The 106403-nt window shown below is 39.9% G+C and overlaps 4 protein-coding genes across 38 annotated transcripts; 2 read left to right on the top strand and 2 right to left on the bottom strand.

The window, feature by feature from the left end:
- Positions 1-1882: 1882 nt before the first annotated feature.
- On the top strand, positions 1883-26008 carry LOC145453161 (uncharacterized). Of its 7 annotated transcripts, XR_013919627.1 has the most exons (40): positions 1883-2114; positions 2484-3065; positions 3430-3539; positions 3702-3885; positions 4205-4302; positions 4646-4832; positions 6386-6955; positions 7270-7385; positions 8220-8406; positions 8532-8674; positions 8752-8941; positions 10232-10338; positions 11149-11338; positions 11394-11488; positions 11577-11763; positions 12927-13490; positions 14638-14741; positions 14917-15103; positions 15660-15766; positions 15926-16112; positions 16186-16286; positions 16394-16577; positions 16741-16844; positions 16909-16997; positions 17589-17689; positions 18055-18161; positions 18217-18403; positions 18469-18569; positions 18794-18977; positions 19123-19226; positions 19283-19371; positions 19664-19761; positions 19860-19963; positions 20040-20223; positions 20345-20448; positions 20925-21013; positions 21752-21852; positions 24195-24315; positions 24379-24967; positions 25009-26008. XR_013919627.1 is itself a non-coding variant. In XM_080331115.1 (39 exons), the coding sequence occupies exons 1-39, from the start codon at positions 1898-1900 to the stop codon at positions 24398-24400; spliced, it is 6483 nt and encodes a 2160-aa protein (XP_080187241.1). In that variant the 5' UTR covers positions 1883-1897; the 3' UTR covers positions 24401-26008. The 7 variants fall into 7 exon arrangements, 5 of the variants coding, with proteins under 5 accessions (XP_080187241.1, XP_080187240.1, XP_080187242.1 ...); XM_080331115.1 differs by having other exon boundaries at positions 19863-19963; positions 24379-26008; XM_080331114.1 differs by having other exon boundaries at positions 24379-26008.
- A 4800-nt stretch (positions 26009-30808) lies between these two features.
- On the top strand, positions 30809-56287 carry LOC145453162 (uncharacterized). 29 transcript variants are annotated; one of them, XM_080331120.1, is made up of 44 exons: positions 30813-32266; positions 35385-35972; positions 37256-37792; positions 38450-38553; positions 39005-39188; positions 39486-39592; positions 39658-39844; positions 40061-40161; positions 40615-40798; positions 41308-41411; positions 41472-41560; positions 41706-41824; positions 43583-43695; positions 43775-43955; positions 44476-44570; positions 44642-44819; positions 46361-46897; positions 47393-47496; positions 47877-48060; positions 48204-48310; positions 48398-48587; positions 49011-49111; positions 49391-49574; positions 49979-50082; positions 50139-50227; positions 50373-50461; positions 50606-50700; positions 51738-51851; positions 52043-52159; positions 52272-52385; positions 52838-52903; positions 53049-53120; positions 53187-53252; positions 53314-53385; positions 53447-53518; positions 53580-53651; positions 53713-53784; positions 54710-54775; positions 54926-54991; positions 55059-55127; positions 55189-55260; positions 55322-55414; positions 55483-55548; positions 55659-56287. In XM_080331120.1, the coding sequence occupies exons 1-44, from the start codon at positions 32194-32196 to the stop codon at positions 55677-55679; spliced, it is 6018 nt and encodes a 2005-aa protein (XP_080187246.1). In that variant the 5' UTR covers positions 30813-32193; the 3' UTR covers positions 55680-56287. The 29 variants fall into 29 exon arrangements, 24 of the variants coding, with proteins under 24 accessions (XP_080187259.1, XP_080187253.1, XP_080187246.1 ...); XM_080331119.1 differs by having other exon boundaries at positions 55656-56287; XM_080331133.1 differs by lacking the exon at positions 52043-52159 and having other exon boundaries at positions 30809-32266; positions 51738-51778; positions 52313-52385; positions 55656-56287.
- A 286-nt stretch (positions 56288-56573) lies between these two features.
- LOC145453171 (uncharacterized) lies at positions 56574-87673 on the bottom strand. Its single transcript, XM_080331150.1, has 17 exons — positions 87437-87673; positions 84303-84400; positions 82354-82540; positions 78006-78632; positions 75928-76043; positions 75433-75619; positions 74441-74995; positions 74094-74197; positions 73581-73767; positions 73071-73171; positions 67989-68175; positions 66900-67000; positions 66227-66410; positions 64459-64562; positions 64309-64397; positions 60706-60812; positions 56574-56899 (listed from the first exon to the last, which is right to left on the bottom strand). Exons 3-17 carry the CDS (start codon positions 82460-82462, stop codon positions 56814-56816), a joined length of 2844 nt encoding a protein of 947 aa, XP_080187276.1. The 5' UTR covers positions 82463-82540; positions 84303-84400; positions 87437-87673; the 3' UTR covers positions 56574-56813.
- LOC145454174 (matrilin-1-like) lies at positions 84297-104449 on the bottom strand. Its single transcript, XM_080332192.1, has 5 exons — positions 104338-104449; positions 103396-103965; positions 94505-94626; positions 87437-87620; positions 84297-84400 (listed from the first exon to the last, which is right to left on the bottom strand). Exons 1-5 carry the CDS (start codon positions 104402-104404, stop codon positions 84297-84299), a joined length of 1047 nt encoding a protein of 348 aa, XP_080188318.1. The 5' UTR covers positions 104405-104449.
- Between the last annotated feature and the right edge of the window lie 1954 nt (positions 104450-106403).

The following is a 106403-nucleotide window of genomic DNA, read 5'->3' as shown; positions in this document are numbered from 1 at the left end:
ACTCGAGTCATTGCGCATGATTCGAGACTCGGATGGCCAAAACTGACATTTCGTTGTAATTTCGAAGAATAGGAAAGTTACCACACTATTGGTATTTCGCCTATTAGTACTGGCACTTGAAATGCGACCAGAAACTGACCAGTGAGGGAAATTAGTAATATACTCTGAGTGTGAAGTATTCGATATCACCAAGCAGAGTTGTAAAAAGTGTAAAAGACTTCAACCCAAACTGAACGGTCAACACAATGATTTGGACTCGGACTTGACTTGCTGGTGAATTGAAAATGACTCGAGTCAAAACCATAAAATTGGGATTGACTTGTATACATTGAAACCGTGTTTGGATTCCAACCGCCTTTAAACTCAGATTGGCGAGCAAGTAAAGTCTTACTGTCATCCACTTTACCTTGGTAAGTACCTCCACTTGTAGTGTTTAAGCAAAACTGCTTCATTAGTACTCTTTGGATTTTGTGAAGGGATATTTTTGAATAACTTTTATGTAGAGTTACCGTATTTTGAGGTCAGGAAAAAGGGACACTTTTTAAAAATCGCAAAATTTATAATATCGGACGAGAAAACGGGTAATTTAAAAGTTTTTAACTAAAAATAGAATAAATAAAAGAAGAAGGACGTATTTCGTATGGTAACCCCACTTTTATGAGTGAAATTATCAAAAGAGCCAGGCGAAATAGCCATTGTGTCCCAGGAAATGAATATATTGTTGGAAATTGCACTTATTTTTCATGTTATATGTTATTTCTCGTTAGTCACAAAGATGCAGCGTGCAATTTCGTCAGTAACCACTTATGATTATCTGTTAAAACTCCTCAATGAAATCTAATTTTTAAAACTACTTTTTTGAGTACTTCTCTTACTTTCATCTTCTATTTCCATTTAGTTTTTACATATCTTAGTAATCACTACTACTTGTAATTGAGAAACATTTTGGCATTATCCCCTTCTAGTTGAGTACGGACACTGACTACTTTCACCACCTCCAATTACTTCACAAAACCCTAACTTTGAAGAATTATATACTCTGATAGCGGATGCAGAATGGTGACATTTTCGATGTAATTGTAGTCTATTGAATGGGCAATGTTTGATACACTCCGGTAATCTCTTATAGGCAAAGGTATCAAATTGTTACTTGATATGTCAGTTAGGTCAATGTCAAGAAGAACTACTTGTGACAGAGTTCATGTGACAAGGCTATTTTTAATTGATGTCATCTGTAAACAATGGTGGTGTCAAAATCTATTGTTCTGAACCTGTGACGTATCAAGGCACTTTACTATTGGTATTTTGAGCTTCCTTCCACAGCTTTGAAGGAACCTTTTCAGCATACTATCTCGAGCAAGTATTTTCTGCCCTTCGATTGTACCCGAAACATTCTTCTTCAATAATGAGGACACAGGTAGTTTTACTGTATCTATTCCCTGCGTTAAATGACGTCAAAATTCTTTTTTTTTCACTATCCAATAAAATAAGTTGACAAAGTATTGGCAATTCCATATAAAGTCCTGCATAAAAATCTTGATTGTAACCACCACCCAGCTATTCCAGGGAAAGAGATCGCCGCCTATTTAAGCATCTTGATTGAGTACCGTAAGAAGGGAAGCTATCTGTTAGCAAACTTCTGCAGATCTATTATATTTCTTGAAATCTCTATTGTTGTATCCTCTCAATAGTTTTGACATATTATATAGTAGCATATTGTCGTTTTTTTATATTTAAATTGGACTAGTAGCAAGTCAGCAAGCTTGCTCTCTATCCCTCTCAAGGTTTAGATAGAATAAATAGATATGTGCTATTGGAATGGGAAATATTATGCAGCAAAATGATATTGGACATTAAAACAACGTACAAGTGAATATATTTTGGAAGCTTATAATGTATGAATTACAGTTATGTGGAAAATACAGTTAAAAGACAGCATGACGGTAGAATTAGTTTCATTATAAATACTATATTGAATAACTGTATCACACTAGGTTTTTCTAGATGGTGTCGACAAGTTGAACATACAAATTGCGACGACATGTTGAAAGTTTTAATTCTAGTTTATATCACTGTCTGGATTGTTATTGCTCAGAATAATTGCCCGCTTACCCGTAAGTATGCATACATTGAATATGTTATAGCTATGTTTTGATCTGACCCCTGATACTGTCTAATGCAGTTAATCACTGCACTGCTAATTAGTGATGGCTAAACTGCAGGTTTTCAAAAGTAGTGATATGCAAGATATATCCAAACTCATTGTCACGTCAACCGACGGACTGGTATAACAATTTTTTTGCTTCTTTCACTGTACATACTCCAAATATAATTTACTAGCTGCTGGGTACCTGCTCTACACATGCAATGAATCCTACATCTCACATTACAAGTTAACGTCAATGGATTTAACTAAATTTTTCCTGTATTCAACCATATACAATGCGTTATGACACAAAACATAACAATCTGGTTCTTTTTAGTCGACGATTGTCCGGAGAATGAAACGGAGAGAACATTCGATATCATATTTTTGATTGACGGAAGTGACTCCATCGATCAGAACAATTTCACCAGGGTTTTGGAGTGGATCCTAGACACCGTCGATGGACTTGACCCCTCTGAAAAGATAAATGGCAAGGAACTTCAAATCACCATAGTACAATACTCTGAAGAGTTCAGAATAGAACTTGACTCCAGAATCGTTCAAAACTCCTCAGACGAAATCAGATCCGACGTCATGAATATTCCACAAATGAGAGAAGGAACACATACCTACTCCGCTGTTCAATTTCTAAACACGGATGAATCAAATTTTCGAAATGAGTCCTTCAAAATTCTGATTACGATGACTGACGGAAGAGAAAATGACGTTCGCAATGAGGAGGCTGTCGGGACTGCCAAGAGTTATTTCGATCTCATGGTTGCGATTGGTGTCGGCATTGACATCGATTGGGGAGATCTGCTTAATGATATCAGCAAAGGAGTTGAACCCATAACCACCAATGATTTCGTGTCTCTGAGAATTGACACAATTGAAGCTATTTTGAATGCTACACGTCCAGGTAATTCTTTCATATTCGAAGTCATTGGATGGTGGAGCTCTTTCTATCCTCCACAATTAACAATTTGGTGTTAAACCTTCCATTCTTGGTTGCAGAGTATTTTAAATTTATTGTGAAGACAAGCATTGCAACTGTATAATATTGACCTTCAACTTTTTCGAACCTTTTATGGTACTGAATGCATTTCTTCATATGGACTGTGTAATCGCACTGCTTCAGAATATTTAAAATTTTCCTGGATAATATTATTTATATCAACATAGCCTTGATTGACTACTAGCTAATCACTCCAGTATATGCGATACATCAAGAGAATGGCAATATGCGTTCACATCAACCTCTGTAATATGTTTATTGTTTTCAGTTTGTATTGGGGTCGACGCATCATGTCTCAATTCTACGGATTCCATACTTTCTGTAGACCTGACATTCTGCTCTTACCCAACTGACATAATTATACCTGAGATTATCCAGGTGAGTATTGCTTCAGTTTTGGTGGTACCTTTGAAATCTAGATATTTTGAGTAACATCACAACCAACAGATTAGGTTGATTATTGATATATGTGCTCATTTAAAATCTTCCACCAGCTTATTGGCAACTCTGGTTGTCTAGTAATAATACTGTTTTATTAAGAACTATGGACTATCGGTCACACCAACTGGAGCAGGAAATAACCCAGTAGTTAATTCGGTCAACACAACAGCCACCTCCATTTCTGGACTTGATCCATCCACATCATACAACATTGCAATTGAAGTCTCAGCCAGTGCTGCATATATTTTAAAGGCGCAAAGTTCTATAAATTGCACCACGAAAAGTTGGTTTATTTTTAAATGTATCATACTCTGTCTTAAGACCATCTTGACCACTGCTTTTGCTAGATTTTCTCTTAGTAGTTTTGTGACCTGCAGTCATCTTTAGTCATCTTTTCGTTGCATACCATATGCAGCTAAATTGGCAGCTGATGACGTTAGTGTACACAGCTATGTCGCAGATTGACTATTTTCGATGGAATAAATGTCATCCTTTAGCTTGATGTTGTGTAAGATGCAAGATCTTTCAGAGGAAATTGAAATCTAATACGATCCAATTCATTCATTACGTAATTGGATAAATTTAATAATATTTCTTGTCAGACCGTATCGAACTAACGATTGCCTGTGAAAACGTCACCGAGAATTCGATCTGTGTGAGCTACAACACAACTTCTTCGGGAATTGACGATACAATCAGGGTGCGTTATCCTTAACTACATAGTAGTTTACATTCAAGGTAATCAGAGATTGTGGATCAGTGGGTCATTCGATTGGTCAAATAACACCGTAAGATGTGGAACAGATAGATTGTTTATTGAGTTGTCTCACCAGGAAAACAGGAATAAGCAATATTTTCAAATTAACTGTATGCAACGGAAGGAGATTCTACAAAGAAATGAGTTTCTTGCAAACATGATGACATTCCTTCCAAAGTACAATGAAGATTCTTAATAGATATTTGCTTGTGTTGGATTAATATTAGTACTAGTAGTGGAAACATGAAGTTTGAACACCACTGTAAGAATGCCGTATTGTTTCCAGGAATTCTACATCGAAATTTCACCACCTGATGCAGACGTTAGTAGGGTCACAAAGGAAAGTGGAGATGATATGATGGTCCTTTTCACTGCATTAAAAGCTAATACCAGTTACACTATCACTGTAACCGGTGTTGCTAATAGTACAGATGCTGTGGTCTTCCCAGCTGATACTGTTTGTTCAACCAGAGGTACAGTCTACTATTGTGTGGTTTATGTATTCATATAATATACTGAGAAATGTTGATTGTGGTAACCGCGACAGCTATATATACTAACTGATTGTGTAGGGCATTGCATGATATGGTATAAAATGGGAATTTTCAATATTCCATCCTTTATCGAATCATTTCATACTATAGTTACAATTTTCCATACTACTGCCACATACTTCCACACCCTTTTTCATACATTTTCGGTAATTTGTTAGTCGCCAAATCTTGAATAGATGGAATTGTCCATTTTTACTGTCCTGATGTATCACTTCAATACCATCATATGTCTGCGTTTTATTGCGAGAGATGTATGTTAGTGTTACATTAATGACGGAATATTATATATAGAAGGCATACCTTACAAATAGAAGTAGAATCAACGTGGACTCATGGCACGTGTGTGAATGCACTGCTGGCCATATAGAAAATTGATAAAATTGCATTAACTAAGGTTATCGTCACATTTTCTAGACTTGATCTCAAGATACAATTTCACATAGCACTGTGTCTTGTGTATCTCATTGTAGGCCTACATTGTCTATCTTAAAGGGGCACTGCACTCAAAAAATGATGTGGTCTCAAATTGAAGAGCAGAACGAGAAAAAAATTTTGGCCGCAGCCGTTTTCTTCAGAACGCCACCGTAATGGAGCTGCAATTTATTGAAATTTCCAGAGTTGCAGCAGTCGCGGCTCCGGATAATCTCTTAACCCGTTACATGGCACGATGACTTCATCGTCGCACTTGCTCGACGCGATTACGCAGAGGACGAACTTTAGATAGTTGTCAGTCGATGTTATGAATGACTCATGTCTTGCACACCAAGGCGGCGCTCAACGTATGGTGTTAGGTCAGGAGGATTTGTGTCTGGAGCTTGTCACGACTCTATAGTATTTGCCAGTTGAATGATACTGAGATGCCGTTACAGTTGTATATTGATGCAGATACAGCTGTCATTTTCAAGATGTATTATTGACTGCACAGTGCACAACCTTTGGAGTAGTGGTCTTGCGGAAGATACAGACACATGATATTTGTTTGACATATTTACTTCAGAACATCGGCTGACAACTATCTGAAGCTCGTCCTCTGCGTGACTGCGTAATCGCGTAGAGCAAGTGCGACGATGAAGTCATCGTGCCATGTAACGGGTTAAGAGATTATCCGGAGCCGCGACTGCTGCAACTCTGGAAATTTCAATAAATTGCAGCTCCATTACGGTGGCGTTCTGAAGAAAACGGCTGCGGCCAAAATTTTTTTTTCGTTCTGCTCTTCCATTTGAGACCACATCATTTTTTGAGTGCAGTGCCCCTTTAAGAAGACAAATCAATAAACACATGAAATGATCATCAAATCGATAATGTTTGATTACTGATATTAGATTGTTATTAGTTGACAACTGTGAATCCTTGCTCTTGAAGCAGAAATTCAATGGTATTTTCATCTCCCATAAATTAAAACTGGCTACTGAAATCTTGTTTGCTCACACTATTCGGTTGATGTATTTGCTAGTGATAACAATGTGTTTCAGAAACCCCGACTTGCGAAGAAAACGCTATCGATCTTGTATTTTTAATCGATGGCAGCGATTCCATCGAGACTGATGAGTTCATCGGGCTCTTGAATTGGACGCTGATGATTATTGATGCATTCGAACCAGCGCAGCGCAAAGAGGACCTCAGTATTTATGTCGTTCAATTTTCTTCGGATGTCAGAACGGAACTTGCTGGGCTGCGCGTTGTAAACTCGGCTGATGAGATTAAAAACATCACCTTTACCGTTGCGGACAGGCAGTATCGTTCTGGGACCGACCCTTACAAAGGTCTTGACCATGTCAACAAATTTGTAACACCCACAACCAGAGAAGGGTCTTACAAAGTACTGATAACGATGACTGATGGAAATCCAAACAACCCACGCGATGCAAGCATCGTTGACACTGCTAAAAGTAATTACCCGTTCATGCTGATGTTTCGTGGGAGAGAAGATGCCTTTGTGGAAGACCAGGTGGTGGCGGACTTAACGCAAAACAGTGAGGCAATGTATGTCAATGATCCATTAGCCAACATCACACAAGCTATTTTGGACGCAAGTTACAAAGGTAAGATGTACTGTACTTCTTTAATTTTAATATCGGAAACGAAGTCAAATCTAAATTTCGAAACATTATGGGGTTTTGAATCTTGAAAGAAAAGTTGCATAATGCGAAAATGATGACAAGCAAATTTTTGAAATAATGCAAGGACAACATAACTTTCAATTAAACTCCTAACCCACAGACATTTTGCCCCCAACCCTAACTACCTGTCTAAAATGACTTGTCCTAATTGGCAAATGTCTGATATGTCCTAAACAATTCCAAAACGTATGTTTGCCTTCTGCATTTATATCATAATCGTACAAGTCTTTTTACAGATTGCGTCTTGTTCGATGTGACATGTGACTCCTTGAATGCCACCAACACTTCACTGACCTTGCCTTACTCATACAGAATATTACCAACTGACCAAAATATTTCTGTGTTTATCGACGTAAGTAGAATGTTTGTGAGTTTTGGATGAAGAACTCAGAATTGCACCACAAGTGTTTTTTTGCACTGTAATTATATTTACTATAAAATTGTTGTTACATCCATCGCAATCCCTGTCCATTCACTAGCGATGAGATAGCATAATGGTAAAGCGTCAGACTTCTCGATCGGTAGGTCGTGGGTTCGATCCCCGGCCGGGTCAGACCAATGACCTGATTGGTAACACTGGTATCCATGACTTCCCTGCTTGGTGCTCATGCATTACTGGGGTAGCATGGAGGGGTAGTGCAAGACTTAGAAAGCCGTAAAAGGCTATATCTGCACCTTCCTTGTCCTGCAGCATATGCACATCATGCACTCATGATATGCATATGCGCAGATCGTGTGTATGTATATCATGAGTCGGTGTATATGCCGCAAAAACATCAAGGACAAAAATAAACTACGTCCTTTCCTTTTCCTTTCCTTAGCATTGATTTTCAATAGTCACAATCACATTCCATCCCAATAAATATAACTACTAGATCATTTCCATGCATGACTGGGACAAGTGAATTTATTCTTCACGTTAATTCAATACAGAAGCATCAAAAGAGAGCAAGACTGTCAAAAAAGCATGGTTAAGACGTACTGGTGAAGTCAATAAACCAGACACCCAAAAAAGTACAAAATAAAGGCAAATCCCTCACGGCTCAGTCCTAACAAGCCAAGCAAGCTGAGCTTGAAAATGCCGAAATAAATACAGAAAATTAGTGAGAACATGAGATCTTAGGATACTGATAATGTACCCGGGAAATGAGCATGTGAATAAGACTTATATGAGTATTTTTTACAGAATATTATTGCATCAATCACGCCGAATGGAACGGATGATAATATCCTGCAGCAAAATCTTTCCGATTCAACGGCCACCTTCACAGGATTACAATCGTACACCAATTACACCATTACAGTCGACGGTGCTAAGACCCCAAAACGTTACTTTGCATTGGAGCCGGCTTCCGTTACGTGCCTCACTAAAGGTGAGTTCATAAAACCTGCGCCTCATGCTGTTTATCAGTTGATGTAGCTCACTGCCTGCTGCCTGAAATTCACAGCCATTGAAATGATAAATCGAATACCATTGAAACAATATTGTGTTCTTTAGCTTACGTTGAATTGGATGTTACAATAACTGCGAATGACACATCGCTGACGGTGGGATATTCTGGAAGTTCAGGAGGTTCTGGTGGTGGTGGTAGTGGTGGTAGTGGGGGTGGTGGTTGGGGCGGCGGCGGGTCTCCTATTGGAGTAAGTTCAATCTCATTCCCTGACCATCTAATAGTGGTCGCAACTCAGAAGCTTAATGAATTCCTAATTTTGTGCAGAGCTACACAATCACAGTATCACAGAATGGAAATGTAGTAGGGACAGTGACTCGTACACCTGATCAGGGGCAATCCGTGACATTTACTGGACTGGATCCAAACACAGATTATGACGTGTCTGTCACCGTAAATGGAGCCCCGGGAGCTGACATTGTTTCCACACCATCTTCGTCAAGCTATAACACATCAGGTGTGTTCCACTTAATTGTATTTTAAGCGTTTTTCCATAGAACAGGTAAGTATGTGATTTCAGCACTGGTAAGTATGAAATTTTTAAGCTACACTCATTAAGTCATTCATTTATTCCCCAAATAAAACTCACTCCTTCCAATATTTTCATTGCATTATGATCCCGTGATGTTTTGAAATGATGGTAATTTGATTAAACCAGGGGTGTCAAACCTACGGGTCAATTTCATCCAGCCCGCGAAGCAGTTTTGAGTAGACTGGATAATTCTTATATTATCCAGTACATTTGTAACAAATGTTGAGATTTATTGCACGAAAGGCTTTCATTGAATATCCCCTCAAGACAGCAAATGTCGAGCATGTTCAATATACATAGGCCGCATTATAACCACACGACTACAGTGTTGTGGTTTCACTCTCTCTAATTTGAGAAAGCAAAAACTGCACACTGAGTTCATAGTTTTATGGAAAAATGGACCAAAAATTATTTATTCAGGGAAGCGAAAACGCCAATATATATTTCAAATATCTATGATCGCACTGCTCTGTCACTTACCACCAGTTAGGTTCCCGGATTTATGAGAAACCCGATTTGCGATTTAATAATAATACTCAAATTCCAACGTCCACGTTTACTGATGAATATCATGTATTCCTCACAGCGCATGAGTTGGGCTAACGCCAGATTACGACTACAGCAAACAGAGCATAGTAATATGCCAATTTATATCGTCGTTAGCACCACTTTTTAATCGTTTCTTGACTGTATTCAACCGGACAATCAACATATTTTTGCCAATTCTATTGTTCGCGAACAAAGGTGTTGCGTCTTGCTGGAATAAAACCACTATGAGTCTTATATCATCCATATATGCTTGATAATAAGGTATTCAAGTGAAAAGCAAAGGCACGGGATAGCATTTTGGAATAAGTTGACCGGTCCAGCCCGCGGGTAATTCTGAAGTCTGGAATCCGCTACACAATTTGAGTTTGACACCCATGGACTAAACAAAGAACGAATCAAGGCATCACAAGATTTTAGCCGATGGAGTCCAAAGGACTTCATGAAGTCAATTATAATAAACCACACAGCTCGATCCACGATAGCAATGAAATACAAGGCATTGTGTACGCTATTTTACGATACAGTTGACATACCATAGGTGCCTGCTGAATGACAATACGTTGGATGTTTTATTTGATTTAGATTACATCTCAATATGTAAATAATAGAGATGAGCCCGATCTATAATTTTGATAATCAACTAATCAAAGTTGTGCATTATTTTAGAGCGTGTTGGGCTGGTGGCATCTTGTGGTACTACAAGTGAATCTTCAATAGCCATGTCCTATGCGACTGATCCTGCATCGGTCGGTAGCGATCCTTCCTATATCAAGGTCAGTTATGAGATGAAAGATTAGTAATTTTTGAATTATAAATGCTTCTGATGATTCAAGAAGGTAGAATTGAAATATAGTGATTCGGTGACCAATCAAGGGATAATGTATAATGAATTTAATTGTTAATTTAATTATATTTCAATCATAATTAAATGCAGCTTCAGGTACAGCTGTTTTGAATCTGATCCACTTTTATGCATTCATCTTACTATAATGGTCAACCCAGGGTTTTAATCAAGTCACAAGGCTCCGAGTCACAAGTCAATCTCACTTTTGTAGTTTTGAATCTAGTCAAGTCGAGTCATTTTCAATTCATCACCGAGTCAAGTCCGAGTCCAAGTCAGCGAGCAGAGGGTCGAGTCCGAGTCATGGTATTAGGACTCGAGTCTGAATCCAAGTCATTGTGTTGACTGCTCAATGCTCAGTTTCCAGTGGAAGTCTTGTAAAACCCACTTTTTATAACTCTGTTTGGTGCCATGGAATGGTTCGCATTTATAATATACTAATTTTCCCCTCTTTTAGCAGTTTCTGATCGCATTTTCAAGTACAAGTACCATGAGACAAAATCCCAATAGTGTGGTTACTTTACTATTCTTCGAAGTCACAATGAAATATCGGTCTTGGCCGTATGAGTCTCGAGTCATATGATTTGGTTCGAGTCATGCGCAGTGACTCGAGTCCAGGACGAGTAAATACACAGATTGACGCGAGTCGAGTCATTTCCGTATTTTGAGAAGATGACTCGAGTCAAGTGGAGTCATCAGAAAATCGTGATGACTCGACTCATTACAACCCTCTCGTATTTAGAACTTCACCATCACAATGTCGCCAAATGACACATCGCTGAATCCTATCGTCAATACAGTGGGCTCGTCAATGTCCGCCACGTTTTCTGAATTGCTGCCATCTACTGATTACGTCTTCACTGTCGATGTCGAAAAAGCGGATGATGCCAGATTCGAAATAGATCCTAGCTCTGTGACATGCCGCACCAAAGGTGTAGCCGCTGAATAAGGAATCTTGTGCGGATGATAACACGTATTTTGATCCAGACCTGATTACACTGCGGGGTGGATGCCTGTCTGGGAATGATTCATCTTTAACAATCAACTACACAACTGCTTCAGGCGACTCGTCTCATATTACTGTAAGTTATTTGCGAGTGTTACACAGATATTTTAACAACCACATAGGATTATTATCAGTATTGTAAATGATTGAAATCTTACGTTTAGGGTTACCAAGTGGATCGTCTCTTGAATGGAGTAGCCGAAGAGTCTATATCGCAATCGAGTGACGATTTGTCTGCTACCTTTCATGGCCTGTCGCATTCCACTACTTATTCGTTTTCCATAAGCGCCATCCTAGTTCCCGATGCATATACGGTGGTAGATCAGTTGATGGTTCAATGCACTACTGATTGTAAGTATTGTTATGGAATTTTAGAAAAAATTTCACAATGAATTAGTTTTTATGGAGTAATGACCGTTCATTGCTCAGATTTAGTCATATGCTCTATCGACATAAACCTGAGACCGAGATGGCTGTTGATTTGGGGTTATAGCATAATTCATGATAATAATTGGTTCTTCCATTTTAATGATTAGATGTGATTGAATAGTATATTCATATTGGAATGAGCCCGAATATTTTTGGCTGACACTCGTCAGCGGTAATCGTCAGCAACTAGTAGAAAATTCAAAAGAACATCGTATATCAATCGTAGCACAAAATATGACGTCACCAACATGAAATGTCGAATACGAGAGCGTTCAATGTAATATTTTTAGATGATACACGAACTCTTTGTGTTGACACAGCCTTGGCTGGCGTATTTAAATATGATGTGACTTATCGATGTTCGTATGCGTGCATAAATATTATTATTAGGGCCATTTAAAGTCATTAAAGTCATATTTTTTTCTATGCATCAGGAAGGCGTGCAATCAATTTTAAGGTAAAAACCGCATCCCTATGGGGTATATTAAGAAAGTTATAAAGTCATATAAAGTCATATTTTCCAAAAAATAAAGTCATATAATTGATTTTTTAAGGTCATATAAAAATGGCCCTAATTATTATATACCATGTACTATATAACTAGTTTTGAATAGTTATAAATGTAAACCGTTGGTGGAAATCCATTCTGTCAATTACTGTGATTAAACCTTTCAAGTTACGGTATTAAATTATGCAATAACCACAGTCTTTCTTTATACATAAAGCCCATGTTCCTGGATTGAGACTATAGTATTAATACAGATAAATGCATACATTTTGGTTCAGAAAGGTCGTTGATCCAGAAAACCGCGCAACTTAGCAATTGATCAAGAATATGCTAGTACATGCTCTGATAACTCTGTGGAGATTCTCAAAAAATGCTACAATATACCATAACATATTTAATCCCTGAAAATGCATTGTATTCACCGTGGGGATTAGGGTTTAGAACCGGTTCACATAAACTCACACCATGTTTTTGCAGTTATGTATTATATGTAATTATTATTATTTATAATAATTAATTTTTTCATTTATTCTCTTTCTTTTTCGGAAAATGATGGCTTCTTTTACAATACATTCAGACCGAGAATGCACAGAAAGCCCGATCAACCTGGTGTTCCTTATTGACGGAAGTGACTCCATCGACGATAGCAATTTCGCGACCATGAAAAGCAACGTTCTCGTCATCACGGAAGCTTTCAATCCGTCTATCCGAAGCGAGAACCTACTGGTAGACGTGGTGCAGTTCTCTGATGCAGCCATAACGGAGATTTCAGGGGTTGAAATACAAAACTCTGCGTCTGAAATCAGACCTGCGGTGGAAAACATTACCCAGAGCACATGCGACACGAAAATGTACGGCGGGCTGTCGCATGTGAATGAATTGGTTTCCCCCAATAATAGCAGTACGTTTTTCAAAATTTTGGTGACAATGAGTGACGGAAGAACCAGGGAGCCGCGCAATTCGTCTGCGGTTGACATAGCGCGTTCGAACTTTGACCTGATGATTGCCATCGGAATCGGATGCAGTGTTGACGTGGATAGGCTTCTTGAATTTTCCGATGAGGGACAGTCTCTAATGGGCAAAAATTTCTGGTTTTCGCAGAACACCGTTGATACCATTGTGAGTGCGAGCTGCAAAGAAGGTAAATATGAAATTCTTCTACGTATTGTGTGTAAACAATGTGAATGCTGCGCTTACTTGTGGCATAACCAGCTTTGTCTTGACAAGCCTTCTAGATTTGCAATTTCTGTTCCTGGTCAGTAAAATGGAATTAATTTTGACTTGGAATCAGTTAATATAGACCTGTTGTCAATCATTTTTTGTCTACGACTAGAAACGTATGTATCGTCCCAAGTCATCACTGCGAGCTACCAACAAATTTTCTACTGATCTCAAAGACATCTTTGGCACCTTCCAATCTTTTCATTGTATCGCAGTCTTGTCTTGTGTTGTAAAATGATGTAATCGTACACCATTTCGTATAATAATCTTTAACTCCACCCCACTTGCCATACCATGTGGGATAACCCAGGGTTGTAACCAAGTCACAAGGCTCCGAGTCACAAGTCAATCTCACTTTTATATTTTTGACTCGAGTCAAGTCGAGTCATTTTCAATTCCCACCGAGTCAAGTCCGAGTCCAAGTCAGCGAACAGAGGATCGAGTCCGAGTCATGGTATTATGACTCGAGTCCGAGTCCAAGTCATTGTGTTGACTGCTCAGTTTCCAGTTAAAGTCTTCCTAAACCCACTTTTTTAACTCTGTTTGGTGATATTGAATGGTTCGCATTTATAATATACTGATTTTCCTCACTTTTAGCAGTTTCTGGTCGCATTTTCAAGCACCAGTACCAACAAACGAAATCCCAATTATGTGTTGGCTTCGAAATTACAATGAAATGTCGGTCTTGGCCGTCTGAATCTCGAGTCAATGACTTGCTTCGAGTCATGCGCAATGACTCGAGTCCAAGTCGAGTCAATACACAGATTAACTTGAGTCGAGTCATTTCCGTATTTTGTGAAAATGACTCGAGTCGAGTCGAGTCATCTGAAAATCGTGACTCGAGTCTGACTCGAGTCGAGTCATGACTCGAGTCATTACAACCCTGGGATAACCTAACACCAAAGCTGGCCCCTTGAAAGTCTTTTCAAAGGGATCATCAAATAAGAGACTGGATTGAAATGCATGGTGCTCTGAAATCAAGGGTTCTTCAGCCCTGGCGTAAATTCACTGGGGATCAGGCAGAATGATAAACGTAATAGAAATTCACCGATACGATTTTTTTTCAGATGTGCTCAAGTTTGTGGCAGCAGTTGAAACTACCACCGATACACTCAGTGTGGTTTTCTATCCTATTCCAAGCAGACTCGGCAGGAACTCTGCTCTTATAGAAGTAATCATGTTTTTATTTGAATGTTTCATTGCTGATTCCAAACCTTGATCAAGGAAACGGGAAAAAATGCAAATACAATGAGGTCCCACTAGAGATGGCTGCTCGTTGTCTCCAAAACACTGAAACAAGATAACTGCTTGCACCTGTGATTTTACCAGCGGCATTAAACATTTAGAATTACACGTTGACAATCTCGTCCGAGGGTGCAACGAGAGATTCCATTACAACGGAAATCAATGAAACAACGGCGTCTTTCTATGGGTTGTCACCGTCAACGCAATATACAATCACCATCTCAGGAAGCAAGGTTCTTGATGCCAATATTGTGATAGGAGTACTGACTGCAAATTACACAACAAAACGTGAGTAGAATTAATGTTTCTCTTATGGATCTCACAATCTTTTGTCTGAGTGCCGGTAATGCAAAATATATTGAAGGCATATTTTCCGACTGTTTGTCATCTTCATATATTGATTAAAAAGTCCACATACAAAAAAGATTACTTTAGTGTAGAAAATTCTGCTGTGACATGTTTAATGAAGCTAACGAGGCAGCTACTTAACTGGTAGAAAAGGCAATGAGAAGAATTCTAATGTTGATAACACCCCTTAGCCACCACGATTGACCTGGTGCATTAGTCTTCATAAACATCCTTGTGTATCATGAATTACTGGGGTCTTTCGAAAAATTACAAAACAGTCCTAATCTTCCAGAGCGGTGTCACTGTTTCTAGTTTAATTGGAGAATTACGTCATCCTGTGTTGCTGACATCATTTAGAATACCAATTACAACAATTCATGATCATTTATAGATAATGCCCAGTGATTGAATTCCTAGAAATGTCATTTCCAAATTCATTTCAAGATTGCCAATGACACTTAGGGCTGGTCTAAGATAGTCTGTATTGATTTGACAGCACTCTACCGGACTACAGTGTATTGTTCCGAAACAACTGAGAATACCGTCAGGGTTGACTACTCGGTGTCCTCTTCAGACGGAGGACTCAATTCCTCTGCAATTGAGGTAACTACACCAATATTTCGTTTAATCGATTGATCATATATTTGAAACTTATAATGTGTGCCTTAAATTTCACAAATGTGTTTTTCCATCCGTGTTCATTGTGCAATCGCACTTTTACCATATACCCAGGTTACTTCCATCATATTATTCTACTTTTAGAGCTTTGCGGTCGTAATTTCGCCCATTGGAACTGGAGAGAGTGTCCTAAGAAAGTCTTCTGCTGATGCTACAGCTTTATTTTCTGGACTGACCCCGTTTACTGAATACAATGTCACAGTATCGGTTAATGAATTTGCTACAACAAGTGTTGGAATACTGTCAGGTTTAGTCACATGCAAAACTAAACGTGAGTATCATTGATATCAGCCATGACAATATGATTATGTATTTATGGACGTCTCAATTCTTCTTTATTGCAGTTGCCATACGTCCTGATGTGATATGCACGGCACAGACAAGTAACAGTATTTCTGTGACCTACAGTATTCCACAGTCTGTCGAACTCTCTAGTATCATCGAAGTAAGTTCATGACCATATTACCTAAATATGTTACTTTATGCGACTGGAAAAATGTGAACCATTATATCAGGTAAAAATAAGTAATAAACCATCTGTTTCACTCACAGGGATACACAGTTAGTCAAGGGAGCAGTGTTTTGTCTCCCGCTTTTGGCGAAAACACGGCCTCATTTACCGGCTTGTCTCAATGCATGGACTACACGGTCGATGTAGATGTGACTGTTGAACAGAGCGCGCTAAATGACGTCTTGCTGCAACAAGGCTCAGTAATATGCCGGACGACAGAAGAACGTATGTTCAACACATAAGTTTTTTTGTTATTGATTTGTAAAATAGTCCAACGACTGGTTTGTTGTATGGAACTCTGGAAATTACTGGTAGTGTGGTAATACTGGTAATACAATTCTACTGTTCCTATTTATTCAGGATTGCATTTTAATATTTTGTGTCACAGCATCATCCCCTACTGTGTCGGTCTCCACTGCTGACTTGAGCAGACTCATTGTCTACATTACACCATTACAGTGCGTTTCAAACTACGTCATAGCCATCGTTCGGGTGAGTTATTGTGTGGATCTGCTCTCACCGCCGATTCAAATAATTGAACTTCGTATTATGGCAGACCGATTCTGCTGGTTCTTATACGGATGTGATTACTACATCGGAAACTTCATATATAATATCGGAGCGCAATGCCGCAGATCATTACAGGTTCGTCAAAAACAGGTGTTTTGGTGATTGGGGACTGTCTGTAAGAAATTTTTCTCGTATGTAGGTGCTGTATACATCCATAATTTTGACCATTTTTTCTTCTATACAAATCCTGCTATATTGAGTAACGAGCATAAGTAAGTAATTGCAACATAATTTGCTGTGATCGAATGATTATTGAAGATAACAACACCCCAGACAATCTGTATACTTTCTCATGAATTTTACTGGATACATATTGCAGCAATCAAAACTGATTTCTATTAGTACATTCTATCGAACTTTTTATGGTACATTTTTTCATTAACTACTTGTCTTGTTGGCTGCCACTTGGCCGTGACAAGGACAGTTGTTCCCAACCGTGGAAAATTTCCACCTTAAGGGGAATTTTAAAATTTTTAGGTGGGAATTTGGCTTTAGGGTTGTATCAGAAGATACACTGAATTCACAAGGTTTTTAAATTTTTATGAAATGGGTTGGTAACCAATGGACTACGAAATAAATCAAGATTATCCTAGACCTCATTTTGTCATCACTAACTATGCATACGAATCCATATCATGACATAAATTTGATGTTATCTACCTTCAGCATAACTGTATATGGACACTATCCCATATACGGTGCGGGTCCAGCAACTACCAAACAGATTTCAGCTTCGATTCCAAGTGTGTGCGTCGAGTCCGAAGCGGGTAAGCCCATAAATTTTGTGTTGAAATATGGTATTGGCCACTTTCCACTGGACAGCTGGACACTGGTCAGCTATATATATATATAAGGAGCTTCTTGGAGGTACAGAACTTCAATATACAATTGAGTAGTATATTCATATCAAATCAACCTGAATATTTTCGGCTGACACTCGTCAGGGGTAATCGTCAGCAACTAGGCGAGAATTGGAAAAGAGCAACGATTGTTGACATATGATGTTCTCCTCCAATTCTCTACTAGTTGCTGACGATTACCCCTGAGTAGTTTCAGCCGAAAATATTCGGGTTCATTTCAATAGGAATATACTACTCAATGTATATATCTATATATATTTATATGCTTTCAGACACTTTCCAGCCTATTGCAGTCTGTGGGCCTGCTACCGATACCATGCTAGAGGTTAGCTACGCTGTATCGCCAGTTGACAACAGATTCAATTCTACCACGATTGAAGTAAGAAACAGATCAATCAGGCATAACGTTTCGAACCTATATCGAATATCGACAGGGTTACACGGTTGCAATATCGCCAACTGGAACTGGAGAAAGTACTGTGCAAAATACCTTTGATGAAAAGACCGCCAGATTTACTGGGTTATCCCCCTTTACCTCTTACATGCTGACAGTGTCGATTAACAAACGAACGGGTGTGGACTTTAATGTAAATGTAGGAATTGTTACATGCATGACGAAAGGTAAATATCTTGATACGCAACGAAATTGCTTGCGGAATACGGTGACTTTCATTGTTATTTCACAGTGTCCATACAACCCAGCGTGACATGCACTTCCGCTACTACAGATAGTGTCGGGGTCACCTATACTGTATCTGGACCGGGCAACAGAGGAGATGTCATCCTTGTGAGCAAGTCTACTTTCTTCCATTAATTTGTTTAGCCATTTCAAAGTACCACAAAATCACGGCATCACAACAAAAAGGTATCCTAACTACCTAGTAAAATCTGCTGGTCATAGTGAACTATAAAAATGAGGAATAAATTTAGTCATTTGTTCAATAAGTAAACCACGTCTCTTTCATATAACACAATTCCGCATATGATAAACCTTGTTCGTATCATGTACAGGGCTATACCGTTCAACAAGGGTCCAAGAACTTGACTCAAGATTTTGGAGAAAACACGGCTTCTTTCTTTGGATTGTCACAGTGTATGGAGTATATCATTACCGTAGACGCGGTCATTGATCCCAGTGTAGAAGACGGCGTTCTACTTCAGCAGGGTGTTGCCGTATGTCGCACAGCAGAAGAGAGTATGTTACCAACCAGTTAGTCTTTGATTTCAAACTTCCCAGTTTCTATTACATGAAGTTCAGTAAAATAAGGATTGCTGAAACTTGTGTCCTCAAGCTGACTACTCACCAGCTAATTTCTAAAGCTTCTCTGTGTGGTTTTTAGCCTATACTCCAGCCGTGTCCATCTCGACGACGGATTCTAGCGCAATTGTGGTTAGCGTGTCGCCACTGACTTGTGCTGCTAGTTACGAAATAATTTACGTACGGGTAAGCCATTGAACTGGTACTTGCATGAAAATTCACTGATCTGTGTCTTTGAATAGTCCAACGGCGGTGGCTCTTACTCAGAGGCCGTCTCTACAACGGAAACAACTTACGTAATTTCCAACCGGATTGTCACAGACGAGTACAGGTTGGTAGTGATGCATTGAATATGATGCAGTACGTTGATGTGTGTACAATCTGCTGTTACTTATATGTGGATATGGATATGTGGATATGTGGATCCAGCCAGAATCATCTACTTGTCGTGGGGATTTACTGGACTCAAAAGCAATTAGAATTATCAGTCGTTCCTCCTGGATAGACAATGATCTTTCGATGTAACAGCCGGCAGACATATAATCAACTATATGAAATGTTATATATTCTGCTAGTTCCTTATGTGATGATGAAATAATAATTTTCAAATATTCTTTGTTCAGCATCACAGTTTATGGTTACTTTCCCGTTGCTGGATTGGGCCCGGGTGTGACACGGACAATTCCAGCATTGGATTTTGGTTCCGGTACCGGTACCGCGTGTAAGTCTCATGTCTGCTATACTTTGAAAATTAGTCAACGATGTATAATACTTTGTTTCATTAAATGCAATACCGATATCATAGTCTTTCACAATTAGCAGCATATCCAGAGCCCAATGTGATGTGTATGTCATCGACTCAAAACAGCATCGTGGTCAACTACAGTATTCCCGAATTCGGTAGCATGGCAGATTTCATACAGGTATGTTGTCGTCTTCTTTTGTATTGAAAAGTGAACGAGTACATGATGCCGTGGCGCAACACATCACGTATTGCAGAACTATACCGTTGGGTACAACACTAACTACATGTTGAAAGATGTTGGACAACACACAGCCTCGTTTTCTGGATTGTCACAATGCACAGACTACAACTTTACAGTCGATGTAAATCTCAATGCAAGCTATCAGGGTTTTTCTTCTTATCGTCAAGGCTTCGTAACCTGTCGGACAGCAGAAGAGCGTGAGTACATAATTACTCTATGTTGCAGTGTAGTGCCTATATCAGCATGTAGGAGCATATTACATTCCTGGTACTTAATGCTCTCAGCAATTTATCTAATTAATTTCAATGCATTTTCCAGCTGTTTCTCCAAATATCGCTATTTCTGCACCAAATCCAAGCAGTCTTGCTGTCACGATATCCCCATTACGTTGTGTCACTGGTTTTGTCATCGTTATTGTTTCGGTAAGTGATTTTATCAAACAGTGTCAGAATCTTTACTCTTATGCAGAGCTGGTCAAATTAGTCAAGGAAGCTACTCAAGTAGAAGTAAAAGTAACGCCGTAAATTTCTACACATCAGAAGTAGGTATGAAGGTATGAAAGTATTCATATACTTTTAGCATTTAATTGGAAGTTAATATTTTTTGAATTGCATGGTGAAAATGACAACTGACGCTAGAGACAATTTTCAAAAGTATATTCAGTTACCTTGATGCGGGAAATTTTTCATCAGTCCCCATAGAAGGGATGCAAACTATCCCTAAACTATTACCTTATACTTTTCAGAACCAAAATTAGAAAAAGTGAGTACTTTTGCACAAAAGCTGTTGAAATAGTAGTGGAAGTTGTACAAGTAGGCAAATCTCAGTACTCTGAAAAGTAGAAGTACTTTCTTACTGACAAGTCACCATCTCTACATATATGAGCCTCTTTTCACAGTCTAATTGCTACACATCTCACACGGAGGCGATATCTACCACACAGAATACTTATGTGATACCCAATAGAGCTCCCGCGGACAATTACAGGTGAGCGTAATGCGCAGAAGTACCAATTAAGTGAACAAATCAAACGTAACGCAGTAAGTTGAAGGCTAGCCTACATGGACAAAAAGCCCATTTACATGGCCGTTTGGGTCAGCTTTGAAGCTGACTCGTCAATCCGACTCTCTCGTTTTTGAAAAAGAGAAAAAGGCAGACGGCTTCAATCCGTCTTGAGCTCGATCCGTTCCGCAGAGTCGCTTGGAGACGGCTTGAACAGTACCGGTACTTGAGAACGAATCCAGACTACAGCAACATACCAACATTTCATGTTCATATTTCACGAAACCGGCACGTATTTCAACTGGGTGAATGTGAAAGCTATATCAGTACATGATACTGCTTTTATAATATGCACGTGGTCTTATTTGTTCAGCGTCACAACTTATGAAGCGGCTGCAGCCAACAATATAACTTGCCCAACTCACTATCAGAAAGAATATATACACGGTGTATTTGATCATTCTAGAATTGTGTTGAAGTATTTCTGGATATCTCAACTGCCGTAGCATATTCCCAAGCTAAATCCCAAAGTGCTGTGTATCACTCGAGATGCGAGAAACATGACCATGTAAACTCGATCACTTTGACAAGCCGTCTCATGGCGTCACTCCAAGACGACTTGGCTTCAAGACGACTTGACCATGTAAATGGGCTGAAAGATAGGGTATTTTGATTTTAGACATGGTTGTATATTTGATTAGTGTTCGATGTCAAAATTTTCAGTGTTACCGTGTATGGAAACTATCCGGTTTTTGGAATCGGTCCAGGGTCAACGCAGGCTGTATCAGCACTAGTTCCGAGCGACTGCACATTGCCGACTTCTGGTAAGTTTGTGGTTGAGTACGGCTTTGTATTACGCAAAGCAAAATTCATGGATACTCCATAACAGTGGTTCTCGACCTCTTTGTCTTTGCGGACCTTCTTTGGTCTGTCACGGACCCCTGCGGACCCCCAAGTCTCAGTTCAAATTTACCTCTATTTTCGTGCAACCGTCATTTGTCATGTGCAATTATTAACTGTAGGCTAGTGATAAACAACGGCAAAATGAATTTTCTTTAAAATAACATTTCAGTTCGGTTTATTAGCAATTTTTATCAGTTCATTACGCCACAAAAATTGCGATACAATGAAAAGATAGGAAGGTGTCGAAACAAATTGGAGTAGTCTTTGGAATCAGACACCCACCTTGGCCTAGGCGATGTAAAGAGGAGGCATCCACACTGAATGAAAAGAAGATAGTATAGAGAAAGCAAGCGACAAAAATGGGGTGGCATGTCGCTTAAGGCGAGATCGATACGTCAGATCGTCGTCCAGTAATCTTGAGGGCGGACTAGTATTTACTCAGTAGAAAATGCTTGTATTTTGACTTGAATGTGCATCATACTATTTATGTGGAAACTGTGAAGACATTTTATTATTTCAAAGCGAATTCTGTAGCTGTATTTCTTGAAATATCCATATCTTGAAAATCCGCGCCTTCGATTTGATATGACCGAGTGCCGAAATTCCATTTCCACAAGGATATACGTGGTTGCGAATGTAATAATAACGTGTAACGCTTCCGACGACAACTTCGGCTACAAATGCAACATGCATGAACCAATATAACGTCCAGCCTAGTCATTTCTATCTAAAAGCTCATCTTGAAGTTATTCTGGAATAGTGGTCATTGTATTTCATAGGAAAAAATGTATCTCTGCAAACAATGATTTCCAAAACGTCCCTTAACAGCAATACGTTAGTATAGGTATTCTATTGGCAATGAAAACGAGTAGTTTGCACAGAGAAATCTTTCATCTCAGATGGCCATTCTGTTTATGTGAGTCCGCAAGTTAAAGCAAGAAACGAAAGTGCTTTTTGATTTTGTCTAATTTCAACAAAATGAAAATTCGGATATCAACTATTTTGCAAATATGGAAGTTTCGCGAACCCCCGATTGAGAACCACTGCTCTGTACGTTATCAAAATATGTAACCATGGTGGAATTCATTTTGTGTGTGCTTGGATACATTGTTTCTACATGTGCTGCAAATATGTTTCAGTTCTATTTCAAGAGTTTTGACGGTCATGTACTAACTACACTTTATCAAGAGTAAATAATGTTTTGTCACTAACTGGCGAAAATATTACAATCTAAAGCAGTGATTCCCAACCGAGACTCCAAGGTAGCCTTCTTGCGGCTCTGATTGGCCTCTAAATATGCCACAAAAGTATAATAGACGACAGTTGCTGTTTGTTTCTATGAATAGTTATAGTCAATTTCTGTATATGAATGCCAAAATGAGGGATATTAGTTATGTCTAAAGCCGTCCAAGGCCGCTTCTGAAAATCGGGAAAGATAATTCTTGTAGACTAGCGTCAAACGCATGGATGAATGTCCGTCAGTCAAGGATACATTCTTGAGTTCTGTTGGTCACAGACCTTTATATGTCGTCTCGGTGAAGAGTACATTTCGACACAATTTTACTAACATCTAAATGATGGCTCATAGCCAAGTATAAATTGCAGGCCAATATTATACACCGTATAATCCTCTTAAACTTGTGCATTAAGTGCTGGAATGCATGAAAAGCTATCTCACAACGACGTAACAGTATGTTGTAGTAATGATATTTCAGTTTATTTCAATGTAGATCACTCGCCAATCTGCGTCTATCAATGCTAAAATAACCAATATAGAATCTATAGAAGTCTATGTGCATGTTTTTGAATTAGCTGTATGGTGAGAACCAGAGGTAGGCTATAGTTACCTTTAAATTTTCAAGTAGCCTATTCGAGAGTTTTAATGCTGCTTCCATACGTACTCTGAAGTTTGAAATGCAGCTCCGACATCCAAAAAGGTCGGGAACCGCTGATCCAAAGTACTTTGCGAATCTCTCATTTTGTGCTAGAATTCGTAACAATTTTGTTCCCAACCTGTGGTGCACATAATTCGAATTGGCATTTCTGTTCTTCCCACGACACAGTCCATTATTTAATTGGTGCAAAACACACTGTGAGCTTTTGGACAATTGAATTAAAGTAACATGCATAACGATTGGGAAACGGGGGGATGATAAATAATGAAGGAATAATGTGGTTATCTATCAGATGTTGGGTTCGCATTGGCATAGAAATCTGTTCTGTTGATTTGTGTAAGCGTATTTATGCTCATTTTTCCTTTCAGAGCCAAGTGGACAGAATGAATCGTGCGCGGTCTCGACTTTGGCGGCAGCTATCGCGCTTGGAATTCTTTTAGCTTTAGCTATTCTCGTTATAATCATCCTTGCAGTTGTCATGAGAAGAAGGTAAGTACGCTCATACGGTTTCCGGCTGGGAAACATGGCTTCTTCAAACAATTTCTTTGCCAGGCGTAAAAAGGAAAAAGCATGATGAAGGACATGACGGATTTATACCTGAAAGTATATAGGAAGCTACGGAGTAAACTGATACTAATTTTAAATATGTAGCATACCATCATCCGGTAGTCATTTTCTCTCTGCGGTGATCACATGATAATTTAATTCAGATCCAGAACCAACTGAAAAACACATAACGTCATTGATTACTCATGATTCGGGCTAGTCATAACGATTAGAGTACTCGAACTCGAGTCAAGTATCGTTGGAAGGATTCTAGTCGAGCAGTAACAGTCGATTTTTCCGAGTTATGAAAATATTCGCCGTCACACCAAGAGATATGTTTTATCAACGAAAAATACAGTTGCGATACTCTATATTCCCCGCCGTTAGAGACTCTAAACCTCAGTTGGCCGTAATCTCAGCAACGAAAAGTATGTTCCGCAAGGCTACGAACATTCATGGAATGACATTTCTCTTAAATTGTGATCGACAGGGTTGAAGCCAAGTCACAAGGTTCCGAGTCACAAGTCTCACTTTTATAGCTTGTCAATTCACCACCTAGTCAAATCCGAGTTCAAGTCAGTGAATAGAGGGTCGAGTCGGAGTCATAGTGTTTTGACTCGAGAGTCCGAGTCCAAGTCATTATGTTTTGTTTTCAGTTCAAACCGGTTCAATCCACTTTATTCAACTCTGCTTGAGTGACATAGAATGGTTCGCATTCACAATATAGTAATTTTTCTCAGTCTTAACAGCTTCTGGTGCTATTTTCCAAGTATCAGGACTGATCGACGAAATAATAATAACGTGATAATTTGACTGTTCTTCGAAGTTACAATGGAATGTCTGCCTTGGCCGTCCTAGTCTCGAGTCATATGACTTGGTTCGAGTACAAGTCAAGTCAATACAAAATCGAGTCGAGTCTTTTTACACATTTGAAAAAACGACTCGAGTCAAGTCGAGTCAAAAACAAATCGCGACTGGAGTCGACTCATGACTCGAGTCGTTAAAACCAAGGTGATCGACCACCGCAATGGTTAACAAAGCGCTGCGAAGCAATCATGGTCCGGAAAATACGAATCTATTTTGGATGACATATGTAACTGGCATCACTTTTCTTGTGACTTCAATATTTGAACTTGTGAAGTCAACATTACCGCTATGACGTCATGATGGATGACGCTCGAATACTCGTATGGGCTTGAAGCTTATTCGACTCGGATTCGAATGACCAAGTTACTCGATTTTGCCGTGTCCTACTTCTAAGAAAATGGCTGGGCAATGAACACTCAATATTCTGCTTTGTAATCCATTCTTAGCCACATGATTATACTTATGTATGCATGCTTTAATTTTGCTACCCATGGTACTATATACATGTGCTACGCACCTACTGCCTCTCTCTTTATCCATACCGTGCACTTGAAACCCCGCTCTTCCACGATAATCAAGTTATCAATGATGTGGAGAAAAATCCTTTTGCATAGCCATTTCATTTTTTAACTTATTAAGCATGGGTTTTGAAATTGCTGTACTCCTAATTTCGTAATTGATTGAATAAATAATAATGTGTGAAAAGCAATATTGTCACTTGTGTAAGTTTGTAATAAAGCTACAGATTTCCGGTTATTTGCCACGAAAACGCGATGTATAACCATAGTTGTTCAATGACGAAGTAATTCAGAAGGATTTGGCTACCTCCAGTACTTCTACCTGACTTGGAAAGTTTTCAAAATGTATTTTATATATTTTTTTAAATATTTCTTAGTAGAAAGCGCATTTCTTAGCGATTTGCATCGCTTTTTCGTGTAAAATCATAATAACCGACCATGGAGTCAATCTATCACCAATAATCGCAACCTACTTCTTCGGACTACTAATACTTGAGTAATTTTAGGACCTGCTTTTATCCTTCAAGTAGTTATGATATAACTCAAAAGTGGCTACTTGTGATTCTGCAGAAATTCATGGGATTACTTCTGAGTTACGTTAATGACTACCTTGATCACGACTGTAAAATAACGGAATATATTCAGAGCCGGCTTGAATGCTCCTCTGTTCCTCTAGCAGTACCAAATACGCTCAAATTTGAGACTATTTCTACACTCACCGTCAAAGTCATCATTTTTAGCTGAATGCTGATTCGTAATACATAATTTGGAGTTAGCTTTCATGAGGATATCCATAACAAAAATAAGTTATTATAACTTGGAAGACTTTTCGGGTGAATGATGATTTCAATAACAATATTTAATTTGTTGCTGTTGTACGCTCACCCTAATGTCACCAACGAAAGCCAAAATTTGATTAATTTATTAAAAGGAGAAAAATACACAGAGGTGGTCAGTAACGAAGTACTTCTACTTTTTGGAAGTACTCAAGTAGTTTTCCTCTACTTATGGTACTTACTCAAGTAGATCTGATTTTCTCTACTTCAACTTCTACTTTGTAATATTTTGTGATCTACTTACCTACTTTTCGCTATTTTCAGTTTGTCAAGTAGAAGTAGTTTAATCCCCCAATACGAAAGATAGCTTGAGATATTTCGGGGCTGTTTTCACGTAGTACCAACATTTAATATAAAAGTCAAGTAAAGCCCAAAAAATCTGTTGCGCTTCGCGCATAGTAGTGATGTCAAGCGAATCAAGCTCTGCACCTGCCACATACCTCAATTCGCAGCTTTTGACAGTCCATGCTACCGAATTAAGACTGTTTTCAAAACTACTTACTTACTTGAGTAGATTTAAAGTCAGTCAATTCTACTTCTACTTCAAGTAGTTTTAGGAGGCTTACTGAAGAAGTACTTCTACTCGTACTTGAGTAGATTTTTCCTTAACTACTTCTACTTCTACTTGAGTAGCTTTCTTGACTACTTTGACCACCTCTGAAAATACATACCGGAAGAATTTAACGTGATAGAGAAATTCTGAGCATAGATTCGGATTCAGCAACCTAATATTTGCCTTAATCAATCATTAAAATTTTTAGCGCAATTTTTTTTTTTGAAATTTGTAGACCAGTGTAATTTTATGGGTCGAAAAGAGCTTCTGATTGAACGAAGATAAAGAATGACTGGATTCAAGTTCACCGAAAACTCATTCACTCTGTACCACAACAACCCAGGTTTCATGATAGATGATTTCAATATCAATGTTTGATCTGTTGCTGTTGTATGCTTACCGCGATGTCACTAACGAAAGCCAAAACTTGATTAATTTATGAAAATGAGAAAAATTCATACGGATAAAATCTGACGTAAAAGAGAAATTCTAAGCACAGAATTGGATTCAGCAACCTTAAATTAGCCAAAATTAATCAATAAAATTTTTCGCGCTAATTTTTTTCGAAATTTGTAGACCAGTGTGTAATCGGTCGGGCTCCAGTTATATATTCCTTCTATAGACATCTGGTTAGAATACCAGGCTTCCTGACACGCATTTGCGATGAATAAGCATGATATCTCAGGAGTTACTCTGCATCTGGGGGCTTGGAAGTACGGAATTGTAGACCTTGAGCTCCATCTCGCATTGCGTAGAGATGGAAGTTTATGCCATTTGATTAGTGGTGATCTACTATTTTCTCTGAAAGAGCGGCATGCTCTGCACAGCACATAGAAAAACTTAAAATCATACCCCATCCTCAGTTTTCTAATATTTTCATTTGAAATTCTGGCGTGACGGATTGTATCAAGGTTTCGTAGTGTTTTACCATATCATCTCCAAATTTGTAGCTGAGAGTTGGATTTGTTGTGGATGTTGGATTGAAGAACTCTGATATATGCTTTAGGAATCGATAATATGATGTTGGCAATCAATGTGTTGTGGTCTATGAAAACCCTTGCTCATCATTGCATTTTGCAGTTCCACAACAACGCAATTCGGCCATCCAGTATCAACAGAGTCACATATGACATGACATTTTCAAATTTTCATCATATTCCTTTAATCGGTTTTCTTGGCCGCTGAAAATATGCTGAGTTGTTCTACTTTCGCCTTTTCGAACAACCAGTTCGATTTGTGTCAGACAAATTGACATTATACGATATATAGACACCAGACAGTCTACATCAGAGGTCTCAAACTCAAACGTGCTCGCGGGCGAGTTTTCCAGTTTTGACGACGCCGCGGGCCGCAGCATTTATATGGGTATTCTATGTCTTTCCAAGTAGGCCATATTTTGCGGGAATGAATTCCTATTGAAAGTGAGCCGATCCAACAGAGTGACAGTGAACACTGAACACACATCGTCGAAATGTGACTTACTCTTGTACCAATTTAGGCCTGGCACGAATAGAATCATCACATTTAGAACTATTTGAATAGAATTGTTGTTGTACTTGATATGTAATAATTATATGATATAGACAACATATGGCGGACATATGTATGATGCCATCCATCATAAAAGCTATCGGGTTATTATTTTTCAGCTACTATGAATATTTTGAATTTAACAGATCGATAGTAGAGAGTGATCTGATCCAAACATTTTCATGTTGAGCATTGTAATTCCAATCCATGATTCGGGTATTCTTCTGATAAGTAGACTATTAATCTCATCGCCAAATATCTTCAAATATTGGAGCAGAAAAATATAAATGTAATATAAATATATTATTGAATGTGTCCTAGTGATTGAAATGTCGCAACGCCGAACGGCCCATTGCTGTTACATTGTTGGAGCGTCCCACTGCGGTACTCGATACCTTTAAGTGGTCTTAATAACATGGTTTAGCGACCAAAGATGTAACTAACAGATTGCCAATGGTTGCCATAACAACTTGCTTAGTTAGCGAAATACGAAACTGTGACCTTCTTATCTATTACTATCCCCCTGATGCGCGATTAGTTTGTTGCGTCCATGGTTCTAACGAATTCACGGCATTCCGAGTCACTCCAAGTCCACTCGAGTCATTTTCATTTTGCCATCGAGTTAGCCCGAGTCTGAGTAATTTAGAAAAGGTCGCGTCGAAGTCCAACTCACAAATTTCAGTCTAAGGGTCAGGATTTGTCATCATGAATTGGAAATGTGGCGAAATAGTGAATCTTCCACTGCATGGTAGCGTTTGCAATTGATGTGATAGTGACGTTTGATGAATAGTTTAAGGCTTTCGGAGCAATTTAAGAGGGAATTTTAACTTTATAACCTGAAAAGATATATGTGACACTTATATATTGTCAAATTAATAAAAATCTAAAATGCCGTCGCGGGCCGCACAAAATGCTCTGGCGGGTCGCATGCGGCCCGCGGGCCGCGTGTTTGAGACCTCTGGTCTACATCTAAAATCGAAATTATTGATTATTTAATTTTGACCGTAAGCAAGAAAACGATCGGATAAATTCAATCTGGGCAATCACAATTTACCAAAATACTATTTTAAATCCTCGCAATTGGAAATGTGTCAGTTAAATTCAAATCAATCGGTATATATATTATATAGTCCGTATCTACAAAAAGCGTATCCTTCATACAGTGAAAACTAGAAAATTTTTGTGCGGGACTTTTTGTTTAATCAGTCGACACAAAACTTCATCGTTTTTTACTACAGGACACACAAAATTTTGATTTTTTTTCTAGGCATAACCCTACTGTGCACTGTGCACTTGTGCAAGTTAGGGCTGTTCAAAAATAACTTTTTTCCAGATTCCAGTGATGCACTGATTAAATTGTCCAGTTAGTCAAAAAACTGTGCACACAAAATTTGGTCAATTCTAACAAATACCAGCCGTCGCAGAGTAATTTAAATTTTTAATTTATTACTAATTTTTTTAATCTCTAATTTTTCTGTCAACCCCATGAAATCGTTGAGTTGTCTTCAAAAACGATGCAGGTGCACGTGTAGCTTTTTGCAAGCAGGCAGTGTATAAACACTTGGATAAAACCACCGTACCAGGTTTTTAGTCGATTTAGGGAGGGATTACAGAACAGCGAAAGGGCGAAGGTGAAGAGCCATCATTAAACCATGATTGTGCTGTGACTGTAAAACGAGACATAGTCCGCAAAGTTTGGCGCTTCATAACTGTAATTTGCGCATGTATCCGCCTATAGGTTCAGGCGTAATAAGTGTATTCGGGATTGATTATATGCATATTGAAGAACCAACTACAATTGCTTGATATCCTCCTGTTACTGATATAACCATATAAGTACGGAATCGATCTACGGTGTCAAATTCGTCATTATTACTTGGACACAAAACCCCTAGTAAATATTCCGAGAGCGCAAACGCTATCAGATATATCTCGTATATGATGAAGGAACGTCAATTTAATACTGCGGAACCACTCACCCGAATCCGTTTGAAGATGTAAAGTTTAAGATTTCAACCTTGCCAATTTTGACCTAACATAAATAATATATAGTGTAAACATAGGTTGAAGCTGTCTTGTGAAAATTAGGTCAGATTTGCCAGATTGTTCTTATTTTTAACCAATATGATAAATCCACAATCAACATGTACAAAAGTAAGGGAATGTCGTGTCACTCTCAAAACATTGTTTCCGTGGTACGGGAAATGCAGCAGATTATACAAATAAATTATTGCCTGGCAAGATTACCCACCGTGAAATTCCTCATCAGCATTTTTTGGTTTTCCCAATTCCATCGTCATGCACGAAAACATCTTACCCGATAATTTAGTTTCGGGAATGCACTCGCCGCTTTGAACACAGTTAGAAGCAGTTAGTATATTAGATGTGCGCGGAGACTTGCGTCTCAGTTGCATGTGTATATTGTATACCAAGATGTTTGGAATTCAATTTGACCATAGAAAGAATTTTTGTGAGCTTGCTAAAAAGAGGATCGCCAACCTCTTGAAGATATCGATATGCAAATATACTTTGAATTACTGCTTCAATTCAAAATTGAGATCGTACCATATTGGGTCGGTACATCAGGCCCCTTCAGTTGCAGATTCAAATCCTGTGTCGCAGCGACCATCGCGGGGATGCAGATGCTTGATTGTAGTTCTGCTGGAGGATGGTGACGAACGATTTGCGACCGACATCCCTTGGATTTGCGACTAATTCGTTTGTATTTAAAGCGTAGTTATCAACACTGTTATTTCAATTACCGAACCAACTGATTCAAGCAGCAAATCGTCGGGAAATCCGCTCAATCGTCCAACGTCTTTTGGTTCCGACAAGGAGCTTGATATTTCGCAACAAAAGTAGATCGCAAGGCGTTTCCTGGCGAGTTGCGAATTCTATGACGTAGCGAGATGAAAATAACGAGCAATAATCACCTAAATTTTTTTACGGAACTCCACGTAGTAATGCGGTTCATGGTCGACGAGGCGCACAGATTGGGAACATTCGGCACTTTCAAATACAATTTCAGACTGCGGTATTCGAAGTATTATTTTCAAGATAGCGTTTTCTTAATCAAGCATCCATCCGCATTCAACGGTGCGAAAAGCATCGGGAATTGCTAGTTAACCGAGGTTAACCACCAACTTTGACATTGATTGATAAATACGTTGTGTGGTTAACGTTCCTTCTTGACTAGCAGGAGCGATATTTTAAAGCCTCTAGGCAGCGCTTTCGCGGCGCGGTATTGGGAACATTGCAGAATCTAGTTAAAACGTTGATGACGATTCGGAATTCCTATGGTTAAATCCCATCCGAACCAAGGCGGAGGTATCTGAATCCGACTCTATCCATGGGATATAATCCTAAGTCCGCGAATTCATATATTTAGCACAGGGATATCTAGAGTTTCAAGATCCCTTTATTTAGTAAGCCCTATTATTCAACCAATCAATCTGTCCATCTAACATCGTCTTAGCCCCTACGCAGCCTAGGCTATCATCAAGTGAGTACTGGGATCATGCTCGAAAAGTTAATATTAACCGAAATTTTAATCTGGATTTGTGCTGCTCATGCCGATACTATTTCTTCGGGTAAGTTGTATTTAAGAATACTGTATTAAAATTATGATTATATCTCAAATCAAGTCCACCCTGGAGTCAGTATTGAACTGCATATTATTGATATCACCCGCGAACAAATTTCTCCGTCACATGAAGGACGATCGGGGAACGCTGGAGTTTGAACCTGCAACTATGTAGTAAAATTTGTTGGATAAACTTTTATTTTTTTATATGGCTACCAGCGTTTGTCTCGTTGCACTCGTGCTACATAAGCCACGTTGATGTGGAATCTGCGTCTCCGCGAGTTCTTTCGACACCTGATGCATATTACATTCGCTACCCATATTCTCCGAATCCATTTCGCGAGGATAATGACTAATGGTATCGGGAAGTAATGAATTCGAGTTCAAGGCACTGTAGCGAACCAGTATAAAATTATATCGGATAAATAATGTATTTCTTCATATTTGAAGAGCTTCTTGGAGGTACAGAACTTCTATATACAATTGAATAGTATATTCATATTGAAATGAACCCGAATATTTTCGGCTGACACTCGTCAGGGGTAATCGTCAGCAACTAGTAGAGAATTGGAAAGAACATTGTATATCAACAATCGTATCACAAAATATGACGTCACCGGCATGCAATTTCGTGAATGAGAGAGCGTTCAATGCAGGCCTACTATTTTAGGTGGTACACGAACTCCTTTTGTTGACAGAGTTTTGGTTGGTGTATTTTGATAAAAGTCGACTCTAAGGCACACAAATGGAATTGTGAACGGCCTCGCCCAACGATTCGAAATCGGTCGTCTCGATAATTATTCGCACAAATCGGATTATCATCATCATCATCATTGGTAATGGTTTATTAGCAATTTTATCAGTTCAACACACCACAAAAAATGCGATACAATGAAAAAAAAGGAAGATGTCGAAGCGACTAGGAGTTGTCTATGGAATCGGACACCCACTTTGGCCTAGGCGATGTAAAGAGGAGGCATGCACTCTGAATGAAAGTAAAGTAGATAGTATAGAAAAAGGAAGCGACAAGAAATAGGGCGGCATGTCATGGGAAGCGAGATCGATAGGTCAGTCGTGGTCCGGTAATCTTGAGGATGGACCGTATTTATTTAGTAGTAATTGCTTGTATTTCGACTTGAATGTGGACATGCTCGTCGACTGCCGGATGGCCGGCGGGATACTGTTCCACACATTAGGTCCGGCATATTTGATAGAGCGATGATCTTTTCGGTCGATCATATGATATTTGGCGACGTGGACGCGCGTGTGTTGTGCTTGTGCGCTTTTGATTCAGAGGTAAAGAAGTCATTGAAATATTCGGGGCAACGACCGCAGTGAAACTGATACATAAACTTGGCGATTTCTAGTTTCCGCATACCTTCTATGTTTATCTATTAGATGTTTGCCGATGGCAGAATTAATGGCCTTTGATCGATCAGCATCAATCATAAGCGGATGAGTTAAGGGTGAGCTTTTCAACGAGCGTGATGCACGTGTTCTGATGAATCTGGGGACATCTGGGTTTATGCGTGATACGATTTGTGATACGATTGTTGATATACAATGTTCTTTCCAATTCTCTACTAGTTGCTGACGATTACCCCTGACGAGTGTCAGCCGAAAATATTCGGGTTCATTTCAATATGAATAAACTATTCAATTCTTCATATTTTTAATTATCACCAATGATTCGATAAAACGGGTATCGATGGAAAGCTTCTGCTGTACTGATTAAGAAAATATAAATTTTATTCAGCTCATATGGTCCCGGAACCCTCCAAAATCAGTCTAGTATTTTGCATTGTGATCGAGTTCGACCTTGTGCCAGACAGACAGCATTGCTGCGTCACACTGCCAACCTCCTCAACGATGAATTATTTGGGGATTATTGTGGGGGTTCCAGGGCCATGAGCGGAATAAAATGTATATTTTCGCAAGCAGTACAGCGTCAGCTTTCGATTGATGCCCGGTTCATCAAGTTTAATGCTCGGCAAGGTGGTCAAAAATCACCGTCAATTTGCCTTTGATTAAATGTAAAGTATGACGTGAACCAATTTCATTGAACCGTGAGATTTGCTTGTGACGACGTCATATAGGACACTGCGGTGTCAGCTATTTTATTGTTGCGGCGATGTTTTGATATCTGCGGCAATAGAAATCGGCTGCTATTTGAGCTCAAAAGTCACGTGACTTTGTTTTGTTGTTAGTCTGCGCTGGTGTCAAACAAATATCCTGCCTGTCGCAATTCGTGAATTTTGCCTGTATTCGACACCAAATTACTGCGGTGTCTGAAATCCTTAACGTCTTATTAACCAGTTCCAGGGTTTTTCCATTGTCAACTCCGTTGATTTGTGTTTTTATTGCCGCATTTAAATGCCGCATTGTTGCTGTTTCCAGGTTGTCTTGATAGAAAAGTAGAGAACCCTCCCTCTATAGATTTCCATGTTGGCAGAAAATCATGGAAAGTATCAGAGATTAATAAGTCACTGAAGAATGATTGATCGAAATTAAGTTCAACGCCGCACGAATTATATCATCAGTAGATTAGTAGGCCTATGTCACTATGTGCGCTTTCTGAGATGTTTCGGCCGTATGCGTACGTGTACCGCATCTGTAATTGAATTAGGGTTGACCATAGATGTTGAATTCAATTTATCAAAAATATATTTTAGGAGAGGCTTCATTAACAGGGACATTAATGCAAAAATGTAAAAAAAAGTAGTCTTTCAAGAGAATTTGTTTGTCCTTCCATTCAGGATCGTTGGGTATTTTATAATGAAAATTGACTCTTGGGCTTCGTGTCATGGCCTTGGTCGCTATGGTCATGATTTGAATAAGGTACTGTATTGTCCGCCAACCTATTTCGAGATGTTTACTAATGAGAAGTTGAACTTGATATATGTCACATTTTGATATCGGTTTATCGGTAAAAATCTGTTGCAAGTGATATTGGTATTTGTCCAAAATTCTAATATCACTCAGAATTTCATACCAAAGATATCTAGATATCCCTGTTTCGTACGATTAGGCTAATTGAAAATGAAGTAATAATCGTAGATTACTATACTGCTACACATTTTCATGTTAAAACTGGGCTATTCTGACTTGAAATTTTCAATTTCCAGTGACCTCAAAGTGTGAAGAAAAACCAATCGATCTCGTATTTCTGCTTGACGGAAGTGCTTCGATTGGTGATGAGTTTGAAAAATCGCTGGACTGGGCGGTGAAAGTCATTGAAGCTTTTGAACCGTCTAACAGATCCAAAAGCCTGCGTGTAGATGTAGTGCAATTCTCGACTGACATCAGACATGAAATTGCAGCACAGTTGGTCACTGAAACGTCCATTGAATATTTAAAATCTGAAATTAAGAGCTTGTCGGAGGGACAAATGCAGGCTGGAACATATCCATATCGAGCCCTTGACTTTGTTAACAAAAAAGTAGCCCCAACAAACAGACCAGGATCAACAAAAGTATTGATTACGGTGACTGGCGGAAAGAAAGACAATGATGACACGTTCACCCAAGCAGATGTCGATAACGCTCAATTCAACTATGAATATATGCTTCTTTTTCTTGGCAGTGGAGAAGATCGAGAAATGGCTGACGAAACAGTATTGGATAATTTTGTCCATAACAGTGAATATTCGTATGTTGAAGAAAACGCTTATCTCATTGGAATCAGTAAAAGCATTATAAATGCAAGCCTAGAAGGTGAGCCTGATTACTTGCATGCATTTTTTTATCCACTATGTCTCAATGAAACAATACATCATGGACTTTTGCTGTGTATGACAGGTGAAGCTAAAAATAACATGTTTCAGCCTTACATCAAGTTTAAATTATGTGAATGTAAATTTAAACACAAGGTAAAAAAATGAACACCAAACGCAAGCATGGATCCAGTGTTGGGATGACTCGAGTCATGACTTGACTCGAGTCAGACTCGAGTCACTTTTTCGTATGACTTGACTTGACTCGAGTCACCTTGCTAAAATGACTTGACTTGACTTGACTCGGCGTATCAGAAATGTGGATTGACTCGTGACTCGGAGCAAAATTCACGAGTCAATTTCAAGTCATCAAGTAATCGGTGTCGATGAAAATCACTGTATCTGGCATATGTTCGGATTGTTCGCGCTACGCTGGTGTAACCCGTGAGAGCGACCAATAATTCAATGATCGTGCGTTTTAGTGAGCCTCCATTGTTCTCTCACAAATATATTGATCGCAAACGAAGTGATCAAAGCTTACAACCTACGTTGTCGCAAACTAGACTTTAGTAAAGTAATAGCAAAATGTCTATTTCTGTTCTGTGTTCTTAACTTAACCAAACCTCGTGTTTTATTGAAATTGAATTCGAAAACAGTTTATATAGTCCTCAACCATTGGCTCAGGCTCGGATTGTATCATATCAATTTGCAAAAGGGTAATGTATTGCATATTTCTAATTTGTTTCTCTATTCTCTATTTTGGCTGGTTACTATAAACTGAGGCTGTGCAATTACTTTCGTAGTTTATTAGTTCTACTTATATGTGAGCGATACAGCGTCTTACTTGCGTGGATATCTAATTCTATATTCCTTCGTCAGTTCAAAATCAATGACCACTCAATCTGTGTTCCAGACAGCTAGCAAAATACAATGACGTAATCACGCCTCATACCTCGAAAAGGCAATTTGACTTAAATTGTGACTTGACTCGTGACTTGACTTGACTTGACTCGACTTGACTCGAGTCACCTCCAAAAATCGAGTGACTTGACTTGACTCGAGTCACCTTCGAAAATCGATTGACTTGACTTGACTCGAGTCAAAATGTGCAATGACTCGAAATGACTCGTGACTCGAAGGTAGTGACTTGATCCCAACACTGAAGGGTTGGTACTTGTAAAAATTAGAAACATTTCGTCACTGGCCTGGCCACTACAAACAGTGTGGCCCACATTATTTGTTCCAGGTAGAATCATGTACACTATTTTTTTCTTTAAACTTTAGATCGTATATGCACCGCCACACCGATCGATCTCATTTTTCTGATCGATGGCAGCGAATCCATCGAAGACGATCAATTCAAGGATATGAAAAAATATGTCATCGATGTCACTTCCAGTTTTGCCGGTCATGAAGTACTCGTGGACGTATTTCAATTCTCTCTAGAGACGGTACACGAGATAGTTAGTTATTCCGTTGAAGAGATCCCGTCAGCCATGGATACCATCACACAAATGTTGGAAAGCACCAGGCCATATACTGCCTTGGAAACGGTCAACAACGAAATGCTGTCAAGAAACGATTCGGATTTCAAAATATTGGTGACACTAACTGACGGAAGGTTACGCGAGAACAAAATCCCATCTGTGATTGATGTTGCGAAGAGTACCTACGGTCTTATGCAAGCGGTTGGGATCGGTGATCGAGTCAATAAGGCGCAGCTTATAGAATTTTCTAATGTTGGCAGTGCACTAACTATTGAAGAGAACTATTTTTCAGCGAGCAAGGTGGAAAAGATTGTGAATGCAAGCTGTGAGGAAGGTAACAGTGAATGTGTTTAAACGTGAACAATAAGTGAAAGTCCATGTTGTCAAAAAAGTGATATATGTGTTGCTGGTACAAATCCGATGACCGAGGTGATGATCAAAAAAGTAGGAGGGGAATAAACATATTTATTTAATTAGTACATTGGTGCAGGTGATATGCTCCTTGAGAAGTATTGGAATTATAAAAATGAACCTGTCTGGTAGCGCATATGTCGATGCTAGATTGAAATGACCACAGATATCAACTACTGTTATGTTGACTTGATTTGATTGCGGTGTTTGTTATTGTCGAGACTTGATGCATTGCTGTCATTGGTTTGAAACTTGTTTGCATAAGAGTTTGGTGGTTTGTTTGGGATAGCTGCTGCCATAATCATCGTTGGATACAGCGCATCATGCTATATCACTTGGCCCTGTTAAAAATGCTACATGCAACCAGTTTGAAACATTTCAATATGAGTATAGGTATTCCATTAATTTTCTGTCTCTCTCTGTCACATATACCTAAGTGGGTGGATGTTGGATTGTTAAACTTAGATTACTTCCTCTTTTCCTTTTTTTGATCACGATGTTGTGGTGGTTCTAACTGGTAATCATGTTGATATATCTGAACAGAACCTCATGTGTGGAAACAGAACATCCTGTTTTACAGACATCATACAGATCGTTCCCACATGTGATGCTACGACTGATACGGTCACCGTATATGTATACACCATACCCACACGGCTCGGTAGAAATTCCTCACTTGTCAATGTAAGTGTATTTTAGCATTCCATTTGAGTCAATGTCGGTACCCGCTCTGAAATGAATGCTAGCATGATAATGAGCAATGGACATGCGTGACTGATCACTGATCCAGCATCGATTTTGTCACTGATATCCCCTTCTAGGATTTGTGTAGTTTCTATTCGGTTCATGACAGGTTTAATAATAATAGTAACAGTCGATCACAGTAAGAAAGTTTGACTTTCATAGATTATGAGGTCGTGCAATGTTACTTGATCGAATAATGCAATCTGCCAATTTTCAGAACGACCCAACTTATTGTGTACTGGATCAGTTCACGTCGAATAGGAGAGCAGCAGTATCTTGTATAGAGCATTACATGTCACATATAAGACAAATGCATTCTGTCGTAGATTTATCATATACACATTTCTCTATTTCATAATAATTGATTATAATGTATTGTTGTAATATCCAGGATTACTCGATAACCATCTACGGGGGATCTGTAGTTTCCACAAAGCAGATTAGGATTGATGAAAGTACAGAAACCTTCAACGCACTATCGCCGTCTACTGATTACCATATCACTGTCGTTGGGAATGAAGTTGTTGGTTCCAATGCTACAATCCATGGGACTACTATTAGCTGCACTACCAAGCGTGAGCAATGAATTATGAATTGTTTCATTTTAACTCCACTCCAATTACTTTGGCATCACAAAAAAATTATCCAGTGTTTCATACTTCTATTAGAACTCCTGCTCCTTCAAAGACAATCAAGACCAGTGCCAAATATACGGTACCGGATATGTGAGATGTGTGAAAATGGCTACTATGTTATGTAAAATATAACAGAACGCACGACACGGATTTTCTTGATTCACCTAATGACCAATACCTCTGCGATATAGGCATTCTATTAAGGTCTTGTTCCTTGTTTTAATTATTATTTACCAGCTCTATTTCGGCCAAATGTGATATGCGAAGCCAGTACTGAGAGCAAATTAACCGTCGGATACTCCGTGTTGCCTGAAATTGATGTAGTGAACTCGTCCACTGTTGAGGTGAATTGATTGTTTGCTGTTGAGTTGATCATATCACAATGACACCAAACCTAATTACTGTGCAGAGTTACACGATCACAATATCTCCGACTGGATCCGGAGATGATACGGTCGTCAAAATGTATGGAACATGGAAGGCGACATTTTATGAACTGGCTCCATACACTGATTACTTGATAGCGGTATCAATTAATAAAGCATCTGGAGCAGACATTGATGTGGAAACTGGCTTGGTGACTTGCAGAACAAAAGGTGAGGCTTTGAAATAATGAAGGCTTTGTCATCACTGTTCTTGACATACTAAGCAATTTATACATCTCTTCAAAGTAAAGTTAACAGTATGCATTACTAGTATCTGCTTTAGTGCCGATTTTCCTCCTAGTATATATACTATTAATACTAGTAATGCATACATATAAATTATTATTGTACCTTGTTTTCAATGTGATGTTAGTTTTCTCTTTACAGTTGTAATCCGTCCTATTGTAACATGCGATCCTTCGACTAGTGATAGCGTCAGAGTGAGTTATAGCGTTTCGGGGCTTGGGAACACACCTGCTATCATCCAGGTAAGTAGATGACGCATATGCGGACGTGTTTGGTCTTGTTGTATTTGAGAAATGTATGTGGATGAAATCTGAAGTATTAAATTTCCAGGGCAATAATATGAATATTGTATAAGTATAAAAGCAGGAGAGCAAGTGAAAATGTCCATGTTTTTTTTAAATTTTGCGAAAGCTTGCTTACTGATAAATTGACATCGGTTGATGATTGGAATCAGTGAGAAAGAGTGAATGCAAGATTTTCATATCCAATATGCCATTGTCCTGAGCTGATTGATGTCGCATTATGTATGAATCCAAATGCCACCAGTAGGGCAGTAGCCGACTACCGGTGATGGTACCAGATGGTAACAATAAGGTGTTATAGTACGGTCCATCTGTTTTGCTTTTCACATTAAGAGGACATATACTTGTATTAGTACACTGAAATTATTAGCATTTATGGTAACATTTTGGCAGGGTTACACCATTCGAATTAATAACGAAGAATTGTACAACAACTATGAAATTAACACCGCTTCGTTTCCTGGATTGTCCCCGTGTCAGGAGTACAATGTCACGGTTGATGTAAACATTGACTCGAGCATTCGGCATCATGTGATATTGCAGCAAGGATCAAGGGAATGCCGGACAATGGATAACCGTAAGTGCTTAGGAGAGAGAGAGAGAGAGAGAGAGCAAGAGTCTTTCTTTTTATCCAACCAAAATACATAACAACAGACGGCAATGATGGTGGTGCAGAAAATATGCATGCACATTATTCGGTATTAGATAGGAATGATCGATATGACCTTGTGGGTCAACTAGTCTGATCACACCCGCATCGAACAGGTACACTTTACTCTATACGGTATGGCTGTAAAAGATATAAGTTAGAAAAGAAAAAGGAAAAAAAAATAAACTATGTTAGCGAATGATCAATGAAGCAATGTCTGGACGAGATAGGGCAACAGGGTCAATATAACGAGGTGATTAAGTAGGTCTTTTTTGAATCTATGATAATGCAATTCACAGATATGCGGTGGTAATGCATTCCGGACGATAGGTCCTGAGTAGTCGAAGGATCTCTTGGTTAAGTTGCTATTGGGTGGTGGAATAGGGGGAATCTAACCACCAAAATATATTTTCACATCCCAATTTTGATGATTTCAGCTACGGCACCGACATTCGACGTTTCGCTCGCGGAATCAAGGCTGATTGATATTAATATTAGTCCGCTTACATGCGTAACAGGATATGTGATCATGTATTCCAGGGTAAGAGGTATTGTGTGTGCACGTGTACAAGAATTTTGCAATTTTGTTGCTTATTAACAGGGGAATTGTGGTGTCTTTTCGTTCGTAACGGAAACCGCCGCTCAACCTACATATGTCATTCCGGATCGAAACGCCACAGATACCTATAGGTTAGTTGAAGAATTCTATTTGAAATTAGGGTTTGATGTATAGATGATGTAAATGAGTCCTTGACTCAATAGTGATACCTTCGATACCATTGCAGGGTGTATCTATACTGTATTTCAAATCCCTCATTTGTATGTATTATTTCAGCATAACGGTGTACGGGAAGTATCCAAATGAAGGCCTGGGGCCAGGAGTAACATCCACAGTACCAGCTTCAATTGTGATCAATTGCAGTGCTACCCAACCACCATCTGTTACACCAATCGGTGAGTTTATGTATAGCTCAATTTACTATGCATAGTTCAGGAAATGACTTTGTCAAGTGACTGATAAGGTCTCATGAACTTCACTTGCGATGTACGTCTAGACACGAAAAGAAAAAGACGTAGTTTATTTTTGTCCTTGATGTTTTTTTGCGGCATATATACCTACTCATGATATACATGCACACGATCTGCGCTTCTGCATACCATGCTATGCTATTATAAGCAAGCTGTACTACGTCGTTCACCGATTTTACATTTCTATCACTAGCATACAAATATTGATATTTTCAGTATTGTTCATGTTGATATTTATCTGCGAATATTAGAACATAAATCAAGATTTGACTCAACCAGTGTGCCATCTGTCTTGCTGTGTGGTAATGTTGTGAGTTTCCACCTGAGCGGCAAGGTGTTTTAAATTAGTTTAAAATTAAGTCACTACTAATTTACTAAAGCTGATTTTTATTGCTAGTATCAGTCTGTACAAGACACATGTAAGGGTCATACGTCCGTTCTTATTGCTAGTATTTGCCTATACAATACTCAGGTAAGGGCTGTATGCGAAATTGTCGGCTCGTAGTTTCAAGTGATCTGGGCTACCGTGATTACTTATCTAGTTCAGTGGTTCTCAACCTTTTTGTCTTCGCGGACCCCTGTCGGACCGTCACGAACCCTCACAAAGTTTCAGTTCAAATTATCGTGCAATCGTCATCTGTATTGTGGAAGTGATAACTGTAGGCTTAGTGATAAACAGCAACAAAATGAGTTATCATTAGGGAAAGATTGTGCAACTTTTGCAACTTTTTTACAGCTTCCGGCATCTTCCTAAATACTCAGAAGTTATGTAGTATCGTATGGTGTTTCCAGCTGTTAGTAGAAATCTTACATTGCAACTTTTCTTGAATTTTTTCAAGCAGCTTTTTGCAGTTTTTGCGATTTTCCATGCAGCTTACTTGAAATATGTGGTCGTGTGTTGAATATCCACGCCTTCGATTTGATAACGCGTAATGCTTCCATCGACACATTTCGGTATGATCGCAACAAACATGGGACCAAAATTGACCAACATTTTTTTTATTGAACATATAACGTCATTTCGATATAGCATCTTATCTTGAATTTATTATGGAAAATATGGTTTTGTATATCAAAGGAGAAATTGAATTTTGTAAAAATTTCGAAGTCACCGTGATTGACCTTAATCATCCAACTTTTTTTCCACAATCCCCAACAAAACATCTTTAAACAGCAAAATGTTCGTATTAGTGGGCTACCGGTATTGGCAATTTAGCAGTTATAATTAGTCTGCACAGCAGGATATTTCATCACGAAACGGCCTCGTGATTTTCCAAATTGAAAAAAATACAAATTAGGTTATCAACTATTTTCAGGCTTCATGGACCCCCTGAAAATGCTTAGCGGACCCCTCGTTGAGAACCACTGATTTAGTTCATGATCTTATGCCCTTCTTTCTTTTCACAACTCATTCATTCTCTTTCTTCATATGTGTCCTTTGTTGGATCTTTCTGTGGTAGGAGGTGGACCTGAGATAAACCCCCTACACTTCGAAACTTACTAGAGAAGATACTTGAAATAGAAGTGGATTAACAGACTACGCCAACTTCCCCACAAACAATCATGCTGTATGACATAACCAAATCTTAACCTTGACCCGGTGACCTTTATAATTTGTGACCCAGTGAAAAGGGGCGGGATTAACGTATAGAGCTTTGTTAATATTATAACATATATTTTCAGTACCGGCTCAACTGATACTATCATGTCCATGTCAAACTGCTACTGAATCGTCGATCAGTGTGAGCATCTCAACGGATCCCCATGACCTTGTCAGCGACTCCAGCTATATCAACGTAAGTTATTCACTTCTTATAATTGTATTGAATAATCATGCATTCTTAAATGCAGACAAGAAAAATGTGGTCAATTAAGAAATATACCGTGACGATACCATCAGAGGACCTGACGGAAGTGATTATGGTTGACGGGTCGAAGACAGCTACGTTTCAGGGATTGGAACATTCTCGCAACTATACTATCTGCGCCGATCTAGAAATGGTAGCAGATGCACCTTACGCGGTAGAGAGAGAATGTGTTGATTGTATGACCCGAGGTATGCTCTACTTGTTAGTCGTTTCCTTGAATATCGTATGGTGGTCAAGGTGGATATGCAGTATGTTTTGCTGTGAATTTATATTGGCCATTCAACTGTATGCTTATTGAATCATTTGCATGTGCTAGAGCACCTAACAGGGAGGTTTTGTCAGACTGGACATAGAAATGAATCTGACAGTCTCACGTAGATAATTGGCGATCGAATATAGATGAATGAGAGTCCTAGCTTTTTAATCTACGCCAAAAGACTATGTAACATCCATTCCTCCTACTGCTAGGGTAGTGGTTGGATATATGACTAATTGATCAGAATTTGCAAATCACTTGTGGAAACAAGGTATTCCATAAAATTCAATATTATTAAATGTATTTACAAAATACCCAGTGAGAACTAGGCATTTCAAAAATGAAATTTTGTGATATTTATTTAAAATATCACTGAATAATCATCACACCATGAGAAGAACAATGATGCTGAAGCAGGACTGTTTACCAACTTCGTCTTCCTGTTCATTTAGAACTTATTACTTTGGATGCTACTTGTCCGTTTGTGACGGACTCTTCCTTGACTGTCATGCACGCGACTGCACCCGACAGTACTTCTCATATCGCGGTGAGCTTCATCTGATTCCATCTCGTATACATGATGTTGCAGCTACAGATTTGTCGGTCGTTATGTTTCAGGGCTATGAAGTGCAATTGTCTGACGGTGTCATCCAGCACATACCGAGCGGTGCGGACAGGACTTCGTTTTACGGCCTGCGTCATTCCACGACTTACAACTTCACCGTCACTGCTAATGTTACTGGAAAATGCGCCGCAGTGAAACCCAATCCGGCTGTTGTGAGTTGCACCACCACACGTAAGCGTTGCATTTTGAAACATCATCTTGATACATTTACGTGTCTGAATTTCGGTATTATTTTTTTCAAATGTGGGCTACTTCATTGGGATTTATACACTATGAATTCGATTTATTATATGCTGGGTTCAGTTAAAGATCGTCGCATGACACAGACACATTTGACCCACCCAGTCTTTGCGCATAAATAGATCAACTACAAGCATTATTTGACAAAGGCATCTTACATTTGATTGTATACAAAATTAGTGTGATTGTTGGCTATACTTTATTTGAGATTGAAGCTACGATAAATGCTCCTTTGATTGTATCCGAATCATCGCAATCCACTTTTGAATGCCTGCCGAGTGCGACAATTCTTTGGTTTTCTATGATGAGACACGAGTAACGAATGATGAACAATTGTGCTCAATCAACACTTGATTTCGGAAGGCATTCCACGTTTCTGGCTGAGATATGGTCCTGATCAATGTTCCTTCTAATTTTGAACGAGTCTGCGCACACTCACCAACTCACTGCGCAGAGCCTTGGAAACAGCGCAAAACGACTTAAAAAAGGTCATCATTTCGGATTTTTTGTGCGCAACTTAGATTTTCTGTGCGCAGAGACCGTGTCGGCACTGCGGATTTGCGCACGTGCGCAGCTTAGAGGGAACATTGGTCCTGATTGTCGTAAAGGGACTTTAATCCCCGGCGCTTGCAAATATCGCTCTCAACTGCAATCCATGCAAATACTGCTTTCTCATTACCTTATTCAAAAATGTAAATTACGATCAATTCGATAAAAGTAGTCAAGCAGAATACATGTGAAACACCGCAAACACAGATAAAGCTGCTTTAGTGCTTTATTACAGTATAACTTATTTCATTATTGACTAGGCATAGCATATGTCCTCTTTTCTTAAGAAATGGGAATGGTCCTCCAAGGACGCTCAAACATTCTCAAATGCCAATTTTTTCGCATATCGAAATAGTGGCATATACATTCAACAAGACTTTTATGCGATACGTATTTATTTCCAAAAAATTATTGCAGCCGTGAAACGTGCTGAATTGCCCTACCAGCCGTAAGTTCTTGATATTGTAATTGGAAACATCGTTCAACGCTCTTTGTAACATGTGCGCCTTTTTACATAAGAGGGTTTGGCGCAAGCTCGAACCCAACAGACCTTCTAGTTGGATCAGCACGTTGACAGTTTTATATAATTTCAATGATATTTCGTGTGAACAATTTCACGAACTCGATCGTTAGGAATGATCGTTCCTTATTGGTAAAAGTATTCACGATATGAATCCGAAAAATAAATTTGATTTGTTGTTTTTGTATCTGTTTTCGGAACTTTTGCCTGTAACTACCAAGGAAATGTAGAACATCATTAAACTCAAACGTAACAATTCTACTTTCGTCTTACTTGCCGTCAAAAAATTACCTCTTTTTGGGAGCTGAAAATATGGTAGGCTTATTATTGACCCCGTTACCGATAGTATCAGCTTGACTCGATATAATGTTGCATTTGCATACGAGTTTCATTGTCAATTCAGATCGCACATGCACCGCGACACCGATCAGTCTCATTTTCCTTATTGACGGAAGCGATTCCATGGAAAACCATCATTTCATCGAAATGAAAAAATACATGAAAAAAGTCGCCGCCAGTTTTTCCGATCAAAACGTGCTCGTGGACGTTTTTCAATTCTCTCGAAAAACCGAGCACGAGATAGCGGGCAAATCTGTTGAGAAATTTGTATCGGCCGTAGACAAAATCTCTCAAAGATTGGACAGCACCAGGCCGTACACGGGCTTGGAAACGGTCAACGATGAAATGCGGTCGAGAGACGATTCGAATTTTAACATACTGGTGACGATAAGTGACGGAAAATCGCGAGAGGACAAGATACCGTCGGTGATTGATGCAGCGCAAAATAAATACGATCTCATGCTAGCTGTCGGAGTCGGCGACAACCTTAACGTGACGCAACTCTTGGAATTTTCGCAGGTTCCCAATCTGCTCACCAGTGAAGATGTCTGGTTCTCACCGAGCAGAATTGAAAAAATTGTGAATGCGAGCTGCGAGGAAGGTAATATCATATATTCTGAATCTGTTGAAATGTGTATGACAAGCTCGAAGCCGTAGGAAAGCGATTTTGAGTCACATCTTTGCGCTGTGATGTCAGGGTACAAATCATGATAATAATCCAAATATTGCTGGCAAACAGACATCTTCTCTAAACCTGAGACATGATTTTGCAGACTAGCCTAGAAAAAAAATGAGCAGATATTATGTCCCTGTGTAGATTTCTAGTGTGCACAAATGATTATATGCTATGAAATAACTGGTCTTTGACACCAATAGTCTCGTGACTGTCATGGGAAGTTGATTCTAAACTGATTAATAGTGTCGAAATATCGATATATGTGATATATATATGAGTTTCATCTCAATTCTACCGTTGATTTTAGTGGTGTTTGCCATGTTCAGCAGTTCACGTCAAATCACTGCTAATCGGAAATTTTTTTTAATCTCACCGTTTCATGTGCGTGACTGAGACCCATGGTTGCTTTCGTGTTTTCAGACATTATTCAAATTATTCCCTCTTGTGAGGCCACAGTCGACACCATCACCGTTTACGTCTATACCATACCGGCCAAACTAGGCAGAAACGCCTTGCTTGTCAATGTGAGTATTATTTTTGTGGACAACATGAATTTCAAAAGCCAAGCACGAATTTCATTTGGTCAGTGATAATGCCGCAGAAGATTCCTAGGATTGCTGTCTTCTCGATGATGCATTTTAAGAACCGTGTCCGACCAGACAATTCTTCAGTTATTTTCAACATAATTTCATATCATGCTATGGAAAAACATGATCTTTTACTCTACTAATTTACAGTAATATAAATGCTTTACATGTATTTCAAATGAATCCTGCAACAGCTACAGTATATTACGTAGATATTTTCGTTTCAGATTTCACTGATGTCATTTTATAACTTGTGAAATGATGAATGCAGGTGTAACTTCATTCGCTCATACAAATCACATTATCGTCATATTCAGGATTACTCGATCACTATCTCTGCGGGAGCCGCTGTTTCTACAAAACATATTGCGATTGACGACAGTACAGCAACATTCGAGTCATTACTGCCGTTTACCGATTACCGCGTAACTGTCATTGGCAACAAGGATGCTGGCGCTGACGTTGCAATTGATGGAACCACAATTACCTGCACTACTAAACGTGAGTAATCATTCATATATTTTTTGATCTTTAAATATTTTCTCATTGCAATTCCACACATGACATGGATTCATTGCATACTTAAACACATATGACTATAAGCATTATGCTCAATATCATTTCATTGGATCATATCTTACCAGCTCTGTTCCAACCCGATGTGATGTGTATGGCAAGTACTGAGAATAAGTTAACTGTCAGCTACTCTGCTCCGGCTGTAAATGACGCGTTCAACTCCGCTACTGTCGAGGTAAGTTTACTTATGCACCGAGGTTATCTGGTCAGTGTTTTTCTTTTACTGGATGTCATGTTACAGTAACCACATTGTTCTATGTAGAGTTTTTCGATCACAATATCTCGTACTGGATCATCCGCGGATCACACAATCATGAAAGGGTATGGAAATGGAACGGTCACGTTTTATGAACTGACCCCCTACACTGATTACTTGGTAACGGTATCAATCAACAAAGCATCTGGAGCAAATATTAATGTGGAAGCGAGATCGGTAAACTGCAGAACGAAAGGTGTGATGTGATGTGGACAGACTTGCTGTCGTAATTTTAAACTTGATAGATATGAGTGTCTGGGATATGCATGCCACCATAGGTGTAGTACCGGATGAGAATTTGAGGGAAAGAATTAAATTTTGAGATGGCGGGGATGGCAGAAGATATTTTTTATTAAGCCATGTAACATCACAAATTCATCGCCACATATTGAATATAGAAGGCGTCAAAATGCCCAAGTCAAAAATTAAAAGCATTGGCACCTTTGCCACCCAGGCTACTGCATGTCACGTCACCTTTTCATGTTTATACCTGTATTTTGAATCTCCATAACCTATATAGTAGACTATATGCAGTATGCAGTCACACTATCTATGTTTTGATTTAATTATTTTCAGTTCGCCGTTGTATTGTGTTGTGATAAATATTCTATCTTGACAGTGACGATACGCCCTGTTGTCACGTGCTTTCCGTCTACCAGTGACAGTGTCGGAGTGAGTTACAGTGTTTCAGGACCTGGGAACATACCTGATATTATCCAGGTACATATACGGATATGCTGGTATATTTAATGTTTGATATGAATAGGTTTACTTACTGATTTTGTATACAATTTTGAGTAAAATTTCCAAACAGAAGTTGATATAACCTATTTATATTATATACACCAACATCTAAGTATATGATTGAGAATATCTTGAACTCAACTCCGGCTTACTCACAATTTTAAAGTTTACACATTCATTTTATCATATTAATTGAGAGCAATCTATCTTGAATGATACGATGATAATGCTATACGATTTGATTTCTCCAATCAGGGTTACACCATTCGTCAAAATAGTGCGGAAATGAATAAGAGCTATGATGAAAACAAGGCTTCATTCATTGGATTATCTCCATGCACGAAGTACCAAGTCGCCGTTGATGTCAACGTAGATCCCAATGTCCGGAATGACGTAATACTACAGCAGGGATCAGCAGACTGCCAAACAACAGAAAACCGTAAGGGATTGAAAGACCAATGATTGTATTTAACTGTATCACTGTTATCTCCTGAAAATCGACAAAAAATTGAAATTTCATATTGTCAATTAACCATCGTGTCTCTCCCATTCACTTAAATTTGCTTCCAATTTTCGTATCAGTTTCTGATTGATAACGTGTAGAGGTCCACTTAGCTATAACTCCTCAATGGGCTGTATGTATCTAGGTGAGAATCTCATGTAAGAGGTTTTCAAATTTGTTAACTTCACATATCCATTGACGTAGTCATTATCCTTGTCGATCAGTTAATTGCAAATACGGTATGTCTAACGCAATTGCGTTTTCGATAATGAAGTTGCTTGTCTTCAATGAACTCTGAGGGGTGCGAACTTCAGATTAAATTTCTGATTTGATGGTTGCAGCTTTGACTCCTACGTTGGAGATATCGCTCGCCAAATCCAGAAAGATTGATCTTGCCATTAGTCCGCTTACCTGCGTTACCGGATATGTGATAATATATTCTAAGGTAAGTGATATTTATATCATGCATGCAAAAGGATCTTTGTTTTATTTCTTTTGCAGTCAAATTGTGATGGTTCTTCAGTTGAAACAACTAGCATAGTGCAACCCTCTTACGAAATTTCACATCGAGAGGTCTCCGACAATTACAGGTCAGTCAAACAAATGAAATCGAAATAAGATTTAGATGCATATCACTGCTTTTCAGCCATTTATGAAAATTACTTTATCAGGTGCTATAGCAAGCAATATATGCACCTAAGCATTGCAATTCTGTAATATTGTGTGTAATTTCAGTATCACAGTTTATGGAAATTATCCAAAATCAGGACTTGGCCCTGGTGTAACGTTAGAAGTACCGGCTTCAGCCGTCATCAATTGTAAAGGTGAGTTTATGATGAAACTTACCATAAAACATTTCAGTACGAAGTAAGACGCTCAATTGCAAATTCTCAGATCATGATAATTATAGCTGCGTGTAGTGAATATACACCATATCTGTTTTAATCTCGTATTTTTAAATTCCTTAGGTCAATGTGACACCAGCATAATATCCATCTCGACAATAATTTCGGCTATCTTTTCTGGAATGGCTTTTCTGCTATACTTCAATTCTTCTGTTTCGGTGAGTGTTGACTATGTGCTGTGCAACATACATACATTGTTTAAAACCGTATTCACAACACGGGAAGACAAGATGACCTATGAAGACGTTGAAACACATAACTATATTCTTGTGTGACACCCTGATTTTAGCATAGTCTGCAACACTCAACATACCAGTGTCAATGCAAATTCGAATTCTTCAGCTGTGCACATTATGATTAGGTCCTTAGGTCTCCCTATCGCTCATAGGTGGTCTCTCACCACTGATATTCATCACATCCCACCCCAAATAGCGAATTAGTGTCATTGTTAGTGGTTTAGGAGTTGGTGCAGAGTAGGGATGCGAGGATTTTCAATGGATAAAATGTCACAAAAATATGTCTCAAAAAGATCAAAAGATTCACCGTTTCGCAACTTTTGTGACCTCATTATTCGTCAGAACATACTTGTGTGAGCATTGTTTTCCTGGAATACCCCATTACAAATCTTCTGTGAGATCATACATTCCTGACATTTATATGGAAAAGCCGCTTTGCATTGATGCATCGGCCATCACCATTGCCAAACTTGTTAAAAAAAACAGTGCCAAACTCCTCATTGTAATATTGACGTGTAATAAAAACGTTGTTGACTTTACTCTTGTTACGCTTGTTGTAATTAAAATTGTAAGGATTAAAATTTTGGTGTGCGGGTTTCAATTGGAAATAATAAGGCAGCAGCAGTATATTTTCAAGTGGCCGTGCAATCTTTCGTAAACAACTTAGGACCCTTTGGCAAAGGAGTTTAGATTTGGTTTTCAAGCCCTACGGTTAATCGTGACTCGAGTCATAGCTCGACTCGAGTCACGATTTTCTGATGACTTGACTTGACTCGAGTCATTTTGTCAAAATACGGAAATGACGCAACCCGAGTCAATCTGTCTATTGACTTGACTTGGACTCGAGTCATTCTGCATGACTCGAACCAAGTCATATGACTCGAGCCTCAAATGGCCAGGACCTACCTATTGTGCAATAATTTGATGGCAGTACCTTATCAAACCTTAACGATTTCTAGCGTATTAAGACAATCGTGGAATTGATGCAGCCAATCGGGAGGTTTATTAGTTCAGTATGCACCTACCTCTACACCGAAATAGCTGCAATATCACAAAGTGCAGTCTACACACAGGTATTATATTTATGAAGTTTTACAAAATGTGTGTGTCATTCACCAGTCTCTTCATGATCTAAACAATTGTGAATGTTTGCAATAAATGAAAGAACAAACGATTTCACTTTTATAATGAAAAGTTCACAAATCTGTAGATTCTGGGCAGCAATTTTACAGCAGTACCCAATGAAAGCTTTGACAATTTCTAGCATATCCAGCCAATCGTTGAACTGATGAAGCCTGCAGTCTGGAGGTTTATTAGTTTGGTATGGACGTACATCTGCACTGGGACAGGTGCAATATCAAGACGGGCAGTCTCCACACAGGTATTTTATTTATGATGTATACAATTTTTGTGTGTGATTTCACATTGACATTGAACAGCACTAAAATCTGTAGATTCTGTTGCAGAAATTTTAAAGCTTTCACAATTTCTAGCGCATCAAGCCAATCGTGGAATTGATGACGCCCATCGGGAGGGTTATTAGTTCGGTATGGACCTACCTCTGCAACAGAATAGGTGCAAGGTCACAAAAAGAAGAGGACATGCAGGTTTTTGATTTATAAATTTTTTCTTGTAACCTCTCTACCTCCTTTCCCCGACATGAAAAGTCTTGCAGTATTCGAAAAAGCGATGCATTATATGGTACAACAAAAATTTACGGCAGTACACTGACATAGAGCATCTGATGTTGTAGGTTTAGCAGAGGCCGAATTGCATTATTACTGGCAGCGCCCCATCAGTGAATGCCATGTTGTAAAATTGATTGGAGTGTAGATTTATAGCATATCAGAAGAACCACGGCAGCATATAGCGTCTAGTGCGGTAGAACAGATCATATTTCCATGACAATTTTGATATAAGCGACTGAACGTGACTCTTCTAGGACATGTTCAAATCCAGTAAAACCCCAAAGTATTTGAGATTTTCGGCATTGGTAATACGTTAACCAGCAATGTTAACGGCAATACTAACAAAGCTTTATTAAATCTTATACCGCCAGGATCAAAGCAAGGAATTATTTTCACCAAAAGATGATATCAACGAGAACCGCCTAAATGGAACCCCGGTAGGTTGCTCAGCCGCCAATTATGCCTGAATACAATTTTTGTATTATCACACTTCGACCATGTAGCACTTGCGTCGTGACGGTTGATTTGGTACAATAATAAATTTGGGACAGTACATAATCTAAGCTTCAATAATTCGTATAGCTCCTGGGTGCATTCGGGAAATCAGCTCCACCAAAAAATGATATCAACGAGAATAGCCTAAATGAAAATAAGGTAGGTTGATCACTAGCCAATTATAAGTAGTCTGTAATCACAGCTTTACTATTCCTATACCTCCAGGATGGAAGCGTCGAGTTACCTACACAGAAAGATGATGTCAATGAGAATCGCCTGGATGGAACCAAGGTGAGTTCCTCACTAGCCAATTATAACCAGTATGTAATTGAAACTTTATTAATTCCTATAGCTCCTGGTTCAAATAGTGGAGTTACCTCCACCAAAAGACGATATCAACGAGAATCGCATTGATGAAACCCAGGTAGGTTGCTCACTAGCCAATTATAAGCAGTATGTAATCAAAGATAGAATAATTCTGGTAGATCCTGGATCAAATCATGGAATCAGCTCTACCAATAGATGATGTCAACGAGAATCGCATAGATGAAACCCAGGTAGGTTGCTCACTAGCCAATTATAAGCAGTATGTAATCAAAGATATAATAATTCTGGTAGATCCTGGATCAAATCGTGGAATCAGCTCTACCAATAGATGATGTCAACGAGAATCGCATAGATGAAACCCAGGTAGGTTGCTCACTAGCCAATTATAAGCAGTATGTAATCAAAGATATAATAATTCTGGTAGATCCTGGATCAAATGGTGGACTTATCTACATCCCATGATGATATCAACGAGAATCGCATAGACGGAACCCAGGTGGGTTGCTAACTAGTCAAGTATAAGCAGTAGGGATGGTGTGAACGTGTGAGGTTCACGTTGTGTTGAAATTGTGTTGAAAATGGACAGGGGCTAGAGAAATCTTATTGGAAGCACAAGGGATACGATCGCTAAAAAGTATTAGAAGCAATGCTATTACTGTGGCTCAATAATGATTACATTTAAGTTGTTATTGATATGTTCTAATAATAATAATCGAAGGCAATATCTAACGCTGATTTAATTTGACTTTGGCAATGACAGTAACAATTGCCGATGCGTATCACGACTATATCAAAATCAGGATTAGGCTACACCGCTCAAATGCTCTGATATCAGATCAATCTCCAGTAAATTTCAAAATATTCTACATAAAATTGTGGCACTTCAAAGGTCCATTAGCTGCACTATTATAACCCGACAGTTTTACGATGTCATGATGCATCCTCTCGCATGATGTTTATAACTCATTAATTAAAAAAAATTATGCCAGGCACAAAAACAATTTTATTCAAATATTTGAAAATGTTATTTTGTTGTGTGCCAAGAGTGAACAGTACAATAGTACATTACATCTCCACGATGTTTGAGGAATTCCTGTCTGCAAGGTCCCGTCAAATAAGGCCTACTTGAAAATTATACATTGAATATCCCTTGATGCTGCTGCTGCGGCGTCATCAAAAACCAGGAAATTGGCCTGCAAGCACATTTGAGTTTGAGACCTCTGATATAGGCTATCACTTCACTGAACTGTAGGGTTGGAATTAGCAATATGACGTCACGTGACGTCATAAGGCTTATGTTCGCGTTCACACGGAACCTTTCAAAACGGTTCACGGTCATACGAACGTGAACCTCTCAAAGGTTCACACCATCCCTAATAAGCAGTACTTAATCAATGCTTTGATAATTCCTATACCTCCAGGATCAAAGCGTGGAGCTTGCTACACCAAAAGATGATATCAACCAGAATCGCCTGGATGAAACCCAGGTAGGTTGCTCACAGCCAATCATACCAGAATATAATTTTTTTAATGTTACATCCCGACCATATCGCTTCTGTGTTACGAGCATGAATTTGGTATGATATTAATTTTACGGCATTACGTAAACGAAGCTTCAGTAATTCCTGTATCTCCAGGAGCAAAGCGCGGACTTACCTACACCGAAAGATGATATTTGTGAGAATCGCCTAGATGGAACCCAGGTGGGTTGCTTACAAGCCAAATTATAAGCATTAAGTAATTCAAGCTGTAACAATTCCTATGCTATAGCTCCAGGTTCAAATCATGGAATTACGTGCACCAAAAGATATCGACGAGAATCGCCTAGATGGAACCGTGGTAGGTTGCCCACTAGCCAATTACTAGCAGTATGTAATTAAAGCTTCCATAATTCGTATAGCTCCTTGATCAAATCGTTGAGATACCTCCAGCAAAATATGATATCACCGAGAATCGCCTAGATGAAACCAAAGTAGGTCGCTCACTAGCCAAGTTTAAGCAATACGTAATTAAAGCTTTAATACTTCCTATAGCTCCTGGATCAAATCGTAATTGAAGCTTTAATAGCTCCTGGATCAGCCCCGCCAAAAGATGCTATCAACGAGAATCCCCTAGATGGGACCCAGGTAGATTGCTCACTAGTGAAATATATGCGGTATGTAATCCAAGATTCAATGATTCCTATACCTCCCAGGATCAAAGCGTGGAGTCATCTACACCAAAGGATGATCCCAACGAGAATCGCCTGGATGGAACCAAGGTGGGTTACTCACTAGCCAATTGTACTGTATTGTAGCTATGTAGCACAGGTGTAAATTTTGAATGCGTACCGAATGTATGAGCCGTTTAATCGAAGATTGCTTTCAGCAGGTCATGTCTGAAGAACATTAAAAGGACGACCGGCCGAAGTTATCGATTGATTGCTTGTTGGGGATGTCACTCTTTTCGCTAAATCTATCGTTGCCAGAGAAGCTGGCATCAAATATGTTTACCAACGATCTTGTGCGCGAGCATTTCACTGACTTGGATAGGCAATTATTAAATTACTCAATTGTACTCTCAAGGCCGCATTAAGTCTCTTGTAACGAAATCATTAGACCAGATTCCGTGGATGGGACGTACAAGTGTGTCGTGGTTTGAATTTTGAATGTTCTGTTTCATGTTCGGATTATATCTCACAAATTACCACGCCCTGCTTTTATAATCGGTGTGAACTGTTCTCGTTTGTCCGAATCTCTCTCCCACAAGCATCCTAGTTACCGATCATAATCACCATATCATCTAATCCAGTGGCTTTCAACCTGGGGTTCGTTTACCTTTTTAAGTAATCAGTTAACCAAATAGACATAGTCCGTGTAGTATCTAATCAGAGGTTACTATGGTGATGTGTATCACATTGAAAAAAGACGATATAGGCTACTACATGGTGACTTGTACTATAGAAATAAAATACGTTGCAAATTATATAAATAAAATATGTTATAAACTACGTAGAATAACGTCTGAGAGCTCATGAATGTAGGGTGTTTCTGTGTTGTGAAAGGTCAAAGCATTGAACAATGTTTCTCGCCCTGCTAGAGAGTTTGACTATAGATAGAGGTATGTTTCTTACCATGCCATTGCGATTATATCAACATACGTACAAGTTGTCAAGGATGATGTAGTATCAGAATAGGCACAGCGGGGAGATTATGCAACCTGCTGAACTATTATTAGACACTACTACCCCAGGTTTAATGCAACTATTACTCTGCAGTCCCAAGTATTAGGTGTGAAGACTACATATATCACACGCTTGAATCACCTGCGATTTACAACACACAATGTCAACATGAAATAAGAAGTCATATGTGCTGTCACAAACAGATTGACAGAGATAGCATTCTAGCAATACCTGCTACATATATTGTAGCCGTAGCCTATATGTTCACAATGATTACAAAAAGTTACAGAATCGCTTTTAGACTAAGAAAGACATACTTATAACAGATTCTATTTCTAGTTGAAACCATTAAAACTCGAATATCATAGGTTATCAATGAAAAATGATGCAAGAAGAACAATTGTGACGGGTAACAACTCTTGACCTTGTGCAGTTGCAACGGCTGCCGCTGAAAAAAAAACAGTTTCACATAGTTTACGAAATCATGAAACAGAAACACGGCTGTTTTGCACAATACCGGTTCAACTTTGACAGTTGATAAAGCGATCACATGTAGTGTCGTGAACAAGTTGGGGTAATTGGTGATACAGTTGCCTATGCCCAGGTGGGTGTCTGATTTCAAAGGTCATACTTCAAGTCGTTTCGACACCTCCCTGTCATCAGTGGCTTAGCAGCACGTGCTGGCTTTCGTTGAATATGCCGCCCCCAAGTGAACCTCAGCAAATTTCTGTACACCCCATGAAAGTGTTAGGCCGTCTATAGAAACGAAGCTCACCAAATTTGGTTCAATTCCAACCAGTGGGGGCGGAGTTATTGCCGGCGAAAAATTTGGATTTGAATAAAATAGTATTTACGGTAACCGATTCTTTGTTTATTTACTAAGTTGTGCCGACCGTAAATACTAATGATGCTTATTCAACCGATCAATCAAATTGATATCATTGTCTGATGTAAAAAATCTAGCAGGCGTACGGGATCAATATTGGCTTCATATTTTTATTGCATCATAATAACGAGATCTGTGCGATTGTAGTGTTGGGTACTACATGTAACACATGGGGTAATATCGGTAGTAAGTATCGAAACCCGTTTTACACTCTGCTCAATATCAACGTAGCAACACTCAGACGGCGAATACATTGTCCGGTCTGGCCTCGACAGTTAAGGCGTTAGCTTATAATCTAAGGGTCTGGTTTTGTCATCACGAATTTTAACTGTGGCTTCCACTGCATGGTCGCGTTTACAATTGATGTGATAGTGAAGTTTGATGAATAGTTTCAGGCGTTCGGAGCAATTTATGAGGGAATTCTCACTTTAAAACCTGAATAAGATATATGTGACACCTAAATATTGTCAAATTAATAAAAATCTAAAATGTCGTAGCGGGCCGCACAAAATGTTGCCGGGCCGCATGCCGCCCCCGGCCGCGTGTTTGAGACCTCTGACATAGAGTCAGATGTAATGATACGAATACGATGACTGAAGCAAGAACAATATCAGCGTATGACCTTAGCGGCGGATGATTCCCGTTCAAACGAATCGAATAAAATCAAATTTTGTGCTGCCGAGAAGCTGATGTAATTCAACACCCTTCAATGCACAGTTGTAGCATTTCCCGATCAACGTTTGCAAAGGGATAGATGTTATAAACTATATTGGTGCTTGTACTTACATATTCTGCATTCTCACCATACATGATCAGATTCGCCTGATGGGAGTGATGACTTCGAAAATTCACGGCATGTAATTGCACAGTAAATCTTTAGCAATGCTCATGCCACGCGGAAAAGACTATTCGTTAGTTTCTCGAAGATTACCTTCGAGCTAGCCCATTGTTATTTATAACTTTGTCAAACCATGTTTTTTCGCCATTACCCAGACAAGATTGCGCTATTGAAATGACATCAGTATCGGTCACGCGTACGGGACCAGAATAATCTTTCTCGTGAGGCGCACGTGATAGCAAATTCTCGTTTCTTCACGGAGCGCAATATCTACCTTTGCGGGCAGCACTTGTACCTCGGTTTCAGACTTCAGCGATAGCAGTATTTGCCCCTACGCGGTCCCTTGGGCAACAGTGCGCAACGACTAAAAAAGTCATCTCTTCGGATTTTTTGTGCGCAACTTAGATTTATTTTCTGTGCGCAGTGACCGTGTCAGCACTGCGCCTTTGGACACGCGCGCAGTTTAGAGGGAACGTTAATGGGAGGCATCATTTTTCTTAGCGGTTCGCATTTGTGCGATGGAGCTAAGATTGCAAGGACACTAAATATTAAAAACGAATATTCGAAGTCAACCTGAATCTCTTAAAGATTTGGAAACCAATTTGAAAATTCAAATTGCATATTGATTGCGGCCAACACACGCTAATGTAAATATGTGAGACGGCCGAATAATAATGGTCCAAATCGAAAAAAGGATGAAATCACTTATGAAATCACAAAAGGATTGTAATCTACAAGCTGCATATCGTTGATATGAACAATGAACATTATACGATATTGCACGTCCGGTGAACCTGATGTGAAGTCTAAACTGACGTATTTATCGTGATATTTTGTCATCGGTTCATTATAATGCGGATCTGGTACACCCCGGTACACCCCATCCGAGTGGTACACCCAATAAATATTATGGTACACCCTGGGGTGTACGATACACCCGGTTGAAGAGCCATGCTCTATACGATCGCCTGACTATCAAAGCTATAGATTAGGACGTTTGGCCGTCCTCAGATTACATTTTTGATTTTTTGAAAAAGGTGGAAATATTGTAGGTCAGTGGTTCCCAACTTTTTTCCTCTCGTGCCTACCTTGGCCAAAATTTAAGCCTAAATTCCCCCCTTACAGATTAAATCTGCCCGATGAATAAAAAAGATCATTTTTACCCCGCAAACACCTGTTGACTGAGAGATTAAGACGGCCTGTACCGAGTGTTTGTTTCTAGCAGTGCTGTAATAACACTTTGCAGACCTCCAAAAACAATGGTCTTGGTCCCAATCAAACAGATTCTGGAAGGCTTGACTCGACAGACCTCCACACTTCCATTTGTGTTTTCGGCTTACCAATCGCTAAAACAACTGCCGTGAAAAATCAGTATGCATAAGTTTACTGGTCTCGCGATTTTTTTCTCAAGCTTGCGTATGCATTTGGCCAATAATATTGGTACTTACACATATGACAGGGTTGACCAGACTCGAGTCTGACTCGAGTCACCATTTTCTGATGACTCGACTTGACTCGAGTCATTTCCTCTAAATGCGGAAACGTCTCGACTCGACTCGACTCGAGAATATCTGGGTATTGACTCGACTTGGACTCGAGTCCTTGTGCATGAGTCGAACCAACCCATATGACTCGAGACTATAAGACGGCCAAGACTGACGTTTCATTGTAATATCGATGAACAGTAACGTGAACACCCTATCGGAATTTCGTCTAGTGATCTTAGTACTTGACAATGCGATAATAAACCGCTCAAAGTGAGGAAAATTAGTAGGCCTATATCACAAATCCAAATCATTCAATATCACCAAACAGTGTTGACTTGAGTGTGACTTGGACTCGGACTTGACTCAATGGTGAAATGAAAGTTATTCGAATTGACTCTAGTCAAAATTATGAAAGTGAGATTAATTTGTGACTCGGAGCCTCGGGACTTGGTTACAGCATTGATACATAACGTACACGTGATCAGACTCCCTGCTGGAGCTGATTGAAATTTAGGACATCCATTACGTTTCGACAACATTGCACCGAGCTTAACGTGTCTTTTTTCGATTAGGTTGCTGTTCACTAAAAATAAAGCAAGGCTAGTGATGTCTTTGACTTGAATCGATTACGTTGGAATACTTTGTCACTGTCTGGAAATGTTGACTTGAAAATATAAAATATATATTTTCACTAGAGGCCTTGTTGTGATAGATTCGGCACAACATTTGATCGCTTAGGATACATTTGATTGAAAGGCCGTCGCTGGCCTACAAAATTGCAGAAAATCTGAACTAGTTTTAAAAAGGGGGGATGATTATGTGAAAAGAGCATTTGAACATACTTTCAGCAAACAAAAAACAGGCATAAGGAGCATACGTTCGAATATAACTGGTTGACTACATGACAGTTCGGAAATGAACAATTTGGGAAATGCGTTACAATTCTAAAGTGGAATTATTCCCTAAAAATTGCAAAATTCCCCTCAAGGGGGGAATTCCTCCCCCGTTGGGAACCACTGTTGTATGTGGTAACCCTAGTTTACCTGTAGTTGGCTGTGGCGTCGTACAGTTAGTCGAAGTAAATGCAGATACACTTTCGGTTGTCCCCACCGTCAGGCCAGACACTGGATAGTTTCCGTACACCGTGATGCTGTAAAAGTCAAATAGCTACCGTGTGCCACTGTTGACGGATGGAGAACTTATAGATAGTTTCACTATGAATATGTGTACAACCTCTTATCCCGTTGCCGTAGCGTGGAAGCAATAGTCTTCAGCTAGCAGAAGTAACAGAATGAGCGTAATTTTGCGGGGTTTGAATGAGCCATATGATTGTATCAAACATATTAGGTTACTGCAATACAAGATGGTAAATGATGATAGCAAAACGATTAAACATCGATCCGATTCCTTCTCCCGTCAGTCACAACTGCGCGAGTTTCGATGCAATAAATCGCATCAGCATAGCTACAGTTGTGGGGCAATTTTTCCTCAAACATATTTCACACTAGAAGCTAATCGCTATTAGGCCTACTTCATGACGTTCTAGGAAAAACAGGCTATCAACCAGTGGCGGCTCGTCCTATAGGGCAACTGGGGCATTGCCCCACCTAAAATTCTGTTCAATAACAATTTATTACCATTTATAGACGCACATCAATCTATATATACCGAAATCACAGCGAAAATCGTATTCTTCTTGTCTTTTCGCTTGCAAATGCCCATAATAGTGAAGTCTCTGCGAAAATCGAATTCTCTTCTGTGTTTTCGCTTTGCGAATGCCTAGCCGGGGCATGCCCCGGTAGCGCTCATAACAAGCTTTCACTGTCTATTCTCTCAAAGCCACGCACAATAAAGAAACGGTGATTTACTCTCTCCTGTTCATAAAATTACCGAGCAACCGGGGCACAATAGCTCTGTGCCCCTAAGGTGTGATGTAACAATCGTATCTATAGCTGAACTGGGTTACCGTCACATGCGTTTAGTCGACCTTTGCTGGTATAGGTCGATTTTGATGGTGTTTCACACCGTGATAACTATTGAAACTTGGTATGTCATGTCGTGATGGTGGTATTTAACACTGCCCCAAGTTTCAGGGTTTCTACTTAACGTTTAGGGTAGTAATTCCGTTTCCGAAGTTGAGTGTGTGCTGATCCGTCTTGTATTGCAAACAGATTTTACTGAAAAGCCGGTATTGGTATCCATTGATTTTGACGATGTTAAATACTGAGATCGGTTATGACATTTGGCACGGTAAGTCTTAATGTTAGTATCGAACGCTGTACCAAGTCTTAAGTTTGTCACTAAACTGTGTTAGTGGTAATTTCGTTTCCTAATTCGAGTGAGAGCTGACTCGTCATTTATCGCTAACAGATTATACGCAAAGCCGGTATTGGTCCCCATTGATTTTAACGATGCTCCTTACCTAGATCCGTCATAAGCTTTTGCACGGTATGTCTTGATTTTAGTATCGAACGCTGTGCCAATTCTTAAGGTTGACACTCAATGATTAGGGCAGTAATATCAAGGTCGAGTATGGTAGAGATGTGCTCCGATCTGACACTTTAGCCTACAACGCATTGCGGATTTCACGCAAAAGCCGGTGTATCTGCGGTAACGTTAACTGAGATGATGATATCATTCTCAGTTTGCATTCAAATATTTAATTTGATATTATATTCTCCAATGTCAATTTCACCGTGAAATTGTGGCCTTCAAGCCATTTGCTTACAACCCCCTGTCAAGCGCGATAGCTATTTCGTTTTCAATGGCGGCTAACAGCTGATCAGTGATCACTTGATCAGCCTATTCCTCAGTTAATCTTACGCAAAATTCGGTGTTGGTCTGTTCGCATTAATTTTGACAGTGTACCATACCGAAAAGGGCCATGAGGCCACTTCTCGATGATGTCATGTAACAGTGTTAGTTTAAGTTTAAGGCTTTCATCCACGTATTTAGTCGGTAATATATTTTCCAAAGGCCATTTCGCAACAGACCTAAAGACAGTAATAGAGCCGTGTGTGTCGTGTTACAGTCTCCAGTTTCAAGGCCAAAATCTCCTACGCTGTACCGAGACCGAATTTGCGAGGCTGCTATTCTTAGTTCTTCAGAATGATGTTTTGGATGCAATATGACAGGCCCCCTCTATGAGATAACAATTGCGTATCTGTCCAAACTCGTTGACCTTTCCAATTAGGCTTACGCTATCTCTCGAGTTATAGTCATTTCCAGAGATGCCACTCCTGGGTTTTTCCACCCAGATCTGTTTTTTTTTAGCATCACCTGGGTTTCTGGGTTTTTATCCTTCAAATCTGGGTTTTTTCAACATCCAGTTCGCCAGGTCAGTTTTACGCTCGAAAATTAATTATTAGATTAGTACGGTTGCAATATCGTAAAATGCACGCACTTCAGTTCGACATTGTCGATGGATTTTGCTGTTATTGTAACGACAGAGTGTTAAGAATCTATTTCACTACTAAAATGAGAGGCTTTGGCTTGATACGATGGAGCTTCATTGAATGGTAACTTCCAGTTCGCAGAAAGTCATGTTCATGTTCATATAGGACGATTGCCAGTAGCGAACTCGGCACTTGGTGAACTTGGTGAACAATTCGGCATGTATCGATAAATATCATGCAACTGTATGGTATGCACAAGCACACGAACAGACCAGGTGATGATCCGACTAATATAATCCTATTGTCATCTGAGTATATTCATAGTTCCAACAGGGGCACTCAGAGAGAGAGAGAGAGAGAGAGTTAGTTAGTTAGTTGGACACCCCTAGCAAGTTAATCAGGGGCATTGGTTATCAGCACATTCGAAGCCTAACCCTAAGTCCCTGACCCTAACCCTAAATTTCATCATTTGGCAGTTATTTATTTCCACTATACATTGGTCTGTGATTATTCCAAATAAAAGTGATTGTCGTAGGATTAATCAATCGAAAGCTACTTTCAATCTTTTCAGGTCGCTGTAAATATTTGAAATCATCCTTAGAAATAGGGAATGAATGGCATTGAATTGAACTTCCGCAGCGCGATGATATAATTAGTACCTGTAGACTATTAAGTATTCACGCTGCGCCCCAATCGTTTCATTGCGACGAGTCGAGAGGAACACAACATGTTTTATTTGCGAATCGCAGTGTTAACCAAGCAAAATGTGCATTATGAACTTTTGTAAATTCAATATCAAAGGCTTCAATGACGGTATGAGTGTATTCGACGACTATCAGGCTCCACTTTCACAGCTATCTCGTGTCTTTTGAGTGAAATATAGGATCTGGGTTTTTCTGGGTTTATTTCGACTCCACATCTAGGTTTTTCCGAAATATCCCAGTGGCATCTCTGGTCATTTCCATTTCTGCAGATAATTAGCCAGGTCTAGTGCGGACACGAACCGTGTTGAATCATTGTTCCGTACGCCGATCACGCAGTTACCACACTTCAAGTCACAGCTCACCGGCGGACCTCTCGTGGCACATACGTTAAAATCACTATTGCCGGGAAATTCATGTTACCGTACCCTCATTAAGTTACTTGGTTACGTTGGAAAACACCATTGTGACGTCATCTTAATAACAAGTCGCTTGCAGCCCTTGCCCCACCACCCGATATTGTCACGAGCCGCCACTGCTATCAACACACCTGTAATTGCTAGTAGCATCGCGATCGGGTATAGTATAGCTGGTTCCCGTAATCGTGTCCACCGTAGGGTATGTTCCGCTACAATCAGTCTGCGTGAAAATGAAGATTAGAACATGTTCTTGGCTTCAATGCCCAAAGAAGGTTTCGTACCCGACCGTAAATGATAAAATAGCCAGTGACACAAGCCAGAGGTGTTATGGTAATATTGATCTTGTCGGAGTTATCCAAGGATATCCCGATGTTGGGAGAAGAGGCTGCAAAAGAAATTCAAGTTGAACTTTGAATAGAACATGTTGTTATAAGTAAAATGCAAATCATTTAGTGTGTAATCGGATGACCAAGGCTTCTATACTATATTGAAGAATTGGGTTCCACCGAATCAGGAATCAGAATTTTGTCAAACTGCACCAGATCAAGGCGTAATCCTAAATTATTACATCAGTATCATTGTTGGGATGACTCGAGTCAACTATTCGTATGACTTGACTTGACTCGAGTCACTTTGCAATAATGACTTGACTTGTCTTGACTCGGCGCTTCAGAAATGTGTATTGACTAGTGACTCGGAGGAAAATTTACGAGTCAATTTCAAGTCATCAATACGTAAATCGTGTCGACTAAATCACTGTATGATGTGTAATTGTGCATGTTCTGATTATTCGAGAAACGCCAGTGACACTTGTGAAAGCAACCAGTCATTCACTTCTTGTACCTTCCACGGAACCGCCATTGTTACACCACGAATAAATTGTCCGCAAACGTAATATTCACGGTTTACGTTGCCGTAGTAGTAGTAGATTAATAGCAACATATCTCACTTTTGCCAACCTTTTTGTATGATTTATATCGAATGAACATATAGTTAATGCGTTGATATTCTCACGGATGTGCAGATGGGTTGTGTGTACCGTATCAATTTGTTCAAATTTCGCGAGGCTTCGTATTCGATCCTCATTTTGGCTGATAATAACAGACTGTAGTATGTAACTATACATTTACTAACGTATTTTCCTCGCAGTTCTACGTGTGCGTTTGCGCCGAAACAACGCATTTTTGCATGTATGTTCAACTTTATATTCGCTATTTGATTTAAGATAAATGGCCAATTAGTCCGTCCTTCACGCAGCTGGCAAAATGTTATGACTTTGAATCATAACTCAGCATACTTCGCGAATTCAATTTGACTTGAATTGTGACTTGACTCGTGACTCGACTTGACTCGAGTCACCTCCAGAAATCGAGTGACTTGACTTGACTCGATTCATCTTCGAAAATCGATTGACTTGGCTTGACTCGAGTCAAGCCAAAATCTGCGATGACTCGAGATGACTCGTGACTCGAGGTAGTGACTTGATCCTATAGGAGATCCCCCAACCATGAAATGTGTATATCTCGTACTGACAACCTCCAAACCTACATGAACCTACTAACCGCAAGCATATCTCATTCGATCTGGCTTTCATTCGATCAGAGGCAACCGCTGTCAAACTCCAGCAGAGTGTTGCAATTTATACCGCTGATATAGCTATGAGACAGATGTGATACACCTGCTTGCGGGACGATATGATAATATCCAACATTGTGTTTTCCACGCCATATTAGGAAACGAATAAGACTTCCGATTGCAATGATCACGAGTCTATATAAGCGCATGTTTAGTTGACTCGGGATGAGATTCATTTGCTAAACCTACTTGTAACAACGTCTGAAATATATTCGTATGTCTTGCGTATATCTGCGTCTTAAGAAGATCTCACCAGGATACATTACAGGATTCCAGGTTAAGCAGTCAGCCAGCTAAACCTATAATACTTTGGTTAGCTATACTTCTACTCACCAGGACACAACCCATTGTATTACTGCACCGATCAGTATAGGTAAATTTCGAAATTACACAGGACAATAATTTCTAACTTACGTTGTTCTCCCGTCCTGCAAACAATTGATCCACCCTGGAGAATGACTAAGTCCCGAACGTTAGGGTCAATGTCAACGTCGACTGTGATGTTATAGTCCATACATTGTGACAAGTTGCCAAATGCAGCTGTATTCTGTCCGTACTCTCGATTAACAGTTTCACTCCCGCGACTAACCGTGTAACCCTGGTTACAAATCATTCGAGTTAAATTGCACAACGGCGAATTTATACCAAGCCCAGTGGAGATCAAAGTAGTCATCGTTGGTACTCATGTAGAAAAAAACATCGTAAATTTCTACTCAAGAGTACTTGCTAGTGATTTTCTACCAATTAGGCCTACAACATTAAGCATTCTAGGCCTTGCCATGCCTAAAAACTCAACCATATCAAGTAGAGAAAACTTACCTCAGTTCTGACCAGAGTGACCACCTCTGACGAAGCCTACACATTGACGACATTAACCCAATCATGTAAAGGTTGCTGTGTTACCAGCACAAGTCAATCCGACCACAAGACAATAACAGCGGAGTCAAAAGTCGAAACGACTGACTATTTCATTTGCCGTCCCTAATGACTCTATACCGCTTTTAGTTCGAGATTGATAATCTGGACAACCAGGCCCTAGCGCCTTGGTTACCCATTTATTGATCAGGCAACCCAAAAAAACACTCACCGTGATTATACTTGACGCGTCAGCCGCGTTGGGGATACTGTAGGTCACTTCAACACTGTCGCCGGTCATTGAAGTGCATGTCACCTCGGGACGAATACGGACTGCGAAAACAAATAAATGTCAGTGGGACAGTTTATACGCACATATGCATGCCGGATGTTAGATTGCAACGAGTCGGAATTTCTGAAAGAAAATTCAAAATTGGTGATTGAATTTTTCAAATTAATAAAAGTTAATCCTTCGACACACTAGGATACAATTCGGCGACGAATTCAATTTGCCTTTCATGATATTGAGCACATTTAATCAAGAGCATGTCACTTATAGAATGTAAACGAAACACCGAAAATATCAATCAAAATATGGTCAGGCTCCGTACTTAGATGAAAAATCACCCTCCACTTCTAAAATATGCATTGTTCAGAACAATCGGATGACCGCAAAACAATGACCCATTGCGGCTCATCGATTGTTCGGACAATGCCGGTATTTCATACTTGGAGGGCGAATTCTTAGCGGTACAGTGCCTGATCACATTTTCATTGACATTTTCAGAGTCCGTGTGACAGTAGCTTTCGAGCAAGACCAGATTCAGTAAATTATGCGCTCTGGAAGACGACTTTTGAATTGCCAGAAATCCTACAGTAGCTGCCATAAAGTCTGAGTGAAGCTTCAGCGAAGCGGAACGAAGCTGCAAATTCGGTCGTTGTCAATCCACGTTTACATTCTATAATGTCACCCCAGCGGAAGGCGGGTAGGCTACAATGTGACCTCCTAGAAAAGTTGTGTGCCAAGTTCTGTCGCGAAAATAGGCTTTTTAGTTTAATCAATCAATTTTTCGATACCTGTGATGTGAGAAAAACATGGGAACAATTGGTTACCCATCAAGCGATCAATTTACAATTACATACCCGACTTCAATTTAATAACGATGTCAGCAATTGTGATTTGCGCTCATCATGACGATGCACACCTTACGAATGATACTTTACAGTTTTGCATCGATTTTTAGATTTAGATTAATCAATAAATAATCATCACAACTAGGAACGAGCGCCAGATTCGGCATGGGGAATATTAAAGGCTTACCTTTCGTAGTACAAGAAACTGATCCAGTTTCTACGTCAACGTTTGCATCGGACGATTTATCAATGGATACGTTCACCAAGTACTCGGTGTATGGCGACAATCCGGAAAATGTTGCTGTACTTTCATTAAACGTTTTTCGCACTGTGTTCTCAGCTGTTCCTGTCGGTGTGATGACGAGAATGTGGCCCTAGTTGCGAGGACAATATGCAGATATTTATCGATATGGGCATCCCTAAAAGACGGAAAAGCGGAAACAGCGGAAACAGCGGAAAGAGCGGAAAACGAACCCTAAAACGCGGAAACAACGGAAACAGCGGAAACAATAAAAAATGCCGATTCCTAAAAGACGGAAAGACGGAAATAGCGGAAAACTTAACCATCGATTAAATAGCGGACTTTGATACTGACATAATCTGCTCGCTGCGGAATCCAAATCAGCGGAAAACGGAGTGTAGCCTGAGCAGCGGAAACAGCGGAAAAGTTAACCATACCAGTTTGGAGGCGAATATGACTTTGATACTGACATAATCTGCTGGCTACGGAATCCAAATAAGCGGAAAAATGGAGTGTAGCCGAAGCAGCGGAAACAGCGGAAAATTTATCCATACCAGTTTGAGGCGAATATGACTTTGATACCGACATAATTTGCTGGCTGCGGAATCTAAATCAGCGGAAAACGGAGTGTAGCCGAAGCAGCGGAAACAGCGGAAAAGTTAACCATACCAGTTTGAGGCGAATATGACGGAAAATTTGACCATCGATTACATAGCGGGCTTTGATACTATCATAATCTGCTGGCTACGGAATCTAAATCAGCGGAAAAACGGAGTGCAGCCGAAGCAGCGGAAACAGCGGAAAATTTAACCATACCATTTTGAGGCGAATATTACGGAAATATGACCATCGATTACATAGCGGGCTTTGATACTGACATAATCAGCTCGCTGCGGAATCTAAATCAGCGGAAAAACGGAGTGTAGCCGAAGCAGCGGAAACAGCGGAAAATTTAACCATACCAGTTTGAGGCGAATATGACGGAAAATTTGACCATCGATTACATAGCGGGCTTTGATACTGACATAATCAGCTCGCTGCGGAATCTAAATCAGCGGAAAAACGGAGTGTAGCCGAAGCAGCGGAAACAGCGGAAAATTTATCCATACCAGTTTGAGGCGAATATGACTTTGATACCGACATAATTTGCTGGCTGCGGAATCTAAATCAGCGGAAAACGGAGTGTAGCCGAAGCAGCGGAAACAGCGGAAAAGTTAACCATACCAGTTTGAGGCGAATATGACGGAAAATTTGACCATCGATTACATAGCGGGCTTTGATACTAACATAATCTGCTGGCTACGGAATCTAAATCAGCGGAAAAACGGAGTGCAGCCGAAGCAGCGGAAACAGCGGAAAATTTAACCATACCATTTTGAGGCGAATATTACGGAAATATGACCATCGATTACATAGCGGGCTTTGATACTAACATAATCTGCTGGCTACGGAATCTAAATCAGCGGAAAAACGGAGTGCAGCCGAAGCAGCGGAAACAGCGGAAATCGGACAATGATATGCCATACAAAGAACTAGCTGATTCCTCATCTGCCATTGCTGTCACGGATAAATCGAGATGGGGTAATTGTGACAGCAGCATATGTCAAGGTAGTAAACACGACGATCAGCAGATAATGTGTGTCGAATGTCGCAAATGGTTTCACAAGTCTTGTCTCGCCGATGAAAATGTTGCTGAGATGACATACTTCATTTGTTACAGGAACGACTGCTTAGCTGCAAAACTTGAATCGTGAACTTTTGTATTTGACCTTTTACTATGTGTTTTGCCATGACTGTAAATATTATCATCGTTTCATTTGTCGTTTTCGTTGATGAAGTGTCATGTGTTAGCAAATAAGGAGTAGTCAAGTTCGCCTCAAACTGGTATGGTTAAATTTTCCGCTGCTTCGGCTACGCTCCGTCTTCCGCTAATTTAGATTCCGCAGCCAGCAAATTATGTCAGTATCAAAGTCATATTCGCCTCAAACTGGTATGGTTAACTTTTCCGCTGTTTCTGCTGCTTCGGCTACACTCCGTTTTCCGCTGATTTAGATTCCGCAGCCAGCAAATTATGTCGGTATCAAAGTCATATTCGCCTCAAACTGGTATGGTTAACTTGTCCGCTGTTTCCGCTGCTTCGGCTACTCTCCGTCTTCCGCTAATTTAGATTCCGCAGCCAGCAAATTATATCGGTATCAAAGTCATATTCGCCTCAAACTGGTATGGTTAACTTTTCCGCTGTTTCCGCTACTTCGGCTACACTCCGTTTTCCGCTGATTTGGATTCCGCAGCGAGCGGATTATGTCAGTATAAAAGCCCGCTATGTAATCGATGGTCAAATTTTCCGTCATATTCGCCTCAAACTGATATGGTTAAATTTTCCGCTGCTTCGGCTACGCTCCGTTTTGCGCTTATTTGGATTCCGTAGCCAGCAGATTATGTCAGTATCAAAGTCATATTCGCCTCAAACTGGTAAGGTTAAATTTTCCGCTGTTTCCGCTGCTTCGGCTGCACTCCATTTTTCCGCTGATTTAGATTCCGTAGCCAGCAGATTATGTTAGTATCAAAGTCCGCTATGTAATCGATGGTCAAATTTTCCGTCATATTCGCCTCAAACTGGTATGGTTAAATTCTCCGCTGTTTCGGCTACACTCCGTTTTTCCGCTGATTTAGATTCCGCAGCGAGCTGATTATGTCAGTATCAAAGCCCGCTATGTAATCGATGGTCAAATTTTCCGTCATATTCGCCTCAAACTGGTATGGTTAACTTTTCCGCTGTTTCCGCTGCTTCGGCTACACTCCGTTTTCCGCTGATTTAGATTCCGCAGCCAGCAAATTATGTCGGTATCAAAGTCATATTCGCCTCAAACTGGTATGGATAAATTTTCCGCTGTTTCCGCTGCTTCGGCTACACTCCGTTTTTCCGCTGATTTAGATTCCGCAGCGAGCTGATTATGTCAGTATCAAAGCCCGCTATGTAATCGATGGTCAAATTTTCCGTCATATTCGCCTCAAACTGGTATGGTTAAATTTTCCGCTGTTTCCGCTGCTTCGGCTACACTCCGTTTTTCCGCTGATTTAGATTCCGCAGCGAGCTGATTATGTCAGTATGAAAGTCCGCTATTTAATCGATGGTTAAGTTTTCCGCTCTTTCCGCTCTTTCCGTCTTTCCGTCTTTTAGGAATCAGCATTTTTTATTGTTTCCGCTGTTTCCGTTGTTTCCGCGTTTTAGGGTTCGTTTTCCGTTGTTTCCGCTGTTTCCGCTTTTCCGCTTTTCCGTCTTTTAGGGATGCCCGATATTTATAAGGAGTGTGCACTGTGAAGACTAGATGATGATAATTCCAGAACAAAAGTAGTCAATGGGTAAGTTAGTTCGTGGATTGGTATAATACAGTGGTGACATTCCTAGTGTTTTGACACTAGATCTAGTGTTTTTTCGGTCGTCCTAGTGTTTGTTTTCGCACAATTTTGCTAATCTAGTGTTTTTCTGCAATTGTGCGAACAATGAATATTAATTCTAACATTAGACTACTATAAATATTACACTAAATGTATCGCTAATACGGTGATTTGGTGTATTTATCATCAACAATTCTATGTGGTGTTGCAGTAACAAGCAATTATTACGTAACCGGGTGCGCTGTTCATGAACCCATGTAAACCTGAATGTTACTGCTCTGTATTGTAAATCGATACGGCTAGACAGAATAAGTTAGGCTTGGGCTTGAACACCCCCGGGATGTTTGCGTCCTGGTGAGATTAATAGCCTATCTGGTGAGCTTTTACACCATCCATATTTGTGATAGATATGACTTTGTTCATCGAACTATCATGCCGTGATAGTATCAGATGAAGACAACATCTACAAGCTTATTTGCTCTGATTACGTGAAATTCACATTGGCGCGACAAAAGATACCGCCTATACCCTATATATAGGATATTTCACTGTATTTTACCTGCCTGGCAATTTATTTTCTTTTTATGGTCCCCTATTTGGGTGTTGAAAGAATTATCTTTGCTAATAATATCACCATCGTTTTCAGGAGGCCATTTCAATGTCACTGACTCATTTCCAGCAAATCAGTATCAAATTATTTTTCCATCAATTAGCCATTTCATGTAAAACTGCGAAATAAGCATCACTTTCCCTTCAGTAATGCCTGGAACACGATGTTTGGTCATAGCGAATTGTCGAAATTTGCCATCGTAGGCTAAATTCTATTATTGTGAAAAACGATCGAAATTTCAATTTTAGATTGAACGGATTTTACTGGTCGGAATTGACCCAAATTTGGTGTATAGCGTTTTTTTGTCACTAAGCGAGTGAAATTTGATAAAAAAAGTTATTTCCGAACAACTCTAATGGACACCTCCCCATTGTCTGGTTGAAGATGTAGTGAGCAAGATGCCACACAAAAGATACTTATGTTTGACGGATGGTGTACAATCGAAAGATAATTTTTATGATGCTATGCAATTCGAAAGCGACAATATCTGATTTTTTCTTACTCCGTTCTATTTGTTCATTAATTTTCGTTGAATAATCATGCAGTATATCATGTATCGAATTCATGTGTGGAACAGTTCTTATCTATGGATTTGTACCTTGGTCATCATGATTACTTGGCAATGGCAAATTTTTCTTGCAATTTACTAATCTGGTGTTTTTTTCGCTAATCTAGTGTTTTTTCACAAGATAATCTTGTGTTTTTCCAGGAACCTAGAGTGGCAACACTGGTATACTATAATTTCAGTCCAATTTGAAGAGGGCATTACCACATAGTTTGAATTGAAACGGATATATTTCCAAATTGCAAAGTCTGTCACCAACATTTGGATTAACAAACAGAATGCCGGTAACTTTGAAGGGATATGCGACAGGACACAGGATTTGGACATAAAGATACTAATACATATTCAAGCATCAAAGCAACGGCTGAAATTGGCAAGCAGGCCGTACAGACCATTAACTGCACATGATGCAAAGAGAAAAGGGATGTTTTAACATGAACATTGAACAACTCACATCAGCGTCGGAAGAGTCCAATCCATCAGGCAATACTTCATAGCTAACATATATTGTGTCTTCTGTGGTGGACTCGCAGCGTACAATGGGTTGGTAGCACGCTGTTAGAAACAAATGCTGATCAGTGTCCATGAAACCGCCATTTTCATCGAAACAAGATATTTCCTGACCTAAATTGTGTTCACTGATTGAGTATTTGAAATGATGATTATTTCACCCTGAACATCGCGATTTTCTTAAACATACATGCCGCCTGCTTGCACTAAGTAGCTAATTAGGCCTACACTTAGTATTGTTTGTTCATAATCGTACGTTGATGTAGAACAACGCTCTCTGTTGCCCTCTTTCCCGAAAAGGCATTTAAGACATTCCGTGCGGCATAATTATGCTGACAATACATGAAGTTATTTACTTCTCATATTACATTTGAATTCATAGCCGGAAAAGTAAAATACTGTTAGTCCAAATATACGGATACGACGAATCTGACTGTATGAAAACGCAGCTTACGTTTGGTGGTAGTAGTCACGGTGGCTTCGTCAATGAAGACATCGGCTCCGGAGATTCTGGTTCCAGTCACAGTTACGGTGTAATCGGTACCCATCGTCAACCCCGAGAATGAAACGTCACTCATATTGGAATCTACCACAACGGAATCCACCACCATACCATTCGATGAAATCCCGACGGTGTAATCCTGAATTCAGCATTTACACTGAGTTACAGGGCTTCTCAACGAAGGGAAGGACGAAGATTTTCGTGCACGACACGTGTAATCGCTAGTGAAAAGGGTTATCATTTCCAAAAGCGTTATCATCTCCATGTCCTGAGCTTAGGCAATGTGCCAAGAGACTACCAAAACTGTCCTCGACCGGGCTTATCTGCGCATTACAATTCCTTGCTCACTGATTGAGTAACCGTAAGTTATCACACGATTCATTAACTTTGCATGTCGTGAATTGCAAATTTCAAAATCGTATATACGACACCCGACACAGGCGCCCGTCTACGCGAATAACTTACATCGACAAGAAAAGAGTTCATGCCGACACCGATGGGAATTGGGTAAAACGTCACATTCACGGTATCTTTTGTAGCCACCGTTTCCACGACAAACTGGATGTTATCTGCCAAAAAAAAGGAATATTGGAGAGTGTCGATAGAAACAGCTTATAAACAGCAAAACCGCGCTGTTTTGCTGTGTTAAATTACGGTAAAAACAAAACAATAGTATTCTAGAGATCTCACCAATTTACTTAATATATTTTTCAAAAGATCTGTGTAACTCCGACTTCGATGAGTAAAATCATCCCAATAGTCTTTAATTCATTCATGAAATTACATTTTCATATCAACAAATTGACAACGACCTTCTTCGCAACTGGCGTTCCTGATCCGCTCGACCGCGGTTGGTGAAAACCAAAAGCCTTTGCTGGCCACCGGGTTCCCGACATCGGAGAACGCTTGCAGCTGACCGACGTCTGCATCCTGGCCAATGGCGACTGCAATCATGAGGTCAAATTTCGTCCGAGCGGTGTCGATCACCGATTGGTCGGCGGGCTCTCTTCCCTTTCCGTCGCTCATCAAGACGAATATTTTGAACGCCATCTCGTTGGTTACCCGACCGTTAACATATCGAAGTCCTGTGTATGGTCTACTCCGCTCTTGAATTGTCGTAATACTTTCGACATCTACACGTATATCATCCGCAGAATTTTGTATGACTGCGTTGGACAGTTCAGTACGCGCATAGGTAGAATATTGGAACACGTCGACCCGTGGTTTATTTTCGAGGGTAGACGGATTAAAAGCATCCACGATTTCCAGAATGTATTCTTTCGTTTCGTTGAATTGATTTTCGGTAACCGAGTCGCTTCCGTCGATGAGAAACACGAGGTTGATCGGAATTTCAGTGCACTCCCGATCTTGAAGAATTAATAAAACAACGACTTGAATATATGTCGTGTGGAATCTTGTCAAATCCGTGAATAAATCAATATATAGGCTACAATACACCCTTTAGCTAGATCTTTTAAGAATTCTATGGCACAGATTAAACAGTGAGTCTTATATTTTCTCACACGACCCCCTGCATTTTTGAGTGCTTACGTGGACCTCCATAGCCGTACAATCTGGGTAGTTAGATTCTGAAGAATATGAAAAAAGCCTAATTCCTCCAACCTTGATTTAAAATGCAGTAAAAGTAGGAATGATTTATTAGGTACCAACAAAAAAAGGATATAAAACTAACTAATTCTGATACCAATCCGCCCTATATTTGCCGGCTATACTGCTAATCAATCGCCAATCACATCAAAACATGTGTTCACCGAGGAAGAATCCGGAAAATTTCAACACTCACCCTTGGTAGCACAAGTTACCGAGGTTGGCTCCAACGCAAAGTAACGATTAGCCACCTTTGTTCCGGTAACAGATATATTGTATTCAGTGCTTGGCGATAGTCCAATAAATGTAGACGTTAGTTGGTCAAGATTTCTAACAAATCTGCCGTCTGCTGTTTCATTTGGCGTTATCCACACAATCAAATCCTGGAGTAAAGTTTTACCAAGTAAAATAACGAGGCACGGTATACATGTAAAATAGATGGAATTCGGTGTTTCCATTTAGTATTTCAGATCAATTCTAATTTTGCTTTAGTTTAAATCATTAAAATAAAGGGCAAAATAAAGTTCCTTCCCAAAACACACCCATTTTGAGGTAACACACTCATATTGTATATGGGGAAATATTTCAAGATTTTAGCCGACACTAAACTGCGCAAATCTTCACCTGGATTCTGATTGGCGGACTTCACAATCGCATATATACCAGTGTTTCGGAAAGGAATTAAACTCACTTGAAGATAGTATGAGACGTCTCTGGTGACGGGATATATTCTGTAGGAGTAACTCACAGTTACAGAGGTATCGCTACTGCTCGACAATTCGCATGTTGCATTGAATATCACACGGTCTGTTTGAGGAAAAATGCGGAGTAATAATTCACCCATAAAGTGAAGCATATATTCTTCTTGATATATCAATAAGAATTGCGGTGGCACATTAGGCATAAACAATCTGACGATTGTATGCAGGCAGACTTGGAAGCCTTCAGGAAACCCTAAATTTTAGCCAAGTCACAGAAACAAATTCTACCACATCGCACAACCATGTGCATTAACAACTATCACAAAGAAAGAGATTATTGCAGATAGTTAATGCATATCAATTAAACTTCTGCTGCTTCCTCTTAGAGACCAGTTCTGAAATACAAAGCTTAATTGTGCAAGTGTTTCGATCCCAACTGCTGAATTGCAAATGAATTAACATGTATGTGTGGAGAAGCGTCATTTCAATAGATCAAGGCGTCCTTGTCATCATGAATCTTGTGAGTCGGTGTATGGTTCTTGGCCTCATCCGAACCCTTGAGACTGACTCAGCTACAGAGGTAGTCAAAGTAGTCACAAAAGCTACTCAAGTAGATGTCGAAGTAGCGAAGCAAAAAACTACTCAAGTAAAAGTAAAAGTAGTCATTTTATAAGCAGCCTAAAACTACTTGAAGTAGAAGTAGAATTGACTGACTTTACATCTACTCTAGAAATAAAGTAGTTCGCACGAACTGTCAAAAGCTGGAAATTGAGCTATGCAAAAGGTACAGAGCTTGATTCACATTCATGCATCCCAGGAGGTATCAATTTTCGACAGCATTCGTCCGCATCATGGGATGAAAATAATAGCATTGACATAGGACTGCGATACTAATCCTCCGTTTATTCGAACACCCCTGTTTAGGAAATATCATGGTATGGTGCTCTCCCCCAGGCCCGCAGTTTGGAAAAGTTGTGTCGGATACGGTGTTAACTCTTTGCGCGATTAGTAAACGTTAATAAAAAATATGCCTGATCGTAAAAATGCCATATAGTGTTGCTATGTTTTCGGAAAATAGAGGCATTACTACACATGATTTTATACTTCAACATGCGTGTTCTCCAGACAAAAGAACTAAAACTAATCAGAACTCAAAGTATGATACTGGGAATTGAAAAAGAAATATAAATACTTCTAAAAGCGGAAAATATATTTCATGTCTTTCGTCCACAAAGTTTCAACAGTAGTCTGCTAAAATAGGTGTACCGCTAAAAAAAAGTCAGAGTCCACTTTTCTAGATTAGGACACGCCGTGGGCTGCTAGATTACGATATGATAAGTGAATGCTAGATTGCGAAACGGTAGTTTCAAACGCTATTATGGGTCATATTTATTGTGATGAGATATTTCATATGGGCGACAATGCGGTGTTAATGGAAACACACAACCCGCTACCTAAATTATATTCACCGACACGTTCGTGACATCATATTAGTCTACTGTGCGCGAAGTGCGACGGAAATTTTGGGCTTTACTCAAATTTTATTAAATTTAAATGTTGATACTCCACGAAAACAGTTCCGAAATTGCTCAGGCTTTCTTTCTAATTGGAGGATTAAACTACTTCCTCTTGACAAAGTGAAAATTTCGAAAAGTAAGCGAGTAGATCACAGAATAATACGAGGTAGAAGTAGAAGTAGAAGTAGCGGGAAATTAGATCTACTTGAGTAAGTACCCAAGTAGTGTGAAACTACGCGAGTACTACAAAAAATTAAAGTTCTTCGTTACTGACCACCTCTGCTCAGCCAACGCCCGGGAATTTAATTGTTTGGACTCCAGTTAAAGAACCATTGCGTTAGACGCTTCCAATCAATCACTATGTCGAGATCTATTGGCAATTCATGATAAAATCAATTGAAAATGGAAGTCGCATCATTTGCGTGGAATATGCCTGTGAGTACGTGTAAAAATCGATTTTTTACTTCTCGCACATGCGCAAAGATTATTGAGCATTGTACAATTAGCATCTTTGTTTTGTACGGAAACGATCCAAATATAAAATCCCTCACCTTGCTGAATTTGAGTCAAGATTGCTTGCGCTATGTTTGAAAGCGAAGTCGTGTTACCGACAAACGCAGCGTCGCTATTGTAAGTTAAGTCGTCGATAACTTCTTGCTTGGCATCCTCGGCGTCTCTATTTTGGAACAGAACCATGCGCGGAAAACTTGCTCTTGTCTTGTTAACAATGCTGAGATCCCTAGGCTCTATCGAGTTTGCGTTGGTAATCGTGACCAAGACTCTGTACGGTTCATAGCTGGTTTGATCGATCGAGTTTGCGTAGGTAATCTTGACCAAGGATCTGAATGGTCCATCACTGCTCGTTGTGACGTTGTCGACAACAAATCTAAGTGCGCTGTACGGCCTCGTCCCGGATCGTAATTGCCCGCTCACGGCGGCCAGCGATTGGCGTCGAATCTCGCTGGACGAACTAGTTACGTGAAGTCCAGACAGCTCCGTTCGGAACGTGGAAGAATACTGGACCATGTCGATGAGTATATCACTTTCCCTTTCTTGCGGCTTGAACGCGTCGATAACAGTCAGCATCCATTCGATGAATTCCGTGTATTCGCGCGTTTCAACAGAGTCGCTTCCGTCCATCAAGAATGTCAGGCCTAGTGTCCTTTCACCGGGAATCACTGCAAATTAAGTGATTTATGACTCAGTCCGATCGTGGGGAAAATTGAAATCGATAAGAACATAAGGTTGAAGATTCGCGAGTAGTTGAGTGTATCAAAAATGTAATGATCGCGAGGAAACAATAGAAGGCAGTCCAATTTTATACGATTTGGAAAGTAATTGAAACCGTTTAAAGCAGTGGTTCCCAACCTGTGGTACGCGTACCACCAGTGGTACACGAAGGTCTTCCAGGTGGTACGCGAGTAGACTCTGTTTTTTTACCGAAGGGGTTATTAGTTCAGGTAGGGTTGATTTTGATTTTTTGAAGTCGTGGTCGTGGTAAGTCCGTCGTCGTGGGCAGGGGCAATCTTACCAATGATTGCCTATGGCAGGGGTGACAAACTCAAGTTGCGTCGCGGGCTGGATTCAGACCGTCAAATCGCTCGCGGGCCGGACCAGTCACATTATTCCAAAATGTTACCTCCAAATCCATGCCTGTGTCTGTGTTGTTAAAACTTCAATACTCAATTATACAGCCAAGTGGACTATAGGGTTCTATTCTATCGACATCATTATTTGCAAACAATTGAATTGGCCAACTGACGATGATTGGCCGATTGAATACAGTAGTGTAATTTGCTAAAACAGTGACTTTAACGACGATATAGAGTTGCATATTGCTATGGTGGCTTTGTTTTGGTCGTAATCTGACGATAGTCGTGCGTATGGGTTGCGAGGAATACACGAGATTTACCTGTAAACGCAGACGGGGAAATTTGGTTCATTATTATTATTATACCGCGATTTGATTTTTTTTCCGGAGGCCGAGGAGCTGTTAAGTCATTAGCGAAAATGTAGTGCGACCACAGATATTTTAAATATATTTTGTGTAACAATTATGTTCTCCATCTAGCCTACATATACGGGTTTCTGAATGGGGATTTCACTTCTTTGAATAAGTAGGCTACGTTTTGGTCCATTCTTCCACAAAACTCTGAGCTCAGTGTTCATTTATTGCTTCTCGGAATCAGATGTCAATGACAGCGACTTGTTGCTGATGGTCATTATATTGAAGCCGTATATTAGGCTACTATAAAATGCGCATCCGGGGATTTACAACCTTTTATGGTAGCGACCTCATTTCAAACTTGTTCCGTGGCCCAGCTCAAAGCTGATTACTAGGGCAAGTTTTTGTTGCACTGAGATCGCGAGAAAGTTGCACTTAATTTTGACAAAAGTTGCAGTCAAAAGTTGCATTTATGATTTTGTTGAATTAGTAGGGTATGCGATACACAAAAGGTTCTGTTGTGTAACCTTGTTCCTGCAGAGCTGTCGAATTTGTTACTTTGCCATTTCACATACATTCTGGCGAGACCGCCAAAATATATATATTTTCCCAGTACACAGCAAGAAAATTACACAATGCGTGAATAATATTCCCCAAGAAGCCAAACAGCATAGCGATAACCCCCTACCTCCAAAACAAGTCAAATAACACACCCCAAACCCCTTAGGTCTGCAAACTTGACCTAAGGCGTTGCAGAAAACTCACCATCGGCAACTTTAACTATGTCATAGCCTGAATAAGGTGACCCAGTGAAGATGTGATTTTTGGCGGTTTCGCCTGGGCATTCGTGAAATGGGAAACTCAAATTTCTCAAATTTAAACGGCAGAATTAATAGAACGTTCTATTTACATATTGTTCGGACACGGTCGTTCTTGGCAGGAGTAGCTGAACTTCTTGCTTGGAAGCCGCTGTGTCATAGATAACATAGTGAGATACAGCTATAACCCACTATATAGCTCTTTGTTATGCAAATCAAAGTTAACAGAACCATACTAGGAATAGTTTATAGTATGTTCTTAAATCACTCCTTCACACTTTGGCGCAATATTCGATAAGATTTGCAGTAACAATTGGTATGAAAATTGGAGAAAAGTTGAAAAAAGTTGCACTATATAAACCCTTAAAACAGCTTAAAACATAATAATAGGTGGGTTTTGAGTATCTAGGAAGGTATGGGAAGCAGATAAAGGCAAACGACCCCAAGATTTGAACTCACTGGCTGTGACTGAAGCATTTAATCGGCCTTAACTAATTCCAGGAATATACCGTTCGCTAATAATTGCGATTACAATTAGACTTGTTTCAGTAAATGATGGTTATTTCTATTTTTGATTGCATTTTTTGCGACGGCGGTGCCTGGTGTCCATACTAATATCAAAATACGTTGCATTAACTCGCGCCTAGAGCGAAGAAAAATTTTCGAATAGCGTAAATCTGCTTGAAAATAATATTGTTTATGTTCATTTACGAAACAATTTTGAGCCTACTTCAAGCCTTCAAAATCCCGGACATTTAGGCATGTTTTAGAATTTTCTCCCGGACGCAGTTTTTCAGTGAAATTCTGGCAGGGTTGTAATGACTCGAGTCATGACTCGACTCGAGTCAGACTCGAGTCACGATTTTCGGATGACTCGACTCGACTCGAGTCATTTTCTCAAAATACGGAAATGACTCGACTCGACTCGAGTCAATCTGTGTATTGACTCGACTTGGACTCGAGTCATTGCGCATGACTCGAAGCAAGTCATTGACTCGAGATTCAGACGGCCAAGACCGACATTTCATTGTAATTTCGAAGCCAACACACTATTGGGATTTCGTTTGTTGGTACTGGTGCTTGAAAATGCGACCAGAAACTGCAAAAAGTGAGGAAAATTGATATATTATAAATGCGAACCATTCAATATCACCGAACAGAGTTAAAAAGTGGGTTTAGGAAGACTTTAACTGGAAACTGAGCAGTCAACACAATGACTTGGACTCGGACTCGAGTCATAATACCATGACTCGGACTCGATCCTCTGTTCGCTGACTTGGACTCGGACTTGACTCGGTGGGAATTGAAAATGACTCGACTTGACTCGAGTCAAAAATATAAAAATGAGATTGACTTGTGACTTGGAGCCTTGTGACTTGGTTACAACCCTGAATTCTGGACATGTCCGGGAAATTCCGGATATGTCCACGAAATTCCAGAAGTATGGCAAACCTACAGCAAACCGCTCCTACATCATGAAGTCACAATATATGATGTAACAATTTGTGAATAATTCCAAATAACAATCTCCATGACTCCATAACGAATCACCTCTTTCCTCATATTCCGCATAATGAGTTTATAGTCATCGAAGCTTAGTGATAACTATAATCAATAAATCATACTCGGTTGCCAGCGCTGTGCTAGATATAAAGAATTCGAAGAGCTTCTTGGAGGTACATAACTTCAGTATACAAGTACAGTACAGTATACAAGTAAAGAATTCCATGTCACATATGGTCTCAGGCAATGTTCCCTCTAATTTTTGACGAGTCTGCGCACACTCAGCAACTTGCTGCGCAGACCCTTGGACAACAGTTCGTAACGACTGATAAAAAGGTCCTCACTTCAGATTTTTTGCGCGCAACTTAGATTTTCTCTGCGCAGAGACCGTGTCAGCACTGCGCATTTGCGCACGTGCGCAGCTTAGAGGGAACATTGGTCTCAGGTACTCTATCCTTTTACACAATATTCTTCATAAGGCATAGAAAAAGTAGGCTACATGCGCGTGAAAAAAATTCACATCACGAGTCGGACCAGTAACATAAATAGTTCACGTTCATATCACTACGTTTTATAGAATTAATCAATTTTGCATATTGCAGCATTCACTATGAGATCATTCGAAATGTTTACCTCTTGTGGAACAAGTTGTAGACCCGTTGATTACCACAAAATTACTCTGGTTAGCCTCGGCAGCGATATTAACTGAGTATGTAGTATTGGAGTTTAATCCAGTAAACATAACTAAAGCTTCATCTCCATTTGCTTTTGTGATCTGACTAATCGCAGCATCCGATGGCGAGATTTCGATGTAAAATTCCTAAAATAGAGAGTCAAATTACAAATAATGCACTTATGGCCAGTTATTTTGCAGAAAATGAATCTGAACTGGGTCTTCACGATTCACCAATATTGGGACGACTCGATTCGACATTTTCAGATAACTTGCCTTGACTCGAGTCACTTTGCGAAAATGACTTCACTTGACTTGACACAGAGTTTCACAAATATGGATTGACTCGTGACTGGAAGCGAAATTTCTGAGTCAAGATCAAGTCATCAAGTAATCGGTGTCGACTAAGTCGCTATACCCTGTTGTCGATACGGTGATATGACATGTTTGGGAAACCAGTCATTCAACGACTGCATATAGCCTGGTTTTACAGAGCCGACGCCGATATGCCACAAATGAATTGACCGCAAACGAAGTGATAAGACCAGGGGGTGGCCAACCTTTTCGATCAAAAGGCAGCATGAAATTTACGGACCCTTTCCGAGGGCCACTTAGTCGTCCGATAGGAGTGAGCCGGATTAGGAATGGTGAAAATAACACCGATTTTACTACGTAGCAAAATCGATTGTCACGTAAACGCATGCGCATTAATGTCCTAGCCGCGCCAAGCCCTACAATTTTTCAAAGACAAATTAATTAATTAGGTCAATAATATTGTTACCGTACTTGCATATATTGCGGGTCGCCTATATATACCGATTGACTCAGTTTGCAAGGACAGGACTATTCGGCGCCTGGATATATCAATATCGAAGGTTTCGGCCAGCATTATCATTTTGAGTCAAGATTTGATCGATGACGATTTTTCTGCGAGAGCGCACTCCACGTTGCATGTTGGAAGACACGTTCTCTCATATTTGCGAATATAGTTAGATACAAATCTGTAAATTGAGCGTATTTTTCCTATCCAGGAGGTATACCAATAATAAGAGTAAGAAATCGAGTGAAAATAAATCGCACGAAGCAGGAAAAATATATCTATTTGAATAAAACTGCCGCGAAACTTGACTGGACTCGGCGCTTCAGAAATATGGATTTACTCGTGACTCGGAGCAAAATTTACGAGTCAATTTCAAGTCATTAAGTAAACGGTGTCGAATAAATCACTGTACCTTGTGTATGTTGGAATTGTTCGCGATACGCTGGAGTTACCTGTGCGAGCAACCAGTCATTCACTGATGGTACTTTTCACTGATCCTTCATTATTGCATCGCAAATAAATTGACCGCAAACGGAGTTATCACATTTAAGTAACCAGATCAATTTTATAGCAACGTATCTCAGTTTCTTAGGCGGCTCAGTGCTTACATTGTTCAGTGCCCACCTTTACCAACCCCATTTGATGATTTAAATCGATCGAAAAGGATTTATGCGTTTATATTCTCACGGATGTGTAGATGGATAGTGTATTTGTTTCAACTTCTCGAGGCTCCGTATTCGATCCTCTGTTTTGGCTGATAATAACATACTGCAGCACGGAGCTATACAGTTACTCACGTATACTATTAGTGTATCAGTTTTATTAGATTTGACTTGAATTGTGACTTGACTCGAATCGAGTCATCTCAAAAAAACGAGTGACGACTACAGTCACTTTCGAAAATCGATTGACTTGACTTGATTCGAGTCAAAATGTACAATGACTCGGGATGACTCATGACTCGAAGGTAGTGATTTCATCCCAACACTGCTGTGAGGTAATTTATGAATATCTAACAAAAATGGGTCCTCGAATATCAAGCAGTTTCGGGCGATCCGAAGTAGTTGATGGAAACAGCCAATTTCATACTTCGATGTATTCAGCTTGTCTGCTTGGTTTTCCGGAGTAGCTAACGGAAAGAAAATCATCAGTCGAATTTACGCAGCTTGCTTCCAGCTCAATTCTACCTGAAATAAAAAGTAAAGCGTTCCAGAAATTCTACACTTCCCACAGTTTTCATAGAACATTATGCAAACACTGAATTAAGATCAGCAAATGTCACGCCTCAATGTAAATTCAGAAAGGTGCTGTAACCATAGGAGCCGACTTACGAGGTTACGAGGTGGCCCAGCCACCTCGTGACCATATTTACGAGGTTGCGGCCACCTCGTACAAAATGCTCAAACGTCCAAGTGATTTGTGACTATACTAGTAATCAGGCGAATCGATGCGACCTCGTTAGAGACGTCTTCGATTTCGATACGCGCATGTGCCAGGTGCGTAGCCACGGGGATTTCGGGGGTCGAACTTCCCTATTTGAAACGCGAAACCCCGCCATTTCGAAATTATCATTCGAAATCTAATATTCAGTTGCAATTCAATAATTGTGTAATCAGTGTTCCGCGCGGCGGGTTTGCGAGAAACGTGTTGTCAATTAGCGAGAAGAATCTGTGATTATCTTCCGCTGAGATGGTCGAGAAATTAGGTAATTCATTCCCGTGCGCGTGGCAAACGTCGATAGCCTGATTTATCGCGTCTAGATCAAGCCTGGTTCCGCAGGCTTCAACAATCGCATCTGCAATAGGCCCAGTTCACACTGTATCATCGCTTGACTGCGCAATCGCATCTGCATTGGCGGCTTCGGCCTGGTGTGCACGATTTCATCGCTGGCTCACACAATAGCATCTGCAATAGGCCTGGAGTGAAAGAGATCATTGCTGGCCTATGGCCTGACTATCGCGTCTCGATGCGGTCGAGTTCACGCTAATTAGTGATTGTTTTATGTCATATTGATTAAAAAGCGACATCGCGAAACTGAATAACATCGAATCGCAGCAAACAGACTTTAACGTGCAAAATTGATTCCCGCTAATACTTGAACGTAACGATCAGAAGATGTGTATCATGTCTCGAGCTCTGGAATACGACAAAGGTTTGAAATCGGTGCCATCAAGTTTGGACATTTTGATTTGCGAAAACTGTAGCCGATACTGCGTAATATACGCGCGCGTATATTCACCAGAGATCAGGGACTCGCTAATTGAAAGCACTCCCGGACTCTTTGGCAAGCTTATCATACGCCTAAAATCGTCGATACGAAGAGATCATATGATCGCCATTTACACATGTACCTGACCCGAATTGAATTGATGCTATATTGGTAAATTTGAAAAAAAATCAAAATTCCCCTAATTTGTCGACTGGCTGGCGCTGAGAAGCACCACCCTAGATCTCCTCTCCCGACCAGGCGCACAAATATACGTTCTGCTTTTCTGCGCCCATTCCATATGCGCCCATATTCGTTTACAAAACCATTCATGAACTAGCTAGCTTCGTGATAGACAATCGGAGCGCGAAATTGGAGGATGTGTTGGTGTGTGCCTGCAAATTGGAATCCATTTCTGCGCAGATTCGTTTCTATAACAAGGCTTTGCCTGTGGCATTAATCGGGAAATGCAGCAATACAGCTTAAACACCGATATAATGAGAAAACAATTGTCGCCATGAAAGCTACTCAATACGGTGTCACACTCAAACAGATTCGTGGCGATACTGATTAGAATACACGCTTTCTCACTTGCCATCATCCATATTTCTTGTTATCTACTTGATACATTTTTTATTCCTAAATTGTCACACAAGGTCATTTTTCAGTGTTCTTTTCATTATTAACGTGACGCATCACAAGATTATGGGTGGCACAAATTCTGAGTTTATTCGATTCGTTTGAACAGGGAACCTTCTACATTCCGATAAACTTGATTGCTGGATGTACTCGTATCCAGAACAACATTATCGAATATTAAACTATTAGACATCAAATAGACAGTGGATTTCTATTGGTAAGATCGCGGCATGCGGCCGGAAGTGGAATTAATTCTAGCCCAGGGGTGGCCAACCCGCGGCCGTAGAAGGAAATTTGTGCGGCCGTCAACACGTAATTCAATTAGTATGCGTTGGCGGCCGTCGACACGCAGATTGAATTTACGAATTGACCGATGTACTCCCAAAATGCTTCGCGAACTTAAATTGGGAAATGCACCAATGTTTTAATCATCAAACAATTGCCGCGATGCGAGTTGGTCAACACGAAGCAAGAAACCGCAAGAGACAATTACTGATTGGCTGCGCGATTTCGCGTTTGTAATCATCATTATTGTCAGATAGAAGTATTCGAGCGTTGTCGTGTGTTACTTGCAAGGCCCGTGAGTAGTGTATTTCGTTACTCACACGGGGCATTGCGCGTGAATAACGTTGATGCAACTGCAGATTCCGTCGGACGGACTGGTAGCGCAGGCCGCAGTTACACTTCAAATGATCGTACCGTTTTAAGATTCCATTTAATAACTCGACTGCATGGTTTGATATTAATGAGTGCAGGGCCGATATCAAAACGTCACGCGAATGGTTCAACTCTGCACGTACACCAGCGGCATGCAGCAAAGTGCGTTTTCATGCGACGATGAAGTCATCGATATAGAACAATTATGACGTCACAAGAATTCGCCACCTCGTAAAAAAATGAAAGTCGGCGCCTATGGCTGGCACGACTTGTTTAAACCAAATAGATCGGACATCCCCCTATGCAACAGTTATAAAATAATTTAATCAATTCCAAAGTAGGAATGCGCAACTTTCTCATTGCTCTAAAAAAATACAGGAATTTATGCAAATAATAGGGTGCAGATATAAATAAAAATGACAATGTGCACTGAGCAATGAGAGTGACATGGTATTTCGTGAATTTTCTTTTTTTCTACTACAGTCTACACGTCATTGACGGTACACGCTGCAAAATCAGCGAATCGAATGAAAGTAAAATCGATCACATCAGCCTGTGTCTAGTTAGTCAATAGCAATTATTTGTGTTCCGTCTTCATTGAGCATTGACCAATTTCGTATAATGATAACTAGTGAAATTCCGATAAGAATTGGGATTGTGGCACGGTTGAGATAGCATCATCATGTCAAATCATTCCAATTTAATGTATACGCGAACCTACCTTTGGTGGGACAGCTGATAGCACTTGGCACATGTAATATGTATTTTCTAACAGTTGGATCAGCGACAGTAATCGTGTAAGTTGTGAATGGATCCAGTCCGTCAAATTGCAATGTCCCATTGCGAAGTTGATTCGTAATGATGCTGTTCCCTTTTCCTGTGGGCGTGATGGAAGCTTGATATGTCTGAATGCAAAATAGCAGGTGAATGGTTCTTTGGTGACAATAGCTTCGGTGCTACATTGAAGGGATACATAACTAATCAGTAGTGCAGGTTTTTGCAGCTGTTGCATTTTTTTACAGCTTCTGGCAACATCCTAAATACTCGTGATGTGTGTAGAGCAGTGGTTCTCAACCTTTTTGTCTTCGCGGACCCCTTTCGGACCGCCACGGATCCCGCAGACCCCCACGAAGTTTCAGTTCAAATTTAGCTCAATTATCGTGCAATCGTCATCTGTCTTGTGCAAATATTAACTGTAGGCTTAGTGATGAACAGCAACAAAATACGTTTCTTGAAAATAAAACCATGTTATTAATGTAGAAATTGGGTAGACTTCTATTATTCCCAAGTGAATTCTGGAACTGTCTTGAAAATCCACTCCTTTGATTTGATATGAGCTAGTGCCGAAAATCTATTTCCACAAATATTAATATCATTATTATTATTATTATTGTATACGACAGTGGACTGTTTCAGGCTTTGTGCTCTACGACATGGCATTATTTGAACAGATCAATGCATTTCTTCTTTTCTTTGACATTCTTTCCTCCCTCTCAGGCACTCGCTCGCGATTCATCGGGTCCTTTGCTGCCGACTTGTAGCTCGGCTCACTGTGATTTCTGGGCTTTTCAAGTTACTGCAACTGCAGTGAGGTCGGCGATGAGGAGCCCGTATAACCTCCGACACTTGGAAGTTAGTCCTGATCGGGATTCGAACCAATGCCCTCGGAGTTGGAGTCGGTGGTCAAATTCAGAGGTGGTCAGAAACGAACTACTTTTACTTTTTGAAGTACTTGAAGTAGATTTTACCTACTCACACTACTTATTAAGTAGTTATGATTTTAAATTACTTCTACTTCTACTTGACAGTTTTCAGTTTTATAGGCAAAAATAAGCGTAGAATACCTACTTACTTACTTGTGAACCACCACTTCTACTTCTACTTGAGTCGAAATTCCGGCGATACTTCTACTTCTACTTGAGTAGCGACGGTGAATACTATGATCACCTCCGGTAAAATTTACCGACTCCACAGCCCCGATTGCCAGCTGGCGTTATTTCACAGACCTTCCATACACATCGTGAAAATGTTATTTACGATTGTAATATTCACGCTTGCCACGAAAAATCCATCTTTTTGAATATTTGAATCAAATTGCTGCTGTGCTTTGCATAACTTGTCGAAATAATGAGTTATAGACACCGTGGGAAAAGATAAATGAATCATGACATCGTAAAAGATGTCGCGTTATAATTTTGCAGGCTGTCATTTGACGTGGCCATGAGTAGAATATTTTTAGTATGCAATAAAGTTTGATCTGATATCTGAGCATTTGAGCAGTGCAGCCCTAATCTGGGTTTCGGGCATACACCTTGTTAGTAGGCTATCGATCCTATCATTGCCAAAGTCAAATTGAATCAGTGTTCGAATATTGAAACAAATCAATAACAACTTAAATATAATTATTGTGCCACTATAATACAAATGTTCCATCGGCACATCTGTGAAGCGTACCCCTACTCACCTTTAATTGGCGATAATATCATAATAAAGAGACCCAAAATGACTATAGCTATACATCAAAGGGTAACAATATGCCAATGGTTGTCACACCGACCTGCTTAGAGCACAACGCTACGCAACGCAATCTACGACATTTTCATATACTGCTATTCCCCATGGCATTTTCATAGTATGCTGCGTCCGTGATTGTACCAAGTCACGGCGTTTCTCGTCACAAGTCCTTTTCTGATTTTCACGTTTAATCCGACTCAAATCCGCGGTCATTTTTATTTTATCAACCAGTCAATCCGAATTCGAGTAATTATACGAAAGGTCGCTCCCAAGTCTAGACCACAATTCTCAGTCACGAATCATCAACGGGTCACGTTTAATTATCATGTTCGAGAATAGCTGATCTTCCAACGTATGGTAACTGTTGAAAGTGATATGGCGTCGAGGTTTGATGAGTAGCTTCAGGTTTTGGAGCAGTTTTAGAGTGAATTTTAAGTTCTCAAATCATAAATAAGATATTTGCCAGTTGGATATTGTCGAATACTCAAAAATTCGAAATGCCTATGTGGGTCGCGTGTTTGAGACCACTGCTCTACACTACAGTCTACAGCAGGGGTTCTCAACTTCCCATGAGTAACGGCCCGCATTTTAACCGGGCTACAGAATATTGAGCCTAATCGTAGGCTACTATTAAATTCGATGCATTTACCAGTGGACTACGGACGTTAAACACTTGTTTATGCATTCTAAAACGTAAGTAAGTAAATCACGACGATTTTTCTCTTAAAATATGCTTAGTACAGGCAGTAACTCCATGGAGCGTGCGTTGCATGCATTGACAAGTAGGTATATATGTAACCTTCCAATCCTTTTACAACTAACTCTCTGTTGAAATGTGTTAGCCAGTATCAAATTACGGCAACTGTTTTCGTCATTGAGGCCATTGCCACTTTAAGCTCTCCACTTCTCACGCAAAATACATTGATATGAGAAGTCTGGGGTTCTGGGATCTCTTTTGAGCAAACCAATCAAACCCTTTCCTTTCCTACCGTGACTGGAGCCCCATAAATTATTAAAGAAGTCAGCTTTGTCAAGTTGGTGTTTTTGTCTAATTTCGTCTGGACATGTATGAGGAGTTGAATTTTCGCCCTCGGTCCTGGCAGCTTGACAATCCAACTAGCCAAAACAAGACCAAATGTAGCAATATCGTCTATTTCTGCGTGATGTCACCGGCGTTGGAACGACTCGACAGGGTTGGGATGACTGGAATCATGACTCGACTCGACTAGACCTCGAGTCACGGGATTCGACTTGACTCGAGTCATTTTCTTAAAATACGAAAAAGTATTCGACTCGATTTTGGTCGCTTTGTGTATTGACTTATCTTGTATACTCGAGTAATTGTGCATGACTCGAGACTCGGACAGCCAAGTCAAATAATAGTCACGCTCACACATTATCGGTATTTTGTCTATCGCGACTGGTACTTTAAAATAGGGCCAGAACTGCTAGGAATAAAGAAAATAATATAATATTATGAATACGAGGCTCTCGATATTACCCAGGCAGAGTTGTAAAATATGGGGTGAACATGACTTCAACTCGAGACAGAGCAGTAAACACAATTACTCTGACTCGGACTTTGAGTCACAACACTATATGACTCGAACTCAACCCTATGCTCCCCGACTTGGCCTTGACTCGGTGGTGAATTGAAAATGACTCGACTGGCCTCGAGACAAGCCTAAAAAAGTGAGATTGACTTGTGACTTGGTTTCAGCCCTGTCACTTAAGTCTCAAATTTGATTTTACTTACACGATAGGGTGGTTCCTTAAAAACGAATTTTGGAAAGTTGTTGATATGACCCTGCCAAAATGTTCATTTTGGTTAAAAATACACTGTGTAATTTTACTAACATTCATTGATGTTTAGAGGTGGCTCAATGAATCCCAAATTCTACCCATATTTGGTATATAACACATAAGGTCACTTCATAGCTGCTGTTGGTGTTGGGTCAACGCTTGAACGCCCGGACTACCTCGTCTGGGTATTAGCTGATCATTGACAGGGGTGCTATGATGACCAATATCATTTTATTTCAGAGGTGGTCAGTAACGAAGTACTTAAGTACTTCCCCTCTACTTCTGGTACGTACTCAAGTAGATCTGACTTTCGCTACTTTTACTTCTACTTCGTAAAATGTTGTGATCTACTTACTTTTCGCTATTTTCAGTTTGTCAAGTACAAGTAGTTCAATCTTCCAGTAAGGAAGATAGCCTGAGAAATCTCGGGGCTGTTTTCACGGAGCATCAACATTTAATTTCCATAAAAGTTGAGTAAAGCATAGAATTTTCGTCGCGCGTCGCGCGCAGTGGATACGTATGATTTCACGACAGCATCGATGAATATAATTTAGGTAGCGGTTTGACGTGGTTCCGTTCACACTGGGATATCTAGAACTAGATATCAAGATATCCCTGCGTTCACACCACATCGTCGTCCTTCGCCCATATGACATAATTCATCACGGTGTATATGGCTCATCATAACTTTGAAACTGATGTTTCGCAATCTAGCATTTACTTGTCATATCGTAATCTAGCATGTCCATGGCGCGTCCTAACCTGGAAAAGTGGACTATGACTTTTTTTGTTAGTTTTAGTGCTGTTTTAGTATACCACCTTTGAAACTTTCTGGTCTAAAGACATGGAAAATGTGTTCCTCTTTTAGAAGTAGTATTTGTTTTATTTTCAATTCCCAGTATCATTTACTTTGAGTTATAATTAATTCTTTTGTCTGGATAAAATACATGTTGATGTATAAAAGCAGGTGTAGTAATGCTTTTAATTTCCGGGAACAAGGCTACACAATATGAAATTTTTACGGTCCTTCATATTTTCTATTAACGTTTACTAAACGCGCAAAGTGTTGACACCGTATCCTATACAACTTCTCCGATTGCTCTTCGACTAAACTACGGACCTTATAATATGAGGGATGGCGCCTTACCATGCTATTTTCTAAAACGTGCTGTTCGAGAAAACAGAGGATAAGTATCGCATTTCCATATCAATACTATCATTTTCAGCCGAATGCTTATGCTATCGAAAATTGGATACCTGCTGGTATGCATCAATATGAATGAAGCTCGTCACCTTTCGCATAGCTCAATTTGCACCTATTTTTACAATCCATGTGAACGAATTAGGATCGTTTTCACAACTACTTACTTACTTGAGTACTTTTGAAGTCAGTCAATTCTACTTCTAATTCAAGTAGTTTTAGGTTGCTTATGGAAGAAGTACTTCTACTCGTACTGGAGTAGATTGATTTCGTCGCTACTTCTACTTCTACTTGAGAAGCTTTCTTGACTACTTTGACCACCTCTGTTTTATTTTGGCAAGTAACCTCTGCTTGAGGGTGTTGGGGCACATTTTTGCGGAATTCAGCAACAACCCCAATTGCAAACTGCGATTGCTCCTCATTTTTTTTGTGAGATGGGCATAAACATCCTCAATCATTGCGTGGGACGTTCTGTGTGGTCATTGGAGAAAAACAATGTGATTGTGAAGATTTTGCAGCAATAAAACTAGACTTTCCCTTCTGCTGAGCTCCCGGATATTCAAGAAAACCATCGGAAAGACGCAAGTTTTCTTAAAATAAGTGTTGTATTCTTTGTCGATTTAAATCGTCTCTGGAATGTGTTTGAAGTTAATAATTACACACGGTAATAGTTATTCTTCCACTCCCGTCTCTTTTATAGCAACAACTATATCTTATCCTTGATGCCCTTGTCCAGATCGTCACCAAAAAGCCACGCCAACGCCCGCATACGGAATCCATAGTTGCCCTACCATCTTCCTCGCTGTAGCTCTAGTTATGTCGACAATATTTGCATGATACTTCTGAAGCTTCTTCAGCATCTTAAAACCTTCAAGCCACTAATGCTGGCTGTTGCCCATGCTTCAACATGGATGCGAAACAGAATATGCAGAGTTCCCGCGAACCTCGATGCTAGTTCGATAATTATTTAAACGGTGAACGAAACACCCGGACCTTTGTAAGTTTAGATCACTTTTGTCATCCACAGGTCTTGGTGCATGGCTCTGTGAGTTCCAAAGTGGATGCCTCGAAAAGGGACAGCGATTAGGCAAATAAAGGTCAGCTCCAGTTGTTCTCTGTAATGATCTCTCGTCTGGGTGACTTCACAGCTGTCTCCAACACCTTCGCCATCTCATTTGTCATGTCAGCCACAGAATCGGATGTGTACTGATCAGTCGATGAGTCATCAAATGTAGTGTGGTCAATATGTCGTCATATTCCTTTTAAGCACTTGAACAAGAGAGCATCAGGAGCAGATGAAGATAAATCATATCCCCTGGATCTTTTTCTTTAAATCCCCGTTTTTCAGAATAGAAAAGCTAGCTTGTGCTTTTCATATCCTAGCTAGATGGTAACTTTGGAACTGAGTAGTAGCTGTGATTGGCCAGTACTAGTCACTGGCATAGGCAGTTCGTCACCAGTCTCCATTCCAGTGACATCTGGGATTAGTTTGCCATCCCCGTGCACAATGACTGGAAATTGTGACTTTAAGTAATATTTAATTTCTTCGGATATGATTCTACTAATAACTATTTAAGGAACTATTAAATCGTATAATTATTAACTTGAAAAACATTCGGTAGAAGACTTTATTTAACTTTACGACGAAGAAATCACCAATTATTTTCAAGAAAATCGCGTCTTTCAGATGTTTTTCTTGAAAATCAGGATGTTTAGAGGAAGGAGCAACCTAGTTTCATTGCCGCGAATACTTTTATCAGCCCATTGGCCGTCACCAGCTACCAGGCTTAACGTTCCATTGCCTTAGTTGAGGAGGTTTCTGGCCATATCATAAACGACAAGGAGCAACAGCAACTTGCATTTGGAGTTTTTGCTGACCAACGCGAAAAAGCTCCCTAACACAATGAAGCTGACCTTACTTGGCAACGGCAATTGCTATTGGTCATCATGACATCCCGGCCACTGAGCAGCTAATACCCACGCGACGAAATCCAGGCTTAAACGATGGTCAGAGAGCAGTTATAGAAAGGACTATAAGCGCTTTATACTGCAAATGGGTAGAATTTCGGATCCATTGAGCCACCTCTAAACATTAATGAATATCAATAAAATTTCACACAGGGTGTTTTCTGGCCAAAAGAAACATTTTGGCGGGGTCAGACCAACAACTTTTTTAAATTGGTTTGTAAGGACCACCCTATTACACAAAGATTACTATAATGAGAGTAAAGATGAGCTGTTACAGCATTTAATCATTGTAAGATGACTTACCGAATCCGAAAGTAAGGAAGATACAGTGCTAAAGTCGCCACCTCCATATACACAAACGCTGAGGTCCAAAGAAACGGTCGAATCTGTCGCAATGGAGCACTTGGCGTCCACGCCAACGCATACTGTCAGAAACACAATTATTGTATGCAGGAAAAATTGCTCATATTACGATATTCTCGGGTGCCTGGATTTAGAAGTTGAAATACTTTGCAGCAGTGCTTTTCAACGTTTTTGACCACCATCCGCACATTTGTTTCAAAAAAACCATCCCCGCAAACCAACCAAAAGTTGTTATAGAAAAAGAAGTTGAAGATACTTGAACAATATTTTGTTGAGGTGCGCCACAAATAAGCTACTGTTTTACCCCATCAAGTGTCTCATTAAAAAGACAACTCTTTTCCGTCGTTTTGATTTCGATTATAGTGCACTAAAACCATTTTCGGCGAAATAAGTTGTTCGATTTTGTACACGAACGTCTACCAGTGCTTGGATGATCAGGTCTTTATAAGAACCATCCAGCACTCCTAACCAAAATACAGCATATATTCACCGAGTGAAATACGCTTGCTGACATAAATCGTCTTTAAGAGCATGACACAAAGGTCACGAAGGCCCCAGCTCGTCGAAAGGGCGCGAAACTGACATGTTTGCTTTGATGCTTCTGACTGGTGGCGGGGGAGATAACGTTATGATAACGATCAGCGGCTCGGTTCCTGTCGGAGGTTCAACTCCGCTCCTCTTCCTCCGTCGTTGTCGTTCTTACAGCGATCAAAAAGCCCAGAAAAAGATCCGACGAAAGAAAACACTCACAAGGAATGGAGAGAACTAGAAGGGTCTTACAAGATCAACATCGAAAAGATCTGTTACATCGGGCACTCTAGGCCGAGGTGGATGTCAGTCTGAAAATGATCGCAATAGGTGTTGTTCGATATCCTCCATCTATTCGTTACATCGCATTGTGTCTTATTGCATTGTACATTGTGTGTAACTTGTTCAGATGAAAATTATAACCCAACGATTATTATTATTATTGGTGGATATGCCAGTATGTCCCAGCCTTTTTCAGTTCGTGACCCATTCTTCGTCGAAATTTCATTTCGCGACCCACTCTTCATCCAAATTTCATTTCGCCACCCACCAGACCCTCTTTCGCGACTGTTATAACCACTGCTCGTGGGCGCCAGTTTTCATGTTGTCAGTGCGTTATAGCTATTTGGACGCGCCTATTATGAACATTTACCCGAAATCATGATCGCATTCGGTCAATGATATTGGTAAGTAAGGATGGTGTGAACGTGAGGTTCACGTTCGCGTTCAGTGCGTGAACCTCCTAAATTTAGAGGTACACGTTCACAAACGAACCTTGGTAGGTTCTGCACTGCGAACCTTCTTCATATATTTCAATTTTACACTTCATTATAACATATTTTGTTGCAACTGCGGGCCACTCTGTGCATGGCGCTGGCAGCAAAAAAACACAACACTATAAGCGAGCATGCACCTTGACAATCTCAAAAATGTTACTTGCTTCGTTACAAAATTTGCTTGAAATTTCCAGCTTTCCGTTTGTGAATGTTTATGGACTCTGCTGTCAGCTTTACTCGCAATCACACAACATCAGGACCGAAATACATTGCATGTGTGTAGTCAGCGAATGATGCTTATTCAACCAATCAATGAAATTGATATCGTCGTCTGATGTTGAAAAAAATCTAGCTGACGTATGGGGTCGATCTGGATTTCATATGTTTACTGTTTCGTAAAACTAGATCCGTGCGATTGGGTGTTAGCAACTGCTGTATAACTTGTTAATGGCGTAATATCGGAGACAAGAATAGAAACCCATTTACAATCTGCTCAATATCAACGTAGCAATACTCACACGCCGAATAAATTGTCCGGCCTGGCCTAAACTCTTAAAGCGTAAGCTTTATACTCTCTTGCAAGTTCGCGTCGAAATTGTTAGCAAAGCGACGGAAGATATTGATTTTATGGGAATATTATATATCATTTGATTGCCTTGGCTTAGTTGATACATTTGGCGCGTCCAAAACGTCAATACGTATTTCAGCACTGTGACATTATGTGACCCGAGTCGTCGTTAGGTATCGTGTACATTGTTATAGGCTTATCACTTCACTGAACTGTAGGGTTGGAATTAGCAATATGACGTCATGAGGTTCACGTTCGGGTCCACACAGAACCTTTCAAATAGGTTCGCGTTCACGCGAACCTGAACCTTTCAGAGGTTCACACCATCCCTAAAATGGCAAAGACCACTATAAATTTGCCGTCTTTCAGCTCACGTAATCAATTTAACTAGTGGAGCTGAGAGGTAGTAGTCTATATCTGAAAATTTCGGGCACATGGTTAATTATTGAAATAACATATTGTCGTAATTACTTTGTTACATGTTTTTATTGCGTGACCTCGCATGTGTTGCATAGTCAAAGGGTATTGAAATTGCCCGAAAGTACCAGACCAAAATGAAAAAAATGGAAACTATTCCGTGTGACGCACACGATTCCCAATTGATATTTCATCGCGGGGCGAATGTTTTTTCAGTATGGATGGCATTTGTCCTGTGGAGTCAGATTGTCACGGCAGTAATTAGGCACCTGTAGTCAATGGTCCTTTTCGGCAAAGGTTTTCTCACTGTTGATGTTTTGGCAGCACACTTCGCGGAATCGCATGTTGGCCAAAACGTCAATACCAATGTCTTGGTATGCTGTGACGCGGTAATGACCGACACCGAAAGGCCTATTTCAGTAAATTATGCGTATTTTATCATTAGGTGAGGGGTACCCCTATTAAAACCAACCCATCCAGCGATGTTAAATCGCACAAAGCGCGCAGAAAACTTGAAAAAGTGCTTTAATTCTCAAAATAAATAATCCATAATTTATGTTGATTCATGAGATGATTTTGGCTCCTTCGAGCTCGATGCGGATGCACCAATTACGTGCGTCAGTTACGATTCTGCATGTACCAGATGATTACAGACGAGAAAGGCATATCCAGGCACCTGGCTATTCGATCTGCGTAAGCGGATCTTGTCTCGTCTTGAAAAAGTCCGGAGGTGAACTGCCCCTGCCATACAAGTTGGTTGATCCGGAGTCATAATGAAGAATATCGGTCTGGTGTAAATGACCATTGTAGTCGAGAAAACCATAAATACCACAAGCAATAACAGACAAAAAAGCGCGTATCCAATCAGTAATTCGTCTTTTACGTCGAACACTAAGGGGTTTTGAGTAGCTTACGTCGTGGGTCGCGGCAATTGTTTGCTGATTATGACGACAAATGAGGCTGGATTGCTGCTTGTACCGATCAACTTCGCAAAGCCTTTGGAGAAAAGATTGAATTTCAATTCTCACGCCTGCACAATAACGTACTGTCCAATTTCACGCTCGAATCAAAATGACTGTGACTAAAATCTAACTCACGAATTATTGTGATCACGTACACGTTGCTTGTGGCGCTTATGGACGCAAAAGAAAATTGATTTTAAGGAAGAGAATGTGCATTGTGCATTCACTCGTTCAATATTGTGAAGATAAAGTGTTCGGAATATTTGGAAAATTGATTAGAAAATTGTGACTGATGCATTAAGAACTTCTTCGCGACCCACCTGAAATAGCTTCGCGACCCACCGGTTGGGAAGCGCCATACTATACTATTATATACTATATAGCAGAGATGAGCGGATTTGAAATTTCTATGTCCTAATCCAATCCAAATCCGAACCTTCAAATCCAAATCCAAATCCTAATCGATAACTTTTACATATTCAAGTCCATGTCCAATCCTAATCCGATTCCAACTGGAAATACAGAAAAAATACTAATTTATGCAATGGAGGGATTCGAAAATTTTCTTTCACAACAAACGATTCACTTGATTCAAGAAAACTTAGTGACCTTAAGTACATTAATAACTGATCTGAATAAAGTTTGTCGCCATTCGCCACACGACATTTCAATCTCCCAGAAAATAGGTCAATCCAATCCAAATCCTAATCCGTTCTGAAAAAAATGTCTAATCCAAATCCAATCCAAATCCGACAAAATTTCACAAATCCTGTTTTTTCAAAACCTAATCCTAATCCATGCTCATCTCTGTTATATAGGCACGTTATATATTGTATAGCGGGGTATGCAGACCTGCTTCATGCGGGAGCCGCATAAGAAAATCCGAGTTTTAAAAGAGCCACAACACAAAAATTTTAAACTGTGAATTTTTTACGTCACAATGAAATGTAGGCTATCCAATGAAGTTTCTTATTGTGGGGTGATGCGGTGCGTCTCGATTCAACTGGGAAGCAAGGTGTTTAAAATCAGGCTGATATGACGTCAAAGCAGTACGTAGCAGTTCAACTGCTGCTGAGCATTTAAGGAAGATTTCAGATCGGTAATCTTATTACTTTGTAAATCTGTCTTCGTTGGATAACTCGTGGCAAAGTTTTGGCGTTTGCTTGCTTAATGACGTTTCAAGTTACTAGCTTTGTAATTGTTGAGCGAATCTTCACAGATAAAGTATTGTGAATTACCTCCATTTTCACAGAATGCATACTCTTCCTCTCATTCCGTTCTATTTTCCCGTTCATACTTTATTTTCTTGCAATTATCGCTCAACGACAAATTCTGCAGTGATTTCTAGCCTTACAATACAAATGAAAGAGCCTTATTCACCGGTGTTAGCCTGTAAATCAGTGGTTCTTAACCTTGCCCCCAGCGCCCCCCAGGGGGCGCTGGCGATGTTGAAGGGGGCGGAAACGCTCAGGGGGCGATATGGGGGGCGCTGGGCTGAGGGGGGCGCTGGAGAAAAATGGCTTCGCAGTAGATGATGTGGTGATAGGAAATATCCTTAATGAGTATTCAGAGCAAATTATCACCGAAAACTTCGTTACATATAGCCTTCAAAATACATATAGGTTTAATTGTCCATGGGCGCCTAAATGACTGACACCGAATGTTTTTGTCTTGGCAATCTGAACCCCAGAAGACGAACTCCATCTGGCAGGGAAAAATTATATGCCAGTGAAGAAATACCGATCTGAAATCGTGTGCGTCTTTTAGTTTAGTACGTTTGGGCGACAGGGCTATTCCTGTTGGGCGATATCCCCGTTGAGCGATTCTATATTTTTTGATATTGCATACAGGGGGTCACGAAATAACATCATGCAACGAAGTCATACCAACGGGTTCGCCCGCCCGAATATGTTTAATTATTAGTAACGGGCCCTACAATTTCCAAGAAACCTCACAATGTTCGCTTCAAGTTTTGATGAATCTGCGCACACTCAACAACTCACTCCGCTGACCCCTGGACAACAGTGCGTATCGACTAAAAAAGGTAATAGCTTCGGATTTGTTGTGCGCAACGTATATTTTCTGTGCGCAGAGACCCAGGACCAACGTTTTTTGTTGGGGGTGGGGGAGGGGACTGACGAACTACTGTTACGGCATTGGTAACGAATAATTGTACCTGCGGGCACGCCCGAATATGTTTAATTATCAATTACGTGTCCTTTATCTTCCTATACAACAGCTCACTCAGTTTATCGCGACTTATATATGTAATTACCACCTATTCATTCATGCATTACAGCAAATTTTGCTACCTAGGGTGACCAGGCCACACAAACTTTGCTGACCATCGAAATCACGATAGGGGGTTCGTGGGGGCGAAGCCCTCAGAAGTTCGGTTTATCACGCTATGGGTGCGCAAGGCAATCGTTTTTAGGGGGTTGACGAAGTGCTGTTACGGCCCCCCCTCTTACTCATTGTTTTTATTACATTCCTTACATTATGAAGTTTGGGGGGGCGCTGGAGCACGATAATTTTTGAAAGGGGGCGCTGGAGGAAAAAAGGTTAAGAACCACTGCTGTAAATGATTGTGACCTGACCTGCACTACCGTGACTTACTATTATCAAGTTCATTGTTGAACACAATGATTTATCATTGATTGATGACAATTGACCAATGACCATGCACGGTGAAAACGTTTAGGTGAACTCGATTCGAGAATTCAATTGCTAAGTTCGAACCCTGTGTAGTGTCATCTTCCATAAATTCTTCAATTGTTACGTGAACCATAAGGAGGGAAACAACCCGAAAACAATATGCTTATAGGCAGGGTTGCCAACCACACGGACCCAAAAATAAGGACAGTTTTTGTACATACTTTGTACTCATATCAGCCGTGGCATATCATTTTCCATAATTTTCGCCAAAAAACGGTCTTGGGACCATAGGACTTCGGAAATTTAGAGGTTCGCGTTCCAAAACGAACCTTGGTAGGTTCTGTACTGTGAACCTTCTTCATATATTAAAATTTTCACTTCCTTATAAAATCTTTGTATGAAATCTATTTCATTTCAAATGCGGACCACTCTGCGCATGGCGCTGGCACCATAAACAAAATCAACACAAAACGGACATGCACCTTGGCAATCTCAAATACATTTACCCACTTCGTTACAAAAGTTTGCGCGAAATATCCAGCTTTCCGTTACTGAACATTTAGTGGAAATAACCGTCTTTCCTATGGCCCTCAGGTTAATGTCACAATTGTAGATATTGCAACACAGGTAGGCTACCACAGGAAAACGATCAAAGTTCTGTAGTTGTTGAAAATATGACAAAATAAGGACGCAAGTCGAAAAGAAGGACATTTCTTAGAAGTAAGGACCGTTGAGTTTTCCAAGACATGGCCCTTCAAAACAAGGACAAATCTTAGAAATAAGGACGGTATGGAAACCCTGCATATAGGTAATACACAGAGGTGGTCAGTAACGAAGTACTTCTACTTTTTTGAAGTACTCAAGTAGTTATCCTCTACTTCTGCTGCTTACTCAAGTAGATCTGATTTTCTCTACTTCTACTTTGTAATATTTTGTGATCTACTTACTTACTTTTCGCTATTTTCAGTTTGCCAAGTAGAAGTAGTGTAATCCCCTAATGCGAAAGATAGCCTGAGGAATTTCGGGGCTGTTTGCACGGAGTAACAACCTTTAATATTCAAGTCAAGTCAAGTAAAGCCCAGTAATTTTCTTGCGCTTCTCGCACAGTAGTTATGGAGTGACAAATATGTTTTCACGAAAGTATCAGTGAATATAATTTAGTTAGCGGATTGCTTGGTTCCGCTCACACCGCATTGTCGCCCATATCAAATATTCCATCACAGTAAATATGGCCCACCATAACTTTTGAAACTACCGTTTCGCAATCTAGCAATTACCTATCATATCGTAATCTATCAGCCGATGATGTGTCCTGCTAATCTGGAAAATCCGGGTTTTTTTAACGTTACACCACTTTTAGCAGATCACCTTTGAAGCTATATGTACAAAAGACGTGAAATATATTTTCTGCTTTTTAGAAGTGGTATATGTATTTCACTTTCATTTCCGAGTAGTATACTCTGAGTTCTATTTACTTTCAGTTTTTTTGCCTGCAGAACATACATGTTGAAGCATAAAAGAAAGTGTAGTAATGCCTCTATTTTCCGAAAATAAAGCTACACTACTTATAAATTTTACGATCCACAATATTTGTTAATAACGTATTCTAATCGCGCAAAGTGTTGAAACCGTATCCGATACAACTTATCCGTATTGCTCTTCGCCTAAACTTGGGGCCTTATAATATGGGGTAAGGCGCCATGCCATGATGTTCTCTAAAACGGGGTCTTCTAGTAAACAACGGGTTGGTATCGCATTTTCATATCAATACTATAATTTGCATCTCATGATGCGAAAGAATGCTTATTCTGTCAAGAATTGATACATCCTGGGATGCATCAATACGAATCAAGCTCTCTGCACCTTCCGCATAGTTCAATTTGCAGCTTTTGACAGTCCACGCGAACGAATTGAGACTGTTTTCAAAACTACTTACTTACTCGAGTAGATTTAAAGCCGATCAATTCTACTTCTACTTCAAGTAGTTTTAAGTGGCTTATGGAAAAAGTACTTCTACTTGTACTTGAGTAGATTTTTCCGTCGCTGCTTCTACTTCTACTTGAGTAGCTTTCTTGACTACTTTGACCACCTCTGGTAATACATGATAGAATGTATCAATTTATATTCAGGTTAAACTTCTCTGGCAAAGTGGTGAAACGCATGCGCCTGCAATCAATAAAGTGCCGCAATCAAAGGCTCGTCAAAGAGCCGCATGTAGTCCGTTTTGAGTTTGCGACCACTGCCCTAAACTTGGCAAATTATCCTACCGGATGAAGAGCAACTATAATTTGCCCGGCTTTGGCGCAATTCTAATGCTACCATAAACGGGAACTTACTGCAATGTAAAATGTTAGAAGAAACCCGTTATTGTGATGCCAAAAGCATAAAGTACCTAAAGTATAGCAAACGTAATTTGAATAATACTTATGGTCTAGCACTGGGAATGACCAAGCCATCTCCGACACGGTGTAACAACTTTGCCAATGGCGAAGCCGGTCTAGAAAACGATATATTACGTATAGGTATGGTTTACTATTTATTGCGGCAATATCATATTAAAGCGTAATGTTTCGCGACCCCAATTACGGTCGTGACCCATGGTTTGGGAAGCCTTGTACATATGGATAGTAATCCTTTTGATGATATAGTCGATGTTGGCGACCACAATTCACACCACTTGACTAAACGCCGAAAAGTTTTCGTAATTTAGTGGAACTGTCAGTTCAACGAGGTAAGGACACTTGCTGTCCCTAACGCTCGCCGTTTCAATAGAGGAGTGGAGGCTGATGTACTGCACAATGAAGCCGCTTTCGTGAAGAAAAGGAAGTAGATGTGACCTGTCATATTTAAAAAAGCGGCCAGGAATCATTTATTCATAAACTCTGCGAGAACGCTTTCAGTTCGTACACTTCTCCAAGCTCTTACCTGGTTTGACTGCAGCCGTGATGTTTCCTGTAATGTTATCCAGAGTGAGAAAATCGTCAATCGTGAAGGGTCCCACTCCTTTCGTCAAATCATTCAGCAAATCAGCCCAGTCGATGTCTTTTCCAACTCCGACGCCTGCCATAAGATCGAAATACCCTTTAGCGATGTCTACCGCAGTGGTATTTCGATTGTCGTTTTCTTTGTCATCAGTCATAGTAATCAAAACTTTATACGCTGCTTCGCGTAGATTAAGACGGTCTGTGACGTAGCTAAGGCCGCTGTAAGTCTTCGTTCCCAATTTCATTTGATTGATACCGGTAACGTTTGCTTTGATTTCATCCGATGATGTCAGTACTTCTTGCGAATCAAGCTCCGTTTCGGATCTTTCAGAATACTGAACCACTGTCACTTGCATTTTATTCTCGGCGAGTCTTTCTACCGGTTCGAATCGATTCACAGCGGTTAATATCCATTCTTTTACTCGAACGAAGTTGGCTTCACTAATTGAACCGCTTCCGTCGATCAGAAATGTGAGGTCGAGGGCGACATTTTTCGCGGCGCAGTCGTCATCTGGAATGGAAAACAGAGTTGCGAAATAGCGAGAAATCGTAATGGTGCCTGCGCGGGCTTATTTCAATATATTTACTCCGAATCCTGGGTATTGCGAGAAAAAGAAAAACAATCTGTGGTCCTGATACTTTGACGCGACTTTTGAGATGGAAATGTTTTGGGAACTCTTTTCATTATGTCTGATTCAAATCAAAATGAGTCACCTATAATCACCAAATGGCAATTCCAATTTTCCTTATTGTGGACATCCGAGTTCATTTAACTTGGCGACTATCGGTCGCGACTTGAAAGCTAAAATCAGAAAACCTCGTCACAGTCTACGAATACGTAATATCTGAATAAACTACTGAAAACCGTTGCACAAGTACTTACCAGAGAGCGGGCAGTCAGCACGAACGAGCACGATCGAAGTGCAAATAGCCACAAGTACTACCAACATACTTATCGGTTCTACTTACTTCGTACACTGACGACAATGGCTGCAAATATTTCAATACCATAGATCAGGCCTGGGCAGGGTGCAGACCGCGGAGCTATTCTGTGCGGCCCGTGAAAGGTTGGTTGAAATTGAAAATATAAAACCTACTTTTAATGTTGTTGCGTGGACTAACACCATGGGATGTATAAGCTGAACCGGAAATTCGTTCGCTATCAAGCCTGTTCATCAACATGCCGCGATTACGCAGCCTGACATGCCTAATCCCGATTCAAAGTAAAGTAAATGTAGCAAATTATTCCGTTACAATTAAAGTCACAAGAAGTCCCCAACCTTTTTCGTTGCCAAGGTCACATTACGCATTGCACGATCAGTGCTTCAAATTGTTACCTGATGCGTTTTCAAATCCCTAATTCGCAGGGTTGTTATGACTCGAGTCATGACTCGACTCGAGTAACGAATATTTGGTGACTCGACTTGACTCGAGTCAATATTTGGATTGATTCGACTTGTACTCGAGTCATTACTAGGGATGGTGTGAACCTATGAAAGGTTCAAGTTCGTCTGAACGTGAACATTTTTGAAAGGTTCTGTGTGAACGCGAACGTGAACTTCATGACGTCACGTGACGTCATAATGCGAATTCCAACCCTACATTTCAGTGAAGTGATAGCCACATTAACGTTCAAATTGCACACGATGCCTAGCGACAACTCGGGCCACATAATGACACAATGCTGAAGTATACATATTGACGTTTTAAAGGTCGCCAAATGTATCAAATAGGGCGATCAAATAATATAATGATCCCATGAAATCATTATTTTCCGTCGCTTTGATAACAATTTCGACGACGACTTGCAAGGAATATAAGCTTACGCCTCAACTGTCTCGGCCATAGACCAGACAATGTATTCCGCGTCTCGTATAGCTACGTTGATATTGAGCAGAGCGTAAAACGGGTACCGATATCAGGCCTACCCCGTTAACAAGTCATATAGCATTAGCCAACATCACAATCGCACGGATTTGGTTTTATATGATGCAATAAACATGTAGTCAATATCGACCCCGTATACGCCTGCTAGATTTTTTACATCAGACAACGATATATATTTCATTAATTGATTGTATAAGCGTCATTCACTGACTACCTACATCTAGTGTATTTCGCTCTTGGTGTTGTGTGATTACGGATGAAGCTCACAGCATAAATTTTTGTGACTGTCAAGGTGCATGCTCGTTTAGTGTTGATTTTTTACGCTGCCAGCGCCATGCATACAGTGGCGCGCAGTTGGAATGCAATACAATTCAACCAAAGATGTTAAAATGAAGTGAAAATTGTAATAGATGGAAAAGGTTCACAGTGTAGAACCTACCAAGGTTCGTTTGTGAACGTGTACCTCTAGATTTCTGAGGTTCACATACATAACGCGAACGTGAACCTCACGTTCACACCATCCCCAGTCATTACGCATGACTCGACCCAAGTCATTGACTCGGCATATTTTATATGACTTGAAGATGAAGAAATTTGCGAATCGTACTGGCTAGATCAACGCATATGACGAATTCTGCCGATATCGCTATTTGTAGCCACTGCTTCCGTTGCACTCGTCTGATATCAGATATGCCGCCGTAAAAACAACAGACAATGTCACATATAGTAGCAATGCATTGTACAAAATCATCCTGTGATAAAGAGGTAATAGATCCTCCGCAATCAAAGTACTCGAGACTTTTCAATTATACAAGCAAACAATCGAACCCAAAGTTCAATTAGAGGCAATGAAACGACTCAGATGGTCAAGTACTTGGAGGAGACTGATAAGCTCATGTGTAGATTTGAAGGCGATGATTCTTTGCATTATTGGGCGACCAGAAATGATGAGTATGCAATGCTCTTCAATATGGTTCAAAAATGCTTGTCAATTCCTGTATCTAGTGCACCAGTGGAACGTGTTTCAGTAGATGTGGATTTATTCTAAGGCCATGCCGCTAT

This window comes from Botryllus schlosseri, chromosome 13 (assembly GCF_051294905.1).
Source record: "Botryllus schlosseri isolate E-star chromosome 13, Bs_hap1, whole genome shotgun sequence".
NCBI lineage: Eukaryota > Metazoa > Chordata > Ascidiacea > Stolidobranchia > Styelidae > Botryllus > Botryllus schlosseri.
Note: the sequence above shows the minus strand (reverse complement) of the source record. Positions and strands in the feature narration are given on the sequence as shown.

Bases quoted from the DNA above. Each gene is read 5' to 3' on its own strand.
- LOC145453161 (XM_080331114.1), top strand. From the start codon at position 1,898: ATGAATTACAGTTATGTGGAAAATACAGTTAAAAGACAGCATGACGGT. The intron at 3,540-3,701 runs GTGAGTATTGCT...TGTTTTATTAAG, and splicing joins TTATACCTGAGATTATCCAG to AACTATGGACTATCGGTCAC. The intron at 3,886-4,204 runs GTTGGTTTATTT...ATTTCTTGTCAG, and splicing joins TATAAATTGCACCACGAAAA to ACCGTATCGAACTAACGATT.
- LOC145453162 (XM_080331119.1), top strand. From the start codon at position 32,194: ATGCTCGAAAAGTTAATATTAACCGAAATTTTAATCTGGATTTGTGCT. The intron at 46,898-47,392 runs GTAATATCATAT...TCGTGTTTTCAG, and splicing joins GAATGCGAGCTGCGAGGAAG to ACATTATTCAAATTATTCCC. The intron at 51,852-52,042 runs GTATTATATTTA...GACAATTTCTAG, and splicing joins AAAGTGCAGTCTACACACAG to CATATCCAGCCAATCGTTGA.
- LOC145453171 (XM_080331150.1), bottom strand. From the start codon at position 82,462: ATGTTTACTGGATTAAACTCCAATACTACATACTCAGTTAATATCGCT. The intron at 78,633-82,353 runs GTAAACATTTCG...CTTAATTTGCAG, and splicing joins TACAACTTGTTCCACAAGAG to TGATTCCCGGTGAAAGGACA. The intron at 64,563-66,226 runs GTAAGTTAGAAA...TTTCTTTTGCAG, and splicing joins TTGCAGGACGGGAGAACAAC to CCTCTTCTCCCAACATCGGG.
- LOC145454174 (XM_080332192.1), bottom strand. From the start codon at position 104,404: ATGTTGGTAGTACTTGTGGCTATTTGCACTTCGATCGTGCTCGTTCGT. The intron at 103,966-104,337 runs GTAAGTACTTGT...TTTCCATTCCAG, and splicing joins TGCTGACTGCCCGCTCTCTG to ATGACGACTGCGCCGCGAAA. The intron at 87,621-94,504 runs GTAAGTCATCTT...TTTTGCATTCAG, and splicing joins CTTCCTTACTTTCGGATTCG to ACATATCAAGCTTCCATCAC.